The sequence below is a fragment of the Physella acuta genome, unplaced genomic scaffold (assembly GCF_028476545.2).
Source record: "Physella acuta isolate Inbredline_101_S28 unplaced genomic scaffold, ASM2847654v3 ptg001025l, whole genome shotgun sequence".
NCBI classification, from domain to species: domain Eukaryota; kingdom Metazoa; phylum Mollusca; class Gastropoda; family Physidae; genus Physella; species Physella acuta.
The window spans coordinates 1-128,075 of NW_026732542.1; the positions used below are offsets into that span (position 1 = coordinate 1).

The window sequence follows — 128,075 nt, forward strand, 5'->3', positions numbered from 1 at the left end:
CGCCCCCCCCCCCCCCGGAACAGATGCCTGGAAGAAACTCTGCTAGAATGTAAAGGCTATTCGTAAATTCACAAATTTTGTTGTTGTGGAGAGTCTATAATTATAGTTCAAATGAGATATAGTCAGTGGTCCCCGCACCCAAACGAAATATACTTGGCTTGGTTGTATTTTTTGACGTTTTTGAAATAGTTTGCTCTTTTCGCATCCACTCGAATGGTGTGACCTTTAGGCTCAAAAGGATTCTTTTAAAAAGACGTGACCTTGTCGTCAACACTGCGAACAGAGTAGCACTAGGGGCTAACAGTTTTTTGGTGTCGATTTTACATTAGCTTTTTGGTCGACTGAAGCCACGCTATAGATGAGTGGATGACTAGTAAATTGGGGTTCTGGAGACCACGGCCGAGTGCAATGTCTGATACGTGAATCGATTCATGTTTTTATTTAGGAAAAGTGCGAAATCTGTTGTGAATACAGATTTTATATACAAGCTTTCTGTTAAAGTTAAAGCTGGAATTCCTTTTACAAGCTTTTGCTTAGTTCACAATGTGGGTTTGTGGCTAACATAGTCCCTCAATTTTGACCCACTTCTAATGCAGTGATTTCGTTAAATGAGATCTCTTACTTGTATTTTCGCGACCAAAATTTTTGTATTAAAGAAAGAAAAATAGTTTTGTTTTCTTATTTTCAGTACATGTTATTAAAAAGTGTATTTTTACATTTGTTTTATTAAGATTATAATCTTTTTTTTTTTGACCGATCTAAGATCCTGTTCATAGATGCAAATAGTCATGTTTTATTTTTAAATTTAAACAATAATATAAATTAATAATACTCTATTATTTTTACTATTAACATTATCCATTTAAGAAGAGTAGCCTATTTTATTTTCTAATACACCCTCTTGTCTTAAAGGTCATGTTATACATTTCACTTCAATTATTCAACTAACAAACAAAAGGCGGTCTTTCAAAGTAAAATAACACTAAACGACAACAAAACTTTTATTAAAATTATCTTATCTATTATTTATATGTGATTTCCTGGCAAAATTTGACTAATCTAGATTAGAGATAAGGACCTATGTCAATATCTAAAACAATAATCAGAAACAAAGGAAATTTCACAAGTTAAGTTTTAATTATCACTGTCAACGCCTCATCGCCCCAAGACGACGGAAACCTAAAATCACGCGGTGTTTACATTTTTTGGATGAATATTGTCCACAACAGTGCAGAGACCGCGCAGGCAAGGAATTCATGGATCATCACGTCTGGCCAACTGACAGCATGCCGTCTGCGTTTTTGTCATTTTTAGGTTTGTTGACAGTGTAGCCTCGTTTTCAGGTGGAAGTGGTTGACTGTGCTTGGGGAAACTAGAACAACTTTTGGGATCGTCTGTGTATGACGTCATACATATCAAGGGGAGGAGGGTTAAATATTTAATGGCGATATGTTCAAGACATTTTATGTAGCATGAGTGTTCCTGTTTTTATTGTGAAAGTTTTGATCCCTCAACGTGTACAAATACCTAATATGTAATCAAAAGTTCTCTTTTTTTTTAACTTTTGACCCTGAATCAGTGGATGTCCCAAAAGATTTTTCGCTTCAGCCCAGGATCTTGATTTTTGCTTATTGGCTTAGTGTTTCAATTAGACATCATTCTTCGGGGAGGGGGGGGGGGGCGGATGGGAGAGAGGACTCAATTGCCCCCCCCCCCCCCCCCCCCCCCCATCATTGAAGAAATGCCTAATAGAAACTCAGAATATATTATTATTATTTTATTACCTGTACTTTTCTGCCTTAGTGTTCAGCTAATTTATTTATTTCAGGATACAGTAGATATGGTTTTAATCATACTAGTAGGCTAGCTATGTCTCAAAACAGCTACCATAACATGCGCTTTTTCTGTCTTTTTGCTTAGCAAATCTTTTTATGGACTAATGGGGACGAATGTGTTTTTTTACATTTTTTTTACTCTTCAAATTGCAGGCTTTTCATTGCAACATTTTATCTGGCCACTCCCTCGTTTTAAAATTTAAATTAGATTAATATATTGCTATTTTAGGACTGGCTGTTAAGTTTTAAGTTATCCTAAAAAAAGCCAAGCATGAATCATATACTAAATTATATGTGATTTTTAAAATAATTATCCTTCTTTGATTTTATGACACTTGTGTCCTAGTATTCTAAAGCAACTGAGCCCACATACTAAGCCCTAAGCCAAGTTCAAGTTTATTTCAGCACTGCATACAAAAAGTAACAATGTTTACAATGCTGACCTTAAAAAATCAGCCTCTTCAAAACATTACATTTACAACACTGAACATTTTAAAATTGCTTGTAGTTTCTACTTGTGGTTTTTGTGTGTGTGCAGCGTAATACCTGCTGCAGAATTCCATCCCCTCCCCTTCCACATAAACAATGACATCATTGCTATTATTATTATTATCACAGGATCTCAATATACAACAACAACTAGGGGAATACCTTGATTATATGTGTGTGTGCTGGGGAGGGGGGAGGTGTAGGAGTTGATAGAATCCTTAATATTTAATGTCAAGCGTTCACGCACAAATATATTCTGGAATGGTTCAAATTAATTTTAAATATTAAAGAAAAATTATTTGTATTCATTATATTTATATTATAAACATTTTCCGTCATGATCCACTTTATTGTATAATTTTTAAACCCTGCTAGTGCTACAAATGCAATGTGTTACATCCTATTTAATGCCAAAATTGGTTAAGTTAATCATCAGGTAAATAGCTTGTGCAATTAGTTATAACGCAATACTCTATACTTTAAATAATATTCTTGTACTAACCAGAGTTTCAATACACCACATTGAGGCTTTTTCTATGCTTTTAGTTGTCTAACAGATGCATAGCAGAACCTGAAGCTATCAATACAATGGTTAAGGGTAGAGTCCACACAATGATGTGCTGGGTCGTTAACTTTTTAACATGGGTTGGGAATTTAATGTATTTTTTTTACAGTAAAAATAAAAAGATTCTTAGTGGTGGTTAAATAGTTAGATTGTTGTCAAATGCTAATCACGATGGTTTGTGGTTTAGAAGTATTTTGCTTCTATCATCATCAACATTGTCAACTGTTGCATGAAGCTCACTGTTTTAATATGATTGTTGTTCATCTACTCAGATCTATTTTTAAAAATACTTAAATAAGAAATAATTAGCAGTTTGGAATTAGTAATATTTATGAAATTTATATCATCATTTAGATCTATGTATCCTTTGCAAAACTGTATTTTAGTAGTTAAATTTTAAACTTTATAGTTAAACCTACCCATTTTACTCTCTTAGAGAGTGGATTGGCAATTTTGCAGTTTTAAATTTATTTTTTTCTAGTATCTTTACCCTTTGCATTTTAAGTTTTTTAAAGACTTAAAACCTATTCATTTTAAACAATAATTGATATTCAGATAATCCATTCCTTTAGTGTTTAATTAAAATCTATTATCATTTTGTATAGATTATATTTTTTGTTATTAAAGGAATACATTATTTCTATGCAGCAAATAATTCTGACTATTTCATAGTACTAATTTTAACAGAGAATTTTTCGCGTAGATCTAATTATAAGCATAAAGGTTTGTCAATGTGATCTAGATCTAGATCTATTTAATTTAGGCTACTACTAGTACTATTTTAATTTTAATTTATGGACTGAAAATTTATCTACAAAGGGACACTAATCTACCTGAATTTAAATAATTGAATAGCTTCCCCTTGGCCATGTACAACAGTCTCAAATTGCCCAATACTTTCAAATCAATGTTTGGATCACATTTAATTATTATATCAATATAGAATTTTAAATCAGTGTGTGTAACATATTTGAAATATGTTACCGAAGGTTTCGTAATCTGTGTGTGTTACATTTAATTATTTTGTGCTCTGAGCAGGAACAACTGCAAAGGAGCTATAGTATGTCTGCGGCTTATATCAAGTCTATGTCGCTGGATAGACCCAAAATGGGAGTGTACTCTGTTGGCATCACTCACCCCTCCAGCGGCCACAACAACAACGTCAATAAAAATGTTGGCAGCAATACACCTGTCAACAACAACCGAATGCCCCCTGCAGGTAAACAAGTCTTTTTGTATAGATCTATACAAATATTATTATAAATAACTGACCAGTGGCTAGTGTTTATTATTTATTATTAGGGCCTATTAATTAGGATGATTGATTATTTATTAATTAATTAATAATTATGGATGGTTTAGTTTAGGCCTTAGGACCAGACTATATAGTACTATGTAGTAGTAATACTATTTAGCCATAATCAGCCTTAATAATTATTTATTAGTTTTAAAAAGTGTTCTTATACCGCGTTTACACTTGCGATATGTATACTATACATTTCTAGAAAAAAAAACTTCGCTATAGGTCCTAAGATAATAGGGGAGCCTACTCACTTATTGCGAAGAATTTTATTTCTAGACATGTATAGTATACATGTCGCAAGTGTAAACGCGGTATTATACTTATTGTGGGTTTTTGTCCCAGGCTTACCAGTGATAAATAAAATTCCACTAAATAAGTACTTATTTTAATATTTATGGATTATCAGGTATAATAAAGATAAAGAATTAGGTGTGCAGTACTAAGAGCAATGGAGATAGATATGGTACAGTGTCTTTGGTATTTGACACAAGTTATACATCAGTCTTTGTGCGAGTTTTTTAGAAACAGCAAGTCCTTTGAAAACGAGCAGTGAAGTTGGTATTATTCGAAAGCTTCATTAAAGTTGTCTTTAAATTTATCTTCTCAGTTACAGGGGTGAATCCAATTCACAGCCAGTCAATGTACAACTTACCCGGAAACAGACGCAGTTTTGCTGAGCCCCTTCATCAGCCCCCGCCGCCACCCTATGATCCTAGACTTTCGTCCAAAGATGATTCATCTTTGCTAGGATCTAGTGACCGGCGGGCCATGTCAGAGTTCCACATTAACTCCGCCTTTCGCTCTCCCACTCAGCCCCTCTCTGGCTATTTCGACACAGGCCACAGAAGTGAACGTTCTGGAATCTACGAGAGTATCAGAGAAAGGACTGAGCCAGAAAACTCTGCTTCTTCTTCCTCTTCAGATCTTGAAAGCGTGCCTATGCCAAGGCCTAGAAACAGGAGACTTGCGGCTAAGGATGGGCCTGGGTTAGCCAATGGTAGGGAGAGTCTGTCATTTTCGTCAAGAAAATCTACAGACAAACAGGACTTTAATCCCAGAGATTCTGGAATTCTCGATGATCGCTCGTCAAGCCATGGTAATTCTTTAGAGGGTAGCAGCATCACCACGACTGACGGAACCACAAACAACGGCACTAAAACTCGCGGCAGGCCAGTCTCTGTGAATGACGCGGAGTCATCTAAACTGGAAAAGTCCAGGTCTGAAGGATCCTTTAACTCCGGGGCCTTGTATTACCAGTCTGAGCGTGGAAGAACGAAGAAGAAAGTGCCAATCCCAAGTCAGTTTTACAGCAAAGAAAACAACCACGGTGAGCTGGTTGTTAGAAAAAGGTCCAGAGGCCAAAGAGATAGACTGAGGCAATTACGGCAAGGTAAATTAAAAATTTGTTTTTAAACTGTTGGTATAAATTAGTCCAGTATATTCTGAAGGCTACTTTTAGATCAGAAATTGCTTATTAAATCATTCTTAACCATAAATATTGTAAAGCTATTAAATTGTTTAAAGGGGTCAGCGTGGTAGGGCTTGTTAAGTTAAAGCGAAACCTTTCTAGTTTGAAACCCTAGGCAGATGAGACTCAATAGATGCAGACAGCAACCCATCTTAAAGAGAAAACTCCAAATTAAAGAACTACTGCCTTGTACTTATAGACAAAGGCTATAGAAGCAAATCTATAGAAAAGCAGGCTGAAATCTGAATCAGTGGCCTATATGGCGCATAACTATACTTACTTGTATTGGAAGATATTGTATTCAATAATACAATTAATAAAGAAGAAGAAGAGATGTTTAAATTAAGGTGTTTTTATATACTCATTTCTTTTGTAAGGAGAGCTTTGTAGGAAAAATGTTTGCAAAGAATAGTATACACATTATGATTTTGTGATTTCAGTGAAAAAACTATTTTTAGTTTACAATATTTAAATTCTATTAAAATATGTGTGGGTCACAGGTAACAGACGCTACACTGTACAAGGGCTAGATAGCCATCCAACTAGTGGCTTGTATGACGACAGTTTGTCAGACAGAAGCGACTCATCAAGGACAGAGGTCCCAGAGGATCTTCTCTCTGTCTTTAAAAACATGTCAAAAGAGGTTTGAGCTGTTTTTTTTTTAAAATCCTACTTTTAAAGTTTTCATTGTAAATGTAGCACTTCACATTTTACGCACACTAAAATAAAAATAAAAAATATATTGAAAGAATATTATTGTTAAGTTCTTATAAATCTAATTTCTTATTTTTAAACGTGTACTTTGTATGGTGTAATTTTCAGGGAGGGGAAGTTCTGTGAGAAAATCTTTTCTAGATTTTTAGTATCTCATATCTGATAATGAATATGATCATTTAAGTCACCCAAACCTCATTTTAAATCACACATTATACTTTAATATTTTTTCAGGAACTATTTCGAGTTGTCATTCAGTGTAAGGCTCAAATGATTAGAAAGGACCAGTACATCAAAGATCTGGAAAACTATATTGATGACTTGCTTGTGAGAGTCATGGAGGCAACACCCAAACTATTAAGTCGTCCAGGCATGCTTAGATAAACTAAACTTTGGTTGAAAATAAACTTCATCGTAAATTCTTAATGATATTTTTTATCAGCCTAGGTCAACAAAATATTGTTATTTTGTTTTATTATGTATAAACCATTTCAATAGAATTCAATGATGATTTTAAAGCCCCGGTGAAGACTAGGTCTCCAATATCCAGAGCTAAATATTTCTACTATAATATTAATATAATGAGGAGTTATCTTTATCTTCATTCTGATTTTTATTCTGCTAGTTGTTTCATTAATTCACTGGATTGTATTAATAAACATGATACAATGCTTTAGGTTTGTGTACAAATTAGTTATTGAATTTGGCTAGAGATGTGATTAAAAACTGATTTTGGCATTATTTTTATTTCAAAGATTTATGTGAAAAGATTATCTTCTAAAGAAAAGAACTAAATATATTTAAAATGTGTCTTGAAGCTCAGAGGTGGTTATCTTCCCTCTGTCATCAAATCAGTTTTTTAATTTTAAAAAATTACCTGACTGAAGATGAAAAGTGAGAAAAAGATCAGTAAGTTCCTAGATATTAAACAAGTATTTTCCACAAGTAAATTTTAGTGTTTGCTAATCTATCATTATATAAGCTTTCAAATAATAATTTTTTTTCCTTATTTTTTAAAGTTGTACTCTCCACATTTATTGCTTGTCTTGAACATAAAGCAGAGATTTCAGTGCTAAGGTGCTCTAAAAACCCTTATTTTCTTCGAAATTTTTTAAATAGAACGTTACATAGAAAATATTGGTACAAGTTTTCACTCCTATGTGTATTACTTTTATGATTACATAAATTAAATTGTGTATTACTGAAAGTGTAGGCTAGTGTAAAGGTGCTAACTTAGTTATCTGTACTTCTAAGATTAAAGTTAATGCAAGCAAGTATTGCAATTTTTTTCAACCTAAATAGTTTAGTGAAAATTTCATTTAGTAGACCTTTGTAGTAACAAACCTACCAGAACTATTTCATGATATACCTGATAGGTTGATGTAATTTTTTAAAATAAAAAGCCAAAAGCAGCTCAGTTTTTTTTTGGATAATTCTGTCCATTTAATTTTAATGAAATGGTATAAGCACAAATTGTTAAAATTAAAGCAGTTGTTTAAAGTTGACCATTTTATTTTAATCATTAATTGCCCCCCCTTTTTTTAAAAAAAATTGCTACAGTAGTATCTGTAAAGCCATTCATAGAGCTGTACATTTTTTAGCCTTCCACTCATTTGTTGTCCTTTGTAAAATATTATTACACTTGAAACTATAGTAATCCTGAAAGACTGAGTAGCAGTTTCATTTTTTTTTCTTTTCCTCCTTGTGTATATATAGATGTCAATATTTGTTAAAATGTACATTGAGGTTAATGAAATAGTTAATCTACAGTTGTTACATTTTAATTTTATAACCACTTTTTAAAAATATATTTTGTAGCCATTTTTATTTTATAATTGTTTTTCTTCCAGTACATAGATGTTGTAATGTATAAAATCTGTCTATGTTGTTTTAGACATTTTTGGAAAGTAGATCTGAATGTTGGTGCTATCTGGTACTCTAGAATATTCAACTATCAAGATTCTTATTTTAACAAAGGTTGACTGTCATTTGGGTTCGTTGTTTTTTGTAGTTTTAAAAATTGTATCATTGTTTTTATAACAACTTATTTTTTAAAACAATGTGATCACAGAGGTTAACTTCTCATGAATATTTTTCTTTCAAATGATTTTTAAAAAACTGGGGTGATGGTGGCTTTATTATATTTTATTAAAAGTAAAATCAGTTTCTTTATTATTATTTTAGGTCAGTCACACTTATTTATATACAACTAACCCAAATTTTGATGACTGAAAACTTCTTTAAATATTAATTTTACATCATACAAAATTGTTTTTGTTTTAGTGATTTGTCAGAACATTAAAAGTAAAAATTTAAAGATATCGTTACTGCTAGCAAGCATATTGTTAAAAATGTTAGACAAATTTGTTTCCCGTTTCATAGACCAAATTTTAATTTTCCCCCTATTATAAGTATATTAACATATGTAACGAGCTTAGCCCCATTAGCAATAATATATTTGATTAAACTTCGCCTTAAGCTGGTGTATTTAATAAACTAAAGGAGTGCAGATGTAACTAGAACATTTTCAGTTGTTGCCTTACAAAGTCACAAATATTTGATTCTTCTCATGTTTGTTATTGTGTCTATTTCATAGAACTTATTCATCTGAAAATTAAAGGTTTTTTTTATATAGCTTAATGAATTTTGTAGTTTTTTTCTAAAGATTAAACTTACTTAAAAAAAAAGATTAATTTAAGAGAAGGTGATAAAGATTAACAAAACTTTTTTAAAACTATAGCAATAAAAAACCAATACAATTGATAAACAACTTTTTGTTCAAAAAAATTTTCATTTATTTGGAAAAGTTAACATGAAACAGACAAAAACAGTAAGCCAGACAAAATGGGATGTAACCAAATTGGAAGAGGGAAAGGGAATTAGAATTACTTCTTTTAAATACCATTTTTTAAAAATGTAGTGTATTTTTTTTTATAGATTTTAATGGTATACAGACTATTTCATTTCAAACTTCAGCTAGTTAATTTACAAATTTTTACCAAAAAAAAAAAAAAAAAACAAGACAAGACATGTAATGACTTAAAAAGTTAGTTAAAAGCACATTTAAAGTAAATAAAAATCCTTGATATTATTCCAGTTTAATTCAGTTGTTTACCTTGTCCACCTTGGCCTGTAGAATCCATGCATCCATTATCTTGTGAAACTCCCTTGATCCACAGCATCCAAACTTGTCTTGACTTAATTTTAAAAATAATCCAACCTGGGACTTTTCCCCCCCTTTCCCAGATGATTATAAAAAAAGGTATATAGACAACAGTTCATATCTAATATAAGTCTTGACAGCAACAAAAATTCTACATTAGCAACACTGAAGATGGTGGAAGGACATAAAAAAATGTTCTCTCTTTCTGCATACATCTCCAACCATTTGGGCAGCAGAACAAACTTGATACAAGATGAGGCCTAGGGAAAATTATCAGAGGAAGAGAAAGAAAAAATGCATTGTCAGTTATGCATGATCAGACATTTTATTGGGGTGTCAATACCTGCAAAGCCATTTGTCCCACTATCTGTAAATTATTAATGTAAATCAACATTTTATAATGAGCAATAATGAACAAGAGCAATGGGGTAGGGTAATAGGATGAAACATGTTCTGACAAGGTTTTCTTTAAAAATTGTAAATCACCAAGTTTGAAATCATTTGATAGCTTTGCAGATACTCCCCATCAAATAACATTTGCATAAATACAGGCATGTTTTAAAATCATATAAATGCAATTGGTTTAAACAGTAATAAAATATAGTATCAAAGTAAAGTACATCAATATATTTTATAAGCATTGCAATTAATAACCATATAAATATTTGTTAACAATCCCTGTCATGTATATATTAACAATAGTGTAAAGCGTTGTTATCACAGAGTTGTTTCTGCTGCCAAATGAAAACAAAACCCTAAACATGTAATGGATACCAGGCCTGACCTAGACTTAATTAGCTGCCACAGATAAGATGTGAAAACCTGACCATTGAAAAGGCAAGCTGACAACCGGTTACTACAATGAAATGTGTAAGTCAACAGCCATTTGTCAACTACCAAACTAAAATGTATCCATCCAACTAAAAACAGGCTAGGTGTGTTGACACTATAAAGGTTGTAATCACAACACTTCCCAGAAGCCCTGCGTTCCATGCTGTACAAATAATTACCACAGCAAATACCAACAAATACTTGCCATTGCTGGTTAAAATTCTTTTATTTATCAGTTTACAAAAGCTCTTAAACATGGATTACCCAAAGTAAAACCAATAATCTCTAAATAATAAAATTTATTAAATGTTAACTTTAAGGTGATCTCAGATTTAAGAGCCATTGTTGTATTTAATGTAATGAATCATATTCTACAATGAGTATTTTTCATCTAGTCTACACAGGTCCAGTAAACAGTGCCATGAAAACAAAAAGCCATAACAAGAATAGAGATAAAGATAATTGTCAAGTTGGTCGATGCACTAAAGTGTTGTAATTTAATTTTTTGGGAGGCTTTTAACCACAATGGCTTCACAGAAGCCATAAAAACAGGTTACACATGCATACACTAAATTTACACTAAAATAGTGTTAAGAAATAGCAAGTTGTTAAAATGGTAGTAAAATATTTAAAACAGCTAATTAATCAACTATCAATTAATAAATTGTATTTCAAGTCACAACATCACATACATACTAAGTTACAAGTTTTTCTAACCTAAATATCGAAAGAGTGTCAGTATTGCAGCTCTATTATAAGAATTGAACCATATGAACGGCATCAGTATTCAGCATAAATTGTTTTATAGAACACAGCATCGCTTCCTTCAATAAACTATATAAATTTGTTTTTACAAAAATAAGTAGGCCTACTTAGGATGTCTTTTTAGGAGACACTTTAAAATGTATTCATAGCAAGGACAGCATGCATACAAGTTTCTATTCAATTTAATTATAAAAAAAATGTTTTCAAATCTTTATTAATTTAAAAAAAAAAAAAAGACTTAGTTTATCTTTTATATTTAGTTCTTAATTTTAATATTTACATTTGTGGTAAAAAAAAAAAATTCCTTTACTTTTGCTAAAAAATTACAAGAGCTTTTTCAAAGTTAATTTGAAAATTTAACTGTAGCTGCTAGTGCATATATTTTAATATAACAAATGGTGTGTAGTTATTTTATTTTCCTATATTTATTGATTACTTTAAAATATTGACTGTAAAAAAAAGCTAAATGACACAAAAAAGAACTAGTATTTATCAAACCTGTATTAAATATTTCGCGAAAGATAATATTCCATCCCGACAAAAATAAATTACTTTAAATAAGAGGTGTTTCAAAACTCAGAAAAAATAAATCAAACTTATACATTCAAAACTTCTAAACAAACTAAAGCCACCTCATAATTTAAAAAAAGAACATCCCTCGTCCACAGAAGCGAACACTTATATATTTTTAATAAATGCAAGTAAATTTATTCAACATAGTTTCTACTTTGGGAGAAAAATAAGGGGCGAGTTGTAAATATTAAGTAAGTGTCAGATAAAAGGTTAGTTAATCTTTTCAATGTTCTTTACATTATTGTGCAGCATACACACAAAAAAATTAAAAAGCTTCAATGCTAAACATTTAACTAGACCCAGTAATGTTTACAAATAGGAAAACGTTTTTCGTTTGTTTTACAGTGAGGCTCAGGGTTAAGAATTTAATCCTAGCAAGCGGTCTTTAACTTTTAACATTTAAAAAGTACATGGTTCGGCAATTAGAGATTTAAAACGTGTGAGTTTTCAAATACCTCATCAAATTTTAAAATACATGTTTCAATTATGCTTCAAATTTTCCAACAAATAATTAGTATTTGTTTTAATATATTCTCCTCTTTATAATAATTTTGCTATAATTTCAACATTTTAGCTTTTTCTATAATGTAAAAGTAGAATAATTATCTTTTACTGAAACATTTTTAACCTGGAGCCCCATTAAATCTTCAAAACTTTAGTGAAATACATTAAACTATTTCACATCTTGCATTACCAAGTTCTTACTCAGTGGTTTTTAAAATAAAACAGGTTAATCAAATTGTATGTCTTCTGATAAAGTACATGTATTTGACTAACAAATACTTTGTTCTTATAACTTGATCTTCAAACCAGTATTTTAATAAACCAATTTTTTTTTAACTGGAAGCCTGAACATAAAAAAAATTAAGTAATTTTTACACAAAATCAAAATTGTAGGAGGTACATGCTGCGTAGCCTGAATTCATAAGACTAGATTCTAAAAAAAAAAAAGGAGCAAACAAAAAATTTGAAAAACATAAAAGTATCAACGGAAAAACATAGTTTTCTAAATACCTTTGTGTTTATCATATTTGTATGCATTTCCTTTTTCCTTTAACAATTTAAGAAAATACTACAGAAGATAGCTACACATAGCAGTTATTAATTTCTCTATGTTTTATTCTACACTTACTTAATTTTCTGGCAACATTATGGCCTGACCAGGAAGGAATTATGCAATTTTATTTAGAATTATATCATAGGTAGCGAGGTGATAACAAACAAGACCCTTAATAAATGACTGAATAAATAATAAGGGAAGAATACTTTCAATACACTTGTACTTGTAGGATTTTGTAAAACAAAAGATAAATTTATTTAAAAACAAAAGAATAAAAATTAGTGAAGAATGAAGGGATAGAGATTTGATGATAAAAAATGTATCTACACTCCTTTGTGGTTTATTAGTTGCTGTGTTTTAAATAGATGTAAAGCTTTGAAATTAAATAGTTAATGAGAGACATGGCAGTAAAATATCAGATTCCTTTAAACACTTATTCTACTTTTACAGTAAAATGCAATTTAACTATCAAATTTGCCATTGTTAAACAAATGAGCAAATTAATAACAGTTGTATAATGGGTACATAACGTAGGATTAACTAAGCCAGAAATTACAAAACCAGAACAACACAAAATTAATATTTTAGTAGCCCGGAACTGAACTATTAATTCAATCTGCTGTTTAATTAATGCCCTGTATTCAATAAGTTCAACAGTAAAAGAATTTTTTGATATTTTACAAAGAATAATATCCTGAGCAATTCACCAGAAAATATACAAAAACTGAACTGGCTGTGTAATGTTTCATACTTATAAATATTTACAGTATTATGATGCCTCTATCTACATTCAATTTTTAAAGAACAATATGTAGAATAATGTACATTTTTTTTCAAACCTGCAGCATAATTTGACTTACGCCTAGCAAAGATAGCACTGAATTTTTTTAGTAAAATAAAATGGAAAATAGCTAAATTCACTTTTAATACCATGTCTCCCTGCAAGCATTCTTTCATTTTGAACGGAATAAGCATTTTTTTAAAGTATGGATGAATTTTTATGACACATTACATAAACTAATTTTAACATGAACAAATATAAAACAAAGTTTCTTACTCTATACTTATAAATGTTTGTCCTTTACAGATTTGACTGTTTATTTAAAAAACTGAAACTTTAAGTGTCCCAAATAACCATATTACTGAATGTCATTATATACAATATGCAGCGCCCATTAAAGCATAACCGTTGTCAATAGCACACAGCCATTACAGAATACTAACTGTGCTGTTGCAGCTAGTTAACTAGTTGAAACCTCAGCAAAAATCCATGACTTACAAACATGGAATACACTACAATTGTTTTAGGGATACCTCAACCATACAGCAATTTATTATTTCCTATATGACTACAATAAATGAAAGACTTGTGATAATAGAATTCTAAAAACTGGCTTCATGAATAATTGTAAAAGTGGCACTCAAGTATTTATTTTAATGGATACACCTCAAAAGCAAAGACATTAAATACACATAATGCATGACTTACTATACTAAGCCTGTATGATTAATAATGAGAAGTGTAATAATGAAATAAAAGTTTAGTTACACAAGCTTTTAAATGCCAAATGATTTTTACATTTCTTATTTTAATGAAAGGTGAATAGGTAAGAAGACATTTTGGATTGGAGTTTGCTGCAAGCACATTCAAAGCTGAACTTCAGTTTTGCTGATGTGTAAACAATTATATAATACTTTCTTTTTTACTCAAAGTAAAATCATAATTGTTCACATTTTAAAATATGAGAAACAATAAGGTTTCCTCTAAATATATTTAGTAATTATTTTTTAAGTGTATGTGTAAGCCATGAATACAAAATAAGTTTAGAAATATAAATCTTAAGAAAAAAATTAAAATCACACTGTTTAGAAGGAATTATAAATAAAAATTAGAGAACTGAATCAAAAATGTAGATAGACATCTTGAGCACCTGAAACAATGAAAAATTAGCAACAAAACAGATTGTTGTAAATTGACAAAAATGAGTGGAATGTCACATTGTATAATAATAAAAACAGGACAAAATATTGCATGCTGGGAGTTATCGCAGATATTTGTACAACAAGAGTTGTAAATGTATTAAAACGGAAAGACAGCCATAAAATTTAACCGGAGTATTGCCATTTGATTTTAGACAGTAAACAAACATCACCTGAACTTGAGGTCATGTTTTAAAAACAAGAGCAGATCCAAATTACCAAACAACAAAACAGATATTCCAACACAACGTTAGAAATTGAATGTTAAAATACGTATAGAAGAAAGACTGCTGCACACACTAATAAAATACATCTAAAATCTCAGATTTCTCACTCATTCAATCAATGCTTATACTTCTTACAACAACAGCAAAGAACATTACAACAAACAACCAAACCCAATGAGCAAATTGATCGGCTTATTAATGTCTGAACAACGACTAATGGGAAAATCCATGTTTATAAAATTGCTTAAAAGGCCTAAATGAACCTTTAAAAATGTATAATATATTTATATATTTACAAAGTCTTCAAAAATGACTTGTCCTGTACAAAATAATTCAAATGATAAATGCAAGATAAATTGCAATTTAAATGATAAAAGTAAATGGGATTTCACCCAATTTTAATTATTTTTTTTAAATCACTTAACATTTTAGAACACATTGTGTACAAAAATTTAAAATCATGATTTTTACAAATCTGTTTCATAAAAAATGTTTAAAAAAAAGATATCCAAATTCCAAAAAGTAGGGTATCTAAAAAAATTTAACAAATTTGTTATATTTAGTTTATATGTTGGCCTACTTCATTTTCTGGGTAAAAAAAAAACTTTGATAAAATGCTACTTCAGACATATACTGTTAAAAAATTAAATCCTTAATTTTATTTTAAACGTCTCAACATTATGTACAACTTTGTTTATGAAAGGCTTTATCCTGCATATGGTGCAAGATTTTATTGAATATTAATTCTTCAAGTAATTTTTAACATAAGAGTTTGAATCTAATAGGTACATAATGAGGTGTTGAAAAACAAAATTCTATCACACTCATAATGCAAGCGTTCTGTAAAATAAACAGCCCCCATTCCCTACATACACACATGAAACACAACAGTGTCAAATATATATTAAATTTTCTGGCTGTCACACAAAGTAGCAGGTGGAAAAGAATTCAGAAACAGTGCTGTTGCCACACATCTCAAAAAGGATTGATATTACTTCTTTTAGCTTCTATACAAATACGCATTTGGCTAATCAAATTTAAATCATGTAATAGCCCGCAAGGAAAGCATCTACAAACAATAGTGAGTATTTTCTCTATGAACGCAACATAGAAATGCAATAACTTTAAAATAAAGGACACCACTACATTCAATTATCAGCTTATCTTTCATTCCAACATAAGAGAATTTTTAATCGGTATCCACTTTTACGTGTTAAGTGCATTGGAAAACAATTCCACCCTTTCATTCTTTACTGACACCAGATTCATATGCACCTGTTGACTTCAGAGTTGAGCACAAGATTGCAGCAACTTGTCAATTGTAACGCAATCATAAATTAAATACATTTTGGAATTACAGCTCAATAAAACTGAACAAGATGGTATATTTTACCTCAAAAACAACATGAGGTAGTTAACTGACAGGAAGTCTTGATGTGTGGTGCATAGAATTTTGTATCACAATTGAGCAAATCACAATTACTACATAAATTTTGCGGCTTAGGGATGTATTATAGATATGATCACGAATTACTAGGATTGTACATATATTTTGCAACATGCTTAATTTAAACTTGACGTAAAAAATCTGCAAGCGTTCCCTAACTGTAGTGTCAAGCTTTTCAAATCGGTGAACCAAGCTTATTGAGGAAATTAAAACTGTACGTAGAACAACATAGAAAGGGCACTTGTGGCCTGCAGGAAGTCACTTTTCATCTCAACTTCTGGAAAATAAATTGTGAAAATGCTTGATAAAGCACTGCAATAACGGTACATTGTTAACGTGTGACAAATGCAAGACAACTTACCCTCTGTGGATTTCAACAAAAATATGATTAGTTCAAAATACTAACCCTGAAGTCAACTGACGAAAATGAGTCAGCGAATAAAAAATATCTTGAATCCTGAAAAAAAAAACTGAACGGCACCTTGCCTACAACTGCTTGCAGCAAAATTATAATGGCCTGCAATAAATTGTGTGCATAAAATCACAACATTTGCACAACACCATAAGAACAATACCTTCAGAATTGAAGAGATGAGTAGTAATCCAAAAGTCTAATGTCTGCGGCTACTGCTGTAATCACGTTCACGGTCAGTTCTCTCTCTTTCAGTGCGTTCTCGTTCGACTCGTTCCCTGTCTGCTCTCTCTCTGTCACTGCGCTCACGTTCTACTCGTTCACGATCAGATCGCTCCCTTTCTGATCGTTCCCTGTCTCTTTCACCTCCCCTATCGCTTCTTTCACTTCTTTCCCTCTCTCTTTCTCTTTCACGTCGATCCTCATAATGACGCTCTCGTTCTCTGTCTCTTTCTCTGGAGCGTTCTCTGTATTCCCTTGGATCTCGTTCTCTGCTTCGTGATCTGTGTCGAGATCGCTTCTCCATCCTTTCTCTTTCCCTATCTCTATCTCTGGACCTGGATCGTCTACTGCTCCTAAAGGACACAACATTACTATTTTCAAATCTTTACATAAATATTTTTAATAGCACAAATGGTCCTAAATATGCAACATGTAAAACCTTATGTGCAAGTAGCATTTTGATAAAAAACAAATATTTATACCTAGATCCATATGATTTCTCTTCAATGCCATGCAATGTATCCTGTAGAGAGCTGATTAAGATTTTACAGCGATCATCTGATGCTATCTTAGACTGTTTTATTAGTGAGATTGCTGTGACTAATGTTTCTATAGCACTTGGGAAGTCCCCTGTGAGGGAAAAAAAGGATTTAGAAATGCATTAGAGAAATAATTATCTGCTGAAATTACTAACATCAATGAACAATTACTTTTAGTTGAATAAATATTCCATTTCAATTCCTAATTTCTGATCAATATATTACCAGAGCTGGCATCTTGTACTGCTCTATTTATAGCACTGCTAGAAACAGTCTTGTTTCGTTGGAAAATTTCTTCAAATTCTTGGTCACTTAACTGTGGTGGTGGTGGCTCATGTCTATAAATAGGAAGGATATATATATTATAAGAATGTTTGTAAACTTTAATGAAACTTAATAGATATGTTTGACTTTTAAATTACTATAATTATAATAAAATATTTCATACAATAAAATGTTAAAACTTTATGGACACTATCCAGATTATTTTGACAAAATTATGATAGTACTTAACTTTTGTTATTTAAAATGGACAATGTTATAACAAAGAATGAAAAGATTTTATTTATTTGTTTTATATATATATTAAAACCACAGGGATGCCACTCTTTTTGTAAGCAAATCCTGAAATTCAATCCCCCAAACTATACTGATCTTGTAACCTATTATGAATATTCTGGAGGCCACGGAAATTCCTGAGTGTAGCTCAAATAAAAATAAAAACATAATTTTTCCATCACTTTTCAATAAAAAAAATTTGTCATGCTTAAGATAATGGATATGTTCAGTGAAGCAGCATACAATGTTTAACAATCTAATTTACGCTTTTAAGGATTGTATATTTGATTAAAATATGTACCCATCCCCCTAATCCTAGACTAACAACCTCATTGAACATTATAACCATAACTAGACCAACTCCCTTATATTACTTGAAGTTTCTAGAAACCTTCCACCCTTCTCCAACAAGCAACAATACAAACGCCTTGTACTATTGACCAAATGCAATATTGTTTCAGTTAGCCATGCTGAAATTGGTAAAACTTTCTAAAATCTAGTTTACACAGATAAAGAGTTATTTCCTTAACCTCTTTTACAGTGGTCACATGTATACTATACACAGCTTGAAAAAAAAATTCACCAAAAGTTAATTTTATCAGAACGTGTATACTGTGCATGAACAACAATTAAAAATGTTCCTTGTTTGCAATGATGAATAATGTAAAAGTTATTGAACTACTCGTGTTCTGAAAATATATATGCTCTTATCTAGGTTTTTTAAAAAGCTATTTTCTACTTATTTATTCTATTTATTTAACTCTCTAAGGCCGTTATGACACTGCATGCCATACCATAACTACGTTCCCTGTGCCCAATAGCATTTTCCTATTTAATTTGTTGTTTTGCCGAATTTAAGTTTTAATCATAATCTAGGTTATAATGTTAGGGCTGCCATTTTTAGTTGTGTTTACTTCTTGTAGTTTTCCCGTTTAATTGATTTTGTATTTTATAGAATCTTTTTTTAAAACCACTTACAAATTGGCATTTTTTTTTAAACACTGCAGAATCCTATTCAGGATCCGTGGCTTAACTATTTTTGTCGAAGCATTATTAAATTAAACAAATCTAATGTATTTATTCCAATACCATGCTGTCCATGGTTTTTTTTTTTGGTAGAAAAATGGACATTCATTTTTTGTGAATAAGAACTATTGAGAAAAAGAGCTATCCTTTCAACAAATAAGTAAGCTGTAACTACCACACAGATCTCTAGCTTAATGCCTATGAGTGATGAGCTTTATAAAAACTGCAAAGAAAATTATCAATTTTTTTTTTATATAGAAACTACAGAAACAACTGAGCTAACAATTTTCTTTGCAGTAAGGTGTATTTGAGATGTGAAGTGCTTTACATTTCACTAGGAGGGGGATAAAATCACTGCAGTAAAATCTGGATTATGAGAAATCTGTTAGACAACATAACATAGCATACTAAAACTTATTTTAGTATCAACAAGAGCAAAGTACAACTGCATTCAAGCACAATCCAGGTCACTGAATAAATTATTTAGTTTCTACAGGCAGTGATGCATATAAAATTTTAGTCCTAAAAAAGGAACTAAAATACTAAAAATCTTTAGTACAGAGATGACTGTACTCTAACATCAAATTTTAGGTTAAATGCCAACTTTGATTAGACCAAACATCAGTATAGAAATTAAAGTAGCGTGAAGTAATGCCAATGTTGAATAACACTAGGCTAGACCTATAAGTTTATTGACTACTTTATAGTTCAAATTGTACATCTATATGTGCATGTAAGGGAGAAAGCAAAATAAGCTGTAATAATACTACATCCTTGATAATAAAAAGGCTTTCAGAGTGCCAAATTTCTTAAGTTTTAACTGCCTGGATTTTTTAGCTGCAAACCCGGGATTTTTTGCTAAACAGGAAACTTTAAAAAATGATAATTCTCAAACCTAGAAATTCAGAACAACCCTGAATAGTGGCAACCCTGATTATATATGACTTAAATCCAAAATCACAACACAAATATTTTTCATATTTAAAAGAATGATCTAAGCCAGTTTAAAAATATATTAGAAAAAATAATTTAACAGTGAAGAGTTTCTTATTAACAAAATGTAACAAAAATCTACACACTCCCTCCCAAATTAAACTGAAACAAAAATCTTCCAAGAATTATTGAAATCCAACCTGATTGGTGTTTTTCTGATGTCGGAACGTGAAGGCCTAAAGGTGGATAATTTTTAAGCAATAAGCGGGTTTAAAACAATTAATAACAACTAACTGAATTATGCTAAAAGGCGAGCCCAATCAAAAAGAAAGAATCAAATACCTATCAGGTGGAGGTCTGGCATATGGATTTTCAGCATATGCTGCAGTGGGGGGTGGTCTTCCATATGGATCAGGTGGTGGATGTGTTGCCTAAAAGCAAATCATTTATTAAGTCAAGAGACTGGCTAAAAGCTTTACTAAATAATACTCAGTGAATAAGCCTTTACTAATAAAATGTGAATTATCATAAATAAAACAGTCCATAACTGATACTTACAGTTGGTGGTGGTCCTGCTAATGTGGGGGGGAAGAAAGGGTTATGTCCAGGAGGAGGTACATGACCAGGTGGAGGAGCTGAAGTTACTTGTGGCATATTTGGAGGGGGTATGCCTACAGGGGGAAAATGTTTGACATTTCAGACATGAGGGTATAAACTTAATGAAATTTTTTTTACTGAAACCTGAATTAAAATACAAAAAGTAGAAAAACATTTTAGTTAAATAAGCCAAGTTTGTTTTTAAAAAACCCCACCTGGTCCTGCAATGTGAGGAGGTCTCAATCCAGGTGGTGGTACCGGCTGAGGTGGAAGAGGACCAGTTGGAGGGTAGGTTGCTGAAAAATTGAAGCAGTTAAAATAGTTTGATCAGCGTAATATAGTAAAAAGTAGAAAATCGTATCTTGACCCATCTTTGTGAGAAAACAAAATTTAAAGCAATAAATTATTTTTAAAGTTTTAAGAAAACATTTTATTTTTTTTAGTTTTGAGAAATCCACCTTCATACAGTTAAATCATACTTCTCAATTGATAAATTTAATTCTGAAATAGGCCTAAATTAAGCCATAAGGTTTAGATTGCTATTCAAATAATGCTGTAAAAATTTGTTTCAACGCAAAGCAGTAGGCCTATTTAATACAAATTATGTACTTAATTTAGTCAGTTTTAATGATTATTAATTTGATTTATATCTAATTACTTCAAAAACATGCCCCTTTTTATAAAAAAAAAAAAGCCAAAATACAACAACTTAAAAGATTTGAAAACTAGCAGGAAATTTATTCAGAACCTATGCAAAACAAAACCATAACCAAATAAAGCACTTTAACCTAGATTGTTTAATTTACATTTAACTTCTATTCTACAGCCACAGTTTAAACCACAAAAACAAGAGATTTAAAGTACACAACATTACTGCTCAGTGAATACTGATTTGATGAATAATCATGTGTACACATTTGAGCTTCAACAAAAAGCTGATCACTAACTTGACCAGTTTTTAAATGATCTTATTAGGAATTATAAAGACAAAACAAGAGTACAAACCACCAGTTTAAACAAAAATTAGCCATCACAATTTAGCAATAAAGGAAAAAGTCATAAAAACTTACTGCCTGGTGGCGGTGGTTGGGCTTAAATTTGAAAATTGAAGTGTAACAATGTTTACACTGCAATTTAACTACTATAATATGCACTAATTACATCATCCTTAGGACACACAGCTCTTCACAAATAAGCTGCACTGTTTGCATATTAAAATGTTTCACTATATGTGACAAATAAGTTACAACAATCACCAGCTATTTTTTCTTTAAAGAAATTGCAACCATTAGTGAAAATAAGTCCTCAAAATAGTAACCCTTGTAGCCATTTTTTTTACCATTCTATGGGAGGTGATTTTTTTTTAAAGTGCTCTTTCCGTAAGCCAAAATTTAAATTGGCCTTTGTAACAAAAATATTTTGCAAACATATTTTAAACAATTTTCAACATTAAAATCATGTTACTGCTTTTTATCTAGTAGTTAGTTAATAAAGGATGTTTGCAAAAAAAAATTTTTTAAATAATTTATAAAACAATTAGCTTAAAAAATAAGGCTATAACCAGCTGGAAAACAATACAGGTACATTTAACAAACCTAGCAGTACTGGTGATGGGCCACCAAGAAAGTCCTTGTTCATTGGGGGCCCACCTGGCTTAGGGGGCCTCCCTGTGAACAAGTAAAAGTTTATATAAATACACCTAGGCCAACATAATGCTGTTCAAAAATGGGTGGAACATGCATCCAACATGTTGGTACCTCCTCAGATTATTTTCAGTATTGGGGAAATAAAAATCGCTACATATATAGAAGAATACTGAACTGAAAATCTGAATCAAATATCACAACCATGTAATGAGACTCAACAAACTACACATATACACTAAGGATTTTAGACAGACCAATAGTTCACCTTACAATAAATCAAGTGCCCGCAAGCACTTTAAACTAAAAGGGATACCAAGCAAAAAAAATAAATAAATAAACAATTTTAAATCTCTTACTGCTCATTTTTAAACAGCTTATAAAACTTAGTGTATTTTGTAAATAAAAGTTTGTTTAGTTAAAACAAGCTACTACACAATCTTCAATCTTTTTAATCTGAATTAATACCCCAAAAAATGGTTTAAATAATGTCTATGAATTAACTTACCAGGCCCAGAAGGTCGTTCCCAATCTGATCTCATGGGTGGTGGAGCTCTTGTATCCAAAGGAGGTGGTGGCCCTCGCAAATGTGGGGGTGGCATTCCCATTCTGGGTGGCTGCAAAACAGTAAATAAAAACAGCGTATTTTGAGTGAACAAGTCCTATTAAAAGCCACATCCAGACATGCCTACCCCGTAGTGATAGAAAAAAGTAAGTCATACATAAAAAGAAATTGAAGCAAAAAAGGGGAAGTTATGCAGAAAAAAATTAAATTAAAAAAAAAAAAACACTTACATCAAAACACGGTAGACACTAATAGATGGACAGTTTTAGAACATGGTTATATAGTATATTTAGTGAATATCTCAGCTACCTCTGTAAATTATTTAATTTTAGCTAATATTTATTTTTAACTACTTAGAACATTTTTTGGTATTACCTCCTAGTGTTATAAATGAAAAATTGTCTTAAAATACTGCCTAACCCTAATATACCTCCATATTTAATTTAATGAAGAGTTTAAGATAAATACCAAAAAGAACATTACTTTGGTATTACCTCCTTGCTTTAAAAATGAAGTTGTCTTAAACTACTGGCCCCCCCCCCGATCTCGGCCGTTGAATTTTTTTAACATTGTCAAGTAAATGGAAATGAATGTCGACATAATCATACTTTCCCCACTCTCTTTTCCAACTAGATAAATAATTTTTTTTTTTTAATTTTGCATTTTTAGTAATAATAAAATGTAGCAGAACAAATTTCAACCAAAGACTGGTGGAACAAGACATGATTTAATGAAATTTAGCAGGACTATTCGGCCACTGGTAGGCATGTATGCACCACATTATAGTTGCAACCAGGGGTTATCAAACAAAATTTACAAAATATTTGGTTTAACTAAAATTATCTGTTTATGTACCTCTTAGAGAAGAGTAATAACACTCACATTCATGAACTAAAAACCCAGATATAACCAGTAATTTGTGTTATTTAAAATATAAAAATGTACAACAAAGAATTAGTGTGTAAATTATCAGGGCATTTAAACAGACCATAAAGGGGGCGGTGTGGCATATTAGTAGAGTGCTAGACCCCCCAGCTCTGATGTTCCTAACTCATGTTAGGGAGAGTGAAGGTGGCTGGGTATAGTGCTTACCACACTATCCCTTCATATGCAGAAGTAACCGAAACAGGTAAACTCTACCTAACTTGCCCTATGGATGGTCAGTTTTGAAAAGGGAACTTAACTTCTACTTAAACAGAACATTACTGACAGTCTGTACACATATGTAATGCAAAAAAACCTCACTATTTTCTAGTGTATAAAATAGGAATTATGGGCTGTCAATAATGTAAATTGGACAATACCTCAAGCCGTGGTGGTGGCCCTCTATTGCCTGGAGGACCTTGTTGACCAGGTCGTGGAGGCATTGGGGGCATTCCTGGAGGCGGTCCTGTTACAGGTGGTAGAGTTCCAGGTGGTGCAGTTGACAAATAGTCTGTGCAGGCTCTAACCAGCTCTGTTAAGAACATTTGTTTCTCAAATAACGAAAGCACAACATACTCCATATCAGGAATATGGTAGTACACTTTTAGTAAAGCCTTACACATGTTAGATTCTAATAGTGCTACAAATATTTTAAAGAAAATGAACCATATAGCAAATAAATAAATAACTTACGAGCAAAATTCAATGGGCCAGCTCCTCTTGTTGGAGGTCCAGTAACTTGTGGTGGACCAGGTCTAAGTGGAGGAGGTCCGCTTAGACGTGGTGGAAAACCTGGTGCTCCCTGTTGTGGTCCTGGTGGGGGTCCACGTTTGTCTAAAATATAAATAAGTATTTAAGTTTTTTTATTTAAAAACAGCTAATTTGATCTTGCAATAAATGATTGTTCTATGCAAAACAGTAGGCTGGAGCTTAAAATAATCCTTTAAATTACCATTTCTAAAGTTCCCATTTGGTGTTGAATCTCTTCCTGGTGGCCCACGTTCATCTCTACGATCCGCATCTCCAGGGCCACCTCCGCCTGTTTTACGAGCCTGTGCTTCAAACTGATTTAATGCTTGTTTGGTGAAGTGGCTAACTTGTGGTATTTGGCCATGGAGTTCTTTGCGTGGTAGTCTGTCAAAAATGGTGCGAGATGACTGCTCTGAGCCAACAATTATCAAAGCAAACCTGTTGAACAATTAAATAGAATAAGGTTAGTTTATTTGAAAAATTGATAGATTTTAAAAGAATATTAAGATAGTGAGAAATACATTTACACACCTTAATAAATAAATAAAACAAGATTTTTCATTATGCTTATTTGAGTATTTTGATCTCAGACAATCATTCTAAAAGTATTTACTTACACTAATAAAACTGCATATTATAGTCATGAAACACTTAAAAGATGAAAACATTCCCAACCCTGTTATTATCTAAAAAAAAATAGCAGCAGAAACAATATTTTTAAAAACAATAACTAACCCTTTTGATTGTCCATTGGCTCTGTTTTCATAAAATTTAATTTCTAATAAATCTGATACACCAATTGAGCTCATTGCATCAGTTAGGTCTTGATCTGTTGTCCACTGTATAAAATATAATCTTTCAGAGTTACAAAGTCATAGAATATAGATTGTAGTGCGATCAAAGAATTTTTTTCAAAATATATCAACAATTCTGTTCAAATTAGTAGGGCTAAAGTTCTTTGCATATTGCAATACTTAGGCCTATAGGCCTAATTAAAAAATGAATAGAAAATTTACCCATGTTAAGTTGCCTATATACAGCATATGTTTTTTCCCTGTATGTGCTGATGCTGAAGCAGTAGATGGCATGGATGTGCTGTTAGACCTAGAGGGAGTCTTACTTCCAGAGCGATCCATTGGCTACAAAGAAAAATTTCATGTAGATCATACACGTTTCAATTCTAAAGGCCTATATAACTAAAAAAACCTCATGCATTAAGCCAAATTAATAAAGAGTAAAACCGCTTAAAAATAATACTGAAAAGCTATACCTCAGCACTGGAACGTGTAGATGAAGCTGTGATAACATCATCATACAGATCTCCACCTCCACCAAAATCTGCATCCTAAAAATATGTAACGATGGCATTAATAATAGTAGGTTTAGCATTTAGGTGATGATCCGAAAAATTAATTAGCAGAAAAATATTGGCAATTTTCCTTCATTGGAAACGGGAGGATTATTTTTAGGCCGATTCTAGTCGGAATAAGATACGCATGCGATACGCATGCGCAATGGAGAGAAACGACGACTTGCCTTAGCGGCGATGTTTTCTATAGTACTGCGCATGCGTGTGTTTACAACCGCAGAACCCTAATACCAACCCTAATCCTATCCTTAACCCTATCCCTAATCCTATTCCTAACCCTAATCCTATCCCTAACCCTAGCCCTAATCCTATCCCTAACCCTATCCCTAATCCTACCCCTAACCCTCATTCTAGCCCTAACCATAGCCATAGGTCACTTCGCATGCGCAGAACTATCTTTTGCCGAAAAATCTTATTCCGAGTAGACACTTCGTTATTTTTAACATGGTGGAATTTAGGCCTAGATCTACATCTCGAAAGTTTGATTCATAATTCCTATGTGATGCAAAGAAACATTGAGATTGAAAATGTGTAGGCTGAGATGTACAATGGACAGGAAAGAAAAAAACGAAGTGACTACTCTGAAGATTTTTCTCCACAGTCTGCAAAAGATAGCTCTGCGCATGCGCAGTGACCTATGGCTAGGGTTAGGATTAGGGTTGGTGTTAGGGTTCTGCGGTACCATCGAAAACATCGCTGCGATGGCAAGTCGGAGTTTCTCTCCATTGCGCATGCATATCTTTTTCCGGCTAGCATCAGCCAAGAAAAAAAGCAGGCAGCGTTGAAATCTCAGTCTAAATAAAATATTTTGGCCATTTCTAAATCTAAGGCATTCTAATGTCTGAGTTCATATTTTTCATAAAGAAAATGTGGCTAATAAAAAAAAAAATTTAAATTTTAGACAGGCTGTGTGCAACAAGGAAATTTTTATGTCATAGTTTAAGATATCGGTAAAATCTTAGTTTAGCGTCGTAAATTCGGCCAAAACTAGTAATGTAGGAGAGAGTGCAATAATGAATATGTCATTAAATATGAGTATATTTTCGTATATTTTGATAAATAATTATAAATAATTGAATAATAGATCACCATTTATGGTTAAATCAATTTAAATATCCTGAAATTAATTTTTATCAACCCTGTTCGAGATAGTAAATTTGCTATTAAAAACAGCAGCCATCTTAAGAAAATGTTATTTAGAGTAGCTTCCCTTTCATTTCTATTCGTATGAAAATGTATTTAAATATGATTGTCTTGTTGTATAGTCCGTATAACAAAGCATTTTTTTTTTAAATTCTGCTCTTTAAAAACTGAATGTCCTAAGAAACAACTTTATTAATTCTAGAAGCATTGTGAGATGCAACTTGTATCCATGTTTTAAATCACGTTTTTTTTCTTTCTAATGTTTATTTGATCTTACTATTACTATAGCCTATAGTTTGAGTTTTTTCTTATTGTTTGAATGTTCACTATTTTCATTTCAGGTTTTTCTTTTCATCAGTTAGATCTAGTGATTCTATCGTAACTTATGACATTTTTTTTACTTCTCTTTACCTTAATTAAACCCCAACCTCCGTCATATTTTTGTTGTCAATGTCACAACAAGTCATAAGGGGGCATCCATAAATGACGTCACACTCGTAGGGGGGAGGGGGGTCCGTAATTTTGTGACGATGTGTGATGAGGGGGGGGGGGGGTTCAGATGTTGCGACGTCACATTTTTGCATTATAAAAAAGCAATGTTAGAAAACGAATTTTAGACGTTATTTCGCGTTTTAGATAACTGTTTTAATAAATTGTAATAGTTTAGACAAGATTTTGGAAAAATATCGATGTTTTTAAAAAATTCAACTGCAATTTTGAGGGGGGTTGTAGGTTGAGGTGTGACGTCATTTTAGGGGGGGGGGTCTGGCTTTTTGTGACGGAGGGGAGGGGGGGGGAAAGGTAAAAATCGTCAAAAAAGCTTGATGTCATTTATGGATGACCCCTAATGTAAAAATTACGCTTTGCTCTGCCTTATCTAAGATCTCTAGCCATAATTTTGACAACAATAAATGTTCGTCATCATTTATATATACAGAGAGACAAAATGTATCATCCACCAGCTTCCCTCACAAAACATCATCTAAAATAATCAGCCACTCCACCCCTTAAGTGCGTGTTGTCATTATGGTCGATCGCAAGTCTCCACCTGTCAGACACATTTTGGTTATCCTTTGTTGTCAAAATGTCAATATCAAGTACCCAAGTGAGTGATATGGGGTTGTCCATAAATGATGTCACATATGATTTGCTACGGGAGTGAGTGAAGATTTGTGACGTCAACTCAGGCGGCTTTGCAATTTATGACGTGTCGGTCTCATGAAAGGAGGTGAACGGGGAAAAATACCTATGTGGTTGATGGAGAACCTCTATAATGCTTTGTTCAATCAAAATAACGATAAATAAGCATTAGTATACGTATACCTTGCTTAAAACGAATTATCATAGCAAGTCTGCTAGTTTAAGACATTTGGCAAAACGGCCTTAACTTAACACATTATCCCCGTCAAAAAGGCTTGCCACCAAATGCCTGCCGACGAATAAGCCGCGTCTAATGCGGGGCGTTAAGAATACGGCCATTAGCATGGGCCGCGTTAGAGCACCAGTAGGCTATCGCGCTTTGTAAGATGACGTAAATACTTAAATTCAATTTCGCTAAACTGCGCAAAAATTTAGTAATGTTCCATCGTTTGAGGAAATTTATTTTCTTGGACTTAAATTGAAATATCATGTTGACTGTCTGGCTCATAATTTCCGAATATCACTTTTAATGTATCAAGATTCAGAACTATAATTTACTTTAATATAAGTGTCATCTTATCGTTTATTGTGCTTTTTATAAAGCGCAGAGCAGCTACAAAATCGGCCGGCCATCCTGTTTTCACCAAGCTTCTTTTGGAGCTTAATATGGGTAGTCTAGTTCTATACGGTGTGAGCTTAATACATTTTTAAAGGGCCGAAAGTCTCAAGACAGCAAGCTTGCAGAAATAACTACGCACGTTTAAATGGACGAGTGATAGATGTGAACACCAACTTATGTAATCAAACTAAACGTCGCAAAAGCGTAAAAAAGGCAGTGCTTGTTGTTTTTTTTTCTATAAAATTAGCCTTACGGTCGGCGGTACCGCTACATGACGTCACGTGCGAGCGTTAACTCGGTGACGATGAGCTAAGTGGGGGAATGAAAAAGTTAGGGTTCAAGAAATGCGACTCGGCAAGCTTTTTACATTTCTTGACCCTTCTTAATAGTTCTTTCGTCCCCACTGAGAAAATGGATCACCAATGAATGACGCGTCATACTTCTACAGCTGGTCTTTCTCCCACAACCATCCCGTTTTCACGAAAAAAAAACCCTGACCCGTCTCCAAAATCACATCGCTGAGTTCTGCTCAACCTCTCCCCACCACAAATCACAATTTCTATATGAAACAATATGTTCATATGTTTGCTCTGTAATAATGCACGCTGTCATTACTATCTTAAGAACGACGTCATTTATGAGCGATCTAATATTGATTTGCTTACTGCAAATAAAGTGTTCAAAAGTTCGACCTCCCAACAATTGTTGTGGTCTTGGATGCACACTATTAAGTCTGATAAGGTCTATTAGTCATTCATGTCAACTATATTAAAAAAAAAAGAAAAATTACTATACAGGGGGTCATCCATAAATGATGTCACGCTTTTTTTGACGATTTTTACCCCCCCCCCCTCCCCTCCGTCACACGTAGTCACAAAAAGCCAGACCCCCCCCTAAAATGACGTCACACCTCAGCCTACAACCCCCCCCCCCCTTCAAAATTGCAGTTGAATTGTTTTTAAACAGCTATATTTTTCCAAAATCTTGTCTGAACTCTGTCAAAATAGAGTATTTTAATCAATTGTTATTACAATGTATTAAAACAGTTTTTTAAAACGCAAAATAACGTCTAAAATTCATTTTGTATCATTGCTTTTTTAAAATGCAAAAGTGTGACGTCGCACCATCTGAACCCCTGCCCCTCATCACACAACATCACAAAATTACGGACCCCCCTCCCCCCTACGAGTGTGACGTCATTTATGGACGACCCCCGGCATATATTAAAACAATACAAAACAATCATATTAAACTTTAAACCACAAAATCAACACAAAAGACATGCGAATAGACAATTTATTGTTTTTAAAACATGGCCGCTGCTTGTATTTACTCATTGTTGTCTCGAACGGGGTAGTTTAAAGTTTATTCCAGGATATTTATGACTGGTTTGGTCTTGGATTGTGATTTGTTATTCAATTATCTGTTATATTATGTAAAATATGACATAAATATGGCCAAATGAAAGAAATATTCATTAGTTACCTTCATCGCACATTACTAGCTACGTTGGAATTTACGACGCTAAACTAAGATTTTACCAAGATATCTATAGAAATGCTTATTTTCCACGAATTATCTCTCATTCATCTAGAATCTAAATCTAGACTTTAGAATCTGTTGTAAGAGTGTAAAGTCACTAAAGTGTAGAATAGTGTAGATCTAGATCTAGATCTAAGTCGTTAAAATTCACTGCTGGCAGGGAAGAAGAAGGCAACATGAAAGAAAATCCACGCTCCATGTCGATGCACACCGAAATTACCTAAAAATCGATTCAGATTGATAAACTAAACTCTTTAAAATGCAAAAAGAATTTCGTAGACAAGAAAAAGGTATATAAATTAAGATATACAATGAGAATAAGTTAATTACTTGGCTGAATTCATCCTCAATATTATCATACAAATCAATGTCGACGCCGTCCGCCATTTTTAGCTAAATTGATTTGTGGACCAGTGTTGCCAGATTTTTTTGTGATGGCCTTGATAAAAACAGACCAACAAATCGACTCTAAACACAGCCAAGCCAACAATTTTAACTGCATCTCAAACAGTCTAGTAGCCTAGACCATCAGCAAATAGGCCTACTTGCTCTGACCTAGGCAGTATTAAAAAATAAAATCTGTCTTTTTTACAAATTTAATATTTAGCCTTGGTCACATTGATAACCTTTTCATTTAGTTTTGACACATTTCTGAAAGAGCAATATCTTTACACCAACCCCTCCCGATAATTTTCATTACACCGTGGTGTCTTTTTTTAGGAGGATTATCAGGCTTAAAATTGTTTGGTATCGTCTTCTTTGCGATAGTGGAACTGCAGGCTGTAAATCGTTTCTTTGTCATGATGTAATCTTCATTTCCGATGTTTTCGTAAGCTATGTACTGCTATAAAAAATATCACTTTTGGGGATGTCGCCAACCCCAGATCTGTGTCCAGATCTTCTCTCTGCAACTGATCAAACCACATAGAGTATAATTTGTCGAGTCGAGTTACGCTCTATTATTATTTCTGTTCTACTTGAGGTTTCTACATCAGTACCGTATGTCTGTTGGTGAGTGACAATAATTAAGGCTAAGCGTCAATCAGGTAAGCACTGCCATATTCTCACATTTAATTTTTAAAGAACCCAACAGGCAACTCGATGACCAGCAGATTGGAACATTTTGCTAATGCTGTCAGTTTTAATAATACTATTAGGCCCAGGGGTTATACATTTATGACGTCCACAAAGAGGGGGGGGGTCCGAAAAAATCGACGTCCACATGTTGAACTTATTGTCGAAGTACTAACATTTTAAAACAAACATAAAGCTCGTATCCTGCATGAAAAAAGTGAAATTAAGACGACGTAGCCACGTAGCTCGTGTTAAATAAAGACACTTCTAGATTCCACTTTTGATATTTACGCCTGATAATAAACACTAGCTGCATCCCGTGCTCCGCCACGGTAAATCTTTTTTAAATGTACCAACTTTGGAACAGAACAAAACTAAACACAACACAATCGAACGCAAGAAAAAAACAACAAACGAAAAAACAAACACAACACTCAAAACATAAACGCAATTTAAATGTAATCATAAAATAAATTCATGCATTTTTTTCAGTACTTTTTAAAATTCACAATAAAGTTTCATGACTAAAACCATTGCGCACCTAATGAACGTGATGAATTAATATAGTAATGGAGAATAGTTGATTAAAAATTATAATTAGTAAACAGTACATTCAGTGAATAAAATAAATAAAAGATAGCCTTTTCAATCAATGCTAATTATAATATTCCAACAATTATTCCGTCTTGCAGATTTTGCATTCACATTTTTAGCGTGAGTTCAATTTATTTTTAAAATACCTCCCTTGGCAAAATTACTAAACAGTTTAATTGAATTTTTCTACCGAACTGTTATTATGTTATTAAAATGTATCCACTTTTTCTGGGAATATAAACGAAAATGATATTTGACATTGATCTTTTTAATATGTTTTAGCTATGTGTGTGTATTTAATATTTTCTTTACGTTATGCAAAAAAGAAAAAACAGTGGCAATTATAAAATAGCTCTATGTCGTTATATAAACAAACCATACTCGATTTACTTATAATAAGACACTGCGGTGCACTGAAAAGCACAGCATGGTGCGATGTTTTCTTTTATGGTTTCAAAATCTATAGCGATGACAGAAGGACTGACACACGCTCAGCCCGCTTATATTATAGACTAGCTGCATCCCGTGCTCCGCCACGGTAAATCTTTTTTAAATGTACCAACTTTGGAACAGAACAAAGCAAACAAAAACAACACAAACACAAAAAACACAACCACAAACGCAACACAACCACAACACAACCACAACACAACCACAACAAAACTACAACACAACCACAACACAACCAAAAAACAACCACAACACAACCACAACACAACCACAACACAACCACAACACAAACACAAACAAAACACAACCACAACACAACCACAACTACAACACAACCACAACAAAAACACAACCACAACACAGCCACAACACAACACAACCACAACACAACCAAAAATCAAACACAACACAACCACAACACAACCAAAAAACAACCACAATACAACCACAACACAACCACAACACAACCACAACACAACCAAAAAACAACCACAACACAACCAAAAAAAAACACAACCACAACATTAGAATCACCACCAAACAACACGCTTATTTAGGCGTCCGCGCCCAAAGAGAGCCTTTCCAACATTAAAAATTTAAGTCACATAAATAGATCCTACTCCATAACTTACAATAAGACAATGCTATGCAAATGAATGTACGGCAAGCGGTGTTTACTTTTATGGTTCTAAGAAAACACATTGGCAATGTAATTAGAATTACCACCGAAAAACACGCTTTTCCCAGGCGTCCGCGCCCAGAGAGAGTCTTTCCAGCATTCTCTATAGGCCTACTATAATTATAAAATTTCACCATCTGTTAACACCAAAAAACAAAAACAAAAAATAGTGATTTTGAGAAATCATAGACTAATTAGAAAATAATATAAATAATCTTAACATTTTTCTCTTTTAATTATGAACCTTAACATAGACTAATCAATGCGGTAGTAATAAAAAAAAGATTAACTTAAATTATTGTTGAGTTAAATATATTTTCAAATTACCTCCCTTGAAAAAATTACCACAAAAAAAGTGGAATTAATTAGCTTTTTCGACCTACTTTTATGGAAATGTATCAATTTTTTCTAGGAATATAAACTAAAATGATATTTGACATTGATCTTTTTAATATGTTTTAGCAATGTGCAAATATTTAATATTTTCATAACGTTATGCAAAAAAGTAAACACAGTGGCATTTATAAAATAGCTCTATGCCGTTATATAAACGAATCCTACTCTATTTCTTATAATAAGACACTGCGGTGCACTGAAATGCACAGCATGGTGCGATGCTTACTTTTATGGTTCCAAAATCTATAGCGATGACGGAAGGAAGGAAGGACTGACACACTACCTAGCCGCTTATATTATAGATTATCGAAAATACTCAGTTGTTAGGTACACAATACATGTTATTGAAATAGTAAAATTGGTAGTAAGTTTTGTGGGATCTACTAAATTTGTGTGGACGTCCTACATGGGGGGGGGGAGGGTCGTCGAAAGTGGACAGGGGGAGGGGGGTCTAAAACCCGAAATTTCTATTGACGTCATACATGAATGACCCCCAGTGGCGTAGCGAGGTCGGGTGTCACCCGGTGCGGCACTTAATGGTGTCACCCCCCAGAGGCGTAGCGACCCTTCCCGTGGACAAAGTTTCAATTTTTTTTATTTTTCACCCCCCCCCCCTCAAGTTTTCGATTTGCACCCCCCCCCCCCCTCAAACTTTCGATTTGCACACCCCCCCCTCAAGTTTTTCTCTATATATTTTGCTATTTTTTGCCGTGGTGTCACCCCCCCCCCCCCAAAATGGTGTCACCCGGTGCGGTCCGCACCCCCTCCCCTCGCTACGCCTCTGATGACCCCTTATCTTGGCTTTCAGTACACAGTGTCTAGCTTTTGACTTCTTTGCATTTTATTGACGAATACAATAAGACTGGAAGCTTGGTAACAATTATTTAATGACCTCCTTAACTGGCTCATTGCAACATTCCTCGATTATATTATCATTATATCTCACTTTGTCTTATACTATGTAATATTATTTCTTTATTCCATTTTGTTAATGCTATGTTACTGCTATGTAACATGATGAACAATTGGGATGCTTTCTCTAATCGAGGTTTATGAATGAGGGGTGCGTCCATGTGGTACCCATGGAAAGAAGACACAGGGGGGAAACTATCAAAATATAACGCGATCTCCATCGTATAGGAGTAGATATAAAAGTGCGCGCCTCTTTTGTGTGCCGGCCGATTCAGTTTAAAGGCAATTGTTTTATGTGATCTATTTTCCAATACGACGTAAGCCCTTTTCTAATCGCATTCATCAGTGACATCAAATCTATCATCTTCCCCCCCCCCCCCCTCTCCACACACACACCAAGTCGCACGTATAGACACTATCATGCCTGCTAACACTTTAGGCCTACTAGGCTACTAGGCCTATAATTGTTTCAAGCGTCTCAGCTTGTCCAAATGAGGTCATCGTGGCTACATGTTTTTACTTTAAAGGCTTAAAGGTGCACACGATAACGGTCGATATTAATTGTTATGTCCCTTTTTTTAAATTTTTTTTAATATTTAGTTCGCGATATATTTAGTGTATCACTAGTATCAGTGTTTCTTTAATACTTTTTTTCTTGGGGGGGGGGGGGGGTGATTAAATTAAATTTTCCGGGGGGGGGGGGAGCGCGCTTCGGACACAGGTAAAAGCATATATTTTGTATATAAATTCTATTTCGTTCGGGGGGTGGGGGAGAAAAGATGCCTGAAAGAAACACTATTAATTAGATTATGGTTAAAGTAAAGTTCCCCTTCCTAACCTGACGGTCTATGGGACAAGTGAAGTAGAGTTCACCTGTTTCTGTGACCTCGGCATATGAAGAGATAGTGTAGTCAGCACTATGTCCAGCCGCCTTTACTTTCCCTAACATGAGTTAGGTACTCAGATTATGATTACTAACCCTAAAATCCCAGGCAGGTGATGCGGATGGTAAACCATCTATAAGAGAAAACTCTAAAATCAAACAACTGTTGTCTTTACACTCTTTGAATTATTAGATTAATGTTCAAAAATTTTATTTGATCTAAAATCAAGTTTATTATATACCTCCTTGTTTTATGTCTATACAATATTTTAAAAATTTGGAGCAACTTAAAGTTAAATTCCTTAGGTGAGCTAATTTAGGTCTATGAGTTCAAACTTGAGTTTCTTTTGCCACCAACCTGACGTAATAGACCGAAAAATTAAAGTATAGAACATATTATATAGCCTAACAAACCATAATTATACCCCCCCCCCCCCCCCGGATGTTTCAAATGCTCTCTTCACACGGAACAAATGTCTGAAAGAATCCCTGATCTTCACATATAGCCCAACGGTATAAAACATCACACACATAGTTTTAGCCAACTGCCTATAAGTAATTGTCCTCGTCTGAATATTTTCCCGTCGGTTGTGCTTTAATTATTCTATGTTGCATCCAAGGGCGTAGTCAGGGAAGCGCGGGTGGGGCGGAAGCCACGGGCGCCGACACTATGGGGGGGGGGCGCCAAACGGGGTAGGGAAAAAAATAGCTTATTCTGGTCTGAAGTACTAAATTAATAATTATACATAGCCAAAGTTTTAAAAAAAATAGACTACTGCTATGCGTGGCAGACTGATTTAACTGTGACAACAAAATCAAAACGGTTAAGTGACTGTGACTTAAAACAATGGGGTGTGTACCTTTTCGTGAATAACTGTATACAAATAGGCGGGAGCGCAAAACTGACAGTTCGCTTTGGCTGGTCCCTACGTTGTCTGGATATAACACATGACAGAGGTGTGTTTTAAAGCATGTGTTAGGCTACTAATTACAATAAGAACATTATTTTTAAAGGCGACTAGAAGTGACTGTTGTTTATCAGCAACATCATTACCCGTCACCAACCAAATATCTTCAGAGCCCTCTGTCCTGTGCCATCTTCTCAACCTTACCGGTGGAGCCCATCTTTGTTTTTCAGTCTCAACATCCTGTCTCCAGGTGTTTTTGGCCAACCTTTTTTACGCTTTTGACTGTTCTTCGATCACCCACAAATCATGCGATTTTGAATTTGATTATTTTTAGGTTAGGGGCGCAATTGAGACTCTCGGGAGCACCCACACTACACCCACGAAAGATGCCTGAAACACTGCTAGTGGACTGATGTGATCACAATGACGACATGTGTGGTGTGTTTTTCCTAAACATAACTGAAACTAAAGCCGATTAGACCACAGCGAGAAGTCACTTAAAAAGAATTATCTGTTTATTGGCAGATGTTCTATCAAGTAGTCAAGTAGGCTACAATACACTAGCTATCTCTTATCGTAAAAACGACCATTTTACAATATAATTGACGAATTGAAGACCAGCCCCTGAGCGTTTATTGTTCAAACGCTGAAAGAGGACAAATGTACTGTAGGCTGGGTTCTAAAGATGAGACGATTGGTTGAAGTATAAATAAATACTGAAGAAAGGCTGTGTGCTTGTTTACTTCTGTGTCTTTCCTCGTTTGTTGTTAACGTTGCTATAAAAAGCGGTGGGAATAAATCTATATTTAGATCTAGTCTAGTAATATGTTTAGTGTAGTTACTCCGAGCTGGTAAAATGTATTTGTTTACACGAGCGGCGGAAGGATATCCGACCAAAAGCCGTAGAACGATTCATAATAATCATAACTTTTCTAACACACGTGTGCGCAACCTTACAGGAGCGCAGTGTTGAAGACTCGAGTCTACCTGTTGTCCCAGAAATTAATCTTTCACTATCACCTGACTATCAGAAAAAAAAAATTGTTTAGCCTCAAGTACGTGGCCATACATTGACAGGTGTGCATAAATAGTTGCTGAGTTTTTGTATAATTTTATTCAACTGGTGATTAACACTACAGCAGACAACCATATTTATATTAATTTATAATGACTACATCACATCTCAGCCTACAACCTCCATTAAGTTTTTTTTTTTTTAAATATTGTCTAACTTCTAAGCTCGGTCAAAAAAGTATTTAAAATTCTAATCAATTTCTATAAGGCCTAGGCCCAATGGCGTAGCGAGGGGGGGGGGGTGCGGACCGCACCGGGTGACACCAAGGCAAAAAATAGCAAAATATATAGAGAAAAATGATAATTCCGATTTAATTAAGTGATTAATTCGAGTGTTAAATAGTCTTTTAAGAGGTGCAAATAGAAAGTTGGGGGGGGGGGGGGGGTGCAAATCGAAAGTTTGGGAGTGAGGGTACAAATCGAAAATTTGTCCCCGGGAAGATAGCTACGCCTCTGGGGAGTGCCGCACCGGGTAACACCCGATCTCGCTAGGCCACTGCCTAGGCCTACAAGTTATGTAAACTGTTTTCTTTAATACACGAAATAACGGCTAATATTCGATTTTTAACATTACTTTAGTGAAAATGCCCCGCCCGCTCCATAACAACTAATATGGATCATGGATGACCCCCCCCCCCTTATAAAAAATATAATTTGGGTGGTTAGAGTAACTTAGAGGTAAGATAAATTTGAAACCACATCAATGCACGCAAAATGTAACAGCCTGTTTGAAAGCTAAAAATGTTTATTTACCCCCCTCCCGCCTACGTAAATTCCGATAGTTTCTCCACTGTGAAAGTACTCCATTTGAAGCACAAGCCAAAATTCAGTAAAGGGCCAGTAGCAGGCCTGCAGACAGATGTGACACGCTTGTGTTGATGAATGTTTACACAAGCTCACTGCTGCTATATCTGGACTAGAGCAATGCAAACACATCATGCCAGTCCTTTTACTTTTAACAGTTTTACTTCAGATTATATCATTTAAAATCTAATAATTATTAGAACTTTTAATTAATGTTATTCATTGATGTGCTAAATAATGTTAGTACAATAAAGCAAATGCATAGTTCCCACAATAAAAAACTGTCCATTAGTAAAAAAGAGTTCTTGTTTCTGTGATCTAGTTGATCTAGGCCTAACCATCTGAGCTGGGTGGACTTAGGATTTGAACCCAAGACCTTAGGGTTAGCAGTCGTGCTCTACTATCCAACCAAATGGTCCCCAACTGTAGGAGTATAATACACTTTAAAAAAAAAAAGCCAGTACAACAAGTTATTAGTCATTAGATAACCTGTACTGTAACTGTAAGTAACTCAAAAAAGCTCATCATTATAGGAATCCATGAAGTTTCTTTAAAAACAAACAGTATGGTACAAAACAAGAGATTTAAAAAAAAAACCAACAAAGCTATGCAGTTATGCAGCAACATTAACACATTTATTTCTTAACACAGCAAGGTGTGTATAACAATTAACATGAAAAACAACTGCAAAAAAATTAAAACAAATCCCAACAACCATGTTCATTAAAGTACAGTAACAGGAAGGGTTGGTATTACAATGGTGCTCAACATGAATTAAAATGAAACAGATGCATTCTGTTTAATTCAATGACATCTGTAAGTTGATGCAGTGATGAAGATGATAAAATGGACAGTTGGTAAAGTATCCATAGCTGCCCACCTCAAGTGACTGATTTCAAAACAAATAGTCATCAGCCATTGAGAATCAAATCGCTATTCAGTAATCAGTTCCACATAAAAACCTTTTCATCATTTGGTTGAGCTGAAATTATAAAGAACAATTGAAAGATAAAAAAAGTATATAAATAAAATGATTAACAAAACAGTATGTGCTTTACAATAAATCAATCTTTGTTCCTGATATGTTATGCAATTAGGTAAAGTATTTAATTCATATTACTAAAACGATTAAATAAAACTTGATTGTGTTTGCTGTGTATAAATTTTTGAAGATCTGACATATTTTTGGAAGATAGTATTTAATTTTAAAATATTTGTTTTACAACACAGAAAGCATCATGTGATAATGAATTTAAATGCTGCAGAACAAAATATTAACAAAATGGGGGGGGGGGGGGGGGGGGCTAGCTAAAGATAATACATTCTCAGCTTTTTATAACACTGATTTTATTAAATGTAAAATGAAATTTTACATTTAATAAAATCAGTGTCTTAGTCTTAGGTTTTCAGTTTGAGTTTTAAACAAAATATTTAAATAATTCTGTTCAGAAGACAAAATGTACAAAAACCAATTTTGATCCCACTGTCAGCTTACTAGATCTAGGTCAAAGCTATTAATTCAACACCCAACACACCTTTAACTGTTTTAAAAGTGATCAGTGACTCTTAAATTATCTGCCCTTTATTATATTGTGTCTGTGGTAGTGACTGGTTGCAACCACTTTGGTTATCTCCCTTTCTTATTGAATAGGTATAAAAATAAAATCATTTAATTTTTAATGGCTAATTTAATATCTAATTCTAGTTAGATCTAGATCTAGATCTAAATTGAAAATGAGATACTCTTGCATTGTTAATTTAATAATTTGTTATTGATATGAATTTATCTGGAGATAATAAGCTGCATGTTAAAAATAGTAATCACTCGCAGTTCAGTGACTAATACTACTAATTAAATCTAGATCTAGTAATTACTAATTAGCCTAGTAATATTAATTAAACATTAATTCAATAATTTAGATTAGTTAGATCTAGATTCTAGAATCAATAATCTGAATATAAAAAGATCAAATGTTTTTAATGTCTAGAGTATTCTCGAGTCTAGATTTCTCTCTAGAATCTAGATCTGTAGTTCTATAAATTCTACAGATAGATTTCTCTAGATCTAGAACTTTAACTTTTAGTTATAGATCTATTCTAGTTAATATTTCTTTGGCTTTGGTTAGGCCTATTACTATAATATTATAGTAATATTTATACTTTATTATATTATTATATACTAGATCTAGATATTACTATTAATTACTAGATCTAATTAGGGGCCTATTTAATTAATTATATTTATTTTTAAAAAATACTAAAAACAGTCAACTTACTAATAAATATGACCAGGCAGACATTATTTTTCTTTGCTTGCTTTCTTTTCTGCTTGTTTATGTGAGTTGTTTACAAGTTTCTGAACATCTTTTCTCGTGTGACCACTTGGATCTTCATGATGATGTTGCGCTGCTTCTTTTTTGGTCCTCCCCTTTCCACTGTGTGCATGGTTTTCGTATTTGTCTTGGTCAATGTTATATTTATCAAGTTGATCTAAATATTTTTCATCTGACATTTTGGAGCAAGATCCTTAATAACTACTCAAATAAGAAAGTGTAGTTTGCTCTGTAAACTCAGTTCTACTTTATAGATCTGGATTAGATATTGTAACAATGTCCGCTGTCCACGTTTAACGTTCACGAATGCTACGTCTTCTGCGCTGACAAACAGTAGGCCTAGGCCGATTACTAATGTTTTGATATCTTTCTAAAATGATTGGTTGGGCAGAGTTCAAAGGTAATACATTTGCATACAACTTTGTAACACAAAAAAGTAACATAAAAAGTACAACTGCTAATAACTGATTTTCAGCAATTTATTTGAGATGAAAAGTGCATTTTTGATCAAAGTTTATGCGTACAATTATTAATAAGCTTAAACATAAAAATAAAGCTGAATATTGGCTAAAATATTGTAGGCCTGGCTTGTGTTTAGCAAGACATAGGCCTAAACAAAATGATCAAGGTTAAGGTCAGTTAAAACTTCCATAATACAAGCGATGGTCTATTTCTGAGGTTTGCAATGGTTGTTTTTATTTTATTGATTTTCTACTCAAGGCTAATATTTTACTGATACTGTTAGAAAGAATATAGATCAATCATTAATGAATGTAATACGATGACATTGTAATCGCTGTGTTTATCGTAAGAAGTGTAGCGACTCATTATGAATAATGTTCCATCTAACTATAGCAGCCATTTTGAAATGAAATAATTTTTTTAAAATAATGGTTAGAATGACTAGATTCTAGAATCTAGATTTTCTAGAATCTGAGCATGGGTATACTACTGTAGGCCTATATAACCATAGAATAGATCTAGATGTAGAATCTAGATATAAAATATATTTCTGTGGTTTGTAAAAACAGTTGATGCAAATTATAATCTAGTTGGCATATTACGTCATTTACTTCTATAACAGTGCTGATTATCTAATCGAATATTCAAACGTAAAATCACCCGATACAAACTATAAATTAGTATAAATCTATAAAATTCGTAGATCTTGATCTAGATCGAGATTTATATAAGGCAAACTGTAATCTAAAGGGGAAAAAACTACAACTAGATCTAGAATCTAGAGTTAGATCTAAAATGCTAGAGGTCTAGATTCTAGATCTAAAATCTGATCTAGACTCTAGATCTCTATCTTTTGTCCCCTCCCCTACGTCACACATCGTCACAAAAAGCCAGACCCGCCCCTAATAATATGACGTCACACCTCAGCTTACAACCCCCCCCCCCCCTCAAAATAGTTGAATTTTTCTTAAAATACGATATTTTTCCAAAATCTTGTCTGAACTCTGTCGACTTAGTGTATTTTAATCAATTTCTATTACAATATATTAAAACAGTTTTCTAAAACGCGAAATGACGGCTAAAATTCGTTTTCTAACATTGCTTTTTTACAATGCAAAAGTGGGACGTCACAACTTCTGACCCCCCCACCACCACCACTCATCACATCCCGTCACTAAATTACGGAACCACCACCTTCCCCCTACGATTGTGACGTCATTTATGGACGACCCCATATCACGAGATAGACTCTAGTTCTTGATATTTAATTTATATCGGAAAGTAGGCTAGGCCTACCAAACCATCATTGGCGTTACAAAGGGATGATTGCCATGTTGGGGGTAGGAGGGGCGGGTGACACCATCAAATTCCAACTAGACAAAACTGGCTTGATTTAAGACTTCTGAATTTAGTACTCTAACTTTTATTTTAAAAAAAAGTGTTTTATAGTTATATTTTTTGAAATAGGTTATCAATAGTAGTATAGAGGTTACTAACACTTTTAAAAAATTATTACAGGAGATGTAACCTACGTCTTCAGAAATTTAAGTTACCTAACTTGCAAACAAAAAAAATTAGGTGCTAATTTGAAAGGAGGAGCTATAAAATGGAGGGTGAAGAGGAGGAAGAAGCAAATTCTCTACTTTCCCTCTCTCAAACATTTCTCCAGCCTGACAGTTCTTCCTCAATCACTCTCTCCAGTAACCATCTCCACAACTGGCCTGCCTCATCCTCTGGGGCTGTGGGTGATATTGTTGGTCAGTTTTCACCGGTCTCCCCAGCAGAAAACTACTCTAGTCAGGTTCTCAATGCCAATGAAAATTTTGATCGGTTCTACAACTGCAGGCCGTATTCCAGTGGTCAGTCTTCCTCTAAGAACTGCAACTTCAGCAGAAGTATGTCTGCTGGGATTTCAAATGATATGCATGAAAATTTTTCATCATCAACCAATCGAGTTGCAAGCAATGAATACACACATTTAGGAGGAATGAATAACCATGCAAGTTTGTATTGGGATTCAGTGGCAGGTCGGTGTGGGGAATCATATGGAACCAAAGATTCAGATAGCTCATTCAGAGCGGGAGGCAGCAATACCCATGTTCAGCCGCAGAGAGCTGATAAAACATCTTCAAGTGGTTTCAGTTATAATGATAACTACACAACTATTATGACTTTTAGTACAATATCAGAGAATGATGGGAAACTGGTGAGTTATGAATATTAATATACTACCGTTATAGGTTACTCAATTAGTTTCACAAGCATTATATTACTATTATTTTGTTACATTTTACAACTCTTTGTAAGTAATTTTTAATGTAAATTTACAATGAAACATTTTATAGCATTTGTAAATTTTTTGGCACAACTTTTTTGGCACAGCTTTTTTGGCTTATATTTCTTTATCACTTTCCTGTTAAACACATGTGTTTGTCAAATTGCTATTTTTTTTTAAATTATTAAAAAAACCCAAATTTATCTTGATTGTTCTATTAATAATTAACTAGATATAATTTTAAAATCGTCTCTATTAAAATTCCAACTTTTTGTGTGTGGTATATAGGACTTGTTTGATTCAAGAGGCAGGCAACATGAAAGTGAAAAAGAAAAGGTGAACCCTTATGATCAGAACAGTGGCAAAAGTGGAACGAAATCCACACAGCAGACAGATGTGACTTTATCACTCGACCGTAGACAAGCAGACAGTAATAATTTTGATAGTGACTTTGATTTTCCAGCCAATCCTCGCGACTTTACTCTTAGCTCCAGGTTAGATGGGGCGTCGACAAGTCGACTAAATCAGCAGTTAGAGTTTCACCAACCCCAGGTTGGGTTTGATAACCTGTGCCAACCCCACAAACTTGCATCAACACATTTAGTAGAAAGCAGTTCACAGTTTGTCAATGCTTCAATAATGACAGAGGGTAAAAGAATGCCGTCATCATCGTATAATATGGAATACGGCATAGAAAATCATAGTGACAGTGATTATTCTCGGTTAAGCACCTCCCAGAAAAAAACAAATTTTACTCATTCGTTTAATGAGATTCCCCCTGATCTAGAGCCAGTGTTTAATGATACACATTCTGATTTTGGAGGTCATCAGAAAATTCTTCAAGATGCAACTAGAAGTTATGATCAGAGTGATAAGGATGGTAGTAACATACAGATTAAAAGTCAAACCAATCAGAAAGAGCCTTCGGATAATAAATGGAGCAGTCGTCCTAGGGCCCACAGAAGAATAGCCCGCATTCTGGGAAGTGAGGAGTTAAAAAATTCTTTCCAAACCCAAGATCTTTCATCATCAAAAAAATTGTCTTTGCCCTATCCCAAGCCCATACCGGCTCTTGATTCAAACATGCAGAACAAAAACAAATACCACTCTACCATACACAGGGATGTGACTAATAGCTCTAGAAGTTTCCTTACCGTTGAGGAGGAGCTTGATTTAAGGACAACCCAGCATGATGACAGAAATTTCTTCAGGAGGGACGATAGCTTAAACCGACATTCCAGTTCCCAGAGAGACATAGGTTTCATGAGCCAGGCGACGTTTTCATTTGACTCAGCCTTGCCAAAAGAATCCATGTCTAACCTGCTGAACCAACAGTTCCTTACACCTTCACATCTTGACCTTGACTTTCACACATCGCTCTCCTCCATGTCTCAGCCACAGAAAGACACAGACATCAACCAGCAGTTTTCTCTTCAAGTTTCTAAAGACTTTGATATGGATGCTGCTCAGGGCACTGCCAACCAAGACGTTTTGGCATTTGACAACCCAAACTCCACCCACTTGAACCAGTCAGAGTTATCTTTACCTGACAACCTCGGGCTGGGGGCTCACGGACAACAAGATCTAAACCTTGAAGCATACTTTAACACTGCTACTGAACGTGACTTGTCCTTTGGGAGAAAATACTCTAACCAGAATCAAAGAGACGTCAGCTACGCTTCAAATTCTGACAATGATTTTAACATTGAAGATTACATGAACCCACAGAGTCAAAGAGATTTGGGCCCGTCGTACTTTGATAGAACAGAACTGCCACAGGATATGACGATGTATCAGAAACCTTTAACGGAGAAGTCTTTGATTCTTGAAACTGTTCAAGCACCAAAAGACAGAATAAAAAATACAGGTGACAAAGGTGAGATTTCTGAGCTTCAGAAAGAGCTGACAAAATCTACAACAAAAGAGAGCATGAAAGGGATTAGAACACCAAGGGATATCAACAGAGCCATGGAGATATTGCAGGGCCTGCAAGAAGATGAGAAAGAAGAGGAGAGGCGTAAAGAGCAAAAGCAAAGGCAGCAGATGCATCAGAGCGTTACAGTGGCTTCAAGTCCTAAAAAAACATTCCAGAACAAGCACATGGTTGAGAGAATGGGAATTATAGAGCAGCATTTGTTGGCACAGTCCCAGCAGTTTATAGATGAGCAGCCTGTGAGCTTGTTAGACCAGCCACAACTGCTGGCAGATCAACAGCAAGATAGCTTGCAGTTTATTGCCTATCCAACGTTTACAGCCATGCACCCGGATGAGATGGATATGGTCTCCACCCTACAGGGCAAGAGAGAGCCACAGCAAACAATGACACACAATTCTGCCAGTGTACATTATCAGAAAAGGCCAAAATTTTCTTCAAAGGATTCCACAAGTACACAGAACAGTACATATTTAAATCATTCATCAAGCCTCGCCTCCATGTTGGTAGGAAACTCTAATCAAGAGTCCTCCTCTCAGTTTTCCATGCCAATATACTTCCAAGATCAACAGCCAGACTTAGATATTACACCAGCCAAACCACAGAGCCACAGCATTGTGAAGGACTCCGTAAGACCAAAGAAGGATGGATCGTCATCTAATTTTGAAACTAGAGAAGCTGTAAATAAAAGTACTAGCTTGAGCATGCAGGTTTCTGAAGAATTTCGGCCGCCTATCAATACAAAACAAGGTGAAGAGCTGATGAATGCCTCACGTAAAAATCTTTACACTATGATGAAAAGGGAAGAGTTCTGTGATGCTGTTCTCTCTACTCCAAAACAAACAGTCAAGGTAAGTTGTAAAGTATTGTACAGGTTTCATACCATAGAAAATAAACACCACCAGCAAATATTGCACTTAGTTTTTGTTTGAATATAATACATCTGAATTCTATGAAATCAACAACATTTTAATAACATTTCTAGTCAATTTCTTTAACAAAATTTATTGCAAACTTAACTCCAATAACAGTCACTGTTATTAATATAAATATTACCTAAAGATTTATAAAAAGCTATTACTATCAGTAATTTTGATAAGCATGAGTCTTTTCAGATTTGGAGCAAGTCAAAATTATTACATATTTTTTTTTTACTTTGTAAACAAAAATTAAAGGTACACTATACAATTTTCAGGTCCACCAAGCTGTGCTTTGCTCCATGAGTCAGTACCTGGCCACTTTGTTGCTGAAGATGAAACCACAGATAGTGAGTGACTCCGCCACTGCACCCATGTCCCCAACTTCATGCTATTTCACCCACACCACCTCCAACCAAGGCGTCCTGCTTGTCATCAACTGTGATGACATCAAGCCTAGTTCTATGTCAGCGTTTTTGGTGTTTATTTACCTGGGAAAGGCAGAATTCAGTGAGAGCAATATAGAAGACCTGTACATGCTTGCTTGTAGTTTAAAAGTGACCTCCCTCAAAGATATGTGCAAGGAGTTCATGTGGGCTACGCAGATGTCAGAAAATGGCATCAAGATTCCTCAGCTGCTGGTGTTCAGTCACAGGTTTGAGACCAGAGATCAGTCCAGCATGGCAGACCTGGGCAGTGGGAGAGTGGTGGAAGACAAGGCAGTCAACACAGGTCCCCAGTACAAGTTCATGGAGGCGACCACTCAGACGGACAGAACCACAACTGAGGCCGGAGAAGGGGGGCAGGAGGAGTGGGTCATGTTGAAGAAGACGAAACAAAAAACGGTGTCGCCGTCAAAGTCTCGTTTAATGACGAAAGCCTTCACCAATTTAGATAGCCCGGCTAATCTGAAAGCTATAAAAAAAGGCTGGCTCTCTCCGAAACGGCGGTACAAAACTGAAAATCATTCAGATGATAAAATAAATCTTAAAACTGATTTACCATCTAACCATGGTGAGGAAGCAGTGTCTGCTTTTAATTCTAGCATTTATAAGAATACATCATTGTCTCTTTTAAGTGATTTCAATCAAACCAACCAGTCAGCACTGACTTCCTATGTACAAAGTCAGAGCCAAAAAGCAAATGAGGAACTCATTGTTCAAGAATCGGAAAATCCATTCCCGTCTTCGTCATCGGAGTCTTTACAAACTAAAATGAACCGGACGACAGTGGAAATAGCAGAAGCTGCTGCCGCGGCCAAAATGCTGGCACATTCATACGGGACGAGATTTGCCAGGGGGAACACAAAGCACCCGGTGTCTTATGCTGTACTTGCTACAGGCCAAGACAAGAAGAAGCACTCTCACCACAAAGAGAAGACAACTCTGTCTAAAAAGAAAGATTTCATCAAGTCTAACATTCCTGCTGAGTACGATGTGGAGACTTGTATGACCCCACAGACGCTCAATCCACCTGAGCATTTAATAAGCGCTCTGTCCTCTTCAGAGATCAAGTCTAGCACTCCAAGCAACGACAGCACACCAGAAAAACATGACACACGTACATTTGTTAAAAGACCTTTCAAGAAAAGTATTGTGCATAGAACACAGAGCGATGAAGTGTTAAGGAATGCTGCTAGCTGCGACAAAGACCCTTTTCTTGAAGTTAATCTATCTAACAACAAAACTGATCAAAGCTTAAGTAGCATTAATGAATACATCGACACCAGTGTGAGTAATGTAAGTACTTTAATAGACTCACTAGTCAACACCATGGGGGTAGATTTCCAAAAAGTCATCAGTGAATTAGACACAGAACTCAACCAATCGCCTCTACTGACTGTCACCTCAACATCTTCTGTTTCATCAACATCGCTGACATCACCTCTGAAATCACCCCAAACATCACAGTCAACATCAGAGATTTCAACCCCCGTTAGAAATAAATCAACACCTCAGGGGTTCAGGAAAAGACTGATTCACATGATGAACTCTGAGAATAATTCATTTTCACCAACTAAACTCCCATCACAAGAGAGCCCTGGAGTTCATTTAAAATTAGACCAGTCAGTGCATTCTACCTCAGCAGCTAATATTCTGCCCAAGTGTGAAATGAGTCCACTAGTTAAACACACTTCCAACTTTATGGACAATTTACCTGAAGAGTGCAGCACTGGTATAGCTTCAGAAAATGTCATGAAATGTGAACTTGCTCATTCCCATGAATCTGCTATTGTTTCAAACATTGAAGAACCTAACAAGGCCTCAAATACTACGACAGCATCAACAAATATTAGAGAGAAAGGTAACAATTATTTTTATGGTCTCTTCAGTTCCATTTCAGTTTCATCAAACTTAACTATTTTATAGCACTTATATTGAACAAGCTTTTCAAATTTTAAAGTTAAGTCCCCTTTCATCCAACAACAATGAGGAATTAGCAGTATTTCTTACTTTCTGGTGAACATTTTTATATATGCAGTTTTTTGTGTGTGTAGGGTTATCTTCCCCACCAGTTACCTTCTCCTCACTGACAGACCTTGACCTTGGGTTAAGAGATGAAGAGAGTCAACATTTTAATCACAAAATCTTTAAGAGAAAGAAAAAGGCCAAAGTTAAGTAAGTTATGCATGATATTTGGTATGGAATTAAAAAAACAGATAAGAGAGGGCAGTCAAGTTACAGCTGACTGAGCCATTTAATCTCAATATTAATCAACAACAGCATGTAATTTGATATGTTTAAACTAAATTAAGAAGAAATAATTTCAAGGATAAAGTAATTAATTCTAACTTTTTGTATAAAGATTTCTTGAATCAAGAAAAAAAAAATCACCATTTCTTTTTGTAAAAGATAATTTAGATGTATTTGACTCACAAACATTTTTCAGGAAAATACTGTCAACGGAAAATGAAAGTACTTCCATCAAAATGAAGCTAAAAAAATTTCATTCCACTGAGTCAGACGGCACATCCAAAGTCAGGCAAAGAAAAGCAACAGGAAGTGATACAGAAGGCAATGGGAACAAAGTGAAGCAAAAGAAATTCCTGTCTGGTGAAGCTGATGAGATAACCAAGGTGAGACCACCCCCGAAGAAAAGAGCCAAGATGGAACTTGAGCTACTCAAGGCTGCTAACAATGTGAATAAAGATGGTCAAAATGATGAAATCAGCAGCTCATTGGCTTTCACTGAAGATATAGCAGGCAGCAGTGAAAATAGTTGGACAAAGGCTATATCTGATGCAACAAGTAGTAAGGAAGAATTACAACAAGAGTCACCAACAGGCATATCAGACATAAACAAAGATAGTTCGGTAAAAAATCTGGACAAGCAAGTTGATGCAAAGGTAGGTTTAATTTTTAAAAATAAAATAAATATAAAATCCTTTTTAATAACAAACTTTTTGAAGGTACTAAAAATTAGAAACTAAAAATAATTTCTCTTTTGTTATAATAGTAAAAATTAAACCATTGGTTGCTCTAGAAATCTTGTAATACATTTTGTGAATGTTACTTTTTCTATTATTGGCTTCCAGTTTCTAATAGACATTAACATTGCAAAGTGAATATCAGCTCATCCGAATGAATTATCTCTACTAACTAGTTATCCCCCCTTTGTTAATGGATATTGTTATCTTTTAATTAATCTTTAAAATTAATTTGATATTTAGTTGTATTGAAATATATATTCTAGCATTGTCATTGGAAATGAACTTATATGGAATGTTTCATTAGGAATAAATAAAAATAAAGATTTAATAACAGACCCACAAAACAAATGAATGACATAATAAAAACTTATACTAGAAATATAATTCTTTTGTATTTGCTGTATTTGAATTACAAGCCTACTTATTAATCATAGGTCGACTTGATGCTTTTGTGCCAAGTAGTCTCTCCTGTTGAACTTTGATCTAAACTTCTTTTAATTTGTACTGATCCCAGCAACCAAAAAAACCAAAACCTAAAAAGGATAAGGATAAACGTGTCACAAAAGGCCAATCAAAACCTGTGAAAAGGATAAAAAAAGCAGATAAAGAATCATCAGACATCAGTGCAGAAGATGAAAGGATCATCCGTCTGCTGGAGGAGACGAAGAAAACCAGCAAACTGAAGTCACAATACAGCTGTAAGCTGTGCCAGACCAAGATAAGAAGTGCTAGGCGAGCTGTGAAACACATGCACCGGCATGGCCTTTCTGGTGAGAAGATTCTAGAAAACCTCAGCACTGGTGAGAGAGTGGAAGGATATGAGGTGAGATTTGTACATTTTTTCCTTCTTTCATTAATGATAAAATAAGAAATATGATTTTTGTGGTGAGAAGATTCTAGAAAACCTCAGCACTGGGGAGAGAGTGGAAGGATATGAGGTGAGATTTGTACATTTTTTCCTTCTTTCATTAATGATAAAATAAGAAATATGATTTTTGTGGTGAGAAGATTCTAGAAAACCTCAGCACTGGGGAGAGAGTGGAAGGATATGAGGTGAGATTTGTACATTTTTTCCTTCTTTCATTAATGATAAAATAAGAAATATGATTTTTGTGGTGAGAAGATTCTAGAAAACCTCAGCACTGGGGAGAGAGTGGAAGGATATGAGGTGAGATTTGTACATTTTTTCCTTCTTTCAATAATGATTAAAAAATAAATCATACGGTTTTTGTGGTGAGAATATGCTAGAAAACCTCAGCACTGGGGAGAGAGTGGAAGGATATGAGGTGAGATTTGTACATGTTTTCCTTCTTTCAATAATGATTAAAAAAGAAATCATATGGTTTTTCTGGTGAGAATATGATAGAAAACCTTAATACTGGGGGAAAAGTGAAAGGATATGAAGTGAGATTCTAAAAAATATATTTTGTTTCTAGCAAAAAGTTGTTTTAATTAATAATTTCACATACCTGTATTTAAAAAAAAATATTATTAAATTAAAAAATCTATTTTGGTTATGTATTTTGTTCACTTATTATATTAAACATCCTTAAGTTAAAATAACTTATTCTTAGAATTATATGTTAGAAACTCTAATTTTCATTAACTGCTTATATTTATATCAATTTTATATAAATTCATTTCATAAAACAAAAAGCAAAATTACTAGATTTTTCTATTTTTAGTATAGAGTAATGAAATTTAAACAATATTTTAATCAGGCCTGCAGTGAATGTGTTACAAAACCAAAGATGACAGCTACCACTACATGCACTAATTTGTAGTGTCTTTGTCTCTTTAGGCCTGAAGTGAATGTGGCTACAAAACCAAAGATGATAGCTACTATTACATGCACTAATTTGTAGTGTCTTTGTCCCTTCAGGCCTGCAGTGAATGTGGCTACAAAACCAAAGATGACAGCTACCATTACATGCACTACCACAAGTACTTCAAGCATGGCATTCCCCTCCCCCTGGGCTGGAGCACAGATAAGTGTGAGCTGTGTGGCAAAGAATGCTTTTCAAAGTTCCAGCTTAAAGATCATATGCAGACTCACAGTGATAGCAGTGCCTTTGTCTGTTGGCACTGTGGACAGGTGGGTTTGATTCGAATATTATACATGCAGGAATATCTTCCTAAATGGTACTGTTAATAGCATGGGCCGGAGTGGTCTAGCGGTAGAGTGCTGGACTGCTAACCCGTAAGTCTCGAGTTCGAATCCGGGTTCAAGTCAGTGGACCGTCCCTGAGTCCACCCAATTCTGATGGGTACCTAACTCACGTTAGGGAAAGTAAAGGCGGCTTGGCATAGTGCTGACCACACTATCTCTTCATATGCCGAGGTCACAGAAACAAGTGAACTCTACTTCACTTGCCCCATAGACCGTCAGGTTTGAAAGGGAAACTTTACTTTTACTGTTAATAGCAGGAAACTTAGCATCGTATTAGGTCTTTAGGGTATATGGAGTCAGTGGTGTCACTAGATCAGGTATCACATTGTGAAGTAACTCAGGCTGTCACTCTACAAATGACTTGCAATATCACTTTGGTGTCACCACCTCCCTGTCTTATTTTTAAAAAAAAATTACTGGATGGTATCTCCTAGTACTTGGAGCATGCCTTCTCTGTGATAGCAATTGAAAGGAATGTTAATCAGTTCATACCACTCTAGGGATAGGCTACTTAAGAGGCTTACTGAACAAATTAGAATCCAGCTTTTTTATATATTCATAAAAATTATACTTTTTCAACTTTTTTTCTGTAAAATATTCATTATTGATGCCATGCTATTCATTTACACATTTTTTAGGAAAATATATTTTAAAATTTTTTTTTGTAAAATATTCATTATTGATGACATTAACACATTTTTAAGGAAACTTTGTTTTAAAATTTCAGAGTTTTAAAGCAAGAAACAGCCTGAACAGCCATGTTTTTCACAAGCATTCGGATATTAGAAAACACCTGTGTAAAGCATGCGGCAAGTCTTTCAAAACCTGGACTCACCTGAAAGTTCATGTGAGATCTCATACAGGTAAACTCACCTCTGGCCTAACATATTTTTGTGTTTTTTTTTTACAAAATATGTTTGGCTGTTATAGGTTTATGGTTTCTAACCATTATTTGTATTGTTTCATATGTTAGGCAATACAAATATTCTGATCATTAAATGTATTGTTTAGTTTTCTAGGTTGTACCAAGTTTCTCATCATTGAATTTATTGTTTCATATCCTGTTCTGCTGCTGATAGTACATCTTAGCTCAGATGTTATTATTAGATACTAGAGAATAATGTGGCTATGTACTCATGATCTTTAGGTGAGCGACCGTACGTATGTGTAGAGTGCGATCATCGTAGTACAACAGGAGGGAACATGGCACTCCACCTGAGCACACATGGATATGCTAAGGATAAGATTCAAGAGATAATGGCTAAGGTAAGCAGTTTATACATCACATGATCAAATGTGCTCTTTCATTGTTTGATGGAGAGTAGGGAAGATGATAGTTGAGTGTATCTATATCTGTGGTAGTGGCATGTGAAGGAAGAGCGTAGTTGAGTGTATCTATATCTGTGGTAGTGGCACGTGAAGGAACAGAGTAGTTGAGTGTGTCTATATCTGTGGAAGTGGCACTTGAAGAAACAGCATAGTTGAGTGTATCTATATCTGTGGCAGTGGCATGTTAAGGAACAGCGTAGTTGAGTGATATAGCACATGGTAACTAACTCAAGTCCTGAGTTTGGTCATGAGCTTGAGTCTATAGCATGTCCCAAAGTCCATCCAGTTGTCATGGGTACATGATTCAATTCAAAGTAAACTCGACTGGGCATACTGGCAACTACAGAATCCCTTATCTTTATGAAGTTAAGGGAACAGATACAATCTACTTCTACTCCCTACTTTACTACCTATTATGGCATATAAAGTGAGTGTGTTACCTTACTTTGAATCAGTTAACTGTATGATCTTGTGTCAAATAACTAATTATCAACAGAATTTAAAGTCGATTGGGATATGTGAACATGAGCTATATCTTTGACCACATGATTTCAGTTGCAATAAAAAAAACTATTGTAATGAAGGTTTTAAACTCTTTGGTGTCACTGTAAAAACAATTTAATAAAAAGTCTAGTGACAATTTAAGCGCAATTTCCTTATGTTATCCATAACAATTTTTAATTTTTTGTGACCGAACGAAAGGATATTTTTTTGTGCTAAAAAAAAAAGACAACTATATTAACCTATATCAACGGAAATAGTTTTATTTTAACGAGTAGGCCTACACGATGCTCAGTTTTAAAAAAAATGTAGTAAAGATCATCCTAGGCCTACACGATGCTCAGTTTAAAAAAGTAGTATATATTTTTTTTTTGACCGAACGAAAGGATATTTTTGAAAACTTTCTTCGGCAATATTGTTCTAAATTATGGCAGGAATCGATTGGTAAATGTTTCAAGTCGCTAAGTGGTCTAGTTGCAGAGAGATGGGCCAAAAACTGCATTTTTTCGAGGTTTTTTGGCTTTTCCGGGAAATCCAGGAAGGAATTCCGGGAATTTTTTTGGCCCACAATCATCCTCGGAACTTGCTTAACATATTTGCTTTTGGAACTAGTCCTCAATATTGCTTCGTTGAGAGGAGAGTTGAGGAGGAGATACGTCTTAAAGCTGCGCTAAAAATGTTTATGTTTTTTTTGCCTCAGATCTGCCAAAATGTTACTGAAACAAGCCCTGAGGCCCTGGATAAGATTATGATTGAAATAGCTGAGAAGGTAATTTAACCCTTTGTTTACAGATGGTACTCTAAGCAACTATTTAATGTTACCTTACAGTGGCAAGAGGTATGTGTTTACTTTCTCAAAGCAAAAAAAAAATCGAGAGTTTTTAAAAAGTTGTCCCAATGAAACATGATATCAGAGGATTTATTTATACAAAAACAAATCTCTTGAAGTATTACGGTATGTAAAATGTGATTTGTTCTTAAATTTAAAGTTATTTAACTCTGTCAACAAATTATGTAAATTTGGTTATTTTCCTTGGTTTTAAAGACTAGAACTGTCATAAAAGTAATCTTAATTAGGTTATCCTACTTGATTTTAAAGACTAAAACTGTCATATAGAAAATCTAAAGTGGGTTACTCTCCTTGATTTTAAATACTACAACTATGTAACTGTCATATAGCAAATGTAAATTAAGTTCTTCTTTTTGCATTTATAACTATCCATCAGATTTAAAATATGATTAGATATATTCTGCATGAATTTCAACACTTGTAACCCTATTAGATAGGAAACATAAAGTCAGTTCAGTTACCCTCCCAAAATTTAGAGACATCGATTAAACAAAGATGACACCTGTCTAGATGTAACTATAAAAGCAGGGTTTGACCAGCATATTAGATCAGTCTGAATCAGTCTGATCTGAAGTAGATTTCAACTAGATCTTTGGAATATGAATGACTCTTTGAGAATAATGACGGTATAAAATTCTGAAGAAAATGAAATGGGGAAAAGTTTTGTGAACTTAAGTTATGATCAATTTATCATCATAAAAATAAATAAATTGAATTTTCTTATCTACTGCAATTAGCTAATAATCAAAAGCAACAAGAAAACATTTTTTTAATTATTATGTTATCACTATATTTTTTAATTGAAATAATTGACATGCTTTTTTAGGTTCAAGAAAAGAAACATAACATTGAAGAGAAAAAGCCTGTGAAGAGAAAGAAGGTTAAACAAGTGAAGGAAGAAATACAAATAAAAGAAGAAGGCAGGGTCCATGAAGACGGTCTGGTGCATGATGAGAGTGGGAAGAAGAAAAGGTCCAGAGTGCCCAAAGTGAAGACGAGGAAAGAAAATACCACCTACGTTGGTCCTGAGATTAAACGGTTGTTTAAGGAACCTTTGCACAAGTGGAAGCTTCCCAAGTTGACCATACCCCAGTTGACACAGCCAGCTAATGTTGGGGGGATGAGTGGCAGTTTTGTGTTGAGGGAGGAGAACGGGAGTTTACAGGTGAGTGGTTAGATGGTGGGGGAAGATTGTGGGTGAGTGGTTAGATGGTAGGTTTACAGATGAATGGTTAGGTTATTGGGTACAGTTTCAAGTGCCTGGTCAGGTGATAAGTTTACAGGTGAATGGTTGGAATATTGGATAAAGTTACAGATGATAGGGGATGGTTGTAATATAGTGGTCAGATTATGGAGAAAGTTTCAGGTGAGGATGGAATGTAAACTACTTGTTTCATGTTAAAAGGGAATGGATATATCCATGGAGTGAGCAACTAAAGCTTGAAAAATGTTTTCAAATCATCCAATCCGTCATTATCCACTTTTTAATTTCAATTTTTTTTTGTCTCCAGCTTACTCAGGCAAACTCAGAGGGAGACTCCAGCAGGTTTCTAGACATCAACACCCTCAACCTGATCCTTCAGCACCAAGGCCAAGGCCAGGATCAGACCTCCGCCTTCCTCATCCCCTTGTCCCAATGTGACCAGGCGTCGCAGCAAAAACAGCCAATCACCAGCATGTCCTCGTCTGTCATCACGTACACCGTAGTCCCAGCCATCATGCTGTCCAATCAGACTGGGGCGCAGGCGTCGGTGGACCACGCCAGCGCGCTGCCTGTGCTGTCGTCGGCCAGCATGGTCAACTCAGGGCTGACCACAATCCAGGCTGTGTCCCACCCCATCCAGCTGATGCAACAAGATCCAGGCTTCACCACTGAGGTCCATCTCAGCATCCCAAAGAATGAGCTGAATTCTGCGACTGAACAAGGTGCCGACAGTTTTATAAGTAAGTTGTGTTTACACATTTTATTACAATTTTATGTTTGTCTTCAAGTGAGGGATATAAGGCTTGATTCAGTTGTATTAAAATACTCAGATGTAATATCTGATAGGATTGGCATGGTTGTCTAGTAGAGGTTAGGTAGCTGTTGTTGGGGGTTGTAAAAGTAATGTTCCCTTTCAAACATGACAGTTTATGGGGCAAGTGAAGTATGAAGAGATAGTGTGGTCAGCACTATGCCCAGCCACCTTTACTCTCCCTAACGTGAGTTAGGTACCCATCAGAGTTGGGTGGACTCAGGGACGGTCTACTGACTTGAACCCGGATTCGAACTTGAGACTTACGGGTTAGCAGTCCAGCTCTCTACTGCTAGGCCACTCCGTCCCAGTCTTCCTTTATTACAGTGTTATAGAAGCTATAATAAAACCAACCTATAAAACAACATTTAAAAAATATTGTAAAGAATGAGACAGGTTATTGTTAACATTATCAGGAAACTGTTAAGACTTCTTTTTTTTAGCAAATAAGGTTAATTCTCTGCTTACTGCAGTAATGGCACTCTCTGAAACCTTAAAAATGACAGGTTACTCATTACTGAGATTATTTGTATGTAGTTGAGTATGTAACATATGTATGAGGATTTTCTGTAATAAATATTAAAAAGTACTAAATGATACTTATTAACAGGTGTCAGCCAGCAAAGGGAAGAAACTGATGGCTACCAAACAGCCATGAGCTCAGCAGACGCCAATGCTGGCTCCAGCATGATGATGGTGCTGCCCAGTATGACCTCCCAGCAATCTCTTCATGGCCAGGCACAGAACATTTTTAACTATGCTGACCTAATGACCTCAAGTCACCCTTTGCTACTTCAGTCAGGTAGTGCCATCCAACTCCATATTTTTCTTTTATAATGAACATCTTTTACTTAAGACTAATAGGTCTATAAAAAAAAAAATTAAAGCTCCCTTTTTAGACCTAAAGACCCATATGGCTAAATGAAGTAGAGTTCATATGTTTCTTGACTTCTGCATATGAAGGGATAGTGTGGTCAGTAGTATGTTGAGCCGCATTTAGACTACATAATTCTTTTGGTCACTTTTATTTATTTTTTTAATCTTTTGGTCACTTTTTTTTTTACAACTTCAGCATTAAGTTAAAATAATTAAGAAACATTAAGTTGAAATAATTTTGAAACATTAAGTTGAAATAATTTTGAAACATTAAGTTGAAATAATTTTGAAACATTAAGTTGAAATAACTATGAAGCATTAAGTTGAAATAATTTGAAGATCACATTTTTACTATTAAAAAAATAGTATATTGATCAGGTCTTAGTTAACAGTAATCTGCTTTGATTTTTTGTTTATAATCCGTGCAGCTCAGGATTAAAGAACCTAAATTTGATTGAAAAGTTTTTTATTTGTTCATTTTCAACTAACAAATTATTTTTTTTTCTGCTGTGTTTGAAAACTTGTATATTTTTATTTTGTATTCTTTTTCATGTGCTTCCTTAAATTTTTTTTTTTTTAATGAAATGAAAAATTGTGCATATTTTTCTGAATGAACACACTTTTTATTCCTCATCTTCTCTTAGGAAATTATGTTAATTTCAATGGATCTGAAGAAATTATCAATGTCCCACAGCAATGCTACACTCTGATTGCCCCCAAGCTGAATAACTCTATAGTTGAGATCTCTGAGTTACCTGGAGTTGTTACCCTTGAAGAACATTCCACACAGCAATGTGTTCCTGAGCAGTTTGTTGCAAGTGTGAAAGAGCAGTTAACTGTAGACCCTAAAGATGTGTCTACTAATGAAAATGATAAATCTTTGAAACATGTTTTAGCCATTGATTGCTGTGATAATGTGGATGCAAAATATGAAAATGTCAACCACAAAAGGAGTGAAACAAATTTGTGATAAAAGAAACGCAATTGATATTAATTTCTGAAATATTTTTTATGCAAGCCTCTTTTATGGTATTTTTATTGTTGCCATAACATTTTAAAACAAATATGCATATATTTTATAAATATTACATTCTTTCAACTCTTAATGAATACCTATTATTTTTGTATTGTATAATGTTGATTAAAACTAATTAGTTACTAATGAATATGAATGTATGCATATAGAAATGTAAATTTGTATAAATAATTATGAAACCATAAGGTTAACTTATTTTTTTGATTAAATTAATTATTGATGTTGTGAAGACAAAATGCTAAAATAAGAGTTGGCATGAATGTCTGCCACACTGCTCAAAGCTTAAAAATAGCAATACGTGATTGTAAAGTATGTTACATATTCAATGTAGAATTACAAATGGCAACTAATGAGTAATTTAATCTCAATCTGAACTCAGGGTTTTGTGATTAAAAGTATTTTGTATGTATTGATAGAGAGGTCACAGTGATCTTCTTCCATTCAACCAACCAATCAATCATCCCTTAACACTAAGGGTCACTGGGACACCACCTTTGATTTTTTTCAAAACTTTGCCATCTAAGAGGCGTAGCGAGGGGGGGGGGGCAGGGGGGGGGGAACATATGTCCCTGGGCGCAGACCTTAGGGGGCGCCAAAATGGGTTGGAGAAACATATCGAAAGTTCGAGGGGGGGGGGGGGGTGAAAATAGAAAGTTTGTCCCTGGGCGCTGGGAAGGGTCGCTACACCTCTGTGCCATCTGCCTCAAGGTGCAGGTACTACCCCTCTTTCCAGAGCCTTCTATACCCTAGACTTCAATTACATTCTAATTATAAATTGTGCAGGTACAGTTCTTTAAGAAAAAATTTCTATTTAAGGCACATAAAACAGTTTTATTTTGTTATAACATTTTCAGCCAAACAGAATAGTCATATATAGTCATTTATTCTAAATGACCTTTAACTCACAACTGCCCACTAAACTTGCATTGATATTTACAAAACAGATCTATTGACTTCAAATTAATTATTATGCTATCCTAAGAACAAGTGCACTCTACTTCATCTGCCCAGTGGACTGCTAGGGTTAAAAGTGTAACTTAAGAACAAGTGCAGACATTATAGTTTTTTATACATGAATCTATTTATTTATTGAAAAAGTGCTTGTATTTTTTGTGTAATAAAGTTTTAAAAGACAAAACTTCGAAGCTGAACTGTGTTTTCTTTGCTTTAAATTTAAATAAAGCAATGAAAATGTTTGCATTTAATAACAGCATAATTTATTTAAGACAATGTTTATTTTTGTAATAAAGTTTTTATAAAAAACAAAACCAGTCTTTTTAAAAATTATTCAACTGTTGTGGTAGCTTAATTGGTAGTAATACATTGATTGTTAAGTCTAATTAGTCGGTGCAACAAGTACCTGGTTTGTGTCTATGATGTTCAACCAAGGTTATTCTCTTCAGAAAGTATTTTTATATCTCAGTGTTTTTATAGTGAAAATAAAGCAACACAACACAGATAGAAGGACTAATCTGTTAGAAAAGATATCTCATTAACTGCTGAATATGAATAATTACAACCTTTAGAAAGATAAGTTAATGTAACTTAACTCAAGTTAATTTAATTTAAACAACCTTGCAAGGAAATTTTATCCTTCTTTAATTTAAAGAATTATTAACTAAAAATGAAAAAGAAATCAAAAGTAGTATTGAGATTTATTTCATCTTTATTGAAATACAATTTTAATATTACATTGCATGCTGTTAGTATTACAGGTAAAAACATACACATTTTTTGCTAAATAAAATTTAGAAAGGAGGCATTTTATTAATTTGTTTTGTTTTTAATTTGCAAACCTTTTCAATTGTAAAAAAAAATAAAAGAGCTTTAAAATGATTTTTAAACAAATACAAAGAATTTAAAAGTGGCAAACCACATAAAAGAATTCATTTTTTTAAGGAATAACATGCCATCAAAAGTGAAACACCCAAACATGTAATTTGTAAAACATGATCATATTAAAATACTAGAAGATAATGGCAAAACAATTTCTTTCATAATTTCTAAAACTCACTGGTGATCTTACGGTAACAAAACCTTTAATACAGAAAATAAAATGATATCAAATTATTCTCCTGTAATGCATTGCATTAGCTTAATTTTGAAATTAATTGTAAATTTTAAACTGAAAAGTATTGGTCATGGATTACTAAAACAAAAAAACCTCAATGGTTGTTATTTTATACAAAGTATTTTGCAACAACGTTTTGAGCTTAATACTGTTCAATAAAAATATTTAAACAATAAGGAAATGCATCACAATAAATTGCCTGCAATTAAACCAAGATATCTACATACGTCTATATATTTTACATCAATAGTAGGTTTAAAATAATGTTAAAAACAATGCCTAAAAGAAATGCATTTTAGCATAATTTATGAATTTACATTAGACATTTTGTAAAATGTAGTTTAACTTGCTAAACTAAATATAAATATTATTTTGCTTTCATTCCAAATTTGGCACATATGGAAATATTAACAAAAATTTTTCTTTGTTTGCTAGAAAATTGCAAAACAAAGATTGTATGTCTAAAACATATGGCTATTTAAAATTATTAAAAATAATAATATATCAGTGTAGGAATAGGAAAATACAAATAAAAATAACTACAGCTCCATAATCATCTGGAGGTGTGAAACATAAAATATTATTAAAGCATTTCCAAAAATAAAAGCAATCCTAAGCTTTTTACAACAAAGAATCAGCCTTAAGGTAACTGTTCAGTTCATGTTAAAACGGAAATAGTATAAATGTAATATTTGAGTGTCTAATGTGTCTTCCTATGACTAATATATATTTAAAAAATAGTTGTGATCATAATTTGAGTTTTAAAAATACAGATTCCAAAATAACATATATTACAAATTTTAAGATTATACTTAATTTCTTAATATGAGTTTTAAAATACAGATTCCAAAAAAAAAACACATATATTAGAAATAGTTTTTAGTATTTTTAAATGTTGAGTCCAATGAATGCAGATTAACAACATGAAGCACCATATTTCTAAACGCTTATAAAATAAAAATCCGTGAATATTTTTATTAAAATATATTTAAAAAAAACACATTCATCGCACAGATTTATTGTCCCTAATAAACATAGATGAACAAGCTAAGATCCAAAACTTTGTTAAACAGTCACACAAATTATTATCACATGTTCATGATCATAGAGAAAAGGGGTAGGCACATGGGTAGTTTATTATTATTTATCTTGTTATAATGTTTTGACTTTCTGTCACAAATAAATAAATAAGCAAACACCTGACCCAACAAAATAACAAAATAAACCAAGAACCAAACACCAATAACTTTACTTAGTTTATGTAAATAGTCCATTTCTATTAGCATACATTGCTATACTTAGTAGTGTTGTATAACTACTTTACTGCTGTTCAGTTTATAATTATAATATTGCATAGATGAGTTTGGCAAACAAAAATATACAAATCTTTTTAAAAACTAATTTTTCACTTAAAAATAAGAGAAGCAGAATCGAAACACTTATTATTTCATACTTTTATATTTGCCTTAGTAAAAAATTAATCTTAGCTGATTTTCATAAACATATTGTATGTTGTTTGTGATAATAGGCTTATGTCCCTTCAATTTATGTAAGAGCATTAAGTTGCATCTTGTCATTCTTAACAATAGATGCTATTTATTCCCCCTGCATATCTGTATTTGACATTTTTTTGTGGATATTATTTTTACAATTCTAATTTAATAAAATTTTAATCATTATATTTTAGTAAAAAAGAGAGAATTTTTTTTTTCAATAATAAAAAAAAAATGACTCCTAAAAAGTATTTTGACATATTTTTGTGGATGATATTTCTTTTTACAATTCTAATTAAAAATTTTAATCATTTTATTTTAGTAAAAAATGGAGGAAAAATATTTCAAACAATTAAAAAAACAACTCATAAAATGACCATTGTAAAGAAAACTATCCTAGAAAGATCATTTGATACTTAAGCCGTTTTTCTCCATTCTACAAAACCAAGTTTTCATTCAAAAATTTCACAATTGAATCATGGAAGAGCATGATGGTATCAGTTAGAAAAAAAATTAAATTTATAACACAAATATTGGCTAAACATACATCATTTGTTATAAGAAAACATGAAAATATTACATAATTATTTAATAATAATTATACATCATAGAATGTTCAAATTTAACTTAAAAAATAATTTACATCAAAGTTAACCAATGGCATATGTTTTGTAAAAGTTTACCAAATCCATTTACTTTTCAGTGGACTAGGTTTAGTTGTTAAAGCAATACACTGTCAGCAGTGACTGATGGTTTATTATAATTTAAAAGTAGATGTAGATCTACATTAGAAACACAAGGCCGAAGCTGGGTAAACAAAAATGGAAGTTTATTTTTGTTTCATTAATTTAGTTTTTTAATTTGTCAAACAATACATAAGAAAAAGCTTTAAAGAGTTTAAAAAACTTTAAGCTTAGAATTTTGATATATTACAATTTTAGTTCAAGTTACAAAAAAAAGTTAGAAAAAAACTTAGTTTGGAAAATTTGGATTCTACTGTACAACTTAGAAAAGTCACACCCTTTGATTACTTTGTACTCTCAATCCCTATTCCACCCTTAGTAAGAAAATAATCCCTTTGCGTAATATATGGTTTCTGTAATCAACTCTTTGTAATCCAGTTATAAATCTAGCCCTACCCATAAATTCATGGATAAACTCTAATACTTCTATATTGATTTTTAATATGAGCCTTAAAAATCAATGACAATTTTATTACTTTTATGTTTTTTTTTATTTCTTTTTTTTTTGCTTGTACATTATATTACAAAGAACTGAAGTCGAGTTTCGGTGACCTTGACACGTGAAGGGATAGCGTGGTCAGTTCTTTGCCCAGCTGCCTTTATTTTCACTATCGTCAGTCAGGTACCCATCGGAGCTTTGTGGATTCTAGCATCCGAACTTGAGACTTTCGGGTATGCAGTCATTCACTCTACCATCCAACCACATCGTCCCAATTAAGAACATTTATGTAAACATTATGTTGCATTCGTATTCATAAGCATTCTAATAATTTAAACGTGATAAGAATTTAGAATACTGAAGATAAAGATCAGTAATTTTACAAATTTTCGCTTGGAAGTTGAAGTAAAGAAAATGACATTAAATGTCACAGAGATTTTCTCACGTAGTATAATTTAAAATAAGTGTGATTTAAAATAAGGGTAATTTTAAAATCTATAACTTATGGACTAGCACAAAAGTGATGAGGGTAAATATCATCAGAAAAGATGTCTTGGGTGACGTGGATCCACTGCCTGTAAAAATAAAATGTGTAAGTTAGGTCAAAGGTTATTATCATCATGCTTCATTGTATCTCGTGGGGGGGGGGGGGGGGGGCAGACAGCCCAATAAGTAGAAACCCCACCTAGTAACGCCACTATATCATTGTGGTTCTATATTCAAGATTGTTAAAAAAAAACTTTTTATTTTTTTAGTTTTGTAGAATATTTTGTTAGCTTAACTGGCATAGTCACGACAGATGGTTGGGGTTTAACCCCTTATCCGCTCTGAGTCCCAAAAACAATAGCCAAAATTATATATATATATATATATATATATATATATATATATATATATATATATATATATATATATTAAAGGCGGAGACCGCACCAAATGAATATATCCACACATTTCTTAGAAAATGATAAAACTTTTAAATTAATAAGCTGAGTAGTAAATCTCATCCAACAAGTATAGAAGGTTATGTGTTTTCAGCTAGCCATTATTTTTTCCCTACATCGCAACATAAGCTAGAAATAGGTAGCATTCGTAATTAAAATGTTCATATTTAATTAAAAAAAAAAGAAAAATTACACATGCATGTGTTGAACATAAACCTTAAGTATAAAACTAAAAAAAAATGTTTAAAAATAAAGATAAAAATATTAAACATTAATTTAATTTAAACATCAAACTATGAACACACTTGTTTAATTTAAAACTTAAACAATAGATATATAGATGTGTTTAATTTAAAGAAAAAATATAGGCTACACATATTTGTTTATCAAAAATATTTAAAATAAACAACCATCTACACATTTGTTTAAATTAAGCATAAATCTGTTCACTTAAAATGTATTAAATTAAACAACCATCTAAACATTTGTTCAAATTAAACATAAAACTGTGCACTTAAATACTTAAAATATAAACCTATACATTATACATACATGTGTTTGGTCCGAAAAGTTTTTCGATTTCCCTGAAGACTGCCTCGTGATCCGGGTTGCCAGGTTTACAGTAATTTTGTTTGACTTTACGCACGCAGTTCTTTATCTCCTCCAGTTTGCTGAAGTATGGGGAGAAACATAACATTGAATCTAGGAGTGTAGGCATCGCAGGAGTTACTACCAGTATAAAAGTAAAGTTCCCTCTCAGAGTTTCTTCCAGGCATCTCTTCGGGGGGGGGGGGGGGGGGGGGGGGGAAGGGCCAAGCCCCCCCCCCCCGAAAAAATTCTACCGCCCCCCCCCCCCGAACGAAATGAAATTTATATAATTTATATAGAAAATATATACTTTTAACAGCGTCCGCCCCCCCCCCGAAAATTTCAAGTGCCCCCCCCCCTCCGGAGAAAAAAGAAACACTTTATTTTTTAAAATACAGCCAAGACTTTTTCAAATACTAGGAAAATATTGGATATATTATTAAAATACTCTATATCTACAATATAAGTGTATACGACATATATATTTATCTAAATACACTATACTTACATTTTATATTTCCTTGGACTGGACCATATCAAAATAACTCGCCCAATCCAAATACTGGTATTTCCATTAACCTAAACCACATTTTTTTCCAAACCTCACCTGCACAAAATGGTGGTATTCCCATCATCCCAACCTCACCGGCACAAAATGGTGGTATTCCCATCATCCCAACCTCACCGGCACAAAATGGTGGTATTCCCATCATCCCAACCCTACCGGCACAAAATGGTGGTATTCCCATCATCCCAACCTCACCTGCATAAAATGGTGGTAATCCCATCATCCCAACCTCACCTGCACAAAATGATGGTATTCCCATCATCCTAACCTCACCGGCACAAAATGGTGGTATTTCCATCATCCCAACCTCACCGGCACAAAATGGTGGTATTCCCATCATCCTAACCTCATTTGCACAAAATAGTGGTATTCCCATCATCCCAACCTCACCGGCACGAAATGGTGGTATTTCCATCATCCCAACCTCACCTGTACAAAATGGTTGTATTCCCATCATCCCAACCTCACCTGTACAAAATGGTGGTATTCCCATCATCCCAACCTCACCTGTACAAAATGGTGGTATTCCCATCATCCCAACCTCACCGGCACAAAATAGTGGTATTCCCATCACCCTAACTTCACCTGCACAAAATGGTGTCATTTCCATCCCCCCCCCCAAAAAAAACCAACAAAAAACTCACCTGCACAAAATGGTGGTAGTCCCATCATCCTAACCTCACCTACACAAAATGCTGGTATTTCCATCCCCCCCCCCCCAAACACAGGAACTCACCTGCACAAAATGGTGGTATTCCCATCATCCCAACCTCACCGGCACAAAATGGTGGTATTCCCATCATCCCAACCTCACCGGCACAAAATAGTGGTATTCCCATCACCCTAACTTCACCTGCACAAAATGGTGTCATTTCCACCCCCCCCCCCCCCCAAAAAAAAACAAAACCAACAAAAAACTCACCTGCACAAACTGGTGGTAGTCCCATCATCCTAACCTCACCTACACAAAATGCTGGTATTTCCAACCCCCCCCCCCCAAACACAGAAACTCACCTGCACAAAATGGTGGCATTTCCACCCCCCCCCCCCCCCAAAAAAAAAAAACAAAAAACTCACCTGCACAAAATGGTGGTATTCTTATTGGCTAAATCAGCTGGGTAGCACGTGGACAGCTCACGAGAGCAGGCATATTTAGCATAGCTGGAGTTGGCTGAAATCAAATTCAATCGGAAATAGTTTCAATGTGTTCACCGAGCTTTGTGTATTTGTGAATGTGTTTTAGTGAATTTGTTAGTTTTAGTGAATGTGTTAGAGTTTTAGTTTATGAGAGTTTTAGTGAGGGTGTTAGTGTTTTAGTTAACTTCTTAGTAATAGTGAATGTGTTAGAATTTTAGTGGATGTGTTAGAATTTTAGTGGATGTGTTAGAATTTTAGTGGATGTGTTAGAATTTTAGTGGATGTGTTAGTTTAAGTGAATGTGTTAGTTTAAGTGAATGTGTTTGAGCTTTAGCGAATGTGTTAGTGTTTTAGTGAACGTGTTAGTGTTTTAGTGAATGCAGTAGCGTAGCAAGGGGGGGGGGGGGGCGGGGACATATGTCCCCTGGGCGCCGACCTTAGGGGCGCCAAAATGGGTTGGAAAAATAAATTGAAAGGTTGAGGGGGGGGGGGGTGCAAATCGAAATCTTGAGAGGGGGTGCAAATCGAAAGTTTGAACGGGGGGGGGGGGGGGTGGGTGGGTGCAAATCGAAATCTTGAGGGGGGGGGGTGCAAATCCAAAAGTTTGTCCCCGGTCGCAGGGAAGGGTCGCTACGCCTATGAGTGAATGTGTTAGTTTAAGCGAATGTGTTAGTGTTTTAGTTAACGTCTTAGTTTAAGTGAATGTATTAGAATTTTATCAAATCTAAGTCTATAGTGCGCCTGCGTGTGTTAATGTGTTTGTGTGTGAGTGTATATTTAGTTGTGTTTGTGTGTAAATATAAATTTACACAAAGAAATATATTTATATATATATAGTTGATATATATATATATATATATATATATATATATATATATATATATATATATATAGAGAGAGAGAGAGAGAGAGAGAGAGAGAGAGAGTTTATTCGATCAAAAACCACAGTTCTTTATCCTCTTATATTTTAGATTAGATATTATTATTTCCACGTAGAAATATTTTCCCCAAAGTCCAAAAATATATTTTTAAAGTATAAAATAAGTATTGGCTGACGTCTCCCTTAAATACCAACATATGCTGATGTCCCACTAGTAACGGGTGCTTGTGTGGGGTACGGGGGAGGGGAGGGAGGGGGTAACAGATCTAATGACGCTGAATACGAACATATAAAGAAGAGTGCGAATTCCCCACTCCCCCCACACCCTGTCATCCCCTTAGACACACTGTTATACACAACCAGTCATTACCGACGGTCATTCCTCTCCCCACCCCCACCCCCATACCTACTGTTACGCACAGAGTTTCTTCCAGGCATCTCTTCGGGGCCCCGAATTTTTTTTACCGCCCCCCCCCCCCCCCGAACGAAATGAAATTTATATAATTTATATAGAAAATATATACTTTTAACAGTGTCCGCCTTCCCCCCCCCCCCCCCCCCCCCGAAGAAAGTCTACCGCCCCCCCGAAAATTTCAAGTGCCCCCCCCCCCCGGAGAAAAAAGCCTGGAAGAAACACTGGTTACGAACACCTTGTCATATACCAACATGATGTTCCATTTGATCACGTTTACAGATGTTAACTCACACGAGTGCAAGTGATATGTGGTACACCATGAAATCAAACAAACTTAGGTATTCAGTTATGTAGACCTACATTTTTATTAATGGATATATTTGTAATTTAGCAACTTAACTACAGTGTTTGTTTCATTTTTGTAACTATTTTTTGAGTTAATTTATAAATTTGATTACAACGGTGCTATTAATTATGTAACAATGGTTTTGGTTGTTAGAAAATTGGTACAATTTGATTACGACGGTGCTATTAATTATGTAACAATGGTTTTGGTTGTTAGAAATTTGGTACAATTTGATTACAACGGTGCTATTAATTATGTAAACAATGGTTTTGGTTGTTAGAAATTTGGTACAATTTGATTACAACGGTGCTATTAATTATGTAACAATGGTTTTGGTTGTTAGAAATTTGGTACAATTTGATTACAACGGTGCTATTAATTATGTAAACAATGGTTTTGGTTGTTAGAAATTTGGTACAATTTGATTACAACGGTACTTCTATGATGACCGACAGAGCAAAAACGTTTTTGTAAAGTTAGGGTCCAATGTAAAGGTCAAGGCGAGAGTGAAGACTATGATTGGATGAATTTAGAAATACGACTAATTAAGTCAGGCACGGGGTTATATTAATGACAGCAACACCAGATTTAAAAAATCCGCTTCAACAAGACCATGCCAGCTATAATACAAGTACCATTTTTAACTCTAAATAAAAGAAACCTACCACATTTGGTTTCCAGCGTCTCATAAAAATCCTTCAAAGACGCAACTGTTTTTTCCTCCTTACATTTTTCGATTAGATTTTTCTTACACAGTAAGACGGCGCTAAAGTTTCTGATTAAAAAAAAAGATGTTCAACAGAAATGACTCATTACGATTTTTAATGTGCAAGTCTCGAGCTTGGCTCTTGCTCGAGTTTGTTGGACCTCATAGAGTTCACTCAGCTTTAATGGGTACCTGAGTCCCTCATACGCCGAGGGGAAAAAAACTCACGTTAGGGGAAACTAAGATGGCATGGCATACTGCTGACCACATATACCAAGGGCACAGAAACAGGTGAACTCTACTTCATCTGCCGCTATAGACTGTAGGTTCAAAAGTGTGATTTAAAACACCCCCCCCCCCTTGAGCAAAATGCCCGAAAGAAACCTAGGATACTAAAACACATTTTCTTCGCACCTGCCGATATTAGACTAGTATCAAGATTGTTTTACAAAATGGCAATTTACATTTATTTAAAAAAATACAACATAACATGTTGTTTAAACTAAATTAAATGAAATTTCGATGAGAACATTCTTTTGAAGCAATTAAGCGCAATTATAAACATATAAATCAAGCTGAACAAACTATTTTTTAAATGAATAGAATTAAAATTTTAAACAACACTTCAGTACTAATAGAGTTTACGTTAAGTATATAGGAACATGACATGATTCAAATCAAGCAGTTACAAAAAAGTCCACGAAGAGCATTGCATTAATTAACTATTAGAAATCTTAAAACGGTACCAATCACAATCAGAAGTTAGCATTCAGAATAATCCTACGGGTTTAATGAACAGAAGCAAGCGGGAGAGTCAAGAGGTAAAAAATTGAAATCGAACATATTTCCCATCTGTCAAGCATGCTTACACATTACATCAACTGCCCAACAACCAAGCATGCTTACACATTACATCAACTGCCCAACCACCAAGCATGCTTACACATTACATCAACTGTCCACACACCAAGCATGCTTACACATTACATCAACTGTCCACACACCAAGCATGCTTACACATTACATCAACTGCCCAACCACCAAGCATGCTTACACATTACATCAACTGTCCACACACCAAGCATGCTTACACATTACATCAACTGCCCAACCACCAAGAATGCTTACACATTACATCAACTGCCCAACAACCAAGCATGCTTACACATTGCATCAACTGCCCAACAACCAAGCATGCTTACACATTACATCAACTGCCCAACAACCAAGCATGCTTACACATTGCATCAACTGCCCAACCACCAAGCATGCTTACACATTACATCAACTGTCCACCCACAAAGTATGCTTTCACATTACATCAACTGCCCACCCACCCACCAAGCATGCTTACACACTAAACAAATCTCCTCACCATTAAGTATTACAGATTACACGTAATTCCTATATCACTAATATAACTCGTCATTTTCAGTCAACATCTAAGTAAACCTACATCTGTTAGTAACAGTCCATCTACCGAGTAAGGACCTAGGTAGAGGAACGAATCCAGTACAGACCACGACCATGCAGTCATTTAATACAGTCCCTCTACCAAGTAAGGACCCAGACAGAGGAACGAATCCAGCCCAGGCTACGACCATGCAATAATTTAATACAGTACCTCTACCAAGTAAGAACCCAGGTAGAGGAACGAATCCAGTACAGGCCACGACCATGCAGCAGTCACTTACCCACAGGGATTTTCTTTTATTTGAGCATCGAGACAGTTCGAGTCACAGGGGTCGGCTGTTAAAGAGTTAACATTATCCTGAATTAAAAAGTTGTATCGGATATCGCTGGAAACGGAGAAGCGGAACTAGAAAAATCCGTACTTTTTTTTAATATTCGGAGCAGCAGTAACCACGTTTTAATTAATTAAAATTAATTAATTATTTTTCTGGCATTGCTACTCTATTTATAGCTATAAGGGGTTATCCATCAATGACGTCAAGCTTTTTGGACGATTTTTACCTCCCCCTCCCCTCCGTCACACATTGTCACAAAAAGCCAGACCCCCCCTATAAAATGACGTCACACCCCAGCCTACAACCTCCCACCCCCTTAAAATTGCTGTTTGATTTTTCTTAAAACATCGATTTTTTTCAAAAATCTTGTCTGAACTGTCAACATAGAGTATTTTAACCAATTTCTATTACAATTTATTAAACCTTTTTCTAAAACGGGAAATAACGGCAAAAAATTAGTTTTCTAACATTGCTTTTTTTATAATGCAAAAGTGTGATGTCATCCTCTCTGAAAGCCCCCCTCCCCCTCATCACACACTGTCACAAAATTACAACCCCCCTACGAGTGTGACGTCATTTATGGACGCCCTCTGACCCAATCGTACAACCCCAGTAACTTCGATATAAAGGGTAGAATCTTCTTCTTCGTTCTTAATTCTAGTGTTTTAATGTGTTCCCTCCAACACAATTATGTATCAATATGTTATGCTCCTTATTTCAGACTACTTTTTTTTGGATTAAACTCCATAGCATTTGTCCAACTAAGAACAAAATTCAAGGCAGCAGTTGTTTAATTTTGGAGTTGTCTCGCCCAGAAGAGTGGCTATCCCCAGCTATCGAGCCTCATTTGCCCGAGGATTTTAATTCGAGACTTTTCAATTTAGCAACCATGAGCTTTACCGAGTCGACCAGGCCGACTCCTTAAAGAGTAGCGATGCCAGAAAGAAAAATAGCCTCACCAGGGCTTTGACTGCTAGTTGATACATTTTATTTTCAGTTAGACCTACCACAGTTTTTATACACGAGGTTGAAATAACGTATCAACTGTTCAAGCTTTTGTTTATCTTTGCATGTCTCCAACATGCGTCTTTCACACTGTTTAATGTCATCGATGTATCTAATAAAAAAAAAAGATGTTACAGCAATTACTAATTGCGATTTCTAACATGAAAGTTTCGAGTTTGGATCAGTGTCCGAGTTTGTTGAGTCCAACCAGCTCTTTAGTGTGCCTGATCGAAGTATGGGATAGTAAATGCAGCGCGCATAGTACTGACCATACTAAGCATTCATACGTCGCGTGCTGAGAAAGAGATCAACTCTACTTTATCCAGGAATCGAGAGAGAGATCAACTCTACTTTATCCAGGAATCGAGAGAGAGATCAACTCTACTTTACCCAAGAATCGAGAAAGAGATCAACTCTACTTTATCCAGGAATCGAGAAACAGATCAACTCTACTTTATCCAGGAATCGAGAAAGAGATCAACTCTACTTTATCCAGGAATCGAGAGAGAGATCAACTCTACTTTATCCAGGAATCGAGAAAGAGATCAACTCTACTTTATCCAGGAATCGAGAAAGAGATCAACTCTACTTTATCCAAGAATCGAGAAAGAGATCAACTCTACTTTATCCAGGAATCGAGAGAGAGATCAACTCTACTTTATCCAGGAATCGAGAAAGAGATCAACTCTACTTTATCCAGGAATCGAGAAAGAGATCAACTCTACTTTATCCAGGAATCGAGAGAGAGATCAACTCTACTTTATCCAGGAATCGAGAAAGAGATCAACTCTACTTTATCCAGGAATCGAGAAAGAGATCAACTCTACTTTATCTAGGAATCGAGAAACAGATCAACTCTACTTTATCCAGGAATCGAGAGAGAGATCAACTCTACTTTATCCAGGAATCGAGAAAGAGATCAACTCTACTTTATCCAAGAATCGAGAAAGAGATCAACTCTACTTTATCCAGGAATCGAGAGAGAGATCAACTCTACTTTATCCAGAAATCGAGAAAGAGATCAACTCTACTTTATCCAGGAATCGAGAAACAGATCAACTCTACTTTATCCAAGAATCGAGAAAGAGATCAACTCTACTTTATCCAGGAATCGAGAGAGAGATCAACTCTACTTTATCCAGGAATCGAGAAAGAGATCAACTCTACTTTATCCAGGAATCGAGAAAGAGATCAACTCTACTTTATCCAGGAATCGAGAAAGAGATCAACTCTACTTTATCCAGGAATCGAGAGAGAGATCAACTCTACTTTATCCAGGAATCGAGAAAGAGATCAACTCTACTTTATCCAGGAATCGAGAAAGAGATCAACTCTACTTTATCCAGGAATCGAGAAAGAGATCAACTCTACTTTATCCAAGAATCGAGAGAGAGATCAACTCTACTTTATCCAGGAATCGAGAAAGAGATCAACTCTACTTTATCCAGGAATCGAGAAAGAGATCAACTCTACTTTATCCAGGAATCGAGAAAGAGATCAACTCTACTTTATCCAGGAATCGAGAAAGAGATCAACTCTACTTTATCCAGGAATCGAGAAAGAGATCAACTCTACTTTATCCAAGAATCGAGAAAGAGATCAACTCTACTTTATCCAGGAATCGAGAAAGAGATCAACTCTACTTTATCCAGGAATCGAGAAAGAGATCAACTCTACTTTATCCAAGAATCGAGAAAGAGATCAACTCTACTTTATCCAAGAATCGAGAAACAGATCAACTCTACTTTATCCAAGAATCGAGAAAGAGATCAACTCTACTTTATCCAGGAATCGAGAGAGAGATCAACTCTACTTTATCCAGGAATCGAGAGAGAGATCAACTCTACTTTATCCAGGAATCGAGAAAGAGATCAACTCTACTTTATCCAGGAATCGAGAAAGAGATCAACTCTACTTTATCCAGGAATCGAGAAAGAGATCAACTCTACTTTATCCAGGAATCGAGAAACAGATCAACTCTACTTTATCCAGGAATCGAGAGAGAGATCAACTCTACTTTATCCAGGAATCGAGAAACAGATCTTCTCTACTTTATCCAGGAATCGAGAAAGAGATCAACTCTACTTTATCCAAGAATCGAGAGAGAGATCAACTCTACTTTATCCAGGAATCAAGAAACAGATCAACTCTACTTTATCCAGGAATCGAGAGAGAGATCAACTCTACTTTATCCAGGAATCGAGAGAGAGATCAACTCTACTTTATCCAGGAATCGAGAGAGAGATCAACTCTACTTTATCCAGGAATCGAGAAAGAGATCAACTCTACTTTATCCAGGAATCGAGAGAGAGATCAACTCTACTTTATCCAGGAATCGAGAGAGAGATCAACTCTACTTTATCCAGGAATCGAGAGAGAGATCAACTCTACTTTATCCAAGAATCGAGAAACAGATCAACTCTACTTTATCCAAGAATCGAGAAACAGATCAACTCTACTTTATCCAAGAATCGAGAAACAGATCAACTCTACTTTATCCAAGAATCGAGAAACAGATCAACTCTACTTTATCCAAGAATCGAGAAACAGATCAACTCTACTTTATCCAGGAATCGAGAAAGAGATCAACTCTACTTTATCCAAGAATCGAGAAAGAGATCAACTCTACTTTATCCAAGAATCGAGAAAGAGATCAACTCTACTTTATCCAGGAATCGAGAAACAGATCAACTCTACTTTATCCAGGAATCGAGAAAGAGATCAACTCTACTTTACCCAAGAATCGAGAAAGAGATCAACTCTACTTTATCCAAGAATCGAGAAAGAGATCAACTCTACTTTATCCAAGAATCGAGAGAGAGATCAACTCTACTTTATCCAGGAATCGAGAAAGAGATCAACTCTACTTTATCCAGGAATCGAGAAAGAGATCAACTCTACTTTACCCAAGAATCGAGAAAGAGATCAACTCTACTTTATCCAGGAATCGAGAAAGAGATCAACTCTACTTTATCCAGGAATCGAGAAAGAGATCAACTCTACTTTATCCAAGAATCGAGAAACAGATCAACTCTACTTTATCCAAGAATCGAGAAACAGATCAACTCTACTTTATCCAAGAATCGAGAAACAGATCAACTCTACTTTATCCAAGAATCGAGAAACAGATCAACTCTACTTTATCCAGGAATCGAGAAAGAGATCAACTCTACTTTATCCAAGAATCGAGAAAGAGATCAACTCTACTTTATCCAAGAATCGAGAAAGAGATCAACTCTACTTTATCCAGGAATCGAGAAACAGATCAACTCTACTTTATCCAGGAATCGAGAAAGAGATCAACTCTACTTTACCCAAGAATCGAGAAAGAGATCAACTCTACTTTATCCAAGAATCGAGAAAGAGATCAACTCTACTTTACCCAAGAATCGAGAAAGAGATCAACTCTACTTTACCCGAGAATCGAGAAAGAGATCAACTCTACTTTATCCAAGAATCGAGAGAGAGATCAACTCTACTTTATCCAGGAATCGAGAAAGAGATCAACTCTACTTTATCCAGAAATCGAGAAAGATATCAACTCTACTTTACCCAAGAATCGAGAAAGAGATCAACTCTACTTTATCCAGGAATCGAGAAAGAGATCAACTCTACTTTATCCAGGAATCGAGAAAGAGATCAACTCTACTTTATCCAAGAATCGAGAAAGAGATCAACTCTACTTTACCCAAGAATCGAGAAAGAGATCAACTCTACTTTATCCAAGAATCGAGAAAGAGATCAACTCTACTTTACCCAAGAATCGAGAAAGAGATCAACTCTACTTTATCCAAGAATCGAGAAAGAGATCAACTCTACTTTATCCAGGAATCGAGAAAGAGATCAACTCTACTTTACCCAAGAATCGAGAAAGAGATCAACTCTACTTTACCCAAGAATCGAGAAAGAGATCAACTCTACTTTACCCAAGAATCGAGAAAGAGATCAACTCTACTTTACCCAAGAATCGAGAGAGAGATCAACTCTACTTTATCCAGGAATCGAGAAAGAGATCAACTCTACTTTACCCAAGAATCGAGAAAGAGATCAACTCTACTTTACCCAAGAATCGAGAGAGAGATCAACTCTACTTTATCCAGGAATCGAGAAAGAGATCAACTCTACTTTACCCAAGAATCGAGAAAGAGATCAACTCTACTTTACCCAAGAATCGAGAAACAGATCAACTCTACTTTACCCAAGAATCGAGAAAGAGATCAACTCTACTTTATCCAAGAATCGAGAAACAGATCAACTCTACTTTATCCAAGAATCGAGAAACAGATCAACTCTACTTTATCCAGGAATCGAGAAAGAGATCAACTCTACTTTATCCAAGAATCGAGAAACAGATCAACTCTACTTTATCCAGGAATCGAGAAAGAGATCAACTCTACTTTACCCAAGAATCGAGAGAGAGATCAACTCTACTTTATCCAGGAATCGAGAGAGAGATCAACTCTACTTTATCCAAGAATCGAGAGAGAGATCAACTCTACTTTATCCAGGAATCGAGAGAGAGATCAACTCTACTTTATCCAGGAATCGACCATTTCTCCAACACAGAAAAAAATCCTTGGTTCTTATAAAAAAATGTCTTGAGACAAAAACAACGTCGAATCGTTGTGATATGTGAGTAATGGTATCATTAGATGAGTAGGTTAGGATTAGACTCGTTGATTTGTTTTGATATGATGATATGTAGGATGATGCTTGGAATCAAGATTAGGGTAGCATTATAAAAAAAACAATCTTTTTTCGATATGACCTGTATGGAATTGAAGAGACTTTTAAAAAGTTAAATTGAAAGACTAGTAGCATACATTAAATTAAAACATTGTTTACTTCATTTATATTCATACAGACATTAATTTATTTTACAAGAATACAATTATGTTTATAAAATTACTTAAACCGGCTAAATTTTACAGTTAAATAAACAATTCGAAATTAAAACGTTAAAATGCAACTAAAGAAGTTTATAAAAGCGTACAAGCTAGATAAATGTAGACGATTAGTTATCACGATTTCAATAATGCAGGTATATAGAAAACAGTTTACTTGATGAAGAGAATCTAACGGCATTTAGTGACAAATATGTGCGGGATTAACAAACAGAATCACACTGTCATGACTAAAATTAGCATTTAGATTTACCATAGTTAAAAGATTTAACAAACAGAATCACACAGTCAAAACTGAAGTTAGCATTCAGAATTACCGTAGTTAAAAGAATTAATAAACATAATCACACATTCAAGATTAAAATTAGCATTCAGAATTAACTTAGTTAAAAGATTTAACAACCAGAATAAACCAGTCAAAACTAAAGTTAACATTCAGAATTAACTTAGTTAAAAGATTTAACAACCAGAATAAACCAGTCAAAACTAAAGTTAACATTCAGAATTAGCTTAGTTAAAAGATTTAACAACCAGAATAAACCAGTCAAAACTAAAGTTAGCATTCAGAATTAGCTCAGCTAAAAGATTTAATAAACCGAATCACACAGTCAAGACTAAAGTTAGCATTCAGAAATAGCATAGTTAATAGATTTAACAAAAAGAATCATACAATCAAGTCTAAAGTTAGCATTTAGAATTAGTGGAAAAAGTTCAATGAATAAGTGAAAAAAACGAACGCAAATAATGTAATCAAGCATGCTTACACACGATGAAAATCCCCCTTCAGCCAATCATGCTTACGAATTAGGCTGACCTTACGTCAAGCATGCTTACACTGCACCACTGTGTTAGATTTCACATCTTGATTGCGATTGAGCCTAAAACCCTCCCCCACCCCCAATCTATGTAAATAATAACCCCACCCCCAGTCTATGTAAATAATAAACCCCCACCTCAATCTGTAAATAATAACCCCCACCCCCAATCTATGAAAATAATAACCCCCACCCCCAATCTATGTAAATAATAACCCCCACCCCCAATCTATGTAAATAATAACCCCCAGCTGCCATAAACTTTAAACACTTTACCATGTATGTACTGTTACTGTTACTTCAAAGCCCTTTAGTATTAACTGTTATCATACCATCAAAGCCCTTTCGCATTAATTGCCAATATGATTATAAAATAGGATAATCATCATCAGTCTTTTCTCAATAAAGCAGTTCATCTACACTTTATACTTTCTAAGTCATCTACTAAGCCCTTTACTAGTATCACATCTTATGTCTTTTAAGTAAGCACATCACAATCAGTATTCCATGCCATTATTTTGAGTCACGTATCTCAGTCACGTATCTCACTAACTAGTCATTTGATAGTCGATCCATGAAGCAAAGACCCTCCTTCCGTGAAACAGGCAGGAACGAATCCAACACAGACCACGAGCATGCAGTCACTCACCTACAGGTATCTGTTTTAATTTTAACAGTCAGACACGAGGGGATGCACGTGTTGGTTGATCCTGACGCGTCGACTCCTAGGATTAAAAGGATTGGGATCCAGTACTGATGACAACAGTAGGAAGATGAACGCGATTGTCAAGGCTAGAGAACAAGGTGCCTAGGACCGGATTTAGGCAAGTTAAGGCGATACGTAATTTGAGATATGGAGTGAAGTGAAGTGCCCTTTTGAATCTTACGGTCAGGTGAAGTAGAGTTCACCTGTTTCTGAGACCTAGGCATATGAAAGGATAGCGTGGTCAGCATTACGCCCGGCCGCCGTAGTTTTCCTAATGTGAGTCAGGTACCCATTAGAGCTGGGTCGACTCAGAGACGTCGTACGGCCTTATAGCTTGGGATCCGAACTCAAGACTTTCGGGTTAGCTTAGATACAATATGCTACCTAGGCTGGTTTACAGAGTGTTCATAGTAACAAATAACGGAGCAGTAAATTTAACTATTGCTTATTCGGAAAAAAGTGCCCACCCCAGAGAAAATTAAGTAATTAAATACTTCAACCATTCTTATAATTGCCCCTCCCCCCCTCCTCTCTCCCACCATGAAGTTTAAAATGCCAACCCCCTCCCGGAACAAAATTGTCTGAAAGAAACCCTTCTCCCCATCTATTTTTTTACTCGGGTATTCATCTTTAAATACAAAACATGAAACCGGAAATGACATGCGATCGGTGAAGACACCCACTTCCGGTGCATAGATTATTATGACAAAGTTTCTCGGCCGTTCGATCATACTCAATGGCTACCTGATGGGGGGTCAGGGTTCATCAAGGGAGGTAATTATATGTCAATCGGGGAATTGCGTTATAAATCCACAACTTTTTGTGTAAAACCATCTTGCGTATACAAGAAGTAATTGGTAATATAAATATATATCCTGCACGTATAAATGCACTTATCAATATATATTTAGCTGTTACAGAATTTTTTAATAACGATATTAATTCGTATTTACACCCTATAAAATTGAGCCAGGAAAGTTATGGTACAAGCTGGTGTTAAATTATGGTCTACTCCAGCTGAATTTAAAACCAGATACGTAGAACGGAATTTAAATGACAATCAAAAACATTTTTTTTAAAGTTAAAGAAATTATTTAAAAATGAAGTAGCTCTCCAATTACTTGTTTTAAATTGCAAATAAAAGTATTTTTAAAAAATGTAACTTAGGTACAATTAGTTTACGCGGCTTCAAAAAGTATATATCTATATTGCATTTTGTTTTAATCTACAGCCATTCAATGATTATTTTACGAAAGTGTAACTTCTTATAGAGCAAATTTAGGCTTGATAAAAATAAATACAAATGTAGCTTAAAAAAAATTGAAGTAGCTCCAAGAATTCTAAACTCGAGGAGTAAATAAAACAAATTAAATCAATTTTTAAAAAAGTAATATATTTAACAAGGAAGTTAGTTACATGATAAAAAAATAAAATATGGGCTATCTTTGATCAGTGGCGTAACAATTGGACGGCGGGGCCTATCGAGTTCGAATCCGAGTTCAAGTCAGTGGAACGTCCCTGAGTCGATTCAGCTCTGATGGGTACCTAACTTACGTTAGGGAAAATAAAGGTGGCTGGGCATAGTGCTGACCACACTATGTCTACGCCGAGGTCAAGAAATATATAAGCTCTACTTTTAACTTCCTTTAGCGGTAGAGAGCTGGACTGCTAACTCGAAAGTCTCCAGTTCGAATCCCGGTTCAAGTCAGTAGACTTGAGTCTACCTAAATCACGTTAGGGAAAGTAAATGTGGCTGGGCATAGTGTTGACCACACTATCCCTTTATATGCCTTATATGCCGAGGTCACCGAAACAAGTGAACTCTACTCCAGTTTCCCCAAAGACTGTCAGGTTTGAAAGGGAACTTTTACTTTTTGTTTCAGAGGCGTAGCGAGGGGGGGGGGCGGGGGGGGGGACATATGTCCCCGGGCGCCGACCTTTGGGGGGGCGCCAAATTGACAGTTTGAGGGGGGGTGCAAATGAAAAGTTCGAGGGGGGGGGGGTGCAAATCGAAAGTTTGAGGGGGGGGGGGTGCAAATGAAAAGTTCGAGGGGGGGGAGGTGCAAATCGAAAGTTTGAGGGGGGGGGTGCAAATGAAAAGTTCGAGGGGGGGGGGGTGCAAATCGAAAATTTGCTCCCGAGGGGGGCGCCAAATTGAAAGTATGTCCCCGGGCGCCGGGAAGGGTCGCTACGCCTCTGTTTTGTTTACTTCATCTACCCAATGGATCTCTAGGTCTGAAGGGGAATCTTGAGTTATTCTACTGGGTATCAAATGGCATTGCAATGGCATTATTTTTAATATGCTACAAACCCAATTACACTTAATGATACAAATACTTCACTTTATAGTTATCACAAAATATAAATATGTATACAACACATAAAAATCTGAAGGGAAATGATAGATACAACAAAAAGGGACCCATATTATAATAATTTTTCATTGTTCGGATATCTTCAATATATTCCCCGTTCACTTCAACAGCCGCCAGCGTATGATAGTAAAAAAAAAAACAGGACACACATAGAACTAGCAATCATGCAACGTTTCGATAGCCTTTGACAAACATCATTAACATAAATAAAAACAACAACACAACAACAGAATAACCACTGCTTTGTTTATATTTATATCAGGGGCATGACAGTGCATACTAATTTATCATTATCTTCATGCAATATATTTTTTTTTAGATCGACAACTTATGTTGAAATAGGAAATTCACACTTTGAAACTAATTTATTGGTTATGTTTAAAAAAAAAATTAACTGTCACTATCTTGTTGAGGTGTAAATTCCCTCCTTCCCCCCCCCCCCCTACTCCCCAACTAAACTCCATAAAGCTGTTTGAATTTCGTCAGTGTCAACACAAGGCCCTTCTCCTCCAAAGTAAAAAAAAACAGAACGGAATCATCGTATGGACAACCTCATTGATAGGCATGGCGTATTGACCAGCACACACACCGAGAGGCCTTCTCTATTGACCGCCCCCACCCCCTCCCATTCCCCTGGGTCTACTCAGCTTCCCCTGCATACCGTGCTCAGCTAAGCATATAGACAGAACGACTCACGCAGCCACAAGATGGCGCGCAAGTCAACACGTGGGCCAGGGACCGGAAACGATATCGACAACCAATTCGCCCGGCGCAGACGGGTCCCCAATAACCGGCCCGTTTCTTGTCAACTTGGAGTTTAATTAAATTCCACCGAGATCTAGGTTCCACCGAGATTTAGACCTGTCTTCCTCAAAAAGCTATATATTTTTTTTCATTTTGAGTTCCTTTTATTATTTTAAAACAAAGAACTACATAAATAATCATGAGCTCTATTCTCGTAAATCTTAATAACAGGTAGGCCTATATAGTGGAAATAAGCTATGGGCATTACTATGTGCTAAATAGAAAGTAAAATGGTTAAATAAAAGCCATAGATTCGTCATACAGAAAATGTGGGTTTTTATTAATGAACTATATGTATATGTATATATATATATATATATATATATATATATATATATATATATATATATATGAATGTATATAGGCACATATATACAGAGTGTGAAAACAAACAATTCTATCTGACTTGGAAGATTACTTTCGTTATTTCATGTGCCAGAACACAGAAAAACTTGCTGCGGATTGAGGTCACATGTATGTCAAAATGTTGGCCAAACAAATCCCAAGGGATATTTTCTTTTCTCTCTCATCCCTCTCGTTCTCTCTGTCCCTCTCTTTCTCAATCTCATTTCTCCTTCCCTTCCACCATTTATTTTTCTCTCGGTATTTTTGCTGAGTTGTTATGGAGTTGTCGTGCTTAGTTTCATCAAATTTAGGATCCGGATTATTCTGGTCTTGTTTTAAGTGAAACAAACCACAGTAAAAGTTTGCATTAGCGCCTTTGCTCCGTGCGGCTTCCTTAACGAATTCCAGCAGTAAAAAATTATAATATGATTGTTTTTCTACTGCCGAACTTTAGGTGTATAGCAAACTTAATGCATTTTAAAATTTTTTGAATATAGTTATTGTGTTTTTTTTTCTAAATAGCGTATCCCAAGATATTTTTGCTTTAAGATATTTCTTATCAGATTAAATACATATATTCTTTAGCTGATTAACTATGCATTGAGTAAGAAAAAGGTAAAAACAAAAAAAAATACTTTATTTGTATTTGATTGGAAATTCTTGGATAAAATTGAGATAACTAAGGAAAGTGACATCAATATGTAAAATACACACATCCTTAAAGGAAGATACATCGTGGCCTAGCGGTAGAGCTCTAGGTTGAAGTCAACTTCATCTGCTCCTTGTGTCTTGGGCACGAACGGAAAATATGATTCTTAAAGAACGAGGTGGATAAAGAAAATATGGGTTAAGTAAAATTTTTAAACTCCAAATAGTTGGTATGCACGGTTAAAATGACAGAAAAGCAGTGAGTTATTTTTAGAAAATTAGGTCGAAAAACCCGGATGAAGGCTGAGAAAAGATGAAGAATGAAAGAGGAAAAATTAAGCATTGTCGATATGATTTTGATGTATTGAACATAAATAATTGATCGGCTAATCAGGCTTGGATTTGAATAATGCCAGAACAGAATCGATGTGATTGATGGCAAGAACAAACATCTGATTGATCGGGCTGTGTATCGATTTCTCGTAGGGTAGGCCTACTCCTCGTCGAGAAAAAAAGTATTGATGGGTTATCAATCAGTTTTATGATTGTTAATTAGATCGGTTGGGTGTTTTTTAATTTCTGGTGTAATGAGAAATGATGAAAAAAAATAACATCCAATCTAAAAAGTTGCACTGAAAATGTAATGATATAACGGGGAAAATAAACATTAACAAATTCCACTCTATCTTATCTACAAAGCTGTACTGAAAACTTAGTAATGAAACATATAGTGTTAGTTACCTCACAAGTTAAAGACAGTTACAAATACTATGGACGTTTCGACCCAAGGTCTTCGTCAGCACACACCAGCGTGGTTACAGATTAGACAGAAAAGACAAACAGTAACACAGTTTTGGACTTAGCTCGACAGTGAAAACATGTCTTGTCTAAATGCCACGATATAAAAAAGAAAAGACGCGTGAAAAAAGGATATAATGATATAACGTAGGAAATGAATATTAACAATTTATATAAAAAATTCCTTCACCAATAAATTTTAATTTAAAATAACTCACATGCACTCTAATACTGGGACGGTCTAAGGAACGTGTGTGCTAAGGTAGGCTAAAGGAGGTGATGGGGGTGTGGGGGGGGGGGGGGGTGAAGTCCATATATGACTCGTTTTTAGTAGATTCTAGCCCCACCCCTCCCTATCGCTATATCTGGTCACAAATAAATCAGACCATATAAAACACTGTCACACAGTCCCCCACTCTCCAATATATCCCAATGACCATATCTCAAACTTTTAATTTTTACTCCACTAAACCCCACAAATATTTCTAATTATTAAATATCGTATCTTCTTCTTCATTCTTAATTTTAGTGTTGGAAGGAATCCCCTCCAACACAATTAAGTATATGTGTCAACTGGTTATGCGCCATTGAGGCCATAGACTCCGATTTCAGCCTGCTTTTCTTTTTGGATTTGCTTCCATAGCCTTTGTCCAACCAAGAACAAACTACAAGGCAGCAGTTGTTTAATTTTGGAGTTTGTTGTGGCTGTCCCCAGCTAACGAGCCTCAAAGCCCGACGGTTTGAACTCGAGACTTTTCGGTTTAGCAACCATAAGCTTTACCGACTCGACCACGCCGACTCTTATTTCGTATGATAAGTCACATTTCTCACCCCCATCCCTACTATAAGACCATCGTCAACAACAACAAAAGAACCTCTCTAGCCAAGAAGGTGTAACAAAATTTATGGACACCTCTAACGTTCCCATGGTCAATACCCTGTGAAATCTACGGGCTGGAATAATGTTCCTAATTTAAAGATTTTTTTCGTAGAGACTTCTGGTTCCCAGTCTAATCCAGAAACAATTTATTGAATCGACCGTCACGGTTTCTTAAAACTGCATCAGGTAATCAGCTACCTTATACAACTGACATCACGACTGGGAGAAAAAGCACAACAATTTGGGGGTAGGGAAAACAACTAATTAAAACGACAATTGGTGCAATTTTTTTCTTGAGCTTTATCAAGTTAAATTGGTGAGTTGAGGGAAATTTTGGGAGTTGGGTGAGTTAAACTAATTTAATAAATTGTCTCCAGATAATTAGAGTCGATGGAAAGGGGAGGGGGATGGCAGAGGCATAGCGAGGGGGGGGGGGCGGAAAAAAAATTGAAAGCTCATTTTAGCTGCAGTTTTGCATTATAAATATAAACAAAATATAGGGGGGAGGGGGCGCCAAATTAAAAGTTTGTCCCCGGGAAGAGTCGCTACGCCTCTGGGTGCATTTGTATTCACACAAAAAAGCGCGATGAAAAAACGATAGTATACAGCAAATCCCACTATTTGTATAACTAAAATAACTTTTGAAATTAAAGGTCAATAGGGCAGACGAAGTAGAGTTCACATCCACCTAAAAAATCTCAGGTTATCGAACGATCGCTCTACCACTCTACCACACCCATCCCCTAACATTTCTTACACACGTCTTGAATCACCTATATTATCCTACCTTTGTTTAACAATTAACAGAAAGAAAAACAAAACGAAATATTCAAATCCTTAAACCACTTGGTTATCAAACGATCGCCCTAGCACTCAACCACACCCATCCTCTAACATTTCTTTATTTCTTTCAGACGTCTTGGATCACTTATTAATAAAAAAAAAAAAAAAAAAAAAAAAACCGACATAATCTAATTTAGCCACAAACAACGACACAAATTAGTGTATTAAGCCGAGTAACCGTATCCGAAGCGTAGTCAACTCATTGAATTTTCTACAAAAACTGTGGTAATTTGCATTGTTCTGACGTGGGCTGGGTATCGATTCCTTGTTGACATTATTATAAATAGTGGCACGCTCTGTGAGCAGAAAATTACGGATGATAACTTTTTTCGGAGTTTTTTTCTAATGTAGTTGCTATTAAGTCGAGTTGATATCAATCCGCAAAGTAGTTCCACGAGTTTTGGACGCCTACGTGAATTTTTTTTTTTACAGGGGAGATTACTCGTAATCTTGACCGGAGGAGTTATATATCTTACTATCTATAATCCTATAGCCCAGCTTAAACCAGCATTCATCTCACCTCTTCCCCTAACACTTCTACGGTCATTTACCCACCCCATAACCCCCCCCCCCCCCGTCCCTACCTCGCCTACACTTGTAAGGACATTCACCCCACACGATACATCCACGTTTCAGGCCATTCACTCACCCAGATCTCCCTCCCCCACCCGACCCCACTTATATGGTCATCACGTCATCACACTACTAATATTGTTTGAGTGTACAACCCATCTTGAACCCCCCCCCCCCTTCCCACTTGTAAATGCATCAACCCCATCCCGACCCAAAACCCCTATTCACATGTGTTTGGCCATTGCCCCCCCCCCCCCCCCCCCCAGTTCATAACTACCATTCACCCGACTCCATACCTGCCCCCCCCCACTTGTATAACCATACGGTAGAAGTAAACCTCCCCCCCCCCCCCGCACCTGTATAACCACACGGTAGAAGTAAACCTTCCCCCACCCCACGGACCGTGTTATTAGCGTGTATCTGACCATTAAAGCGAGCTTTCATATCCGGTGGACTCGCCAATCAGGGAAGTCTGTAGAGACCAGCTTGTGTCTGCACGCAAGACGTCCATTGGTTACTGCCCCTGTGGGAGGGTGAACCACACATTTCTTCACTGACGTGTAGTGAATTCAGGTGATGTCCCCTGTTTCTTGCTATGGTTATGGCCCCTGTGTGAGGGTGAATTAAGGTGATGTCCCCTGTTTCGTGCTATGGTTATGGCCCCTGTGTGAGGGTGAACATTTCTTCACAGACGTATAGTGAATTTAGGTGATGTCTCCTGTTTCTTGCTATGGTTAGGCTCCTGTTTCTTGCCATAGTCGTGTGTTGCCAAATGTTTTTGTTAATGGTCATTTTGTCATTTTATTTTTAAAGCTACTGGTGTCATACACATTTTTCAAAGACTTTGTTTGTTGAATTATAAATTTGTTAAACTCTGTGTGTCATAATATATGTCACAAAGTCTGTGTCAAAATAGTTTTTTTTTTAAAGTCAGTGTTTGTCAAATTATTTTTTTAATGTGATTATCATGTTTTATTTTTCTTGCTTAACTTGGTAGTGCTGGTGATATTTGTGGGGGTGGGAGTGGGTGGTTTCATAGGACTATTATATATAACTGAGAAGCTGTAGTCTTTATAAATGCTTCATAGCATTATAAAACACAGGGAATTGTAAAAAAAAATTTTGAGTGAACGATTCCTATATACACACACAAAAACAGCCTATCTATCTGTAGCCATTGCTTTCTAAACTTTTTACTCAACTTAATGAGACGATGAACAGATTAGGGGCAGAAAGCCTTCCGTTTCGGAGTGGTCACCCTTTACACAACATCTATGCTCTAACTCTAGCATGTCAGGAGATCGTTTGAAAACTCATTGCTTCTCTCCCTTGTCTATTTCATTACGTTAGCCAGATAAAAAAAAACAAAAAAAAAGTGAAAGGAAAAACAGTGCTTATAGATCTATATGATATTTAGATAATGTAGACAAAAGAAACGCATGGTAACTTAAATTTTTTTTTCTATTGTATTTTTAAATTATAGGTTAGGATTGTCTAAGCCAAATAATGATAGAAGTGAATTAGTTAAAATAAGTCTTTTTGTGAGTAGATTTGTTGGTTTAGACTAGATAAATAGTAAGAGGCGAAACTTTAGGCCTATTTTTATTAAGGAGAATTTCTGCTTGAACGTAGATTGAAACCTTAATTACAATGATCTATCAGTTTTTTAATATCATTTATTTAAGTTGAGCATTTGTCAGTTTAGTTCTTTTTGGTGTGTGGACAAATACCATCTGTGTGGCGAGGGATGGGGGAGGGGCACACCATCTCTGTATCTGAAGGTAGGGAAAAGAGTGGGGTTAATAGTGTTAGTGTACTATGGGGATGCAGGTGGGGGCAAATAACCTCTCTGTATCAGGGGGTAGGGAAATGAGTGGGGTTAATAGTGTTAGTCTACCATGGGGGTGGGGGTGGGGCAAATACCATCTCTGTACCTATGGGGAAAAGAGTGGGGCTAACAATGTTTCTGTACATGTGGGGTTGAAGATGGGTGGGACTAATACCATCTATATAACAGGGGGGTTAGGAAGATGGGGAGCACTTTCCATTTCCGTACCGAGGGAGGGTGTCACATGCCATGTTTGTACCTTGGGCCGATGCTAGTAGCATACAGCAAACACGTCACCCATCCACCAAACGCTACTAGCATCATGATCGTCAAGATCGTCATACATTGAGGACACAACGATCGAACCAACGACACGGTTGATCGATGGGTTAATGAATCAATTGATTATGGTTTTAAGAAAGCTGCTAATGAGTGTTTTGAGGTCTGGGCCTAATGATTTTAGCGTATCGTTGTGACGGTGTTAAAGGCGGAAGGGGAGGGGGCGGGGGACGATGACGGGAGGGGAATACATTTGATATAAGTTTTCAAATATTACAGAAGTAAAGGCGAGTTTTTGATTTTATGAAAAACACAAAAAATGTCTACAATCAAATACGGTCTTATTGTACTTCTTGTGGGAGTTTTTGAACTTTTGCTTAAGTTAATATCGCCAATATTATAATTAACGTAGCTCTAGCCTTAACCTAGTCCTAACTTCAATCCAGATGCGTAGAGACCCCTCCCGGCGCCCGGGGCAAACTTTCAATTTGGCACCCCCCCCCCCCCCCATATATTTTTTATGTTTATAATTCAAAACTGCAGCTAAAATGAGCTTTTAATTTTTTTCCAACCCATTTTGGCGCCCCTATGGTTGGCGTCCGGGGACATATGTACCCCCACCCCCTTCGCTACGCCTCAGCTTCAATCCTGACTTTTTCCCTGCCCATATTTCTAGCCCTGACCCAAACTTCGTTGTTAACATAAATACTCCACAAAATAGGATAATAGTAGATAATTGATGGTAGGTTAGACTTCAGTGTCGCGTTCTAGAACTGTCACAACCTTAAATTGTAAACACATTTCCAAACTCTCTACATAAATGTCACTGTGACACGTCTAGAAAAATGTATGGCCTTGGTGTAATGATCGGCCGACTTAATAAATATAAACTACGTCATTTATGTTTGTACACAGTTTTTGACTCTTCAATGTTAAGTTAGAAATAATTGACGGTTGTGTATCAGGAAGAAAAGAAAACGGAGTATAATTATATTTAATTAAGTAAGCTAATTAATCATACAGGTGTAGCTGCATATAACTACGGATTAGAGTGCAGGTAATTAATAAACATGTCGATTGTGGCGCCCGTTACATACAACTTTCGAAGGGTTTTCCCCCATACACCAGATATTTAGAGACATTTGACAATTGTAGTGTAGTGGAATGGCGATCATAAAGAAGGAAGTTGTATTTTACCTAAGTGTGTGTCTGTGATTAAGTAAAACATTCACGAGTAGCGCTAATTATTGTTTATAATTAAGATAATGTTGAAGGGTGCTTATAAGGGCGTGGCGTGGTAAACGTTGTCATGAGAATGTCATGTTACACCATCTGGTAATGTCATCTGTAATTTCTAGATGTCATCGACATTCTTCCGCATGCTCACCGACATTTCTGTGCGCATACTGCTCACACACATACACTTACCCATCATACACATGCACATACACCTCTCACATGTAGACATACCCCCTCACATACATACACATAACACTTACACACATACACATAGCCACAACAAAAAGTATACATATTCACTTACATATCACACATATACACACCCCTCATACACATACACGTATCCCTCACACACATACACGTATCCCTCACACAACACACATAAACACATACCCATCACACACATACACAAACCCCTTATGCACATAACTCTTATATTCATACACATACTAATACAACACACACATATACACACACAATCCTCACAAACATACACATACCCCTTATACACATATCCTTCACACACATACACACATGCTCACACAAGAACCAAACTTGTATTTAACATTGTATGCGGTGAAAGGACCACATATAATAAGATAAAACAAGGAAGGTAGAGAGTTCTACACGCATAAATCAATTTTTAATAACATTAAGAATGAAGAGTTAAAAAAACTTAAAATGAATTTTTCCCCAAACCGACTAAATCTATTACCGTATATGATTTTCTAAAATAATTGGCATAAACTGATTTGTAAATAGAAATTTTTATACAGATCTTTGCTAAAAAAACATACATTGATCCTCAAGTATATTAAAAAAAATTCTTTAATATAGTAGTCAATGCTGACTCAGGCTTCACTGAAATTGATTCCAAGTTTAATGAAAATTTCTGTTTTTTAAACATCCAGCTCCATTTTATAGTAATTTATTTTTTCAACCACAGTAATACACTTTATAGAATATTGGTAAAATACGAAGCACTGTTATTTTAACTGAGCACTTATCTTTCATTGAGAAAAACAAAAAAGTTTCGTATGTGTACTACCGAACGTTCACAAAGCTCTCGTTTTTTGTCTATTTAAACCTAATCCACGCTGTATGCACGCGATCCTGTGTGCAAATCTTCTTACAAGATCCCATCAATACTAAGATATTTTCTTAAGTATCGCTTAATACTACGAGACTCGTTCGTAATTGGCCAATGAAAACCGAGCCGGAAGTGATTCGATACAATAGCGTCATTGATACAGTCGTAGTGGCATTAACAAAGTGTATAATAATGGCCGACAATTTAGAATGCACTTCCCATGATAGATAAAAAAAAAAACCCAGTTTATTTTATTAAACTTGAAATATAAAATAAAGTGCGGTTACTACTCCAGTTTGTACGAGTGAAGGGGAATTATCGATTTAAATTAATCGAATATTTCGACTTTTGGGAAAAGTCTTGAGAGAGAAATGTTTCCAGAATGAAGTTCGGTGCCGTCTATTCATGAGATTTCCCAAGTGTGGACGGTCACATGGAATCTGGACGGCCGCCAAGCCCCACGACATAAAAGGTTAATGGAGTAGACTGGTCGAGAGAATATTTTTCAGTGCAGGTTAAGAGGGGTTTCTTTTCAAAGGGCACAGAGAAAATATGACACATACACATTAACAACCACAAACACACACACACAAAGAAACAAACACACACATAAAGAAACAAACACACACCCGCCCACACAAGCTCTCACATATAAGAACATAAACATATAAATGCTACGTCTACACATAGATGTTGTCATAGATTTAAACGCGCGCATAAACGTAAACATAGGCCAAGAAAAACACATAGACAAGGAAAAACAAATTTATTATGATCTATTCTATAACGTGATGTCAACTTCTCTTTGTTATTGAACCCATGTCATCGTCTGTCCTTTTCTAAACGCAGCTTATGTAGACAACTGTGTACCCATGCATTAATTATCAGCTATTTTGTTACACCAAAATGGCGTCCCTTGACATTGAACAAAGCTTGTTTACAAGAGGGTCTTTATTGAGTAACTGTATTTGAGTAAGGATTTGTTGTGGCATGGACACTACTGTTGGGTATTGTTTGGCCACGGATTCATGTGCAACGCGCCGTCTAAGGAGAGATAGTTAGTGTGTAACCATATTATGTGTGCGTGGTATTTTAAAAGTCTTAGGATATATTAATTTTAATTAATGAGTGCGCGGTGGATTTATAACTACTGAGCGGCCGCGCGACCGCACAGATTAGAGGGGACATTAATCAGGCCATGATACACAGGTCAACCTTCAAATAACATTGGAATTAGATGGGCCATGATACACGGACTATGATACACAGACCATGATACACCGACCATGATACACAGACCCCCTTACGGATGAACTTAGAATCAGACGGCCCATGATAAACAGGCCAACTTAAGATGACCTTAGAATCAGGTAGGCCATGATATACAGGCCACCTTCATTTGACCTTAGAATCAGGTGGGCCATGATACATAGACCATGACACAGGTCAACCTTTAACATTGGAATTAGATGGGCCATGATACACAGGCCATGATACACAGACCCCCTTACGGATGAACTTAGAATCAGACGGCCCATGATAAACAGGCCAACTTAAGATGACCTTAGAATCAGGTAGGCCATGATATACAGGCCACCTTCATTTGACCTTAGAATCAGGTGGGCCATGATACACAGGCCACCTTACAGATGGCATGGTTCCTAAAGGCAGGTAAAAAAAGAGTTTGATGCAGGTGTTTAGGTGCACACAGGTAAAAAGTGTCAGAGAACGTGGCATTTTATACGTGTGCTGGGAGTGTAGGTGTTTGTGCAATTAAGAGTGGGAGTGTATGTGTGTGTGCTATTAAGTGTGGGAGTAGGTGTGTGGGCTATTAAGTGTGGGAGAGTATGTTTGATGATTATATTTTAACTGCTTGTTTTGCACACTAAAACTGAATGTTTTAAAAACAAATGTTCCGTTTTTACTTTCTCGTATATACGTAGTATAGAGAAAGTATTGTAATCGTGCAAAAAAAAAATCGAGATTTTTACAAATCTCGACGTTTTACACCTCACTGATACGGAAAAACATAATTTTGCAATCTTGTCCGTATGTCTGTGTGTGTGTGTGTCTGTCTGTGTGTGTGTCTGTCCGTGTGTAAACACGATAACTTGAGTACCGTTACAGCTAGGTTGATGAAATTTCATATATAAGTATTATATTAAAATCGTAGATCCGTATCAACTTTTGAGCGATTTCCGACAACCGGAAGTGGTACTTTTTCTACTTTGAATTTTTCAAAAGCCTATAACTTGAGTACTATTTCAGATAGATAAATGAAATTTCACATGTAAGTAAAAGATCTAATTCTCTACCTTCTGTTAAATTTTGAGTAATTTCCGTTGACTGGAAGTAGTAATTTACGCTACTTCCGATTTCTCAAAAAACTAATGTAAATTTTTAAAGTACTAATACTATTGCGCACCATTATACACACCTTTATTAGGCGTTCGCTTGGTGCGCAATTGTTTTTTACTGAGATTCTATTCTATTTTTAAAAGTTTCAGTATTTAAAATGGATTAAAAATCATAACTATATCCCCAGTTACCATCCCCTGTTGTTTTATATAAGAATATTCGAGAAAGTTTAGGGGAGATCACTACCAGTTTATTTAGTCAACATTTCCAGTATCTAATAATAGCATTGGGTCTTCGCCAGTATCTAATAATAGTATTGGGTTTCTTGTATAGAGATCCTAAAGAAACAAACATCACATTTCGTGGCCAAAGCGTTTGAACAGTATAACACCAGCTATGTCATAATTATGTAATCCACTTGGCCACAGAAGTATTTTAGTTTGAAAGTAGTTTCGCTTTCAGAGTAATGTTAAACGACTAGCCGGGACATTTTCCCTTATCTTTACAATATCACATACCCACTTCCTTCAAAACTAAACAATATCAGACACAACCTTTCTTCCAAAACTAAACAATATCACACACAGCTTTTCTCCCAAAACAAAACTATCACACACCCCCTTCTTCCAAAACTAAACGATATCACACACAACCTTTTTTCCAAAACTAAACAATATCACACACAACTTTTCTTCCAAAACAAAACTATCACACACCCCTTCTTCCAAAACTAAACAGTATCACACACAACTTTTCTTCCAAAACAAAACTATCACACACCCCTTCTTCCAAAACTAAACAGTATCACAAAACAATCTTTCAACAAAAAAAACAAACAAAACCTTATCTTTATAACTCACAATCTGCCAATAGTGTGACGCATTACATAAGTAAAACGCAGCAAAATGGGAGCTAATCTCAGTATAATCATCAAAACACTTACGGGTAATTAAACCTACAAAGGTAAACAAATGACGTCACCAAGGCAGGTAGAGTACTTAAAAGTCGATAACTAAATTGTGAAAGCCAAAATGAGGAGCCGGCTAAGCAAAAAAAAAAAAAAAAAAAAAAATTGGCCTCTCATATTGGCCAGATAAAAAATCTGGTGTTAAAGTTAAGTTATTTTCTGTCCCTCTGAAAGTTAAACTTATTTATAGTAAGTCTTATATCATTTGGCAAACGCTACATTAAGCTCATTTAAACACGCCTTGTCTAGGCTACTTAAAGTTAATCAAGCTCATTCAAACAAATCATATTTAATCTTGGAAAACTAAAAAAAACTTATTCAAAACAAATCTTCACTTTACACTCAAGCTAAATAAATACTCTCTTATGGGAAAAAATATATTTTATTAAAGAGAGCGAGATAGTTTCATTTGCTTATTTTCAGTGCATTTAAAATCTTATTATTATAATGTTTTTATATATTTGTTTTTATTATATCATCATTAAGAAATATATATAAATCTCGTTTTATGTATGTTCACTGTGTAGCTTTTCACAAACTACGCTACTAATTATCGACTGCACTATTTGTTCCATGTAAAAAACAAATCAGTCACTTCTTCTCAACCTTAATTATTGGAAAAATCTAAAGGTATTAATCTAAGCTTAATGGTTCATTACGGGCACAATCAACGCACACACGAATAATTAAATAATACTCTTGCAAGTCCTAACCGAATCTGTAATATTCCACCAATGCGATCAATGATTAAGTTTTCTGATTAATTAACCAGCATCACCCCAAGGCGAGACTAATCAGTCTACATTTGTCGTGTGACTAGTTTTGTATGAACGACACGTCCGAAAAAGAAAAAAAGAAAAGAAATAAAACGGAAACAAAAATCCAGATTTTTGTGTGTGTTGATTGAGACCAAATACTTTTGTTTTGGCGGGATCAATCTGGGCAATCGGATTAGTTGACCGAATAAGACAACGATTTGCAGTCGATGAATAAGAAGACACATTTGCAGTCGATGAATAAGAAGACACATTTGCAGTCGGCTTAAGTATAATTTTATTGGCGTACAAGACAGACATTTCTTGCATACAAAATATATTATAAATAAAACTTTAAAAAAAATGTTGTAGTTGTTTTAAAGGTCAATATTTTTTTCATTTTATTGAACTTTTACTATACATGTGATAGACTAAAATTTAGGAAAAGATTATACGAATATTTATATATTTTTTTTATATTTTTATACATTTTTTTTTGGCAAACAATGTGTATAATACTCCAACACAGTGGTTATAAAAGAAAAACCGTATTCGGTATCGATTTAATAATTTGCAGTGCCCAACGAACAAGGGGAACGATTACTTCCGGACTGTGTGATCTTTGATCTATTCGTGTATTCGCTTCTCTGGTGTTTTTTATTTTTACCGAATGCCAGTATAAATGTTGGAGTCGATTACTTTTGTGATTACAGCACCGGTTCCTAAATTATGGATTGCGTGATTCATTAAGGTCTGTTGTTTGTCTTTGGGGGAAAGGGGGGGGGGGGGGGAGGGGGAGATTGTACAGTCTACAGTGATGACTACGCACGTAGTGAATCCTTTAAATTATTTGTATTTAACAATCTGACAAATACCTATAGTCGGAACTTCATTTGCCATTTATTGAATTACGAGCCGACCCGCGGCGTTTCATACGCCGCTATTTAGTTGTTTTATTTTCTACTTTTCAGTAATTCATAATTTGTGAATTCGACAGTACCAATGCTGCCACTGAAAATATTTGCTTTAAAACACTAAAACCCTCCTTTTCCCCAACCCCTACCCCATCCACCCCCCTTCCACCCCCGTGAAAACAGCCTCCTCTTAGTTACCTCCCCTAAGTTTAAAATCGTTTCAAACTAAATTATCTGCCCCTAAAAGCCGTCACTAAACCGACTCTACGATTGTAAACATTTAGCGTGAGCACAGCTCACCAGACCATGCGGGGGTGGGGGAGGTAGAGATATGCATAGAAAGGAAGAGAGGGGACTGTTAGGCGCGCCTACAGCTTGGTGTTTTCAAAAGTCTCCAAGAAGAGAATTATATATATAGATTATATTTTCTTTTGCTTCGTTCTATTGTTTGGTTTCGTTGTATTCGTTATTTTTTTAAAGCGGCTACTAAAATACGGAAAGAGATTTCATTTTTTTTTTCAAATCTTTGTAATTTTTGTTTGGTATCTGAATAACAACGGATCTTTACAATCTAGAAATTCTAATACACATAGAAAATATTCTTAGAGAAATCGAAACACAGAGTATACCCACACATATAAATTCTAAGAAGATGGCTTGTTGGGTTATAGAGAGTTGGTTCTTGTAAAGGAAGAAAAGGGAAAACAATCTTGCTTGTATTTTTATAGTGATTTTCTCAACATGTAAAAGTCGTAAAATAAACGGAGCCAGTTTTCTAAAAGGTATCATAAAACAGAGCCGTTATAACAACGTGCATTGTAAATTAGAAGAAAAAACGAAAAAAAAAAATCCTGTCCTTTCTTTTGATATAATTGTGAAAGTTTTTGTCGCAAAAATGTATTAAAAGAGATTTTAAGAGAGAATGAGTAAGTATAATCCAGCCCATACCTCTATATACTTAGGTACTTTTTCTGCTTCTCTCCTCCATCCAACTCATAAAGAAATAGGTTCTTGACAAAAAAATGAAAACAAAAACTCATTTAGCTTCATTCAACATTTAGCTTTTGTCATTATCTAAAAAAAAAAGTTTCAAAACACCCGACCTTTTCGCTAGCGTTGCGCCAAAAGACAATCCAACGAACGCCATTTGTGTCTTGGGCTGCAACACAATACGATGACGTCATCAGTTTTTGTGTACCCCAAAAATATTCCCGGTCTTCCCATAGAGCAGCTGCATTATTCAACTAAAAACATTGCATAGACAATGATGCAATTAAGGAAAATTAATTATATCCTTAGTCTATTGTACGATGAGTTGCATTCTTTCTACGTTGTAATCTTAGGTATTTTTAAAATCGGACAATGCGATTAGAAAATGTTTTCTTTTATAGAAGAGTCTGTGTTTGAATGTAGAAGAGCGTTTAAAAGGTTTATGTAAAGCTGTTTTTAGAAAAAAAAAAAGATTAATAAGCTTTATATTATTAACAATTCATTAATTTCAATGCGCACTAGTTGTGAGTAAAGGCTTAAAAATTTAGCGGATACATTTGTTATTTTTATAGTATTAAACCTACTTAGCAAATTACATATGACCAATTTAATATATACATCAATATTTAATTTTTTTAAATTAAAAAAAAACAACACAACAATAACTTCGTTTAACTTAGCCTAAAAGAACGGTGCATAAGGCAGATGAAGTAGAGTTCCCCTGATTCTTTGACCTAGGTATATGTTGGAATATCGAGGTCAGTTCCATGTCCCGCCCTCTTTACTTTCTTTTGGGTACCCTGGGTGGGTAGACTTCACTTGGATGTCCTACATACTCAGTCCGGTACAGAGGCGTAGCGACCCTTCCCGGCGCCCGGGGACAAACTTTAGATTTGCACCCCCGTCGAACTTTTGATTTGCTCCCCCCCCCCTTCAAACTTTCGATTTGCACCCCCCTCCCCCCTCCTCGAACTTTTGATTTGCACCCCAACCCTCAAACTTTCACTTTGTTTTTCCAACCCGTTTTGGCGCCCCCCCCCCCTATGGTCGGCGCCCGGGGACATAAGCCCCCCCCCCACCCACCCCCCCCCCCCACCCCCTCGCTACGCCTCTGGTCCAGTATCCGACCTCGATACTTTCAGGATCGCAATCGAATACTCTAGCCCTCGACCACCCCGTGATGTGAGATTTCTAAATCGAAGTCCCTCCCGGCAAACTACGTCACAATCTACTCATGTCCTCTATGTAACACGTGTACGATATTTCCACCCAGACTTCCACTCGCTACGTCACGACTCCACTTCCGGTTACATCTGAGGTAGTCATTCCAAGAGCCCTCGACATTTTGTAGTGAATCCTTCAAAAGACAATCACAGTTGAGTACATGTTCAAGTCTAGGAAGAAAGCCAGCAATCTACTTTCACTTTCAGTTATCGAGTACTTTCATTTGGTTGGGGACTCACTGTACGATTGGGATTGTTGTCAGTCAGATTGTCAAGTTTTAAGTCAGAGTACCAAGTCAAGTATTGACAGTCAGACTTTATTGACAGATTTTTGAGTAAAGTCTTATGTATCAATGTTGAAAGACTGTTAAGTAAAGTTTTAAGTCTGAGTGTTAAATGACAGACTTAAGTAAAGTATTAAGTCAGAGTGTTAAATAACAGACTTAAGTAAAGTATAACGTAAGACTGTTGAGAGACTTAAGTAAAGTATTAAGTCAAGTTTTGAAATATTATTTAGTAAAGTATTAAGTAAGACTGTTGACAGATTGTAAAGTATTAAGTAATATTGCTGACATACTTAAGTTAAGTATTAAGTAAAATTGTAACTATTATCAGTCAGAAATTAAGTTACACTGTTAAGTCCAGTAGACCTACTGATGTTGTTTAAATGAAACCTGTGTATCACAATCATATCTCTTGTTTATATTAGAACAAAAATGACAGTAAAAACAAAGAAATAAAACACATTTGTTTATGTTATGTTAGGTACCTGATTTTCATGGTGAAATTAATGCATCAAGTCTAGCTTAATTGGTCAAAATAAAAATCCACATTAAAATTTTAATTATTCGTGTCTATTATAATTTGATTGCACGAGCAAAGTCCTTTTTCGCCTAACTTCAAAACTCCTATTTTAAAACACGACTCTTTTGGGTAATGTCAAAAACACTACCCATTTCTAATTAAACAATTACGTTTTTAGTATCTTAAATTCTGTCACTTATCAGGGGCGAATTGTTAATTAATGATAAAAACTTTAGTTTCAATACTACGTGCCTGCAATGTTCTAGAAATGTCAATCCCGCATTACATCTCTGGAATAAATAATAAAAAAAAAAACAAAAACAAAAAAACATCAACAGCTACACGCGTTTTCTTTAATTGGCTAAAATTAGTGTACACGCAAAAACAAAGTTCAATCAAAGAAGTCGTGAAAACGAATGTGTAATGTGTTGAGGAATTAGATCAGCGGTTCTCAAACTGTGTATCAATCCATGTCACAGCTGCTTCAAAAAGAAGCTACACATATGTAAAAAGATGCAGCCCTTTGCTCCTTCAGGGCTTCAAAGGATTAAAAAAAAAACACAGTAAAAATCACAAGAGTAGTGGAAACAAAAGTAGTCTAAAAAAAAAAAAAACAACTCAGCGCTCGAAACGAAATTGGTTGAAAAGAGTTGATGACAGTTTAGATAACAGTTTAGATAGCAGTTTAGATAACAGTTTAGATAACAATTTAGATAGCAGTTTAGATAACAGTTTAGATAACAATTTAGATAGCAGTTTAGATAACAGTTTAGATAACAGTTTAGATAACAGTTTCAATCACTTTCTAAATACAATGGTTAGCTCGTCCCCAATTTGCAGTAAAGTGTCTTCTATTTGTTAAATATAATGTAAAGGCGGTTTTTTACGAATTTTGTAGTAATATCAGATAAGCCTCAGGTAATTTTGAAACGTTTGTAATTATTCGTATACTTCTATTGTTAGTTTTATTACCTCAATAATGTCGACTTTTGCTTATAGTCAGCTTTCGACATGAGATTTACTCAGAGATGATGATTATTTATAATATCGAACGTTTGATGCAAGATAATATGAAATCAAGGAATAAATATAAGGAAGGTGTCTAACATCTAAAGAAGTAGCCTATCGGATCGCTCGAGACAAACTGATGTCGGGAAATTCCGTACAAAAAACGAAATTTTTCGAGATCACATTTCTAATTTAATTTCTATAGTTAATTAACTAAATCGGTTAATTTGATAGCAGCTGGAATAATCAAGTTAAAAAAAAATGGTGGTTTACCTTTTTTTATATCATCAGAATGTATTTTTGCGATCTAAAATATTGTCCTGGAATTGTATAGCAAAATTAACGGATTTCGTTTCAAGGAAAAAAATTATAGTTTTTAAAACACTACAAAGCCATAAATGTGATCTTGTCTCTAATTAAATGCCACAGTTTGATGGCGTCCTTCTATCACGGCCGCATCAGGTTTTTTCTATCAAACCACAGCACAGGGCAAACAAGTATGTACAGCCTCACCACACCGGCACTAGAACAATATCAGCCAGAGGCGTAGCGACCCCACCCAGCGCTCGGGGACAAACTTTCAATTTGGCGCCCCCCCCCCCCTCCCATATATTTTTTATATTTATAATTCAAAATAGCAGCTAAAATGAGCTTATTTTGGCGCCCATACGGTCGGCGACGGGTGACATATGTACCCCCCCCCCCTGTCGTCCCCCCCCCCCCCCCGTCGTTACGCCTCTGACATCAGCTCTGTCTTTCACAGCGCCATATTCTCTCTCTTTGCACATAAACTCATGCCCATATAACCTTCTGCCCTTAAAACCACAGTACCTCTGCACCTATGCCCACTATCCCCTTAACACTACAAAAAAATCTGCCCTGAAACCAGTGCACCTCTGCTACTATACCTACTCTGCAACTAAAACCACACATAATCTGCCCCTAAAACCAGTACCAACTCTGCCACTAAAGCCACTAATCTGCCCCTAACACTACACTACCCTTGCCCCTATACCCACTCTGCCCCTAAAACATATTATCTCTGCCCTTAAAACCACATAACCTTAGCCTCTAAAGCCACATAACCTCTGCCACTATACCATTTTACCTTCCTTACAAAGACTCCAACAACCACACTATAAACAGTCCCCATAATTACACAGCCCCAAACACAATATAACCTCACCCCATCTCAACCAAAGTATCCCGCCCCTAAACCTCAACATAATCCAACACTCCAATCCACCAAAACCCTAAACCCCCATCCAATTTTCCTAATTACACCCTCATCGCCCCCTCATTTAGATAATCACCAAATTAAAAACCAACAATACTCCTTGATCATTTGAGCATCGTTAACTGCAGTAAAAAAAAAAATTCCCCTCTCGTCAAATTTTTTGTTTCAAATTCAAGCACTCGTGGAAAAGGAAGAAGCGGTTCAAATAATCCCCTCATTGGCGACCCAAAGCTCGGCCATGACGCTCACGTGACAGGAAAGGATAGCCCAAAGAGCGAATCAATACAAGCCCAAAAATGAGAATACGCAGATCCGGCCTGTATGAAGTGGGGGGTATGAAAGTGTAAGGGGGGAGGGGGTTGTCATGGCGGGTAATTGTCTGGCACTGGGCGCAATTCGTGGACAATTTCTAGAAGCTAACACTAGATGTTTTTTTAGGGGACGGGGGTAGGGGGGAGGGTGGAAGCTTGGGATGATTGTCGTGTGGGTGTATTTTCGGTGGCTAGGTCAAAGGCTAAGAGTAGTTCTAGTTGTGTGGACCAGTTGGGGGGAATGACGGATATATATATATATATATATATATATGTATGTATATATAGTTTTGGTACATAAAGAGATACAGACGGAGCGACGGACGGATGGACGGATGGATGGATGGACGGATGGACGGATGGACGGATGGACGGATGGACGGATGGACGGATGGACGGATGGACGGATGGATGGATGGATGGATGGATGGATGGATGGATGGATGGATGGATGGATGGATGGATGGATGGATGGATGGATGGATGGATGGATGGATGGATGCATGGATGGATGGATGGATGGATGGATGGATGGATGGATGGATGGATGGATGGACGGACGGACGGATGGACGGATGGACGGATGGACGGATGGATGGATGGATGGATAAATCTCCTTCAATCATAATCCTACCCACGCGTCCATTTGAAATATTATAAGATCTGGATTTTGAACTCGTCTAGAAGACAATACATGAGTTATCTGCCCATTCGCCGCATCGCTTCCCTCCCCTTACAAACAGTGCGGATGGATGGATGGATGGACTGGAGGGCGGGGGGGGGGGATGAATGGATGGATGGATGGATGGATGGATGGATGGATGGATGGATGGATGGATGGATGGATGGATGGATGGATGGATGGATGGATGGATGGATGGATGGATGGATGGATGGATGGATGGATGGATGGATGGATGGATGGATGGATGGATGGATGGATGGATGGATGGATGGATGGATGGATGGATGGATGGATGGATGGATGGATGGATGGATGGATGGATGGATGGATGGATGGATGGATGGATGGATGGAATTACGTGAGAATGAAGGACAAAAATTGTATTTGGAGACGAAAACCCCACTACAGAGCTAACCAAGCAACACCATCTTACTGACAGACCAGACTAACCTAATACAGCCCTAATGAAGATGGATGGCAAGTCTCAGTAAACGTCGGGACCTTTTTGCCAGACATCCCCTAGGAAAATTGTCGAAAATATTTAGCCGAAGCCCAGAGACAGCGAGTAGACTAAGTCAAATTAGGTTTGCATAGAAAGCTGGAGGTAATGTGGATGGCGAAAATAGAAACAAAGGGGGATTATTTTCACGACCAAGTATAACAAAGGTCTAGATGTTTTAGAGTTTTATAGAGCTGCTTACAATGAGTCGTGTTCACATCGGCTTGTTTTACAGTATTTTGTTTGTATGTTAGCTTTTAGGTTAGAGATTAAGGATTAGACCTGGGCTAATTCAATGTTTGAATGAAAGTAAAGGTTGGGTTTATGTTGAGTTAGTTGAGGTAGTATTAGCGTAGTGTTCAAGATAGAGTTGCTATAGGGTCAGTGTGGTTATAGGGTTAGTGTGATTATAGGGTCGCTGTGGTTATAGGGTCAGTGTGGTTATAGGGCCACTGTGGTTATAGGGTCAGTGTGGTTATAGGGTCAGTGTGGTTATAGGGCCACTGTGGTTATAGGGTCAGTGTGGTTATAGGGTCACTGTGGTTATAGGGCCACTGTGGTTATAGGGCCACTGTGGTTATAGGGTCACTGTGGTTATAGGGTCACTGTGGATATAGGGTCAGTGTGGTTATAGGGTCAGTGTGGTTATAGGGTCAGTGTGGTTATATGATCTGTGTGGTTATTGGATGAGTGTGGTTTAGTGTCACTGTGGTGTATAGGGCTAGTGTGGTTATAGCTAAGATGTGGTTACAGGAGCATATTGTCATAGGATCAGACTGATTGTAGCGGCAATGTGACTTACATGGATAGTGTTGGTTTATATTGGCAGTGTGGTTACAAAGGGGGAGGGGGGGCAGTGGTATTCTGCCTTTTCCTGAAACTATCAAAGACATTCTTGACTGTTCACTTATTTAACCCTACCCCACCTGGGCAATACGTTATTTGCCAATCATACACACACGTCATCTATATACTCTACACACAACCATAACACCACCAGTTGATCGAAGGCACTGCACAAGCGATACATTGATACCGCTTGTGCTAAAAAAAAAAAAAGAATTCCAATTCCCCCAGCCAGATTGGACGTTTGGGCTCATGCGACCCCACCCCCACCCCCCGTCCTACATACACCCCGCTGTCCTGTTAAAGAAATGCCACAAGCCTCCATCTCTATAGCAAAAGAAAAGAAAAAAAAATTGAAGAAAAAAAATGAAGAAAAAGACGAAGAAAAAAAAATGGTGTTAGCAATTTATTTCTATCTTTTATTTTTAAACATCTGAGATTGAATTTGAGAGTCCAACTTAAAAATTGTCCCGGGGAAAAAGTAATTCCACTTTTTAATTTCCTTAACTCAGCTTAAAGAGACGAATCCCTGACTATCTAGATACAATGACCTTTTATATACACTGCACATATAAATACACTCATAGAATTTATTACCCACTTATTAAGACAATACCAAACAAAATATAATGCCGATCTTAAAATTCTTCTCATCTAAACATACTATTGTTCCCATAAAGTAAATGAGAACCACGTTTTTAAAACTCCCTTGAATAATTGAATATTTGTATCAGTTACCCGGATGCTGCCGCAAACATAAAACGTCCCATGCTGTTTAGCGTTGCTATAAAAAGTAACACATCGCCCATTCCATTTTTCCACCAGGCTTAAATAATTACGCGAGTAGCTTCCCCTGTACGACGACTCGGCAGGTGGATTGTCGTTCTTTGAAGCAGATTTTTTTTTTTTTTTACGAGCGAAGACGACGAGCCTGTGTTAAAGATGATAACGAGGTTTTATGAGGAAGATGTAAAAACGGTGGGAATGTGAGGAAAGGGGGAGTGAGGGGAAGAGAGAGCGGGGGAGGGGGAGGATGATGCAGATGGGAAAAAGCTCGGTGGTAAGGAGTCTAGTCGTAAGGGAATTTGATTAATAATAAGAAAAAGTTCGGAATTCCACATCAGATTTAAAGCCTGAACCTCCCAGGTTTAAAAAGCGCCAGCATTCTCAGACACATTTTCAGTGGGAGAAGATGGGAAGAAGAGGGGGTGAGGGATGGGGGGGGGGGGGGAGAGAATCATCATTTAAGAAAAGTAGGAGTAGCAGAAATAAAAACGTGTTTTTTTTTAAAGAATATTTTCATTTTTTTTCGAGTTAGTTTAAAATAATTAATTTTTTTAGACTTAAGACGAGCAATTTTCAATATAAATTTACAGCCACTTTAAAAAAATATGTTTACTGTATTTCATTAGCAGGACGCCTCTTTGAGAATCAACGATAAAGTAGATACCAAAGTGTAGACAAGGCTGGCTCCACAGTAACAACTCCATACACCCATGGCAGAGAATGTTAACCATAGCATCCATTAGATATGGGAGAGGTCTAATAACGTCATTAGTATTTGGCTTATTCTAGATAATCACAGGCTCTGGATGCGGTACCGTGTAATGTCAGTACTGTGTGTGTATCGTATTAGTACTACGTGAAGTAGCGAGATATTACCCTGTTAGTAATATGAATGTATGGTGTTAGTACTTTGACAGTACCCTAAGTGTCCATTGACAGTACTATGGTAGTATCTTGTAAGTACAATGACGTTTACTGCAAGGAAGAAGACAGTTTTCTGTTAGTACCAAATCTTTAACATGAGAATACCTTGATAAGTTGATAGTACTATGACAGTACCTTGTTAATAGATTGGCAGTACACTAATAGTACCGTGACTGTATTAGGTTAATACCCCTACAGTACCTTGTAAATTTGTGCGTGCCTAATCAGTACCCAGCTGGTACCATTGCAGTGCTATGAGAGTACAATGACAGTGATATGTTAGTACCTTCACAGTGCTATGTGAGTACCTTCACAGTGCTATGTGAGTACCTGCACAGTGCTATGTTAGTACCTGCACAGTGCTATGTTAGTACCTGCACAGTGCTATGTGAGTACCTGCACAGTGCTATGTGAGTACCTTCACAGTGCTATGTGAGTACCTGCACAGTGCTATGTTAGTACCTGCACAGTGCTATGTGAGTACCTGCACAGTGCTATGTGAGTACCTGCACAGTGCTATGTGAGTACCTTCACAGTGCTATGTGAGTACCTGCACAGTGCTATGTGAGTACCTTCACAGTGCTATGTTAGTACCTACACAGTGCTATGTGAGTACCTACACAGTGCTATGTGAGTACCTTCACAGTGCTATGTTAGTACCTTCACAGTGCTATGTGAGTACCTGCACAGTGCTATGTGAGTACCTACACAGTGCTATGTGAGTACCTACACAGTGCTATGTGAGTACCTTGACACCACTATGTTAGCAAAACTACGGTACCATACGAGCATAACGACAGTACCCTGTTGGTACTATGAGAATACCTAGTGAGTTTCTTGACAGCACCATGAAGGTACTATGAGAATACCTAGTGAGTATCTTGACAGCACCATGAAGGTACTATGAGAATACCTAGTGAGTATCTTGACAGCACCATGAAGGTACTATGAGAATACCTAGTGAGTATCTTGACAGCACCATGAAGGTACTATGAGAATACCTAGTGAGTATCTTGACAGCACCATGAAGGTACTATGAGAATACCTAGTGAGTTTCTTGACAGCACCATGAAGGTACTATGAGAATACCTAGTGAGTATCTTGACAGCACCATGAAGGTACTATGAGAATACCTAGTGAGTATCTTGACAGCACCATGAAGGTACTATGAGAATACCTAGTGAGTATCTTGACAGCACCATGAAAGTACTATGAGAATACCTAGTGAGTATCTTGACAGCACCATGAAGGTACTATGAGAATACCTAGTGAATACCACTCCAGCACCATAAGATTCCCATGAGAATACCACACGTCTAACCCCAACCACACTACTTAAAAACGCGTTCTCCTTCCCCTCTACTCTCGCTATAAGCCCTACCAGTTTTAACAAGCTAATCGATCGTCGTTACGGTTCAATAGTTCCCAGACTTCGCGGTTCACTGAGCGTGTGTAAGATGCACTTAAAATCTTGCCCACTTGTTGTAAAGGAAGTCGACGCTTTTGCGAGTACTGTTGTTTCTAACCTGACCCCCCCCCCCCCATGATAAATAATCAATTAAGTTTAGTTTTATTATTATATAATGCGGTTTTTTTTTTGTTTTTAAATGTAACTTAAAGAAACTACTAAGGAATAGCCATTGTTAGACAAATTCAATGCGTGTTTTTACAAGCTTTTATTTAACTCACTTCCTCTGTCGTAAGTCGTCAGTCGACAGTCTGTCGTCAGTCTAGACGGAAACGCAGGAGTGAAAATTCGGACAGTTCTACTTGACCGACACGATTCACAGTTGGCACGTGGGTCAAGACATGAAGACAATGCAATCTGAAACTAAATTTGACTTAATTGGATGCCTAATTGATTTTTATGAATTAATTAAAATTTGGACCGAATTAGTAGGCATGTCTAGCCAACCACACCACACGCGTCATCAATAGCTGCGCCATCACGACCACGTAATGGCTGCGTTCAAAAACCATTGCGCGCCTACTGAACGTGATATTCAGTAGGCGCGCAATGGTTTTTAGTCATGTAACTCTATTGTAGATAAAACATGTAAAGTACTGAAAAAAAAATTCATAAAAAACGTTTTAATAACAAGCTTTTATGTAATGATGCACTAAAAAGTAGAAAATAAATTATAGACTACTATTTAAATAACTATAAAGAAAAGCGTGGGTGTCTTCCTTAACATTAGTAAAGGTATCCAATAGATACTAAAGTGACCCACGCTTTTCTTTATAGTTATTTAAATAGTAGTCTATAATTTATTTTCTACTTTTTAGTGCATCATTACATAAAAGCTTGTTATTAAAACGTTTTTTATGAATTTTTTTTACAAGCTTTTATTTAACTCACTTCCTCTGTCTGTCGTCAGTCTAGACGGAAACGCAGGAGTGAAAATTCGGACAGTTCTACTTGACAGATACGATTCACAGTTGGCACGTGGGTCAAGACATGAAGACAATGCAATCTGAAACTAAATTTGACTTAATCGGATGCCTAATTAATTTTTTATTAATTAATTAAAATTTGGACCGAATTAGTAGGCATGTCTAGCCAACCACACCACACGCGTCATCAATAGCTGCGCCATCACGACCACGTAATGGCTGCGTTCAAAAACCATTGCGCGCCTACTGAACGTGATATTCAGTAGGCGCGCAATGGTTTTTAGTCATGTAACTCTATTGTAGATAAAACATGTAAAGTACTGAAAAAAAAATTCATAAAAAACGTTTTAATAACAAGCTTTTATGTAATGAAGCACTAAAAAGTAGAAAATAAATTATAGACTACTATTTAAATAACTATAAAGAAAAGCGTGGGTGTCTTCCTTAACATTAGTAAAGGTTTCCAATAGATACTAAAGTGACCCACGCTTTTCGTTATAGTTATTTAAATAGTAGTCTATAATTTATTTTCTACTTTTTAGTGCTTCATTACATAAAAGCTTGTTATTAAAACGTTTTTTATGAATTTTTTTAATAAATTAATACAAATTGAGTAATGCTAATTTTTTTTCTACATTGCGGTGTATGTTCAAATAATATGACGCTAAAAGTTGTCATGCGCAGGAATGCATTAAAAATTCACGTGATCAAAACGCGCTGTTTGTGATTGGTTCGAGATGTAAGGCCCGACTTTGAATGTGTTCCCGTCGTCCCCTAGGGCGACCTCTCTTTCCGGTCGTGCATTGTGAATAAATAATGAAAGCTTTGGTCTGGGGGACGGGGATAAAATCCGGGATGGGACTTGCTTTGTCTGGACACATCTATAATTTTGGCTTCTGTTGTAAAAAAAATCTGGGAATTTGGTCAAGCGCGATGCTATCTATTTGAGTGTATAGTGTTTATTTATTTATACTTTAATTTAACAGATAGAAAATGCGATGAACCGCAGTTTGTTTTTATTTTATTTTTAAAAGTTTAACTTTGGCCGTGATGAAGCTCAACATCGGAGTCTAAAAGAAAAATTGAAGATAAAAATGTGAAATAGGGGCAGTGTTTCTTTCAGACTTTTTACTCCGGGATGTCTGAAGGAAACAATTAATAGGGGGTAGCACAAATGTCGTCAATATAAAGCCTCTATTACCTTAGCGCAGTTATCAAAACTGGTCATGAAAAGCCAGATTTCCCATTATGCACATACACAGTTCCACACATATATATATATATATATATATATATATATATATATATATATATATATATATATATATATATATATATATATATATATATATATATATATATATATATATATATATATGTGTGTGTGTGTGTGTGTATGTATATACACTCACAAACATACATAAACACACATTATAAGTGGTCGTTACAATACATTTAAATATTACCATAGAATAAACAACATTGTCATATTGTCATGTATTATAAACAGTGCACGATTATAAATGATTCGTATAACCTTGCCAACAAAGAAATTAAACAAGAATAAGTGTACTATAGTCCTTAGCAGTCGTGCCAGATTTGTAATGTTAAAGTTCGGTAGAAACAGGTGGATGTTAAATAGCATCAGATTCCAACAAGGTTGAATAGTTAATGGAGGTTGATTCATTATCGGGAGTGGTTGATATGTAAGTTAGAGAGTAGATGAAAAAAAACAGAGTGGAAAAGTGTTGCAGATTGGGGTGGGGTTGGGGTGGGGTTGGGGTGGGGTTATGGGGACAGGGGGGTAAATTGTCTGTATACACGCGAGTAGTGTGATCAAGATGTCAACGAGAGAAATCGATGGGGACTGTGTTTAGTGATGGTTGACCTAAGGGGTTTAGTGGGGGTTGGGTTTAGTGATGGTTGACCTAAGGGGTTTAGTGGTGGTTGACCTAAGGGGTTTAGTGGTGGTTGGGTTTAGTGATGGTTGACCTAAGGGGTTTAGTGGGGGTTGGGTTTAGTGATGGTTGACCTAAGGGGTTTAGTGGGGGTTGGGTTTAGTGATGGTTGACCTAAGGGGTTTAGTGGTGGTTGACCTAAGGGGTTTAGTGATGGTTGACCTAAGGGGTTTAGTGATGGTTGACCTAAGGGGTTTAGTGATGGTTGACCTAAGGGGTTTAGTGCTGGTTGACCTAAGGGGTTTAGTGATGGTTGACCTAAGGGGTTTAGTGATGGTTGACCTAAGGGGTTTAGTGATGGTTGACTTAAGGGGTTAAGTGGTGGTTGGGTTAAGTGATGGTTGACCTAAGGGGTTTAGTGGGGGTTGACCTAAGGGGTTTAGTGATGGTTGACATAATGGGTTTAGTGGTGGTTGACCTAAGGGGTTTAGTGATGGTTGACTTAAGGGGTTAAGTGGTGGTTGGGTTAAGTGATGGTTGACCTAAGGGGTTTAGTGGGGGTTGACCTAAGGGGTTTAGTGATGGTTGACTTAAGGGGTTAAGTGGTGGTTGGGTTAAGTGATGGTTGACCTAAGGGGTTTAGTGATGGTTGGGTTTAGTGATGGTTGACCTAAGGGGTTTAGTGATGGTTGGGTTTAGTGATGGTTGACCTAAGGGGTTTTGTGATGGTTGACCTAAGGGGTTTATTGGTGGTTGGGTTTAGTGATGGTTGACCTTAAGGGGTTTAATGGGGGTTGCCCTAAGGGGTTTAGTGAGGGTTGACCTAAGGGGTTTAGTGAGGGTTGACCTAAGGGGTTTAGTGATGGTTGACCTAAGGTGTTTAGCGATGGTTAACCTAAGGGGTTTATTAATGGTTGGGTTTAGTGATGGTTGTCCTAAAGGGGTTTAGTGGTGGTTGGGTTTAGTGATGGTTGACCTAAGGGGTTTAGTGGTGGTTGGGTTTAGTGATGGTTGGGTTTAGTGGTGGTTGGGTTTAGTGATGGTTGGGTTTAGTGATGGTTGGGTTTAGTGGTGGTTGGGTTTAGTGATGGTTGACCTAAGGGGTTTAGTGAGGGTTGGGTTTAGTGAGGGTTGACCTAATGGGTTTAGTGATGGTTGACCTAAGGGGTTTAGTGGTGGTTGGGTTTAGTGGTGGTTGATGTAACCGCCGAATTCCTTAAATTATCGTACTGTATAATTTATTACATGACAAACATACATCGGCTCAAGCCTGTTTGACTTCCCTGAGTCCACTCAGCTCTGATGGGTACATGACTTACTTCCATTCCTGACCACACCATCCTCCTGTATGCCGTAGTCATGGCATTGAAAAAGATGGACTCTACTTCATCTGCACCATGTGTCTTGGGAACGATCGGGAAAAGATAACGAAGCATAAAAAACCATGTGATTGGCTACATGATTGAAAACTTTATGTGAAACAATTACACAGATGCAACTGTGTGTATGTAGCGTATGTCAGACAAACCATCTCAGTTTATATTAACGTAAAAATTAGCGTTATAAGCCACTAACTAATTAAAACACGCACAAGTAAAGACGATTAAAAAATAAGATTATTTCATTATTATTTTGACGGCTCTCGTAATTAAAAAAAACCGAATTCAATTATGAGATTACGGTGGAATAATCCACCACTAAATCTCCTTCAATCATAATCCGACCCACGCGTTCATTTGAAATATTTAAAAATCTGGATTTTGAACCCGCCTAGAAGACAATACATGAGTTATCTGCCCATTTGCCGCATCGCTTCTTCCCCCCCCCCCTTACAAACAGTGCGGGTAATTGGTTTATCAATTATACGCTCTTGCATTCTCTCTCCGCCCCCCCCCCATTCTATCCTGGTTGAGCACCGTTTTATTTCTTGATTGGTAGAGGGCTATACATTGGCAGTAGGAGTTGTATGTTACATAGTTGGGTAGATAGGGGCTTAAGTTCCAAACACATACACTCACACACACACACACACACACACACACACACACACACACACACACACACACACACACATATATATATATATATAACATGGCTCTAGACATTGTTCAGAGCTATAACACAACCCTCAGTATCAGCGGCGTAGCTCAGATGGAACTGTGGTGGGGTTCTGTCTGATGAGATGAATGTATAGATAGCAGCTCCTATATGTGTGATACTCATCGGTGGCGTAGCGGCATATCGTGGTGTTAAAGGTGGATTTTATCCCATACAGAAATATATGTGTGGAGAGGTATCCCAAACCACTAAACACGCCGCTAACATACATTTCAATAGTTGACTTATTGTTTGTTGATGTTTTCCGTTCCATACAGTCAAATGACTTTTATATACAGTCAAATGGCTTTCAGTTTGATACAGTCAAATGACTATTCTATACAGTCAAAAGACTTTCTATACAGTCAAATGACTTTTCTATTCAGTCAAATGACTTCTATACAATCAAATGATTTCTCTATACAGTTAAATGACTTTTCTATACAGTCAAATGACTTTTCTGCACAGTCAAATGACTTTCAGTTTGATACAGTTAAATGACTTTTCTATACAGTCAAATGACTTTCTATACAGTCAAATGCCTTCATGCTGTTACTCACCTGTCGTGCTAGTACCTGACACGACCCTGCTCACATGGGGTCGATGTGTAGACGGGTATTTATGTTTCTCACCAACTCTTCTATCCGCAATAGTTTTAGAATTCTCATTCGTCACTTTTGGAGCCATGGAGGTTCCAGAAATTTTTATTCCATGCGTCGTTGACATTTGCACATAACTTGTACTAGGATCGGTAGTGTGACTTGTTGTGAATTGTACAAAACGTTGACTGGTAGTGTTAACTCCAGGGGAGAGTTTGGTCGCTGCAGTTGTATGTTGCGAGTCCCTTCCACTCAAACAAAGGTCTTGTTTTGGGAAAAGATCGCAGTTCAAATGAGCCGGCCAAGCAAGTCCATAGCGGGCCATTAGACTCTCACATCCGGTTCTCGCTTCAACACACATCGGCCTACACGGCGGGATGGGTTCCTCTAACACGGTACACACGGGGAGGTAGAAGCTACACAGGAAGAATCTGAGATGTACGCTGCAGTTGAGTTCCAGAAGAGGAAGAAATTCTAAAAGCTTCACTCTGGCTTCTTCCTGAGTCTTATGATCAAGTAAATTCGGCATGCTCGTTTCGTTGTATGTAATGTCTTTACACATGGGTACAGTAATTATTTCACAATTATGGTTTCCATGAGGATTTTTAGGTTTCTTACGGGAATTCCCAAGACTATCCGTGGTTTTCGTTGATGTTTTTTTGGTATATATAGTAGGCAATGTAGAGGTAGTAAAATCTTTTCCTCCGCCAAAGTTAGTTCCGATAGTTGAAGTACGCGATGGTTTTATTGTAGATGATCCAGGTTTAGTACTTACATACTTATCAGTTGTGAGTTGTGAACTGCCCTTCTGATGCGGCTCTGTAGACAAATAGTTTTCACTGCCCACACACAACTCGGATGTAGGGAAGCGATCACAGTTTAACTCGTCCGGCCATTCAAACCCGAATTTGATCATCAACTTCTCACATCCGGTTCTTGCTTCAACACACAAAGATCTACACGGCGGAATGGGTTCTTCTAGAACAGTACACACCGGTACGTACACACTACACAGGAATAATTGGAGACGATTGCTGCAACGGACTTTGATAAGAGGAAAAAACTGGTGTATCGCTAATCCAGCTTCGTCTTGAGTTTTGTGATTCAGTAAATTTGGAAATATCGTTTCGTTGTATGACATGTCTTTACACATTGGTACAGTAATTGTTTCACATTTACGGTTGCCATTAAGATTTTCAAGTTCCTTACGGGAATTCCCAAGACTATTTGTGTCCGTGGTTTTCGTTGTTGTCATTTTGGTATATATAGTAGGCAATGTAGAAGTTTCAAAAATGTTTTGAGTAGATTTTCGACTGCTAGTAAAATCTTTTTCTCCGTCAAAGCTAGTTCCGATAGTTGAAGTACGCGATGGTTTTATCGTAGATGATCCAGGTATAGTACTTACATACTTATCAGTTGTGAGTTGAAAACTGCCCTGCTGATGAGGCCCTGTAGACAAATAGTTTTCACTGCCCACACACAACCCGGATGTAGGGAAGCGGTCACAGTTTAACTCGTCCGGCCATTCAAACCCGAATTTGTTCATTAAACCTTCACAGTCTTTTGCTTCATTACACAAAGATCTACACGGCTGTATGAGCTCTTCTAGAATAGAACACACCGGCACGTACACACTACACAGGAATAATTTGAGACTATTGCTGCAATGGACTTTGATAAGAGGGAGGTACTGGTGTATCGCTAATCCAGCTTCGTCTTGAGTTTTGTGATGCAGTAGATTAGGCATAATGGTTTGGTTGTACGGAATATCTGCGCACATTGGAACTGTTATTTTTTCACAGCGTCTACGAGCAGGTAATGAAGTCAGGGTGGTCGAGGTTGTGTCTTGACTGCGTGTGGTCTTGTCTGAAACTTCTCCGGGGGTAAATGATGGAGGCTTCGGCTTTTTATTTGAAGGTTTTTTGTTAGTAGAATCAGGACGGGGTCTTTTAGTAACCGTTTTATCAGGATTGCTGTTTAAGAGTGGTGGTTTAATTAAAGTCCGGCTTGTCGTAGCCGGAAAATGAGGTTTTTTAGAAACTTGTTTACTAGTATTGATGTTAGTGCGTGACGGTTTATTCGTCTTTAGTGACCTGGTTGCTCTGCTTGAGACTTGACCAGAGTCAGCATCCGAACCTCCTGCAAGATGAGGCAGCCCTTGAGCTTCTGAAGGATCGTGGTCAACATCCCCAATGCATAAACCTGACACCGGAAACTGGTCACAGCGTAGACTCTCCGGCCAGGAGAAGCCGTACGATCGCATGATACCCTCGCAGCCCGCTTTCGATTCGTCACATAGCGACCTGCACGGAGGGAGAGGCTCTTCGAGTATAGTACACACCGGGACATACACGCTACACAAGAAGAATCGGATCTGCTTGCTGCATTTGATTTCCACAAGCGGAGAGAACTGATGGATCTCCATCCCAGCGTCCTTCTGTGTCGTATGGTTCAGTAAGTTTGGCATTGCCGTCTGGTTGTATTGGATACCAAAACACATGGGGATTGTGATACTCTCACACTCTCTCTGAGCGGGAAGTAACGCGGGTTTTCTTGCATCATGTCTATAAATATAACCGCCGTCTGTAAACTCGTCTTTGCTAGCTTCACTGTGATTTTTTTTTGTAGGCTTCGTTAATTTTTCCCCGTGTTTTTTCGAGCCTTTATTTTTTTTCTTCAAACCTTTTGAATTCCCCCCAGGCTTTTTAGAAGTCTTAACAGCTTTCTGGACTTGATCCGTGTTTTTATTTTCCCTACGTCTATCTTCCTCTTTTTGTTTCGTTTCTTGTGTAGGTTTTTGTTTCTTGCCCGCGTTTAGTGCTTGGTTGGATTCTTCATCGCTTTCTTGACCTGAAGGAACCCCGTAGGTACGTTGTAAAGACTCGGTGTTGTTTTCGTCAATACATAACCCCGAGTCTGGTAGTCGGTCACAGTTTAGTGCATCCGGCCATGTAAAACCGTACGCATCCATGAGTTCCTTCACGCTCTGTTGCGCTTTTTCGCAGAGATGTCTACAAGGCGGGATGGGTTTGTCTAGCGTGGTACACATGGGCACGTACAAGCTGCAGAGGAAGAGGCTGAGATCCCTGCTGCCTGAGACCTTGACAAGAGGGAAGAACTGATGAACTTCTAGCGCGGCGTCGTCTTGGGTAGTGTGGTTGAGTGCGTTGGGCATGCGGGTTTTATTGTACGGCATGCCGATACACAACGGCGCGGTGATTTTCTCGCATTTGTTGGACCGCGGGGCATTGTGGGATTTTTCTCCCTCTGAGCTTTTAGCTTTTTTATTTAACCGTTTATTGGGAATTTTATCCGAGTCTGGTTGTGACTGCAAGAATTTTTTCCCACGCTTTCCGGGGTTTTTATCATTCGTCTTTGAACCTTTTTTGTTCCCATTTTGTTTTTTATACGGCTTCATTGTCTTTTTGGCTTGGTCAGTTTTCTTCTTTGATACATGACGTACGCCATTTTCTGGCTTATTTTCAGACGTTGGTTCTTGCCTCTTTCTCCTATCAGAAGGTGTTCTGTTATCTACTAGGTTAGATGGTTTTAAGAAAGACACGAATGGGTTTGCGGTGGTTGTTGAAATATTTTGCAAATCGGCATCGAATTTTGGAGTTTCTGTAGAGTCTACACGAGGAACTACAACTAATCCTACATGATTCTGACGATGTTTCATAGATAAATCTGTCTCAGCCGCTAAACACCCGGATGTAGGAAACTGATTACAGTTTACAATGCTTGGCCATTGCAGACCAGACGCTTGCATGGTACCAGTACATTCTGTCAATGTCTGCTCACACAAGGATCTACACGGCGGGGTGGGTTTAGCCTCGGCGCTACACACCTGTTTAAAGAGAGAACACACCAAGGGCAAAAGATGTCTGCTGCACTGCGTTTTGATCAGGTGATGAAACACAGCACCGTTCAGCACTTCCTCTAATTGTTTCGCGTCTTTCTTCAAGTTTGGCACTAACGTCATGTTGTGGTCCAAATTTTTACACACCGGTCCTGCTATTGGTTCACAGATATCTTTTACACTCACTTCATCCAATAGCGTAGCTTGTTGAACACCGGAAACGTAAATACTAAATCCCGGAAATACACATCCAACTAGAAAAACACCAAAAAACACCATAATAAAACGATTCTTTTTTAACACGGCCATCTTTATAGAAAATTAATATCCATGAACTAACACCACTGATGCGTATTAGAAAAAAAAATTGAAAGATCTATAAATCCATATAATTAGATTTTTAACTTAAAAAAAAACCCGCGAAAATATCCAGCGAAAACTCGATTGTCTGGTGAAGAGGAACTTCCCTAACTCACCAGGGTCGAGTCGACTGGGAGATGCTACCCTTGTTTAACAACGAGCAGTCTGTCAACAAAACCAGAGTTATCCCGCCTGCATACCTCACTTGTCTAAAAATAAATCGCCAACTGCGTAGTCCCCGCTACACGTCCCGGATTCTGAAAGAGAGGTGAAACAAAAAATATTTCGGCGGCTCGACCTTTAACGAGAAAACCATTGGGTGACCCGCGGGGGTGGAAGGTTGATGACCAATGGGTGAAGGACGGATGCTCATCTCATAGCAGGCCTGTGTTAACTAGCAGGGTGAGCAGGTGCTGGCTGGAGCTATGGGCATAATGCCCGGGCATGGAGGTTGGGCATGGTGCCCTGGCAGGGATGTAGGGCATGGAGCCCGGGCATAAAGCTGTAGGCATGGTGCCCATGTATGGAGCTGTGGGCATAATGCCCGGGCATAGAGGTTGGACATGGTGCCGGGACATAGAGCTGTGGGCATGGATTTTGGATATAGTGCCCGGGTATGGAGGTTTAACATGGTGCCCGGCATACAGGTTGGGCATGGTGCCCGGGCATGAACTTTAGGCTTGGTGTTCAGGCGTGAGGTGTTCTCTTTGTCGATTTGTTATCCAGAAAGGGAGGGGGGGGGTGAAGGGTTTATTTCACAATTACTTATCTTTGTATTCGTTTTTTAACGTAACAACTAAATTCAATATGTAGTTGTTCAACATAGCTATATCTTTTGTCCTATACCTATTTTTCATACACAACATAATTGTTCTGTACGCCTTGCTACTTAAATGTTAACACAAAGTCATTTGGAAATGCACGTCTAGTAGAAATATTTGTCCTATTGACCGTTTAGAAGGCAGCTGATCACTCAGAATTAAGTATTAGAATTGCGTTAAGTAAATGGTAACATCTCTCATGACCCATATATACTTGACACGCCGAACATCTGCAGTTAAAAACGAAAGTAGATTAAAAACTATTTTCAAAAGATTTTGAAGTAGTTAGAAGCCAGTTGCCTCCCTTAGAAGATTATTTCCCCCTGACAGCGAAAGGTGCTGTACGGCACATTTCGTTCGCACTTAAATGAGAATAAAAGTGATAGCTAACGCGTTGAGGTTAGAAATTGAGTTATTTCATTGGAGGATGGGGATCAGTGTTTCTTCCAGGCATCTCTTCCGCACCCCCCCCCCCCCCGGAACGAAATGGAAATTTATATGGAAAATATATACTTTTACCATAGTCCGCCCCCCCCCCCCCCGAAAATATTAGATGCGCCCCCCCCCCCCCCCCCCAGGAGAAAAAAGTCTTGAACAAACACTGATAGGGTGGTAATTCGTGAGGTCCCTTGACTGGGGGGGGTGGGGTGGGGGGAGAGTGAGGACTGACTTTTTTTTGGATGACGAGTACTATGTGGGGGGGGGGGGGGGTGGAAGTTAAATCGACCTAATTGCTTGACTACAATTTTTCACAATTCACATTTTAAGTACTTAACTGAAAAATGTTCAACTTTTGAAGTAAAAATAACGCGATATAATAATGAGCGGTAATCATTTATTCACAGAAGAGGTGACCATTTCACATTTGACGGTAGATGAAGTAGAGTTCATTTGTTTCAGCTTATGAAGGAATAGTGTGGTCAGCACTATGCCCAACCGTTTTTACTTCCTCTAATGTGAGCCAGGTACCCATCAGAGCTGAGTGGACTCTGTAACGTAATAAAGGACACCAGTCCCGGATCCTTGTTTTATGTCAGAACTTAAAAAAAATATCAATTATTTTTTGTTGTTGAATATTAAAATGCCTCACTAATCGATTCGTGTTAAACAGCTATAGTACAAAGACTGCTTAAAGTCAGTCTGATAATCACGAAATAGCAACAAAATACTTCCGTATCCCGCAAAAAAATGCAATCACGAAATAGCAGCAGACACTTCCGTATCTCGCAAAAAAAGCAATGTAGAAAGGAAAGGTGCAATGCGCTTTTGGCATGCATCTGTTTACAACAGCGTTTTTGTGTATTAATGTTATTAAAGGGTTTTGGTACATCAGCACCTACAAAGTGTTGTTGTTGGGATTGATTAATTTACTTTGTCTACAACAAAGAAAGCCTGTATTGAGTTTTATAATTTTATACAAATGTATAGCAAACATTATATAGGGTATTAAATGCACAGGGGAGTAGACGAGCCGACTTTACATCAAAAGCTTTTCGTTATTTAAACTGACCTACATTTCATTATTTAAACTTACCTGCATTTCGTTATTTATACTAAAAAATGTCGTTATTAAAATTTACCTGCATTTTTTTGTTTAAACTAACCAACCCTTCTTTCTTTAAACTAACCTACATTTCGCTATTTAAACTAACCTACATATTGTTATTAATTCAAAACTATATTTCGTTATTTAAACTAAACTATATTTCTTTATTTATACCTACCTACACTTTGTTATTCATACTAACCTAAATTTCGTTGTTTAAATTTGCCTACATTTCGTTATTTAAACTAACCTAAATTTCTTTATTTAAATGTACCTACATTTCGTTATTTAAACTAACCTACATTTTGTTATTTATACTAACCTAAATTTCTTTATTTAAACTAACTCAATACTTAATTTTGTTATTCAAACTAACCAACCAATCTCTCTTTAAACTCACCTACATTTCATTATTTAAACTAACCTACAGATCGCTCATGAACTAACCTACAGGTCCCTTTATAAACTAACCTACTGGTCTCTTTATAAACTGACCTACAGATCGCTAATGAACCAACCAGCATAATTATCAAACCATGAATCATAATTCGGCACCTGTGTCAAAACTCAACTAAAAACAAAATGAGCTAACCTTTAACCTTTTAACGTACATTCTATAATTAGCCCAGAGTGCTTTCAGACGAGAGTTATTAACTAGTTCATAATGGCGTCTTTGTGGAGAAAATTTTCTCCCCAATATGCCACAAAATGAACACATTGTTCACGCTGAACGAATTATCAGCGTTGACAAAATGGTTATACAAAGTTCATTACATTGGCATTGAGGTTCTTAATTGAAAATAGACATTCATTTTTTTTTTAGATATTCAAACATTGTTGTATTGTAATCCGCTAAAGAATTAAAACTTTGTTTTTTTACTAATCCATAAGCTTGAAAGTTTTGATGAAATATCTAAAAGCTCATCAATGAAAAGGATGGGGGATACATACAGGCTTTAACACAGGAATACGTGAGGTATTAGCGATGTAATTTTTTTATACCATTGTCTTCAGGCTGTCCACGTTTTATAGCGGGGGGGGGGGGGGGGAGGGGGGATAAAAAATGGGTTCGTTTTAATAAGAGCATCAAGGGGGGGGGGGAGGCTATGAAAAGGATGAACCGCCACTTGTTTTTTGTGTTGAGGTTTCGATTTTAAAAATATTTTTAGCGTGAAAGAGAGAAAAGGGAAAGGGAGAGAAGTGGGTAGGGTGGCTTCAAAATGAAAGGATGATTTATTATTGATATTTTTTTTTAAAAATCGATCAGCTAGCATGCTGTATATTTGAAGGGTTAGATCGGATGCAATAATTATAGAAGTAGTTGACCTACGACTTGATAACAATGTACTGATGGCTTGAAAATAAGAGTATGCTTTGCTGAGGGTGGGGGAAGAAAGGTTTTGGGGGGGGTTCTGTGTGTGTGTGTGGGGGTGGGTAGTGAGTGTGTGAGTGCGTGCAAGTAGAGATGCATTCACGCATGCACGTGCACACAGATAATACTTGGATGGCATCCATAAAATTCTATGTTAGGAACCACTGGTGTGTGAAGAGTTAAGTTATTTTAATGAAATATTTCCAAACATTTTGTGTGTGTAGGGGAAAGCTGGAAAGATTGGCCATATGCGAAGTGGGTTTCTTTCAGCAATTTTTCTAGGTAGGTTGGGGGTGGGGGATAGGGGGACTTAAAAACTCCATGACGACGAAATAAGGGAAGGACACTGATTAAAATATATATTTTTCTTGATAACTCATTTATATTTTTAATTTTCGTCCAGAATTGGGGAGGAGGGGGGGGGGGGCGCTGGAAGTTTTTTCGGGGGACGGGGGGAGGTGTGGGGTCAGTGCTCAACCAAATAGATGCCTGAAAGAAATAGTGTGCGCTGGTTAAGGAATTTAAATGAACATAAGGCGTAGAGTGAGATCTGTCTTTAGCGGTTGTGGGGGGGGGGGGCGTGTGTCCCCCTCCTCCGCTGTAATTTAGGCCTCAGAAACAGAGCCTTCTAGGCAACTCTATCCTTGCCAGTTGCCTCTAACTGTCCCTAGCAGGGGCGTAGCGAGGGGGGGGGGGAGGCGGGGGGTGCGGACCGCACCGGGTGACACCATTTAGGTGGGTGACACCAAGACAAAAAAAATTGCAAAATATAGAGAAAAACTTGAGGGGGGGTGCAAATCGAAAGTTTGAGGGGGTTGCAAATCGAAAACATGAAAGTTTGTCCCCGGGAAGGGTCGCAACGCCTCTGGGGGGGGGGGGTGACACCATTAAGTGCCGCACCGGGTGACACCCGACCTCGCTACGCCACTGGTCCCTAGTACCCCCTCTCTCCCCTTCATCATTGTTGCTCCCCAGTTTTTGCTTGGCCTGGCTCTTTTTCGTTTTTCTAATTTAAAAAAAAAGAAATAAACTTAAAAACGTCGCACAAACTCGAAAAATACGCCATTTTAATAAAAAGAAAAGAAAATCTCCACCCCCCCCTCCCGCCCCCCACCCCAAAATAGCATGTCTGACCCTAACGCGGCATGTTACAGCCACGCCGACTTCGTGATGACTTTAATAGTTACAAACACCCCGCCAAAATTACCAGACGTGTCTCCACAGTCTGTGATAAACGCTGTTGACAGCGCCAGAAAATTGCAGCAGTTTGACGTGCGCACGTGTGGTCGTCACACAGACCTGCACCAGATCACGTCACGTGATTGCCGTGTTATGAGTTATGAGAAAACTATACCAAGAATATACGTTCGGCATTTGAAAGAATCGCGGTTCTTGTGTAAACGTAAACGCCACTGGGCTAAAAAAAAAAGTATTTTAAAAAAAAAAATGGAATCGCTGTTAGAATCTGTTCATAATAGGTTTAGTGCGAGCGTTAGGATTATGTTAAGGTCTGTATCAGAGTTAGGATTATAACTAAAATTTGTATTAGGTTTAAGATCTATTTCTTGGGTAGGATCGTGTAAATTTCCCCCTGACGATATCGATGTCATGGTGGTATCGATACTGTTTTAAAAAAAAACTAGCTTCGATACGCCCCGCCGGCGTTTTCACAAGTACAATTATTTGTAGCAGTTACGCGTCAGATGTCACAGGTTCAATAGAAAATTACTGTAATTTTATTTTTACGATACCCAGTTCATGAAATATTACGTTAAAAAATATAATTTTTACATTTATTTTGCTGGGGCTATTTATAGATCGCATGACAGCGTGGCGAATGGTAGAGTTTACGACGATTAACTCGAAAGTCCTGAGTTTGGATGCCTGTTAAAGTCCACCTAGCTCTGATGGGTACCTGACTTAAGTAGGGAAACAAAGGGCGGCTGGGCATTGTGCTGACCACACTATCCTCTTGTATGCTAAGGTCAATGAATCAGATGGAGTACACTTCACTGAAACAGATGAACTCTACTTCATTTGTGGAATTTGTCTGGGAAACGAACGTGCAAAAAGCTGATGATGATTTATAGAACAGGGATTTACTCGGCATTTCTTTAGACTCCTACAGACTTGGTCTAATATGGATCTCTAGTCGGGGTGATTAGTGTATCAGTAACTCAAAGCTAACCTAACACGCATACCGTCTGAGAGCGACTGATGCCCTATCGAAGTTGATATTCTGTGACTACTCGGAAGCGACTGGCGCTCTACGGAATGTGATATTCTGTGGCCGGAAATTAAAATTATATTTTTTTCTTTCTTTCAAGATTAAATATCGGATTGGAGTCTGGGGCTGATCTAAAAATAGATTAACATGAAGGCTTTGAAATTATTTTGTTATTATTTAAGAAGGAGGTTTGAAATGCAATTATTTTAGTTATTAGTAGCGACAGGTAATTAATAAGATTCACTTGTCAAATTTCAATATTAGAATAAGTCGGGTGGATGGGGTGTGAGGAGTGGTGGACAGGTCAGGTGGGGGTGAGTGGGAGTGGGGAGGGGGGCTAGGGGGTATAAATGGCGGGGAAAAAACACACCCTTCCATATATTAGAACCCCAGATCTTCTATTCGAAAGCGACGCCCTTACGTATTTACCTTGCGTCATTAACAGCAATAAGGCCAGGAAATTGTCAGATTTTTTTTTACAGAAGTTTAAAAATTATTTCTTTCTTGAGAAAAAGCTGGGTCTAATAGAGTTTACTTTATCAACTTTTTGACACATTCTTTGAGAAAATAGAACCTTTTTTAATGTGGTTTTTTTCCATCCCTTAGCTAGAGATGAATTTAAAAATTGAACAGTAAAATTATTATAGAAACAAGACTATTAAAATAATCACACGGAAAAAAGCCAACAAATAACAATTTAATTAATTTAAAACCACTAATTAATTTGAAACATTAGAATAGATTAATCCGTTTCACAAATAATATTTTGATTCCTTGCTGTACGTGATTTTGAAGTTGTGTTTATTTTTTAAATTTTACATTACATTTTAATTTAATTAAAATTGACCCGATTTCCGATATAAAAAGTTAGGAATAATTACAGTTTAAATTGAAATAATCTTCAATATTATTTAAAGAAACTTGAAACTGTTGCTTATTTTCGGTATCGTTGTTTATTTCTAAAGAGCTTGTGTTCAATTTTTTTTTTTACAGATGAAGCTCAATAGCTGGGAAATGCAATCCATCTAGGAGAGACAACTCCAAAACTAAAGAACTGCTGCCTTGTGGTTTGTTCTTGGGTAGACAAGGGCTAGGGAAGCAAATTCAGAAAGAAAATAGTTTGAAATCGGAGTCAATGACCTGCCTATAATGCGCATAACTAGTTGACACGTAATAATTAAATGTGTTAGAAGAAATTCAGTCCAACATTATATTATAGAACGAAGAAAGAAAAAGGTTTAACATAATCAAGTACACACCAAATTGAATAAAATATACAAAAATTCCAGATTAGTCGTAAATTCTGTTACATTAGCAGAGAAGTGTGGGACCCCCCCCCCCCCACCCATCTTGGTAGAAAACCACGTAATATGGGTAAACTTTTTTATTTACTTATTCACTACCTCCATATCTTTTCTTTACGTAAACGACACCATCGTTTGTTATTGTAAAGGTTTTTTGTTTTGTTAATTTTTTTCTTTTACTTTCACTCATCCTGCAATTTTTAAAACTCTTTAAACTGGTTTAAATTATACCACCATCAGTGAAGCAGGCAGGTGGGCGTTAGGAGGTTTAGAATCACGTTTAGAATCTATACCGTTTTCACTCTTTAAGACTTCCATATCAAACATGAACAATTAAAGGCGGCAGGCCCCCAGCGATATGATGGCTTATGTATTTAGCGATAAGATTACCTACACACGATCTTAATAAAAGTCTGGGACATAGAGTGATGGTAAGATGGATCAGGCGGACATTTTAAATTGATATCTGCATTCAATAAAGCTCGGTTTACATAGAGAAAAAAAAGTAGTAGGTCGATGTAAATTTAGAAAAATGGCCTGTGGTTTAAGAAAATGTATCGACCCAAAAGGTACGTCAACAGCCGGTAAATTTCGAATTCATGACGTTCTCAAATAGTAGATTGGTATTTTGATTGAAGTACACTTTTATAGTCCATATGCTATTGGCGTATATTATGGAACGTATATAAATATTGTTACACTAAAGGGAAGACTGAGTTTTGGACTAAAGTGACACATTTGAGAAAGTTTTATGTCAAAACTTGTAATTTTTTAAAAGTATTTTTTTAAAGCATTATTGTTTGTATAAATTTAAAAAAATCAATAAATATAATGTTGACCATTTTCACATACTATTTTAGAAAAAAAAATTCAGTTTAAAATATGCGAATAGAAAATTGGTTATGGCTTTACGATGATAATTTACACTGTTTGTTACTCCCCATTTAGGGAATCAGAATAACTAAGGGATACAACCAAAAACATTGTCTCTAAACCTTTTTAGTATAGAGAAATTCAACAGAAACAAAGTTTGAAAAAAAAACAAAATTATATAATATTTATATAATATAATCAATTATTAGTAATAACCGATACATTATCTGTTCGAAATTCTTAAATATTAAATATATAAATTTAATTCAAGTTATAGGTAAAAACTTTTAGCTACGTTACATCTAATTTGTATATGTATGAAAAGTTAGTGGTTTAATTGCTTATTCTGGCCATTTTTTACGGACGACAATGCATTCCTGAAACTATGATTTAAGAGAATTAAAAAAAAAAAAAAAAAAAAAAAAAAAAAAAAAATGATTTAAGAGAATAGACCAATCAAATTCAAATGTGGTCCAATTCACCATCTCTCTGGAGAAAGAAGATGTGAAAAGTGTCCCGCACTATATTATACTTAAAAATGAGGCCAACATGGGGAGCAGAGTCCTTATAATCCTCAATGGTAGGAGGGTGCAATGTTGCCACTGCCAGTGTTTCTTCCAGACTTTTTTCTCCGGGGGGGCACTTGAAATCTTCGGGGGGGCGGTAAACTTTCTTCGGGGGGGGGGGGCGGACACTGTTAAAAGTATATATTTTCTATATAAAATATATAAATTTCATTTCGTTCGGGGGGGCGGTAAAAATTTTTCGGGGGGGGGGCTTCGCCCCCCCGAAGAGATGCCTGAAAGAAACTCTGGCCACTGCAACACAGACAGGCACCTGCCTAAAATGTGTGAGCATTTGAGGACTCGCGCTCTTGACGGCGTCCAGCTAGTAGATGGACAGTACAAGGCAATTGAGCCTTGGGATGCAAATGATAAAGAAGAAGTTAGGGAGCATCTAAGTAACAATAGAAATTTCTTAAAGCATTGGGACAGTTATGATGTTGACGGAGAAAGACAAAATGAAATGCTTATAGAAGCAAGGCATATAGAGGTAGTTAGTTATTTACATCTTAGTGTATAATTTATTTTCTACTTTTAAGTGCATTATTACATAAAAGCTTGTTATTAAAACGTTTTATCTGAAAAATTTTTTTTTAAAGAAATGCATTAGTTTACATTTTATTCTGAAAGGATATTGAAAAGCCGTGCGCTGTGTTCTCATTCTACAGCTAAAAAAATTGTTTCGGGTAGAAAATTACAGTTTTAAATAATGCAAGGATTGGAGAATATAAAAATGTTAGATTGAATGACGCCAATTTATTTTCTCCATTTTCCGTAATGAAAACTTCAAGAGTCTTAAGAAAGGGATGGATATTGATAATTATTTGTGTTGGACTGCTTACAATCTTTCTACGGTTGGATTTCATTGAAGAAGTATCAAATTTTAATGAAGAAATTAATTGCTGTAATTTAGGATCGCATTAAGCATTCGACCCTCGAAGCTAAATATAATTTTTATGTCGAGTTACGGGGTTTTAACTGACTAGAGACTTCAGCATTCCAGCACAGAAGACATTTTTGGTATTGGCCTTGACGACTTTAACATCGGCCTTGATGACCTTAACATCGGCCTTGATGACCTTAACATCGGCCTTGATGACCTTAACATCGGCCTTGATGACCTTAACATCGGCCTTGATGGCCCTTAACATCGGCCTTGATGACTTTAACATCGGCCTTGATGACCTTAACATCGGCCTTGATGACCTTAACATCGGCCTTGATGGCCCTTAACATCGGCCTTGATGACTTTAACATCGGCCTTGATGACCTTAACATCGGCCTTGACGACCTTAAAAATCGGCATTGGTGACCTTAACATCGGCCTTGATGGCCTTAATATCGGCCTTGACGACTTTAACATCGGGCTTGACGACCTTAATATCGGCCTTGACGACCTTAACATTGGCCTTGACGACTTTAACATCGGCCTTGACGACCTTAACTTCGGCCTTGACGACCTTGACATTGGCCTTTGTAAAATGAACCTATATTTCTGTGTATCTCAAATAAACCAATGTTCACTCTATTAACAACTTTAAATTCGTCAACTTTGTTCATTTCCATTGCGTGCCCAAGCCATGAAGCATATGCCACGATAAGTAAATGGAAAAAAGTGCCATTCTTTCTTTAAGTAAAAAAGTAATTATACCACTGTACCAATAAATAAACGAAAAAAAAAAGCCATTATTTAGTTTAAGAAAAAAAGAAATTATGCCATTGTATCGATAAGCAAAGGAAATAATATGCCATTCTTTCGTTACGTAAAACATATAGGCCTACTATAACATATTATCGATATGTCCCACCTCCAAAATCCAAGTTTTACAAGGCCGCTGAATGTCTATAACAAGGAATTTTGCCATTGCACTTTTCTGTTTGATATCAAGTGGAGAGGAGAAACCCCGTCGCTTTCTTCTACCCAGGTAAATGTTGAAGGTAAATCTCAGGTGGCACAGGTAGGAAAACACCTTCCTTAGTGGCGGAGGTGTAAGATCAAAGTGTGGGTAGAGAGAGAGGGAGAGGGAAAGATAAAGATGGATAGCGACAGAGACTAACTAAAATATGCCCGTGAATGCATAAACTTGATTGGCTGAGAAGTGTACCAGAGCGCATGACAGGTACAGCGGATGTGTGCTATCCCGTGGTTGACGTGGGCGTAGTCTTGTTTTAAAATATTGATGCCTTAAAGATGTGGCTGCACATGTCGGGGGGGGGGGGGGCAGAAGGCGAACACTATGTTGTCTACCATATCTATATGTATAGGGTGTATTTGTATGAGTATTGTAGGTAGGCCTATATATATATATATATATATATATATATATATATATATATATATATATATATATATATATATATATATATATATATATATATATATATATATATATATATATATATATATATATATAAAGAGAGAGGGAGAGAGAGAGATGGCAGCTGTTTATCCTGTATGACGTCGTAATTGATAAAATATGGATACTATCATTAAAGATGTCTACATTCTTTGCTATCACATACTTGTTGTGTGAGTAGTCTGTATCTAGACACACGTGAAATGTATAAATAGTTGGATGACGTAGAGAATGGCATCAGTTGTTGATTAAACAAACAACACAAAAAAAGCAGGCACCTGGTACACGAGTATGTGGAGAGTGTATGAGGGTATCGTGTGGTAGACACGGTGAACGGGTACGGGGTGTAGTTTGGCTGTGGTGTTGTCCAGTGTTTCTTCCAGACTTTTTTTTTCTCCGGGGGCTGTAAATTTTATATTTTCAGAAGGTAGGAGGGGAGGGGGAGGGCGGACTAAAATTTCCCGGATGGGGGGAGGACATTGGTAAAAGTATATATCTTCTATATATATTCTATTTCGATCGGAGGGGGGGGGCGCCGTAGACGGGGAGCTATTTGTAATTAGACGTGCGCGCCCACGTACATGCATTCGTACACGTGTATAACACTCGCCGCTATAATTCATATATATATATATACGCACACGTTTATACTCGTACTACAAAGACAAACATGTACACAAACGCAAAGTTACACAGGAAAATGTACACGGACTTACAGAACTGTACATGTACACACACAAAACCACACTTACATGCATAAACGTATGCACACACACACACACACACATACGTATATATATATATATAATATATATATATATATATATATATATAGTATATATATATATATATATATATATATTATAATATATATAATATTATATATATATATATATAACGTACACACATACACACATCTATCCACATGTACATATACACGCACACCCCAAATACACATCCACATAAACACGTGCTGTAATCACGTTTTTCCCACGTTTTATCCCTACCACTGAGAAAGGGGGTGAGACAGGGCGCGCCTGGCCCTGATAATCCCTGTACCCTCCCCCTCCCCCCCCCCCCCCCCCAACCCAAACTTACAACCTATATCATAGTTTTAAGGTTAACGTAGCTATTAATTTTGTAATAGAGGATAGGGGTAGATGCAGTGTTAAACATTTGCATCAAATTTTTTACACGATTTTTCTATTGACTTAGTTGTATAATAAAAAAAAAACATTTAATGGGGGTGGGGGGGGGGGGGAAATCAAACGGAGGGGTTTTCTACGTCGAGGCGTAAACGAGATTTAAGGATCATAAAAACAATTTTGTTTAGGCTAATTAGAGTGTCATTACAATCAAGTAAACTGGTTACCTTTGATCATTGTTTGTGCATCAGTTTTCTTGGAAAATAGAGCTGTAAACATCAATTTTTATTGTAATCTTGGATAATAGACCAAAAGTTTGTGAGTCTGTTCCTTAACATCAGGCTTTTAAATATGTATGTAAACATCAAAATTTTAAAATATGTGTGTGTAACATCAAGTTTTAAAATGTGTGTAAACATCCAAATTTTAAAATATTTGTAGCATCTCATGTCATGTGTGTAAACTTAAAGGTTTGTAAATATGTGCGTAAACATCAAAATATTTTGTGTGTAACATCATATTTTAAATATGTGTGTAAACATCATGTTTTGAAGCCTGTATAAAAAACATTAGGTACTTAAATATTTGTGTGAAAACCATATTTTTAAACCTTTGTAAATATTACGTTTACTGCTTTCCTTTCCCTTAAATAAAAAAAACAATCATCTCTGACGAAGTGTGTATACAGGATATGACGTAGGATGGAGAAACAAAAATTCCCTTTAATTTTTTTTTAGTATTTTGGTGGCATGCCAGGTAGTCGTTGTGTGTCTAGTCATGTGGGTTAACCCCCCCCCCTCCACCCCCTACCAGCTCACCTGTTCTCGTTAAGATGTCTCG

At 36.1% G+C, this 128,075-nt stretch overlaps 4 protein-coding genes and 1 long non-coding RNA gene across 10 annotated transcripts; 2 read left to right on the forward strand and 3 right to left on the reverse strand.

Annotated features, from left to right (window-relative positions):
- Positions 1-3,927: 3,927 nt before the first annotated feature.
- On the forward strand, positions 3,928-9,014 carry LOC131954749 (rab11 family-interacting protein 1; the record flags this gene model as incomplete). The annotated part of the gene is given in 4 exon segments (XM_059318497.1): positions 3,928-4,108; positions 4,800-5,582; positions 6,161-6,303; positions 6,609-9,014. Coding segments are annotated over 4 exon segments (1,257 nt in total), but the record flags the coding sequence as incomplete, so codon positions are not given.
- A 130-nt stretch (positions 9,015-9,144) lies between these two features.
- Positions 9,145-30,818, reverse strand: LOC131954747 (cleavage and polyadenylation specificity factor subunit 6). 6 transcript variants are annotated; one of them, XR_009388794.1, is made up of 19 exons: positions 30,733-30,803; positions 25,860-25,934; positions 25,606-25,728; positions 25,325-25,428; positions 24,792-25,027; positions 24,533-24,673; positions 24,220-24,371; positions 22,859-22,967; positions 22,303-22,374; positions 21,778-21,798; positions 20,923-21,003; positions 20,669-20,781; positions 20,453-20,541; positions 20,311-20,346; positions 17,819-17,931; positions 17,537-17,684; positions 16,996-17,407; positions 10,192-16,697; positions 9,145-9,797 (listed from the first exon to the last, which is right to left on the reverse strand). XR_009388794.1 is itself a non-coding variant. In XM_059318492.1 (18 exons), exons 1-17 carry the CDS (start codon positions 30,787-30,789, stop codon positions 17,032-17,034), a joined length of 2,046 nt encoding a protein of 681 aa, XP_059174475.1. In that variant the 5' UTR covers positions 30,790-30,818; the 3' UTR covers positions 9,145-9,797; positions 16,996-17,031. The 6 variants fall into 6 exon arrangements, 5 of the variants coding, with proteins under 5 accessions (XP_059174475.1, XP_059174476.1, XP_059174477.1 ...); XM_059318492.1 differs by lacking the exon at positions 10,192-16,697 and having other exon boundaries at positions 30,733-30,818; XM_059318493.1 differs by having other exon boundaries at positions 9,145-16,697.
- Positions 30,819-38,784: 7,966 nt separating this feature from the next.
- LOC131954744 (uncharacterized) lies at positions 38,785-41,391 on the reverse strand. Its single transcript, XR_009388793.1, has 2 exons — positions 40,453-41,391; positions 38,785-39,158 (listed from the first exon to the last, which is right to left on the reverse strand). It is a non-coding gene; the product is annotated as an uncharacterized LOC131954744 (long non-coding RNA).
- Positions 41,392-42,497: 1,106 nt separating this feature from the next.
- On the forward strand, positions 42,498-58,833 carry LOC131954745 (uncharacterized). Its single transcript, XM_059318490.1, has 14 exons — positions 42,498-43,177; positions 43,535-46,030; positions 46,375-48,400; positions 48,594-48,714; positions 48,986-49,442; positions 50,041-50,349; positions 51,409-51,621; positions 52,424-52,559; positions 52,844-52,962; positions 54,227-54,295; positions 55,203-55,541; positions 55,888-56,320; positions 57,002-57,193; positions 57,912-58,833. Exons 1-14 carry the CDS (start codon positions 42,578-42,580, stop codon positions 58,235-58,237), a joined length of 7,836 nt encoding a protein of 2,611 aa, XP_059174473.1. The 5' UTR covers positions 42,498-42,577; the 3' UTR covers positions 58,238-58,833.
- Positions 58,834-59,946: 1,113 nt separating this feature from the next.
- LOC131954746 (uncharacterized) lies at positions 59,947-110,960 on the reverse strand. The gene is made up of 8 exons (XM_059318491.1): positions 110,770-110,960; positions 77,755-77,830; positions 71,389-71,498; positions 70,328-70,382; positions 68,593-68,702; positions 66,227-66,320; positions 64,546-64,664; positions 59,947-63,624 (listed from the first exon to the last, which is right to left on the reverse strand). The coding sequence occupies exons 1-8, from the start codon at positions 110,933-110,935 to the stop codon at positions 63,545-63,547; spliced, it is 810 nt and encodes a 269-aa protein (XP_059174474.1). The 5' UTR covers positions 110,936-110,960; the 3' UTR covers positions 59,947-63,544.
- Between the last annotated feature and the right edge of the window lie 17,115 nt (positions 110,961-128,075).

Coding starts and splice junctions, on each gene's coding strand:
- LOC131954747 (XM_059318492.1), bottom strand. CDS start 30,789: ATGGCGGACGGCGTCGACATTGATTTGTATGATAATATTGAGGATGAA. Junction 25,729..25,859: donor CTACACGTTCCAGTGCTGAG/GTATAGCTTTTC, acceptor TTTTCTTTGTAG/CCAATGGATCGCTCTGGAAG. Junction 17,408..17,536: donor GAGAAATCATATGGATCTAG/GTATAAATATTT, acceptor TGTGTCCTTTAG/GAGCAGTAGACGATCCAGGT.
- LOC131954745 (XM_059318490.1), top strand. CDS start 42,578: ATGGAGGGTGAAGAGGAGGAAGAAGCAAATTCTCTACTTTCCCTCTCT. Junction 43,178..43,534: donor CAGAGAATGATGGGAAACTG/GTGAGTTATGAA, acceptor TGTGGTATATAG/GACTTGTTTGATTCAAGAGG. Junction 49,443..50,040: donor ACAAGCAAGTTGATGCAAAG/GTAGGTTTAATT, acceptor TACTGATCCCAG/CAACCAAAAAAACCAAAACC.
- LOC131954746 (XM_059318491.1), bottom strand. CDS start 110,935: ATGTCAACGACGCATGGAATAAAAATTTCTGGAACCTCCATGGCTCCA. Junction 68,703..70,327: donor ATAAAAGAAAATCCCTGTGG/GTAAGTGACTGC, acceptor TTTTTTAATCAG/AAACTTTAGCGCCGTCTTAC. Junction 64,665..66,226: donor AATACCACCATTTTGTGCAG/GTGAGTTTTTTG, acceptor CCCATACTTCAG/CAAACTGGAGGAGATAAAGA.